The sequence below is a fragment of the Sphaeramia orbicularis genome, chromosome 17 (assembly GCF_902148855.1).
Source record: "Sphaeramia orbicularis chromosome 17, fSphaOr1.1, whole genome shotgun sequence".
Taxonomy (NCBI): Eukaryota; Metazoa; Chordata; class Actinopteri; order Kurtiformes; family Apogonidae; genus Sphaeramia; species Sphaeramia orbicularis.
The window spans coordinates 52,959,684-53,103,862 of record NC_043973.1 but is presented as its reverse complement, the minus strand read 5'-3'; the positions used below and the strand labels follow the sequence as shown (position 1 = coordinate 53,103,862).

The window sequence follows — 144,179 nt, the reverse complement described above, 5'->3', positions numbered from 1 at the left end:
CATTGACAAAGACGAAAACGAAGGGAATTTTATTCCATAATTTTTATACATTTTAGTTAGTTTTGTAAGCACACAATACAGTTTCAGTTATTGTTTTTTCTTTTTATTATAGTTTTTATTTATTTCAGTTAATGAAAATGTTTTTTCAATTCTAGTTTTCGTCATTTCATTCGTTTTCGTAGACGATAATTACCTTGGTACAGAGCTGACTGCTGCAGTTTGGCATACTTATGTATTTTTGGTCAGCGAACAGACTAGTCTTACAAGTCTTACAAAAGAAAGTCATTGGAGTAATCTCATGGACTAAGTTAAATGCTCCCTCTGATCCTCTTTTCTATAGTTACAAACTTCTGAAATTCACCTAGTCCAATACTTTCCACAATGCCTGCGTAATGTATAAGGTAATATTTAAACTAAATGACAGACTCTGTCAACTCGTTCCAATCTATTTACCTACTCATGTACACGACACAAGAGAAAAACATCCCATAAGGCACAGGTGTCAAACATGTGGCCCCAGGGCCAAATCCGGCCTGTGGGATGAATTTGTGAAATGCAATGCAGTGGAATTTATCAAGGAAGTAAAGAAATGAACTGGATCAGAGGGTCTAGAACCCCCAGGGTTCCCCACAGTTCAATGCACTAGTTACTTATAGCTTTTTGGTTGATTATGTTACTGGTCTGGCCAAAGAAATTGGGTTGACTGTGGCCCCTGAACTGACTGGTAATATCTTCAGAAATTTAATTTAAAAATTACACTGAAGATATTAACGGTCCATGGTGTCGAACTCGTTTAGTTCAGGTTCCACATACAGACCAATATGATCTCAAAAAAATAATAGCAAAATAATCTATAAATAATGACAACTACACATTTTCTTCTTGGTTTGATGTGGAAAAAAATAACAACATTATACTAAGAACATATTTACAAACTATCCTTTCACAATAAAATGTGAATAACCTGAACAAATATGAACCAGAAATGTGCCATTTTATCAATATTCTGCCTGCTACTAAATGTTTTATGCCTTTGTAGATGTGATCTATACTATTTATTAATATTGACATTATTTATAGGTTATTATGCTTTTATCCTACTGGTCCAATCCGCTTGAGATTGAATGGGGCTGACTATGGTCCCTGAATTGAACCCGATTGGACCCTTGGGCGGCCCGGTTCTGACCTGGCCTTCTATGTTTGACATCTCTGATCTACACCGACATGTTATCGATGCTGACTTAGGCATGACAACATTTAGACATTAAGGCTGATGAGTAACTCCTGCTCCTCTGTCATCCTCGTCTCATCTTTACTCGTGAGCTAATGAGTCACCACCAGGATGAAATCATCTGAGCATCTGACCCAGCCTCTCATCTTGGATTAAACCTTAAACTACTGCCTCTGTTTTGATTTCAAACCACGAACACACCAACAAATACATAAAACGCAGAGTTACACCAGTGACACTACAATTATCCTACTATTACATTGTCATCCTCACAGGATTTAGACACATAGAGGCTCTTTGTGCGTTACCTGTGCCTCTGGACCTGCAGATGTCGGCAGCGGTCACCGTGACAACCAGCAGAACCAATAAGAACGCTAGGAGGCTGTAGACCCGGAAAGAGCTGAAGGCCACGAACCTAAGGAGACATCATTAGTGGATGAGCTGACGATTCATACTAAAGTCAAATGAATCAATGAAATAAAAAAAGAGTAAGTTATCATAATAATTCATTTACTGAATTTCTATCAGGGATCAATAAGGTTCATCTGTATCTGTAGTTGAACTGAGCTGAATACATCAGTAAGCAATATATGTATATGTTTCTATAAAATAACAACTCACTGTCAAATAAATGTAGTGAAGTAAAAACTGCAGCATTTCCATCTGATATGAAGTAAAAATTAAGTAGAAATAATACAAACGAGTGGTGCCAGACACAACAAACTCCGCCCCTCACATGTGTTGTAGTTTATTTTGGCATCAATCCACTCTTTCATCCATATTCAATATTTGTTAAATATAAAAATTATATATATGAGCCAAGTCGGAAGTACATTGAAACAAGATTGATGTTTTTATAGATACTGGAAATTTAGACCCTTCATAAGTAAATGGGAAAAGAAAAAGATTTAAAATTTTAACAAAAAATAAAAATCGAAAATAAGATATAGCTTAGATATTTTGCAGAGTGATGCCTAAAATTAGTCTCTATATCTGTGCAGTGTTTTAAGTGAATTGAGTTAAAAATTCATGTTTTTATAGTGATTGGAAATTTTGCCCATTATAAGTAAATGGGGGGGGGGGGGGTTGTTAAAAATTCATTAAAAATTTGAACTTTGACCTACTTTTCCCAAAATATAATCACATCTATTCTGGGATACTGGCAATCTATGAACTCAATCTGGTATGAATTCAACCAATAGTTTTGCTGCTAAAGTGTTAAACAAACAAACCAAACCAAAAACAAAACTGCTTGCCTCTCCTTCGGTGGTTTTCATTCTCTGTAAGCCATAAACATCAAATTTTCAAGAAATAAGGCTTGAAATATTTAACTCTATGTCTAATGAGTCTATATAATATGGGTTTCACTTTCTGAAATGAGTGACAAAAAATATTGAACTTTTCCATGATATTCAAATTTTTTTAGATGTGCCTGTATATATGAAAAAGCTGTCAATCAAGACCAATCAACACTATTTTATGTATTAAAAAAAAAAGACTTTTACTTTCCCGAGTCTTTGGAAGTTAATATAAGTTAAGTGTTATTTGCACATCTGAAAAGGAGGTGGATGGAAGTCAACACTTATTTAATCCACCCCTTTATTTTAATACAACACACAAACTATATCAATCTAAACCAATCCAACATTCATACAGTACATGTCTATATCCACTACATATGTGCTAAATATAAACCCATACAAATTAGCTATAATCAATAATTATATACAATTTTACCTATCATCTGTATAATGTATGATTATCTTAATTATGTTCTCTCTATATAACCCACAATTTTACTAGTTTATGTAAATACACTATATAAAATATATAATATATACAGTCCATGTACTCCACCACACATCAGCTGAGCCATCTGTACTACGCTCCATCCCACCTTAAAATATATAAATACTTCTGTATTTTTACTTGTAATAGAATATTTCTATACAGTGGTCCCCCATTTCCACTTTAACCCTTGGATGTATAAATGGGTCAAAATGACCCGCTGAGGTTGTTTTATTGTAATATTTTTGTAAAGAAAAGTTATTTCATATTCCATGTATTCCTCAAAAAACATATCTTTTATAGATTTTCTGAAACTGTAGTGTTTGTATTACTACCCCGAGCTTCCATAGGTGGGTCAAATGACCTGCATTCATTTAACATGGAATTACATCTGAACCTTTGATTCATTCATTCATTCATTTTCTGAACCCGCTTCATCCTCACTAGGGTCACGGGGGTCGCTTGGAGCCTATCCCAGCTACTTACAGGTGAAGGTGGGGTTCACCCTGGACATTTCGCCAGTTCATCACAGGGCTGAACATTTAGAGACAAACAATCACTCTCACATTCCCACCTATGGGCAATTTAGATTAACCAATTAACCTATCAGTGCATGTGTTTGGATGGTGGGAGGAAGCCGGAGTACCCGGAGAGAACCCACGCACCACCTTTGATTCAGAAAAAAAAAGAGGAGTCACTCACTAAATGGATGTTGACACTGTTCGATTGCTGTTATATACTATATATTATTTACTCTATATACTATGCTTTCAAATGTTCAAAATATATACATAAAAATGTACAAATATTTAAAAAAAAAAAAAAATCTATATCTATCTATCTATATATATCTATATCTATATATATATATATATACACACACACACACACACACACATATATATATATATATATATGTGTGTGTATATATATATATATATATATATATATGTGTGTGTATATATATATACATTTTCAAAAAAATCAAATCATTCTTTCATGGACCAATTCATGGCAGAGTGGGGGGTCCAGACACTCAGTCACCTAAGGGTTAAAGCAGGGGTTTCAAACATGCGGCCCAGGGGCCAAATGCAGCCCGCCAAAGTTTCCAAGCTGGTCCGTGAGATGTTTTTGCAAAGTCAAAAAATCCACAGTCCTGAATTGAATTAAGCAAAAAAAAAATTTGCTTGAAATAAGGAAAAAAAATTGAATTAAGCAAAAAAAAAAAGTTCAATTAAGTAAAAAAAAATCTTGAATTAAGCCAAAAAAAATCTTAAATTTAGCAAAAAATCTTGAATTAAGCAAAAAAATCTTGAATTAACAACTTCAGTTTTTTTTCTTTGTTTTAGTGCAAAAAATAACATTCAATTATGAAAACATTTACATTTACAAACTATCCTGTAACAATAAAATGTGAATAACCTGAACAAATATGAACAACCTGAAATGTCTGAAGAAAATTCAGCACAATTTTAACAATTTTCTTCCTGTTCCTCAGTGTTTAGTGTCTTTGTAGATCAGATCCATAATGCACTTTTACAAATGATAAGTTGAGGCAGAATATTGTTAAAATTACACTAATTTTTCTTAAGAAATTTCAGTTTTTTCTGGTTATTCACATCTTTTTTGTTTGGATAGTTCATAAAAGTAAGTATTTTCATAATTTAATGGGGTTTTTTTTCTTTACACTAAAACAAAGACAAAAATTTGGAGTCGTCATTATTTATATGTTATGATTTTTACTGGTCCGGCCCACTTCAGATCAAATCGGGCTGAATGTGGCCCCTGAAAGAAAATGAGTTTGAGAGCCCTGGGTTAAAGGATGTAAACTAAGCGTCTGCTTCCATCTCTACTGTCTGTACTCATTATTAGAATATGAAAGGCACTGATTCCATTCCACTGACATTACAGTTTATGCACAGAGCTGGTGTTGTGTGAGTTGTGCTGTTCATGTCAGTATTGTATGGAAGTAAATCTGTCTCATCAGATTTTGAATTATAAAACCCACTGAATTTCTAGCACTGAATTTTTTTGCACTGAAATTAAGTATCTGAATTTTTTTTGCACCTGAATTAAGTATCTGATTTTTTTTTTTTTTTTTTTTTTTGCACTGAAATTAAGTATCAGAATTTTTTGTCTCTCAATTTAATTATGTTCATAAATTTGGAATAAAAAAAAAAAAAATCAAATGCAAAAAATTCAGAAGCAAAAAAATTCAGATGCAAAACATTCAGGAGCAAAAAATTCAGATCACACATCCGGGACACCAAGGATAAGCAATGGATTCTATCTCAAGTCAAACCACCAGCCAGCCAAATGAGTTCCATTAGGTTGGTCAAGTGACGCCGATGCAGGAAGACAGTCAGCACAGATGTGTGATGTCAATTTTTTGCATCTGAATTTTTTTCATCTGAATTTTTTAATTCTAAATTCATGAACACAGTTGAATTCAGAGACAAAAAAATTCAGGTACTTAACTTCAGTGCAAAAAAAAAAAAAAAAAAAAAGAACAGAGCTAGAAATTCAATGGCTTTTATAATTTTAAATCTGATGGGACACATTTCCTTCCCTAGTGTTGCCAGTGCAGCCTGTCCTCCTGCGTCATCATGCCTACCACAACAGCGCGTTGGCTGCAGCAAACACAGCCCAGGTCCTGCCGGGTCTCCGCCTCCAGTCCACCGGGCCGGACGGACGACACCCTGCACGGCCGGGAGACGGTTCCTCCCGGCGGGCAGCCGGGCTCAGCGGCCCCGGAGGCCCGGCCGCCGCCTCCCCTCCCTCCGCGGATCCTGCTTCCCGGCTCCCCAGCATTAGAAAACGACCGGGGCCCCGCTGCTCTGCTCTGCCGCTCTTCCGGCGCAGACCGGCGTCAAGGTACCGGAGAGGATCCGGCCGGTGCTTCCGGTGGTGGAGGAGACGATGCAGGGGCGGGTCTACAGGAGAACAGCCCCACCCCCCCACCCCCAAACACCACCCCCCCCAGACTGGACCACCGTTAGGTCCACTAGCTTCTCAAAGCCTGAAACACACAAGAAAATCAGTCAGAATCAGAGTTAGAATCAGAGTTAGAATCAGAGTCAGTTAGAATCAGAGTTAGAATCAGAGTCAGAGTTAGAATCAGAGTTAGAATCAGAGTTAGAATCAGAGTCAGAGTTAGAATCAGAGTCAGTTAGAATCAGAGTCAGAGTTAGAATCAGAGTCAGAGTTAGAATCAGAGTCAGAGTTAGAATCAGAGTTAGAATCAGAGTCAGTTAGAATCAGAGTCAGAGTTAGAATCAGAGTTAGAATCAGAATCAGAGTTAGAATCAGAGTTAGAATCAGAGTCAGAGTTAGAATCAGAGTCAGTTAGAATCAGAGTCAGAGTTAGAATCAGAGTTAGAATCAGAGTTAGAATCAGAGTCAGTTAGAATCAGAGTCAGAGTTAGAATCAGAGTTAGAATCAGAGTTAGAATCAGAGTCAGAGTTAGAATCAGAGTCAGAGTTAGAATCAGAGTTAGAATCAGAATCAGAGTTAGAATCAGAGTCAGTTAGAATCAGAGTCAGAGTTAGAATCAGAGTTAGAATCAGAGTCAGAGTTAGAATCAGAGTTAGAATCAGAGTTAGAATCAGAGTCAGAATCAGAATACTTGATTAATCTCAGGGGAATTTGATGTGTTACAGTTGCACTGTGCAACTATAATAAAAGTCAGAGGTAGCAGGAAAGAAATTAATATTACTACTGCAAAAAAAATACACATACGTTTTCTCTCTCTCTCTCTCTATGTATATATATATATATATATATATATATATATATATATATATATATATATATATATATATATATATATATACATATATATATCTCACACATCAAATATAAATACTGCTGCCCATAAAATTGCAATAATTTTGTTTTCAGACATTTTCCCCTTTTCTTCCTCTTCGTCCACACCAGTAATCACCTTTAACCAGGTGCAGTGATTACATACTGAGACCCAGTTACTGTTTATTAACAATAAATCACATCATCCCGATCAATTTGTATGAGGTAAAAATATTTTATTTATTCTAAGCTTATGAGCAATGATCTATTTATTATACAGACTATGTGCACTGTCCATAACAATATTCATTCTGTAAAATTTACACAATCACAGTATAATGTAGAAGGAGCTTTGTTTTCATTTTATTGTAATTATTAGAAAGCATAGAGTGAGCTACTGTCTCATGTTTTAATTGCAGAGATGCCTTGAAAGCAGCTCAGTGGAATCAAACATCTATAAACTCTGAATGAAAATAAACCCAGTGGCTGAAGTGCATTATTTTGTTCCCTGTTATGGCCTGAGTAGTACCATGAGAGTATGAACCTGGTTCTGTATGTGCTTTTATTGTGAAGGACACTTCCTGTCTCATTCTGTCTAGTTTTACATGACTTGGTTCAGATCAGACTTCAGCTGCTGCTTGTTTTGTTGTGGCTGAGTTCGCTGATGTCAGGCATAAGTGTGAGCGTGTGTGATGTCATGATACTATTATCAATACTAATCTTATGTATGTGGAGATTTTATGAAGCATCTATATGTTCAGCAATGAAAACATCTCATTATTTAAATTTTATTGTCATTTTCAGTTCACATTTTCATGGCAGGTTTACCTTTCATTGCAATTACAGTCACAACACAATATTAACACAAAACTGATTAATACATAATATATAATTATTATTAGATTAGATTAGATTAGATTAGATTAGATTAGATTAGATCCCAGCCAGCATGTCCATGTGGGCCCCAGAAGGGTCACATTTGGGGTGCATATAAGGGTCCCATGTGGGTTTGTCCGCAGTTTCCATGGTGACCCCATATGTGTTTGCCCATATCAGAATCAGAGATCTGAATCTCTTTAGTGTCATTGTACCAAGTACAACGAAACTTAGGTAAAGCTGTCAGGTTCAGTGCAAGAATTTACAGACACATAACAAATATCAGTAAAACAACAACAAATATCAGTAAAAGGCACAGTTATTTACATTAAAAAATAAAATGTATTGCAAACTAAGATATTTGTAAAACATAGAATTTAAGTAATGCAAATAACATGAGAAGTAGTGCAAATGATATAAAAGATAAATATCGTGGGATAGTGTAAAGAAAAAATAATATCAGATATTCAGATCTCTGATTCTGATATGGGCAAACACATATGGGGTCACCATGGAAACTGCAGACAAACCCACATGGGACCCTTTCATGCAGCCCAAATGTAACCCTTCTGGGGCCCACATGGACATGCTGGCTGGGATTAGATTAGATTAGATTAGGAAATTATGGTTCCAGGAGCAGCACAATACCAAATGTACAAACTAACGCATTAAAGCAGATTAATCAATCATCACGATTAATCTGATTAAAAATGTTAACTCCATGAACCCATCTGCAGCAGAAGGACTGTGAACGTCTCCTCCAACACATTTGGGTCAGTTTTTCCCTGTAGAGTTAGTGTTAGCGCATATGAACAAATGGTCACTTGATCCGGTAGTGACAGGCAGCAGAACCAACCCATAAAGATGGAAGAGCAGAACCAGCAGAACCGACCCATAAAGATGGAAGAGCAGAACCGACCCATGAAGATGGAAGAGCAGAACCGACCCATGAAGATGGAAGAGCAGAACCAGCAGAACCAACCCATAAAGATGGAAGAGCAGAACCAGCAGAACCGACCCATAAAGATGGAAGAGCAGAACCAGCAGAACCGACCCATAAAGATGGAAGAGCAGAACCAGCAGAACCGACCCATAAAGATGGAAGAGCAGAACCGACCCATGAAGATGGAAGAGCAGAACCAGCAGAACCACCCCATAAAGATGGAAGAGCAGAAACAGCATGTTGGCCCTCTGGATGGAAATATGAGGACAAAAAAAACAACACCAAAAAACCAAGACAGAATATTTGACCCACACAAAGTATTAGACACTCTGTACAAAGGAGTTTTCTTTTCACAAAAGCACTTCCAGATTCAAATACCACATTAACGCCAAACATACGTTAGTCAGGGGTTCTGCTAACGCTTCAGCTAATGCGTCATATATATTCATTTTTATTCCCTTTCTTCTTGATTCTGTTTGTTCATGCTAAATGAAACACAATATAGATTAAAAACAAATGACATTTAATCATGATTAATTTAAATTAATCCACAGCAAAACTGTGATTAATATGATTTTAAAAAATTTCTTGTTCAACAGCACTAATTACAAGGCAAATGGAAAGAAAATAGTAATAATATAAAAACAGCAGTAAAAAAAAAAAAAATCAGGCAATTGCACATTAGAAAGCTCCATTGAAAATTAACTATATAGTAATAATAAGTAAATATGTTAATATGCTCTATATATAGTTTAATAATTTCAGAACTAATCATAATTATAATAAAGTGATAAGTAGTCATAACAATGATACAGAAATAAATAATCAACAACAGGCAACATTACACTGGATACCACTTTCATACTCTTATGCGACTACATCATTTCATTCCACAGCTTGTACTTTTTACTCCTGTTATATAAATACGTTTATTTTTATAATACTTTCTATTTAGTGTCTGTGAAGCGGTCCTCTTCTTGTAAGAATCAGCTTTAATTCATACATCGCTGCACAGGAAGAACCATTTGTTGGAATTACACCTCGATCAGCACGAGAACCTAACTCAGTTTCACTTCGCCCGTTTCCATTTGTTAAACTGTGTTTTGTTTGGTAAACGTGTGAGTTGGCTGTTGTCGACGCCTGAGGGTAAAATACACCTCTAATTGTTGTTCTTTCCAACTTCAGAGTCAAACTTAGCACCTGAATGGGGTTCCATGCTGCAGGGCGTCACCCATTTGTCCATCAGCTTCAGCTTCATAAAGTGAATAACGTGGTTCCTTTACGGGGTCAGTTTTAAATCCACCTCAAGGTATAAATTCCATAAAACCCTCTTTTTGCTGGGAAACGCATGATCACAAAGCTGAAAACAGACCAGTTTTTCTGAGAAAAGTTGACCTTTACTCTAAATACTTTAAGTACATTTCCACGATTATACATAAACACGTCTGCTTGAGGGAAAGGTTTGTAATTCATAGACCTGTGTAAAAGTCCTGGTCCCACATTATATTTGTTGGTTTAGTAAAGTTCTCACGTCCACACATACAGGGTGGGGAAGCAAAATTTACAATGAACATTTAGTTGTTTTTTCTCAGCAGGCACTACGTCAAATGTTTTGAAACCAAACATATACTGATGTCATAATCATACCTAACACTATTATCCATACCTTTTCAGAAACTTTTGCCCATATGAGTAATCAGGAAAGCAAACGTCAAAGAGTGTGTGATTTGCTGAATGCACTCGTCACACCAAAGGAGATTTCAAAAATAGTTGGAGTGTCCATAAAGACTGTTTATAATGGAAAGAAGAGAATGACTATGAGCAAAACTATTACAAGAAAGTCTGGAAGATACTATTAAAGAAGAATGGGAGAAGTTGTCACCCGAATATTTGAGGAACACTTGCGCAAGTTTCAGGAAGCGTGTGAAGGCAGTTATTGAGAAAGGAGGAGGACACATAGAATAAAAACATTTTCTATTATGTAAATTTTCTTGTGGCAAATAAATTCTCATGACTTTCAATAAACTAATTGGTCATACACTGTCTTTCAATCCCTGCCTCAAAATATTGTAAATTTTGCTTCCCCACCCTGTATGCATTTGTCTCTATATTTAGATTCAATCTGATAGATGTGATGTATGAACAGCAGGAAAAACTAGTCTCAGGGAAAAGAAAAAAAAACAACAAAAAACACAGCTTCTATAAAGCAAAGTGGTTGTATTTAGTGTGACCATTTACAACTAACATGTCTTTAACCCCTTTGTTCAGACAATATAAGATTTATGGCATTGTTTCTTCACTGTTTTATACCAGAAACAAATTAAACAAAAATAAGTGAAACAAAAATGAATAAAATAATCAATAAAGTGAACAAAATAATTAATAAAAACAACAAAATAATCACCAATTAAACAAAAATGAACAAAACATATGAAACTAGAAGCACTTGGAGAGCGCAGACTTCCACCAAGGCAGATCAGTGCCCCGGATTTGGATAAAAATTTCAGGAAATGTTGATACTGGCACGAGGAACAAATGATTAAATTTTGGTGGTGATCGGGGGTGGGGGTGGGGCACTGGTCTGCCTTGGCAGAGGTCTGCATTCTACGAGTGCTTTTCTTGAGAAGACAGCATAGACCTCCGCCGAGGCGGATCAGTGACCCCCCCTCACCACCAAAATTTAATCATTTGTTCCTTGTGCCAGTATCAACATTTCCTGAAATTTTCATCCAAATCCGTCCATAACTTTTTGAGTTATCCTGCCCACAGACAGACAAACCAACACCGACAAAAACATAACCTCCTTGGCGGAGGTAGTAAGCAGGAAAATTGCCACAAAAAGACAAAAATAGTCAAATCAAACAATAACAACAAACAAAATAATTTAGTTTGATTCAACACGTCATATGTTTGTAATTGTTTTGCTTCTCGTCATGGGGTCAGAGGTCATACTAAATAGTGACTTTAATCTTTACAACACATTTAGTTCAGTTTTTATGTGTGTGTTTTAAGGCTATGCACATATTTCTTCTTTGTGAAGAAAAGAGAATGAGAAATACATCTGTATGATCATTTAAAGCAGGGGTCTCAAACATGCGGCTCGGGGGCCAAATGTGGCCCACCAAAGGTTCCAATCCAGCCCGTGGGATGAATTTGCAAAGTGCAAAAATTACACAGTCAAGGCTGTGGAACTCATTTTAGTTCAGGTTCCACATACAGACCAATATGATCTACAGTCAAATAATAACAGCAGAATAACCGACAAAAACTAATGACTCCATATTTTCTTCTTGCTTTGATGTGAGAAAAATTATAACAATTATGCCTATAAATAATACAAACTTCAATTTTTTTTTTCTTTGTTTTAGTGTAAAAAATGACATTCAATTACGGAAAATTTGCATTTACAAACTACCCAGGAACAATAAAATGTGAAAAACCTGAAATGCCTAAAGAAAATTAAGCACAATTTTAACCATTTTCTGCCTGTTACTAAGTGTTTAGTGTCTTTGTAGATCTGATCCATAATGTACATGTAGAAATAAGTGGAGGCACTATATTGTTAAAATTGCACTAAATTTTCTTCCAAGTTTTTTTTTTTTTTTTTAATTTAAATTTTAGTTTTTTCAGGGTTTTATTTTGTTTGTTTTTTTGGATAGTTTATAAAAGTAAGTATTTTCATAATTTAATTGTTTTTTTGGGAGGGGTTTTTGCACTAAAACAAAGACAAAAATTTGGAGTTGTCCTTATTTATAGGTTGTTATGCTATTATTTTACTGGTCCAGCCCACTGGAAATCAAATTGGGCTGAATGTGGAACCTGAAAGAAAATGAGTTTGAGACCCCTGATTTAAACCCTGAAAAACAACAAAGATAAAGGTGGAATCAGACTTTTATACAGTACAGTATGCATGTGTGTACGTACAGCGTATATAAATAACTGACAGACTAATGCAGTTTGGATGAAGAAAAGTAGACTGAAGCACCTGCTACACATACCAGAGTCAAATAAAGCCGCTATAAGAACTACAAAGAGTTTATGACCCATTTTACACAGCTGCCTGCACTGTTCTGGACGTGAATCTGGATGAGAGGTCAGTGCCAAACCATGTTCTCCAACAATGACCTGCTCCACTTTTCCACAGACAGAGCCACTCCTTCAGTTCAAACCGGTCCACCGACGCAGATGTACACAGCCCGGCCAAAAAAAAAAAAAAAAAAAAAAAGAAAAAGAAAAAAAATAGTCCCACATTCGCTTTGTTTACAGCATGTATTCATTGTGGCATCAGTTCAACCACCTTATGCAATGACATTTATTTCCATCCATAGTTGCACTAATTTTTGACCAGATCTTGTGTTGATGATGGAGAGTCGGACCACTATGTAAAGCAGTGGTTTCCAACCTTTTTTGGCTTGTGACCCCATTTTAACATCATAAATTTGTGGCGACCCCAGACATTAAAAACTGAGACTTTTTTTTTTTTGCCCCAAAAAAATTAGTTTTTGATCATGTAATAGTTTGCTATACTATGTTGAAATAAAGGTTAATTTTAGAGGACATTTAGTCTCTATAATGTGTATTATTGTGGACGGAGGCAGTAAAGCCAGGTGTAGATTACTGCAAAAAGTGAGAATTGGATTTTCTTTGGTCAGGATATGTACAGTCAGTCCAGCTTGGATTTACAAGGCTGACAATTAATACTGAACAAACAAGAACTCAAACTATGAATTATGAAAGAGCTGCAGCATCTGAAACCGACCACAATGAACATTTGACAGATAAACAGAACCAGTGCTTCAGTTTCAGACTCAGTTTAAAATTTCTTTTATGTACTCACCGTACATTTTTTATTAGTAAGTTTTTATTTTTATCAGTTACTGGAAATTTCAGGTGACCCCATTTGAATTCTAGGCGACCCCACATGGGGTCCCAACCCCAAGGTTGAAAAACACTGATGTAAAGTCTTCTCCATCACATTCCAAAGATCCTCAAAAGCTGTTTTCAGACCAACAGAGAACCATGAACCGAGTGTTCAGAAACTGAAAATTTGGTTCCCGATGGGCACCAAGAAAAACTTCTCAGCGAACCGTGATGACATGAGTGGACGTCTCCAGGTTGATCTGTGTTTGCCTGCTGATGTTACATCTCTGGATTTGGCGTCGCTACCTTCTTTTCTGCAGCAGATGTTGGAGTATGGCTTGGTGCAGATGAAATGATGATCTGTATTAAGAGTTCAAATCCACGTAGGTACTCGATGATGCGATCCACAGCACTGTTATTTTCTCTGCTGTGAACACATCTACTTTTGTAGAGCCTTTTTCCTTTTTTTTCCAGTGGTGAAGCAATGCCCTCTGTGGATGACACATCATGGGTTCGCATAATGGTATGAATGTGGGCCGTTCACGGGCAAGCACTTTGGTTCCCAGCGTAACTACTATGGGAAGCGACTCCGATACTGGGCTGGCCGGTCTGAAAACAGCTAGAGTGGTTCAGGTCCGGACTCAGTGTCCAATCCATGTGTAAAATGATATCTTATGCTCCTGAACCACTCTTTCACAGTCTGATCCTGACGAATCCTGGTATTGGAATGTTGGAATGTGAAGGTGTCATCAGCATAGATGGAAATCCACTGAGGTTCAGACCTGCTCATTCAGTTCATTCAGGTTCAGTTAACCTCATTTTTTGGACACATAACACTGTGAACCTAGGCCTGACCATCTGAAACAACCCCAGATCATAACACTGCCCCCGCATGCTTGGACTGTAGGCACTAGGCATGATGGGTAATCACTTCATGACCTTTGTCCATTGAAACAGTCCAATCTTTATGCTCTCTACAACCTGATGGTTGTTTAAGAAATTAGATTAGAATGAATTTTATGATTACTTGGTCAGAGCCCTCTAGGAAACTTGGGCTACATTCAGACAGCAGGTCTTAATGCACAATTTGGATTTTTTTGGTGAAATCCAATTTTTTGTGTGCTTGTTCCAATGAAATATTAATCACATCTATCAGTTTTGAGTGTGAACTGAATGAGACCCTGAAGTGACCTGCATGTGCAAAAGAGGTCCTGACAAAATATGTGACCACATTTATGGAAGGAAATAGGTTTCTCCCACCACTCCTCCTCCTCCTGGTATGCAGAATTGTGACGTTTGTCACATTTCAATGATGTAAAGGTCAGATAAATGAGACCTGACCGTTAAGACTGAAGTCGCATTACAAAATATCAGATACGCATCAGATTTAGGACCACATATGAAAGTGGCCTGGTTTGAATTTGATAAAAATCAGATTTGTGCTGTTCAAACTGTCTTTAACAGATCAGATACAGATATGGGAAAAAAAAAAAAAAAAAAATCAGATTTAGGCCACATTTGCCTGCAGTGTGAACGTAACTTAAGGTTAGCAGAACAACACTATATTTACAAATATAAGAAGAACTGAATATAACAATGGAAAATAGAAAGTATAAAAACAGAAGTCAAAAGAGGCCATTATACATTAGAAATACTAGTAGTAATAGTGTTAAAAGTAGTAGTAATAATAATAATAATAATAATAATAATAATAATAATAATGTCATAACATCAATAGTAACAATGATTACAGTAACAATTATGATTGCCAAAAAGTCAGTAATATAAGTAATAAGAAGAAATTAGAAGCTTCTCACTGCATCATTTAAAAGTTTAAAGAACTAAAATGTATTAGTCACTGCAGTAATTGTACAATGGATGGCTAAATGGTTATTTCAATCCAGGCAGTGACTGATTTATTTATTTTTGTGCATATACAGCTTTCATGTCAATACATCCTTTTTAAAAAGGTAAGGTAAGCCATCTATTCATCTAAAAGTTATGTAAGTGTCTTTCTCTCCTGGTTAGAAATGACAGCCTTTGAGGAAAAAAAAAACAACTTAATAATAATAATGAAACAAACAAAACAAAAAAAATAAATGAATAAGCACCATCTCCCTCTCTTCTTGACAAATCTTGTTTCAGTTAACTGTTAAATTAACGGAATTATTTTCATCCGTTAACTTTAACCCTGATGCTCACTCACACATTATGAAGACTCATTCATTCCAGGTTCCTGTTGCAGTGAACACATCCACGGACCATTAACACACCAGAGACACTAAATAGGTTGTGTGTGTGTCCGTCACTAATTGGACTGAATTTCACTGAGCAACAAAAGATCAGGCTCGAAAATTCCAGCTCGGGTCTGTACAGGCTCTGCTTTGTTGTCCCTTTGCCTCCGTTTGTTCTCTTCTAATGCTGTGTTAACAGTTATCCCCCCCCCCCCCCGCCCTTCTCAACCCCCTCCTCCCCCCCTCTGTCTCACTTTCTCTCTCTTTTTTCCATGTGTCTGATGAAAGGCTTTTTACCCCAAACGTAGCAGGGTTACCCCAACTGCTCAGAGCCAGGCAAACTCTAGAGGCCAGAACTCACTGGCGGCTTCCCACAACAAGTCCGATCCCTCTCTCTGCAGCAACAATGAACCTCAGAGCTCCAGTGAAGTGGACCGTCCCTGTCTCCGTTGATGAAAAACTTGCCATGCCCCTCAGTGCTCAAACCAGACCTGAGATTCCACTTGGATTGTTGTGTTGATCTAAAGGAGTAGGATGATGATTGAGCTGCAGAGCCCTGACGAAGGCGGCGGTAGCAGCAGAAACATGGACGTACCGAGCACAGAGGAGCTGGAGTGTAAGATCTGCTACTGTGCATACAACCTGGGGAGTCGTAGGCCCAAGGTGCTCGAGTGCTGCCACCGTTTGTGCTCGAAATGCCTCGCTAAGATCTTGGACCTTGGGGAATCGCCCCCAAACGGTGTGGTGTGCCCTTTTTGCCGCTACGTCACCCGACTACCAGGGGAGGCAGTGGGTAACCTGCCGGACGACTGCAACCTGGTGGCAGCGCTGGCCCTCAAGGGCAGGAACCAGAGGAACCTCCACCTTCACCAAGAGGTGCCCACGGAGCTGCTTCTCAACCCCAGACACCTGAGCTCTCTGATGACTCTACCCACACCTTCGTCCTCCTCCACGTCGTCCAGTAACACCACCTACTCCTCCATCCGAGGCTCTCCTAACTTTGTTGTCATCACTATCATGGAGCCTCCTCCGGCATCCACGTCGGCCCAGGACCTGCACCTCCACCGGCTGAACGGGGGCTACCGCTCCTCCAGTCTGGACTCCATGGCGTCCATCACGCAGAGGTGGACCGTGTGGAACTGTGCAGCCCTCCTGTGCCAGACCTCCGCCCGGGCTCTGGTGTGGGTGCTGGGGCTGCTGTACTTCAGCTCGCTGCCCATGGGGGTCTACCTGCTCATCATGCAGAGGACAACACTCGGGGTTCTTCTTGTGAGCCTGGTTCCCGCCAGCCTGGTCATGATCATGGTCTACGGCCTCTGCCAGTGCATCTGCCATGAATTCTGGGACTGCATGCCACCGTAATTAGACAAATATGCAAAGGTTTGCTTTGAGTACGCTTGACAAAAGATCAGAGGTTGAACTATGGCCTGTTTCCACAGGACTACTACAGGGTACCTCATGTGATTCAGTAAATACCTGCTCACATCCGTGTTTCATGTGGCCCATTCGCTGGGATAAGTGAAGCCTGTTTTGATCTAATATACTATCACCTCTAGATGCCTACCTTTAATATGCTGCCAACTGATATGCCTGTTATAAAATGTTATTTGTTTTTTGAGGTTTTGGTAATTAAATTTAGTTTCACATCTTTAAGTTTTGACATGTGGCCCTCCATCCAGGTTCATTTGTGATTCTTCATGGGAAAGAGTATGGACACATATGGTTTAAAGCAGGGGTGTTGACCTCATTTTAGTTCAGGGGTCACATACAGCCCAAGTTAAGCTCAAGTAGGGCAGTAAAATAATGACAATTGTTCCATTTTAATGCAAAAAAGTAAAGTTACAACAGGAAAACATTTAAATTTACAAACCAGCTTCTAAAAAAAAAAAAAAAGTGAATAACCTGAGCTTCCACGGACAACCTGAAATTTAAGAAAAATAAGTGTAATTTTTATCATTTATACATGTACATTACAACTTACAGATCACAGTGGATCTACAAAGACACACAATTTTTCTAACAGGCATCTGGATCTGACAAATACAGCATTTAACTTCATGATCAAAACAACTCGTCAAGACTCAGTTATGCCCTTGACTGTCAGAGTCTTGTGTGTAATGTTTCCCTTTAGTGGGCTAGTTTTGGCCCACGGGGCGTATGTTTGACACCATCAGTTTAAAGGTTCACTTCGAGAGTTTTATGAGGATCTACTACAAGAAATGGAATATAATCTCCATACTTATGTTTCCATTAGCGCATAAACCTCTGAAAATGACCATTGTTGATTTGTTGCATCAGAATGAACCATTGTTATTTACTGTCGAAGTGGAGATCATGTTCCCACTCAATTTCTTTTCCTTTTTCCTGTTTCATAGCACATTGGTGTCATCTACTACCGGAGTGTGTACCAGTTATTATCCCATTACTGAAAAAAAAAAAAAACCCAAAAAGCACAAACCAAACATGGATTCCAGAGGACCATTTAGTCATTTACAGTTTATAGTTTTACCACTAGATGTCACTAAATATCAGATTCTGAACCTTTTAACCAGGGGTGTCAAACATACGGCCCGCAGACCAAAATCGGCTCACTTAAGGTTCTAATCTGGCCCACGGGAGTGCAAAAAAAAGTGCAAAAATTACATGGAAGACATTAGCAGTCAAGGATGTCAAACTCATTTTAGTTCAGGCCAATTTGATCTCAACAGGGTCAGACCAGCACAATAATGACAACTCCAAACTTCATAATTAAACAATATTCTGCCTCTTACTAAATGTTTTGTGTATGTGTTGATCCACTGTGATGTGCAAGTTCTAATGCACATGTAAAAATGATAGACATATTATTGTTAAAATGGCACTGATTTTTTCTAAAGTAATTTCAGGTTATTCACATTTTTTTTGAAAGGATACCTTTCATAGGTTAACTTTTTTCAGTAAAATAAACAGAAAATTTTGTAGTTGTAATTATTTATAAGTAGGGCTGTCAAAATTAACGCATTAACACAGACTAATCTGATTATAAATTTTAACTCCATTAACCCATCTGCAGCACAGAATGACTCTGAACGTCTCCTCCAACACATTTGGGTCAGTTTGTCCCAGTAGAGTTAGCGTTAACACACATGAACAAATGGTCAGTTGATCCGGTAGTGACAGGCAGCAGAACCGACCCATAAAGATGGAAGACGCTAAACAGCAAGTTGGCCCTCTGGATGGAAATATGAGGACAAAAAAAAAAAACAAAAACAAAGACGGAACAGTCGACCCATTAGATACACTCTGCAAGAAGGAGTTTTCTATTCACCGAAACACTTCTAACTTCAAATACCATACTAATATACGCATACATTAGTCAGGGATTCTGCTAGCACTTCAGCTAACGCATCACCCATCTTATGACAAACACGTTAAGTGCGTATATATTCCCTTCTTTCTTGAGTCTGTTTGCTCATGCAAAATGAAACATGAATAATATAGATTAAAAATCAAAGATATTTAATAGTGATTAATGGAAATTAATCCACAGCAACCCTGTGATTAATAAGATTAAAAATTTGAATTGTTGGATAGCACTATTTATAAGTTATTATGCTATTATTTTACTGATTTACTGCCCATGTGTGATGAAATTGGGATGGAATGTGACCCTCATTTAGAAACCTGTTTTGCTGTCAAACAAAATCAGCTTGTTTTGAAGATTTAGAAAATCTAACTTCAATGCGTTTCCACCCAAATTACCCAGTTTTACAAAATCTCTTGACATCAAACTTTCCTTGAAAAAAAAAGTTCCTAGAAGAGAGATTGGAATTTTTCACTTTCGCCACAACTCTTGAGGGGTGGGGCTGTGGGTTGAAGAACACTGATTGGTGGAACACATTGGCAGCGTTCTGTATTTGGAACGCTGGACTGGAGGTCTAGTGCGGTTTCTTTTATCCCTCCCCCATGTGTCTTCAGCCTAATTTGAATTCATTTTCTGGAACTTTGTGGTGGAAATGCAAACCACACACGACCAGGAATTCTTTTACCCAGGTAAATAAATTCCCAGGGAAAAAAAAAAGTTCCTGGAAGTGTTGGTGGAAAAGGGGCTTAAAGGATTAAAGATTCTGACCATCACAATTTTTTTTCCAGAGACGTGGGCTGATAAAATTGGTGATTGACAACTAAAATAACCAATCATTAGTAAGAATCCTTCAGATATGTCGAAACTGTTGCACAGAAGCAACATGGCAGCTTCTCTAACCGTGAAACAACACCGCGCCATCCATGTTCATATGCAATCTGCCATTCTGTCTGATTATACTATCAATTCACATATGATAAAGCACATCCTTGATGCCAACAACTTCAAACAAAAAAAGAAGAGTACTAATATTGAACACACTAGTGATCCAACTTTCATTTTATAATCTACAAAATTAACCCATAAAGACCCAAACATCCACCACCAACCAAAACCATCTACTGATCTAAACTGTTTAATACCTGTTGATCCACTAAACCTATCAATACATGTAAATAGTTGGTGTAAAATACAATTTGTCATTCTTTCATGGTCATCAGATATGACTCAGAGGCTCCACAGTTACCATGGAAACACCGTCATCATCTACATCATTGATTCACCAGTAAAACCTATGGAGTTGGATCAATGACAGTGGATGGACACACTGGGTTTATGTACAGTTAATAATATAATTTACAAAAAACAGTCACTTTTTTTCCTGTTTCTGATATAATAATCTTCAACTTTAATCTGAGCTGTTATGAGCTTTCATCTACATGATCAGTGAATTAAATATAGGAAAATATCCGATTAATACTGATAAAATGCAAAATACAGAGGATAATATTATAATAAATGGTGATAAATCACTTTAGAAAGATTAGATATAGAGAAAATTTAATTTGGGAACTGACACAAAAGTAACGCTGGGTCTTTATGGGTCAAGGATTTTTTATTTTCCAAATCAGAAATGCATGGTACTGCACTTTTAGAGAACTGATTTTCCTTTTTACCTTTGTGAACATTTTTACTGAATATGTTTTCTATCAGCAATAAAGTGCTAATGTAAATAACCAGCATCTCTCCTGCTTCATAAACATCTCCTTAGCGCTGAAAGATGTACAGCACAGGCTTTATTTATATTATCATCATCATCATCATCATCATCATCATTGTGAATGCTGAATCAAGGGTTTAATAAATGTTGTGTCTGATTTCTAATCACAAAAAAGTGAAAAAGGAGCCTTCAAAAAAAAAAAAAAAGAACATGGAACAGTCTGTTCACTGGAGTAGAATAAGTTATTGAACAATTAATGCTCATTTGCATCAAGATTAATTTATTTAACAAATGAGTTCAGAGTGAAATTTTGACAACTTTCCATTTACATGTTTGCAAAATGTTCCAGTGATACCCTGCAAATTGTCTGGTTAAGTTAAAACCTAAAGCTGCATCTGCCTGAATGTTTTTTCTTTATTAACCCTTTCATGCATGAATTATGAGAACCTTAGTCAAGATTTTTTTTTCTTGAGTGTTTTTACTCCTCCTTAGGCATGAAAAAAACAATGCGATCAAGTTTTTTTTTTTTGTCATGGAGTTACAAAAATGTCCATGCATTAAATTTTTGAAGTAAAGAAACGTGTTTAAATCCCAATATCAGGAAGTGATATGAAAACAATGAAATAAAAACATTTTTAATGCTGCTAATCTGATGTTTTCTCACATTTTAACATATTCTAATGCTAGTTATTACTCAGTTCATGGAGATCGTATGCACAAAAAAAAAAAAAAAAAAAATTGTCTAATAATTAACAATTGATTTACACTTAATCATGTTAGTGCAGATCAGGTTTATCAAGAATGGCAAAGTTACAGTAATGGTATGAATGTCAGTGTATGGGATGATGCATAAGTGTTCACTGTGTTGGCTGATATGGAACTAAAACAACAAAACCCATAAATATACCAGTTTTGAATAACTGTCCACTGTAGTGACCACTATGCATGAAAGGGTTAATAAATATTATTATTATTATTATTATTATTATTATTATTATTATTATTATTATTATTATTATTATTATTATTAATAATAATAATATATAGTGACAGACCTGATGGGATCTGTAGAAGCCAATAATGTAATAACATGGATAACGTAATAAATTTGCCATTTTTAAAATGTAATAAGCCAATAACAACTTATTATGTCATTGGCTGGTTATTATGTTATTGGTTCAGGACTTTTATTACATTCTTGGCCAGATATTACGTTATTGGTTTATTACATCTTAAAAATGGCAAATTTATTTCATCATCGGCCGTTATTATGTTATCTGTTGTTATTACATTGTTGGCTTCTACAGGATCTAATAGATGAAACATTTAAAACATAAAAAAAATTAATTAATTAAACCAGTCCAGTTGAACCAAGAAGAACTACCAAGTAGAACAATGATCTGGGCAAATGAGAACCTACATAGACATTTGTTTTTTTACATTTCGTTGCCCATTTTATCATTTTGTCTTCAATTATGCTCAATTTGTGGCTCATTTTGTTGATTTTGTTATTTTTTCATGACTTTGGCTGTTTTTATACATTTTGTTGCTTAAATAATTTTTTTGGTTAATGCCAGTGGTTGATTAGAGCCATTTAGGTTTTTGAGGGTTAACATCTTCATTTGGTTCATATTTGTGTCAGGGTCATGTTTTAGCCACTAGAGGGCACTGAAACATTCTCCTCTGGTCCTTCTCTGGAGGATTTCCTGCTCTGACACTTTGGTCTGTATTTGCACTGTACTTTCAGAAAACTGTACAGCCTGTAGTGGAAAACCTGTTCATGAAGATCTACTTTCAGCTCAGATGATGACACATGAAACGCAGAAGTACAACCATGGAATCAAGGTCCTTTTCATATTATTTAAACATTTCTACCTCCTACAAACGTATTTTAATAAGAAAGGAATTATTCTGTATGTTTCAGTCTCATTTAAATGGTCTATATAATAGATACGATAAGTTTCAAAGAAAATTTACAAACTTGGTTCTGACATTATACTTTCACTGGCAAGTACCTACTTTTATAGTCCGGAACAGGTCTGTCAAACACAAGGCCTGTGGGCTAAAACCAGACTGTTAAAGATTCTAATCTGGCCTGTGGGTTGAATTTGTGAAGTGCAAAGATTACACCGAAAATATTAACAATCAAGGATGTCAAACTCATTTTAGTTCCAAACTCCAGTCTCTTCATTAATTCTACCTGTTATTAAATGCTTTGTACATTTGTAGATCTGCTGTGATCTATAAGTTATAATGCACATGTGTAAGTGATAAACTGAAGCAGAATGCTGTTTAAACTGCACTTCTTTTTGTTGATAAATTTCAGATTGTTCAGGTTCTTCCCATTTTTTGTGAAAGAATGATTTGTAAATGCATACATTTTTTTTGTAATTCAATTAACCTTTTTTGCAATAAAACAGAGAGAAATGTTGAGGTTGTCATCATTTATAGGCTTTTATGTTAAAAATTTATATTAACTATCAAAAAATAACTCCAATTTTTCTGTGTGTTATAGTGTAAAAAAAAAAAAAAAAAAAAAAAAAAAGGGAAACTACATGAACACCACACTGTTTTATAAATAGTTGTATACACACCCCTGAGGCATTGCCTGGATTTTCATCTAAATAGTTATATATAACTTTATAATTTGCTAAATTTGTAATAATTGTTTAGAAGTTTTCAATTTATACGTTCATTCTAAGTCAGGGGTGTCAATCATCAGGCCCACTGGCCTAAACCAGCCCACCAAAGGGTCCAATCCAGCCCGTGGGACAAATATGTGAAATGCAAAAATTACACTGACGTAATTAACTGTCATTTTAGTTCAGATTCCACAGTCAGACCAATTTATTCTATCTATCTAATCTATTTCTATTTGATGTCAAAGTAACAGGAGGCTAGGACGGCCGCAGATGTTACGGAGCTCGCTCTCAGGGAAGCTGAGAACGGGAAACACCAAACAGCCCCCGGACGAGAACCAGGGAACAGAGAGGCAGATTTTGTCATCAGGAACAGAAGGTTAGGGGTTTACCAGGGCAGAGATGAGGAGAAGTAGACAGGAACAGGCCACGTCGAAACCGGGGAATCAGATAGAGAACAAATGCTGGAGACGTACATGCTGAGAAGACAATCTGGCAATGAGTGAGTGAACCAGAACTGCTGATACACTGGCCAGATGATTAGGCACAGCTGAGAACAACAGGTGGAACTGATTATGGCAAACGAGGTGTGGCAAAGTGACGGAGGAGACAGCAGAGAAGCAGACTGTGACCGTTTATGGATTCATGTTTGGTTGTATTTGGCTGCTGTACATGTTTCAGGTTGAACAACTTTATAAACTAATTGAAATGCATTACATATTTATCCCTCTTAGAGCCACGTCTGTAAATCTAAGATATATAGTTTTTAAGGAAAACATCTTTCTTTAGATTATGAAGGAAAATATTAAACTAAACTAATAAAGATAACTCCACCCTTCAGTTTATTAAAAGTTCAGTTTATCGGAATGTTTGAATACATGTAATTTTCACTGGACATGGGGAGGTGAAAAACTGTAACTGTAAGTCTGTCTCTCTTAAAAAAAAAAAAAAAAAGAGGGGGATGAGGTATAAGGTGTAAGTTTGTATGTGTGTGTAGACATGTATGCATATTTTAAGTGCGTGTGCATTGTTATTGTGTATATATGTGTTGATGTAAATTTTAGGTGTGAGTGTATATGCAGATGTTTTATTAGGCCTGAGCCGAGTAAAGCCGGCGCAGGGCCTATTGAGTCTGCAGTGGGCGCATGGGGATGAAATCGCCAGTGATGCGGTCGCCTTTCGCCACTGTTGCCACTCCCACTCATACAACTCACATTCACGCCACTGAGACCTTTCTGAACATGTACATGACATGTGCACAAACTACATATTTACACCTGCTCAGAATGAATGGGAGTCAATGGGACACGCCCAGTCAGGGTCAGTCACATGTGTGTAAGTGCATGACACATGACCTCTGACCCCACAGACATGTGGGGGACCTCAAGAGCTTTCAAATAAAGCTAAATACGTGGTTGCCATGGAAATGGCTATATTGTTCCTGCTCAGATTATTATTATTTTTATTTATTTAAATTTTGCCCAAAATTCAGAAGTGCGAAAAATTTAATTTACATACAGGTTTCATAGATGTCGGTAAAGAAATGCTGTGACAGCGCCCCCTTGAAAAGAGGAAATACATTACGCCAATGGAACCACATCCAACATAAAGTTTGTTGTAGAGCCACGAAAATTGGTACACAGATTCTTCGTCACAAGACAAACAAAAAATATTGTTATGGTCACGCCCCTAAACCAACCCTTAGTCGGGCATATAGGATTGAAATTTCCAAAATGCTGAGTCAGCGTTTTCGCTTATGTCGTACTTTAACTATCTCCTCCTTGGCATTTGGCCAAATGAGCTCAAAATCGGTGTACGATATCTAGAGAAGTGGGGCATCAAAAGTTAGCCAAATTTTTGGGATCAGTGTCACCATTTTTGTGTGACGAGGTTGCAAACTTTGCAAAGTTTTTTCGAAAATTTACCATTACAAAAATTGCTTCAGCTCAGACATACGAACACCGATTTGGTTTGAAAGGCGATTTGGTGATTTGGTTTGAAAGAAATCGCAGTTTCGTACTATAGCACCCCCTACAAATGCACATTTACAAAAATGACATCAGTTTGGACATACGAACACCGATTTGGCTCAAATTTGAACCAGATGTCTATCTCCCAGGCCTACACCCATTCATCAAAAAGATTTAAAATTTGGCTCCATAGCGCCCCCTACAAATTTAATTTTACTAAAAGTGGTTCAGTTTGGACATACGATCACCTGTTTGGCTCAAATTTGAATCAGTTGCCAATCTCCAAGGCCTACACCCATTTGTCAGAAGACATTGAAAATTCACACAGTAGCACTCCCTACAAATTAACCTTTACGAAAATTGCATCAGTTCAGACATACGAACACCGATTTGGCTCAAATTTGACCAAGTAGTACATCTCACAGGCCTACACCCATTCAATGGAAGAAATTGAATTTTGGCTCCATAGCACCCCCTACAGATTTACTTATACAAAAATTGGTTCAGTTCAGACATATGAACACCAATTTACCTCAAATTTGAGTCAGTTGTCAACCTCCCAGGCCTACACCCATTCATCAGAGGACATAATATTTGGTCCTGGAGCACCACCTGCTGAACGATGGACATACTTGTGCTGGACACGCCCGTGGCGAGGGCCTTTCAATGCCGCTTGCAGCTTTAATTTTTATTCATTCTCGTGAACATGGGTAATTATATATTTTTTATGTGTGGATGTATATATGGGTGGGGAATTATGTATATGGTTATCAAGTATAGAAGTGTATGTTTGTGTTTTGTATTACCTTTTAAAACTCAATAAAGAATATTAAAAAAAAACTAACTTGTAAAGAATATGACGATGTGGGACAGATGTTTTAGAATTGTCCACATTATTCACTTATAGGGTAGAAGCAAAAAAAAAAAAAAATCCACTGTAAATGCAGATATATTCCACCTCTTAAATCAGTGAGCGTAAAATAAAAGTTCATTTTCAGCTGGTTCCTTTGGACATGTTACATTAGTGCAGGGGTCACCAACCCTGGTCCTCCACATCTATTATCCTCTTCCAACACGCCTGATTCAAATGATAAGCCCATCATTAAGCTCTGCAGAAGCCTGATAACGACCCTCAGGTGCGCTGGAAGAAGGAAACGTCTAAAACATGCAGGACCAGGGTTGGTGACCAAAGAGCCCTCCCCCTTAGCCCTTCCCCTCCGACTCATCAAGAACACCTTTAGCCTTTCATATGAACGTGCAAAATGGAGTGGGAGGGGTAAGGGGGAGGGGCCAAGGGATGAACTGGGACTGGGCCTATCTCTCACTGACCTTTTAAACAACAAGAGCTGTATGAATGAGGTGAGTTTTAAGGATCGTTGCAAACAGTTCCAGGCATAAGCAGCAGAAAACTGGAATGATGATTGACTGAGAGTGGTACGGGCTTTGGGAATGCTTCTTTGGCTCATAATATTTCTTATATATGTACATTCAGTGTTGTGCTGCTGGAACCTTAATTTCCTGAGAGCTCTGCCCAAGGGATCAATACTGTTCTAATTTAATCTAATTTAAAACTTTTGGATTATCACAGAAAATCAGTTCCGTTTTACAATATTATAAAGATGGGATGATGATGTTACAAGGTAAATTATACTGCCTGGAAATGTTTTCATATCAGATTCACACTTGTACCACAGAGATGTTACTATTGTTTCCATCACTGTCATGATATGATTAAAGCCCAGCCATCCAGCCAGGCCATAAAACAAATACAGAGCGTCTGTTTCCAGTACAGTTTGTCCTGGCGCCGATGATAAACGGCCCAGGCATTCTAGCATTTGTGTTTTCCAGGCGACTCTGAATCGGAATCTGAGCAAGTGCTTCCCTACAGGGAGCGGTAACATCATTTCAGATTCCTTCTTAGTGATGCAATGACCAGTTCCACATGTTTGTGTATGTGACATTCACTGGCTGTTCAAGGAAGACTAACAAATACCCCTTCAACTTTTCTACAAAAATAACACAACAAAACTGAAGACCTGGTTCATTCATGGCCTACAACGAATATTAGACTTACACATCTTACATCCCACTGTCATGTTAGGTATCTTTACTTACACAGTTTGCTTTCAGTGGCTGTTGGTTTCCATTGATTTCACTTACATAAAAAAACTGACTTGTTTTTTTTGCACCTTTTGTTTTGTTTCAGTTTTTAATAAAAAAAATGTAATCTAATATTGTCTGTTCATTTACAAGGCATCAAAATACAAGTAGAATATAAGTACTTTTTAACTAATATGCAGTCAAATTAAATGCAGACATTTCAGTAAATCTGTACTGACTTCAGGGTTGAACCTGGACTATATCTATAAAACAATAGAAAAAAAAGGACCATCCATCACACTTAAAGTTGGACGTGATTTAGTTTAAGGAATGATAGGTTGAAAATACATGTTCTACCATTTTTAAATAGGAATTAAGGATATGTAATGATGGTTAACTTCATTTAAAATGTTTTCCAGATGTATTAAATGATTCAACAACCAGCAAAACGTTAAACCCAAACTGTCCACTTAAAGTACTGTCATTTTATTGTGCTAGAGCTTAATTTGTGAATGTACATGAACTGTACTGCAGTTTCTTTTACCGCTCTGCCATATATTATCAGCCTGATGTGAATAAACTACCCTGAACTTTGGGTGTGATGGAAACACAAAGCACACAGATTACCAGGGACTTTTTTTTAGCTGGGCAAAAAAGTTCCTGGTAATAAAAGTTCCTGGTATTTTGCTGGAAAAGGGCCTATTTTTGTAAAAGTGGAAAATCCTTCCCTGAACAGAGGCAGTGGGTCTGAGACAGTACTTATCAAAAACCTATAACACCATTTTAAAGAACATTCCCAAACAGTTTTCAGCTAAAAGCCTTCCACACCTGGACTCACCTGAAACCAAACACACCCCCTCTGTGGGACTTGGACAGTGACCCACCCCTCTTGTCAATGACTCCGAAACTCACTCACAATACCCACCAACGACCCTACCCTCAGGGACACACACCCTCTACGACCTTAACACTTAAGGTCATTAGCATATGAATTAACACCTACAAAGACCACTCCCCCTACAGGTTAAGTCTAGTTTCCCCCACCAGTTATTAGGACTGAAGAAGTCTTTTGGATGAGAGACGAAACATTTTCAAAGGAGCAAAACCCGTCCAGTCGAACCGAGAAGAACTACCAAGTAGGAATAAAATATAAAGGTGAAGAAACGACAAAGAGAAATTAGAAATCGAAACAGAACATTTCAGAATATTGAAGGCAACAAGACAACCAAAAAAAAGAAAAAAAAAAAAAAGAAAAATATACATAAACCAAATAACAACTGCATTACTTTCAATGTTTACAACACCTTAACAAACCTTTAATCCATCTCCACTGTAATGGGATGTCAACAGAGAGCCTGGATAAAGAATCCTCAAAACCACCAGGGGAGTTTTATTCATTTTTGCGGGTGCATCAAATCTTTGAATGTTTGCAAAGCAACAAATAGTGGCCTTTAAAGTTGAGGCTGAAATATATTTTTTTCTTGCTGAACAAGGTATGAATGTCAAGTCTAGGAAGAAATTTATTAAGATTGTCCTGGCTTAAAAACTGTAAATACAACCCCCCCCCCTCGCCCCCAAAAAACCCAAACAAACAAACTAGTCTGACTTTGTCTAAAGGTGGGAGATTTGTAAAATTTGGCCTTTTCTACAACAGCTGATAAAGAAGAGATGAGAATGATTATAGTTATTCACCCATAAAGACCCAAACAGCCACTGGTGACCAAAGCCATCTACTGATCTAAAATGTCAAAAAAACAACAACTTCTGAACCACTAATCCTTTCAATACATGTAAATAATTGGTGTAAAATACAGTTATTCATCTTTTCATGGTCATCAGATATGGCCCATTTGGACGTTCAAAGGCTCCGTAGTTACCGTGGAAACACTGTCATCTTCTACAACATTGATTCACCAGTAAAATCCATGGAGTTGGATCAATGACAGTGGATGGACACACTTGTTTTTATTTTCAGTTTTTGATATGATTCATGAAAAAGTCACTTTTAATAGAGAAAACTGAGGACAGTTTTCTCTGTTTCTGATTTAATAACCCTCACCTTTACTCTGAGCTTTTATGAACATCTACATGGTCAGTGAATTAAATATTGGAAAATACCTGATTTTCAGTGGAAAAAACCCCACTGAATTCAAAGGATAATATTATAATAAATGGAGATAAAGCACTTAAGAAAGGTTAAATCTAGAGATAAATTGATTCAGAAACTGCCACAAACGTAGCACTGGGTCTTTATGCGTTAACATAAAAAGCAATGGTGAAGCTAAATTGAAAACATAACATCTTCTGCAAGTAAGTTCACACTGTGAAACAGTGAATTACAGAAAATGATTACAAAAAACCACTGGTTCATCCATCATATTTAAAGCAAAAACTAAAATATGCATTTATTGATGTGAAAGTGTAAATATCTTTGGTTTAGCAGTCAGTAACCATCAATCAGGTCTCCAAACAGCATTACTCAGCTAACGAGGTAACCTCTAAAATATCATCCAGCTTCTCTAGACATTTGTTACTAATAACAAATAATCTCACTACTTATGATGATTAGCAAATTTAGTTAGACATACTCAAAAAAAAAGCTAAATTTCCCTCTGAAATGTAATAGAAGTATGATCTATAGATATGTGCAGGTTCCAGATGTCTTCAGATTTGAAGGATTTAGTTACATTTTTTTATGTGTCCTCCTGCAGTTGAAAATAAAAGAGAGATAAAGATAAATCTTACTTACCACTTTAAAATGTGCTGAAGGTTGATGTAGAGAGGGGAAAACCAGGCGGATGTGCTCGAACCTATTTACTATTGTTAATAGGCTGACAGCAGAGTTCATTACTATCTGCCACTCTATAGATTCTCTATGTAGACATGTAAAAAGACTGTTATAGAAAGGTATTCAGCAAAAAAAGGGAAAGGAGGGTTGAAATGGGCCTATCCAAATTAGGTTTCTGTGTTGTTATTTGTCATCATGAATTACAATAAGTGTTAAAGAGCAGCAGAACAGCATGTTTTTGTAGGGCAATGTGGAATATGTTACCAATGCTGAAACATCATATATAATTTTTATAGCATGTCTAGGTGTAAAGGTTGATGTGATAAGTACAATGGAAACTAACTTGAATAAATGCTGATTAAATGTAACTATATGTAGGTTTTCTGATTAATCTGTAATATTTACTGAATTACTAAAAGACACAAATAGAAACAGCATAATAGATGCGGAAACAACTGTTAGACAAAGGCTTTGATAAACCATGAAAGAGTCTGTGGCACAATGCCCACTTATATGACAAGAACCATCAAATGTCTACTCTCAGTTGAGCAAAATGGATGAAATTCAGTGTCAAAGAACTCCTCAATCTGCAGATCAGGTAGTATTTTAATGTCCCACCTAAAATATCGAACTGGAAAAGTTTGAAAATATACTTCACTTTTCTGCCACAATGACTGGTTTTATTGTAAACCTGTTACACTAATAATGGCATTGAATCACACTGAAAGGCAGGAGATGGATAGCTATTAACTATATTAATTATAGTTCAGTCTCAGCTCTGGCCTTTTCATTCAAATGCACAGTTAAAATATGACAACACTACTTATATGCATGTTTACTACTGTTTACGCCCCTGAACAAACTCCTACTGTCACAAAAAGTGAAGGGTTGAATATTTAAAAAAGCAAAAAAACAAAAAAGTTCTTAAAATTTGGGATACAGTTGGATGGACACCGAACTACCATTTGTTTGAACATTCATTTATTCCTGTCGTCCTAAAGCTCATAAGTGGACTCTACATCATTTTACTGCTGAGTGTCTCTGATAGTGTCTCCTAGTATTTTCCTTGTAAATCTATGAATGAATTAGTTGTCCAGTGTTAATATTACTGCTGTACATTAACTTCATTCTGTGTATTTACTTCACATTCCCATAGGAAGTGAGTGGAGCTGCTCTCAGCCAATCAGATTTGTGGATAACGCTCCGACAACAAACAAAAGATCGAGGCTAGTCGAGCTCATTATACTTTGTCGGTCCGTCTAGCTTAACGCGAGTTGTTACTTTGCTCACAACTACGACAAGCTCTTTTGCCTTTTAACTACTTTTTTTCGGATCCTGTATGGTGAACTGTCTTCTTATTGTGTCTCTATTTGTGGCTTTGTGTTAGCTAATGTCAACCTGAGCCTTTTCAGCGATCGCTTCGCCTTTGCTGGCCAAGCTAAACGCTGTAGCCAGGTTAGCTTCTCGGCTAACCAGCTCTGGCTGTTCCTCAACGGCCAGCGACAGCCGTTAGCTTAGCGTACTAGCTCGCTAGCTTTGATAAACCTCCCTTTAAAAAACTTGACACTGACTGACACAAGGGGTTCTGGCTTGTTATTAACAAGCCATTTTACTAAATCTCGTGTCGTAGCCATGTCTGGACAGTCGTCGGGGTGTGGGTTTCTGATGTCGGTTGTTGTCCACGGAGACTCGGCTCTAAACGAACAGGAAAAGGAGCTCAATCAGCGGCTCCGACGTCTGTATCCAGCCGTTAACGAAAATGAGACTCCACTTCCACGGTCCTGGAGCCCGAAGGACAAGTTCAGCTACATTGGGCTTTCTCAGAACAATCTCCGTGTACACTACAAAGGTATGACATGAAGACATCTTCGAGTTTAGTACTTTAGTGCTAATGACAACTTTGCTAATGTTAGCATCGCCTGACTGCTAGCGGCGGATCGAAGCCAGCTGCCGCTGTGGCTAAAAACAAAGTAGGCTAGGCTAGTAGCTTCATCAACAACAAGGCAGAGGACATCTTGCAATCCGACCAGCTGGCGAGGTGTACCTACAGCCAAAATTGACCTAGTAGCTCGCGCTAGCTTCCCTGTTGTCGTGTTAACCAGTTTGGCAGCTTTATGAACTCCCCCCATCCAGGCGAATCTGTCGGGTTACCATGTAAAATACGACAATTTGTATGTAACTAACGTAGAATGTGCAATCATCATTCAACAAAGTACATCCGAGGTTGATTAAGCTCTGTGTGAGTCACATAATCATACCATTTACGTTAGCCAAAATGGACCAGGGCTAGACAACCCTCTTGGTGAGCTAACGTAGCATTATTTGGTAAATAAATGATAGGAAATACACAGTCGAATATTATGATCAGCCTAAGTTGCTTAGAAGAAGCATTTGGCTTCCAGTGAAGTGCTGTCAGGTTATACATGGTTAACTGCAGAGAGTTTAATCTCAAGCGCTTTGTCTGACATTCAGGTTGCACTAGTTTCTTAGCAAAGCTGTAAATTTTTTGGTGCAGGCCTACAAGAAAGGGCTAGTGTAAAAAAAAAAAAAAAAAAAAAAGGTGTAACTGTGCTTCCTGGGTGTGTTCTTCTATTCTGGGTCTGACCGGGCCTCAACACACACTCTTCCTTGTTACAGCTTGAACGTTGTCAATCTCAAGCACTTTTCATCTGAATCATCCTTGTGAGGTATACAATCCGACATTCAACACTTAAAGCATCGTAAACGTTTTGTGAATGGCTTCCTGCCAGCATAAATAGATCTTCATTTTAATACTTGAACTTTTTCAAGTAATAACTAAGAACACTTGCCCCAGTATATCCATTTTATACTGCAGTCTACTTCACTGCTCCTCTGAGACAAATATTGCACTTTTTACTCCATTACATTTATCTGATGGTTTCTTATATTTGTTAGTTTGTTTACATAAGCCCTAATGGTATGAGTAAATGATAGGCTATGGACATACCTAGGTGCATATAATGAATCAAATACCACCACAGTGCACATCCTCTTTGGTGTGTTAATAGTGACAAAAATTGAGCAATGTAATATTCTTCCAGAAAAGGAGTAATTATGTAAATTGGACATTTTACATTTGATGCTTTTATTCAATTTTGCTGATCATACTTGAGTTCTTTAACTTAAACAAATTTTTGAATACAGTTTTCACATCTAATGGAGCAATTTCAGATTGTGGTATTTCTTCATGCACATAAGAAAGGGATCTGAGTTCTTCTTACTTTGCAAACTTTGAATTTAATCAATTCTGATCTTTATTTGTCATTCTCAGTAATTAACAGCTTTTTAATGGAATTATGTATTTTAAAACATTTCCCTGTGGTCTATATAAACTGTAAATGCTCTGTTTGGGTCTGAATTCTTTATTAATTCAACTCCACAGGTCCATCTTCAATCCTATTACTGAGTAATGACACTAGAAAGGTCATTTTGAGCGCTGGCCCTTTAAATGCAAATGTGCCACTTCACACCTCACCACATTTGCTCTGTCCCCATTCAGCCACTTGTGTTCGTTAATACAACCAACAACTGAACATTTTAGGTAATGGGCTCGAAGTTTGGACATATTTTCAGTACGGACTACAACCACTGCTGCTGACAATTATGGCGTAGTCAGAGAAAAAAACAAAGAAGGAATTAAAACAGGTTGTAGAAATCCACTCGATTTTTGCCAAAATGAATATAAAGATAGCTTTGCAGCACCCAGAGGGTTCAAATTTAAACTTTTTGAACTATTAGGGTCCAAATACACAAATAAATGTATCAAAGACTAATAAAAGTGGGTTTAGCAAAATATGACCCCTTTAACCAAATTCACCAGTTCATCAGAATTCTCTAAATACCTGTTAAATACAACAGGTTGCTATCATAAGAATCAGAAATGTGTCAAGTCCAGTTAACAGAACATTAATCAACAGTATTTTGTATTTAATAATTCACTTGAGTCATTTAAAAGCAGAAATGGCAAAAATGTCACCAGAACATCAATTATAGGATTTTTTTCCTTTTACTTCATTTTGGTTGGCTGAAATGAGACACGTTGTACCAAACATGTATGACAAAAATAACAGATTAATGAATGATCATAGCCACAAAATACTGCAGCTACGCTGAATTTCAAAATCTGTATTCAGAATATATGATCGTACACTCCAGCTACTTCATCAGGCCAGTATGAGTGATATTTCTACAAAGGTGGCCTGAAGTCAATCAAATCTAAAGCCAAGGTTCCCAACACAACATTTGAGTTAATCAAAATTAGCTTAATCCATGTTGAATCCAAACATACAGTTAGGGCTGCACGATTAATCGATTTTAAATCGAAATCGGATTTTTTAATCAGGACGATTTTTTAAAAAAGGAAATCGTAAAATCGATTTCATCTCTCTTGTGCCTCCAGGCTGCGCGCTTGCGGGCTACCGCAGGCTCTTCCTCCTATCAGTGACAGCGGTCTGTCACAGAAGTCCGTGTAATGACCGGACTTTAAATGTGTTAATGAGCCCACAGTACTTATAGCAATGTAAGCCATGGCTTCACGCACGGATCCCACAACTGAAATATAACTGCATGCGGATCACTCATCTTACGTTGTCCCGGATCCGTACTGTACTGTCTTCTTCTGATCCGGGTCCGGGTCTCGGGGTCATCAGCCTCAGCAGAGGAGCCCAGACAGTCCTCTGCCCACACACATCCACCAGCTCTACAGATAGAATCCCTCCAGCGTGTCCTGGGTTGGTCTGTTCCATGCACGGATCCCCCAGTTTAAATAGAACCGCATGGGGATCTCTCATATTCCGTGGTCCACGCACACTCGACTGATGCCTGTCACTGACTTACACTGGTATCACTTCTGTGGGCCAGATACCCCAAAAATAAATAAATAAAATAAATAATTAATTTAGTCCTCTTACTTGCTAAATTTTTCATTCACAAATGTAAGTTCTGTAACACAAAACCAAATATTTATTTTTTGAAAGATGTTGAACTTTATTTAAAGCTGTTAGATAAATCTGGAAACAAAAAGGCAATAAAAAACATAAGTGTTCGCTCTGATTTGGACATTGTATTGTAGTGTATTCCCCCTGGCAAACTTGTGTTATTTTCTTGTATACATTTTATATACTCTACTTCATTCAATAAAGATTTAATTAAGAAAAAATAAACTACTACATGATGCCATCACAGATGTGAGGTCAGAGCAGTGCCTTGGATTGTGGGCTGCTCATGAAAACGACATGCTGACTTCTGTTGTCTTTTGTAGTTTTACCCAAAAATCGAAATCGAAAATTGAGTTTTTAGAGGAAAAAAATCGGGATTTTTTTTTTTTTGCCAAAATCGTGCAGCCCTACATACAGTAATAATAATCTCACTGGGAGGACATTTGGTGGTCAAAACTTTTTATAAAGGTCAAACTTTGTCCTTAAACTGAACTGGGGCTCCTTACACCTTCACCTCCTTACACCTCTGTGACCCCTTGACCTTTGTGGCCAATGATCTCAGTCCTTTTTGTTGGATCAGTTAGCAGGTTGCTGGTCACTGTCAAGTTCGTGTTTTTCCTGCAGTCAGTGCATCACTATTTTATGTCCAGTTTATCTTTACATCCTTGCAGTCACGGTTTTCACTAGCATTTTAAGACTCAAATGCACAGAGACATTTTCACACTCTTAGCTGTAGAAACCAAAAACCTCTGTCAGCCATTCAGAAAAGATACCACATTAACCAAAATAGGTCGTCTATTGTTCGTAGGAATTGTGTGTTCATTTCATCAATAATCACATTTTACTTTTCTTAAGAGCTATTTTCTAAAAAATTGTGGCAGTATCCCCTCAAAATGACACAAAAAATCATAGTTTTTAATTTTAGCAATAAATGAAAGCCTTCACAACACCTAATTATTATTTTTTAATAATATTTTTATGTGGATTTTATAGACCTGGTTACATACAACGGTTGTTTGAGTATTTACATACAGTCATTCATTTATACTGATATACCTACATTCACATAGAATATACATATTTAATGTAAATATACAAACCAGAGATGGGAAAAAACTGTTAGTTTTGTCCAGTTAAGATTTAGAATTGCATTATTCTTGTGTGTGCATAAGCTGGGGTCCTTGGCTTCTATTTGATCACTTATCTAGATCTCCAAATAACAATGGCTGGAAACTGCTGATCTAAAGCAGACTAGTAAAGTGAAGGAAACCATTGCAGGAGCAAACACTGTCAAAACATTTCATAATATGAATTTTAGCTCCTAAAAACACAAAAGCTTTAACCTCCTAAGACCCAGGAAATGTCAGAAAAGTACAAGCTTTTTTGTGTGTTTTATTAAATAAGTGCCTAAATTGGAAACATCATGATACAACAGTTTTTTCAGATGCAGTTTTTAAAATTTTTATGGAATGTCCTTTGTGGTGGACAGTTTTCTTTTTTTTGTATAAAGTTGTGAGACTCTTGTCCACAAATGTGGACAGAAAACCCATAGCTGGGTCTTAGAAGGTTAATGAAATAATCAGACTGTAGTATGCATCACCTTATATCTGCAGTTACTCTGTAAAACTCAGACTTTATTATCTTTGCAAAGGCATCAGATTTTTCTAAATACAGCTGAAACAATTCTACCACATTTCCACTTAGATAAACTTGTTCGTTGCATGTTGTCTCGTCAAGCTCACGCTGAATTTTTACGTGTGAACCTCCTCGACAAACCATGGTGTAGTTTTGCGGGCTGTTATCATGTGGATTAACCTACCGCTATATTTACTGTCAACTTCCGCATCTGTTTTTTGTAAAACGGCGGGTCACAGAGACTACTCTCTGATCAATCAGTGGTCTGCAGTGTTTACACGTCACGTTTTAGTATCTGGTCCCCAGTCCTGGAACCTTGGTGAAGGTGATACCAAAAAACTAGTACCGGGTACCAGATTCCAGGTCCTTTTTTCCTAATGGAAACGCAAAAAGGCTGAGTCGAGTCGAGCCAAGCCAGTACCACGTAGTGGAAACACGGCAGAAGTGATCTGAAGTGGATCAGTCCTGCAAAATAATAAAAGATAAATGGCAACCCCAAACTTCTCTCTGGGTTTTGTGTGAATGAAAAAAGTAAACTTACATTATGAAAATGTCAACAACTCCAAACTATTCTTTAAAAATGCAAATAACATGAGCAACCATTTAAAAACTGAAATTTATAGTTAAAAAAAATGTGTAATTTTAACAATATTCTCCCTCAACTTGTCATTTACACACATACATTACAACTTACCGATCATATTGGATCTGCAAATACACAAAACATTTAGCAACAGGCAGAGTATTGGTCAAATTGCACTTCTCTTTAGATATTTCAGGTTGTTTACATTTGATCAGGTTATTCACCGTTTTGTGAAAGGATATCCAAATATAATTTTAGTATTGTACTGGTCCAACCCACTTCAGATCAAATTGGTCTGTATGTGGAACCTGAACTGAAATGATATCTTAAGTGTAATTTTTGCATTTGACACATTCATCCCACGGGCCACATTGGACCCTTTGGTGGGCCGGTTTTGGCCCATGGGCCTTAAATGTGACATCCATGACCTAGACTCATTGTGAGCCGTGACTCAGATCACTTGACAAGGAAGTCTGGGACTCATTTGACCACATTGTGGAGTGTACATATTAACACGTCTCGATGATTCTCTGACAGGTACAAAACAGAAAATTAAAGCAGAGGTTCAGGTTGCTGTTGTTTTGGTGATAGAGCATTAATGCTTAGTTGTTCAATGTTAATATTAGAGCACAGGTGAAGTCAGTATATTAGTTCTTATGCTGCCTTCAGGTGTTGTCGGGAAGATGACCCTTTCCACTTTTGAATTCGAAATTACAAGTGCATTGTGTTCAAGTGCTTTTGTTGTTGTAGAAAAATGGCTGACACAATTTATCTTGACATGATTTATACAGTAACAAAATCTGAACAGAAGTGGTTGACTGAAGACATCTTAGTTTTCAGCCTTAAACTAAGGCCATGTCCACACAAAACTGCATCTTTTCCTATCCAATCTTTTTCTTTGTCATTTTCAAAAAGTCCTCCGTAAACACGGAGTCTTTTCAGGAAATAACTGCATCCACACAAAACCTCCGAAAATGATGTAATACAAATCCCAGGCCTGTATTTGGCATTGTAATGCTCTTGCAAAAAACGGAGAAGACGCTGAGCATGTGCATAAAGCTTGCTTGGTTCTATCATGTCTGCTCCAGTATTTCCTTCTGGTTGCCCCTCTCCGCGGTTGATCCAAGGGCATGTAGTGAATATTGTAGCTATGGTTGTTTGTTGCTCATTGTAATGAAGGAGTAGCCAAAGATTTGGATTCTGTGTTTCCAATAAGCTCAACAGCTGTTGTAGCACAAGCACTACGCTGTAGTCCGCCATTGTTGTTGTGAAGTGGCATCTTGCTTCCAGGGTGAAAGGGTAGAGAGGTGGGGCTATGATGTCATCTTTTTAGAAAAGTTGTGGTTTGGTCGGGGTCCCAGTTGCCCCTCTCTGTGGTAAATCCAAGAGTATGTACTGAATATTGTTAGTTATGGTTGTTGGGTTCTACTCTGTAGTCTGCTGTTGTTGTTTTTGTGAAGTGGGGTCTTGCTTCTGGGGTGAAAGGTTAGAGAGGTGGGGCAATGACATCATCGTTTTAGAAAACTGTTGTTTTCTGATTTATCCACTCTGGGACCCAGTTTCAGTGACTGAAAATGCCAGTTTCGTGTGGACGAAAGGCCTATCTGATACAAAACTTTAGTGGATACGACCTAAACAGTCTTCGTATGGGCAGGGTCTAAAGAGGTACAGGGTTTTAATCAACTGATAATCAGTAGTTCTGGCAATTCATTAATCAAGACGCACACAGAAAAAGCTTCTTATTTTTGATTCCTCTGATTAATTAGAAAGCCTTTTAGTGTAGCTGTGTGAACCAGCATTAGATTAAAAATCTGACAGGTAGTAGCTTCCCTCCTTCAGATCATGGAGGTCTTAAAGCAGACCATTGAGGAAAGTCATAAAGATGGCTGCTCTTTCAAAGTCATCCTAACTAAGTATTTTCTGAGTCTGTGACCTCCGATGGACAGAATGATCCAGATTCTGTTTCTAATCCAGACTTAATTGTTTATGTTCTTTCTTCATCTCAAGGTCACGGCAAAACCCCTAAAGATGCAGCATCTGTACGAGCCACCCACCCCATCCCTGCTGCCTGTGGGGTTTACTACTTTGAGGTGAAGATCATCAGTAAAGGACGAGATGGGTAAGGATCAAGACAGCAAAATGCCTCATAACGACCAAGATGAGCACTCTGAATGGAATGTCATGAAATCTGGACAGTAATCCTTAAAGTCTTGGGGATAAACTTTCTTTTTAATCTATTGCTACAGTTCAAAGTTGGATAATTAATGAATATAATCATTGGTTTCTATTGAAACTGAGCATTTCTGTTGGTAAGGTTTTGCCGTGGTTCTGTGCCATGGCAAAATCCTTGCTACCACACCATACATTTGATACAAAAACCATAACTGTTGCATTAGACTTATTATCCATTCTGTATGTATAATGTATAACAGGTCAGGACAAATGTCCTGCCCCCTCAAATGAAAGTTTGCGAAGATTCAGGAGGTAGGGAAAAAGGTAAATGAGCATTAAGTTTCACTCTCACTTCTGCGGTCCATGCCGCATGTACCCATTGTGAGGTACCTGTGACATGGACAGTACTGCTCCATATCGCCCTCTTATTATAAGTATAATAAGTAGGACGGAAACCGCCCCCCCGTCCCCGTCCGAACTGCGTGCGAACCCCCCAGATTACACACCAAGAGATCAATTCCACAGGAAATACTGGCATTATTGTTTTTTTTTTTCTTCTCATTATTTGTAGAACTAAACACTTTTCTGTGTCTTCTACAGGTACATGGGCATCGGCCTCTCAGCTCAGGGTGTAAACATGAACAGACTCCCCGGTAAGATGACACTTGGTGTGTGTTTGTTTCGTGTCAGTGTCCATAGCCACTGATATGGGTGTGGTGAGAAAAAAAACATATTCTGTTTGCACCTGCCACTGTATATTATACCTCAGACCTTTTGAAGCATATGTGTGGGGGTGTTGTCATGTCTGAGCACTTATTGTGTCACTGAAATCTGTTTGCCTTTTTTTTTTTGTTATCGGTTGCTATAATTTATGATTGCTGGATACAAGGGAAGTTAACAAAAGAAAATATTAGACCAGGGCTGTCTAACTGATTTTAGTTCAGGGGTCACATACAGCCTAATTGGATTTCAAGTGGGTCGGACTAGTAAAATAATAACCATTAAATAATGTGAAGTCCAAAATTTTCTCTATGTATTTAGACTGGAAAAAACTACGGTTAGATCATGAAAATGTTTATATCTACAAACTGTTCTTTAAAAAATGTGAATAACATGAACAACCTCAAATTCATAAAGAAAAACAAGTGTAATTTTAACATTATTCCTCAATTTATCCTTTACACGTGTGTATTACTACAACTCACAGATCACAGTGGGCTTACAAAAAAAATATTTAGTAAAAGGCAGAATATTATTAAAATTGCACTTATTTTTCTTAAGATATTTCATGTTCATATTTGTTCAGATTATCAAGATAATTTAAGCTCTGCATGTAAATGCACTCGGTGATGAAATAAGTTGAAGTTGGATGAATTCAAAGTCTCACTACAGCAACTGGGCTACTGGTGGCTGCTGACAAACCAACAACAATCCTTCCTGTCTCACACAATCATGTTTTGATGTAGAGTGCACACAGAGAGGAGGCTGTTCAGAGTCCATGGTCAGTGTCTGAGAGACGGCAGGACTAGGATGAGCTGGATGAATCAATGCACTGCACACAGCTCTGAAAAGTTAGCGAATATGGCTCCGTTTCACTGTGTTTGCATTGTGTGTGTTTGCATTGTATTGCATCCTTAAAAAGTCTTTAATTCGATTATCTTAAATTGATAATTATTCCTTAAATCTGACATTCAGAGGTCTTAAAAATTCCACACACAGTAAAAAATGTTGTTATATTTTCTTTGTGAATCTTTGTGCAGAATTAGTCTAATGTGTAATTAGTGTTGATCATTTTATTCTAATGGAGATGGGAATACTCATTCATGGGTGGAGGGGTTCTGGTATGAGCTTTAGCAGCTTGAACATCAGTAGACGAAACAATAGTCATAGGCACTTGGAAATGTAATGTTAGCTGGACTGAAACATGGTTCAGACTGGTTCAACACAATAGCTATGAGGCCTCTTGGACTGTTATTTATGTGAATGGAAGGGCTGAAATTTGATACCTAAAGAAGCCTTAAAAAAAATCCAAAAAAGTCACAAATTTGACCTGCAGATACTGTGTTGGAAGTAGCTAGTCATGAATCATGACTGTCTTGAAAAAAAAAAAAAAATAGGAACAGTGCTGAAAAATGAACAATGAAAATCTGTTTAGCAGCAAAAAGACTGTATAAAAATACCACACAAAATTCTGAAAAAATATGTCCTTACATATACCTTGGTGGCCTTTTAAAGGAGTGATATTTTGCTTTTTTTAAATGGAATTCTTCATTTTCCAACATTTCCCTGTGGTCTCCATAAACTGTAAATGCTCTGCTTAGGTCTGAATTCTTCATTAATTCAACTCCACAGGTCCATCTTCAACCCTATTTCTGAGTAATGACACCAGAAAGGTGGTTTGGAGCGCCAGCCCTTTATTTTTTATTAATTTTTTAAATTATTATTTCATTCAATTTTTTTTTATTGCCTCTTTAAATGCACATGAGCCACTTCAGGCCCCGCCCCCTCCAGGTTGTTGGCTGTGCTGCTCTGTCCCGTTCAACCACTTGTGTTTGTTAATACAACCAACAACTGAACATTTTAGGTAATGGGCTCAAGGTTTGGAAATATTTTCAGTATGGACTACAACCACTGCTGCTGACAAACAATTATAGCGTACTCTGAGAAATATCCGTCAGAAGTCTGGACCTTATATGTGCAAATGTCATGATGTAACTAGTTATAAAATGTAACAAATTAAGAAGGAATTAAAATGGGTTGTAGAAATCCACTTGATTTTTGCCAAAATTAATATAAAGATATCTTTGCAGCACATGGAGGGTTCAAATTCAAAATTTATGAACTATTAGGGTCCAAATACACAAATAAATGAACCAAAGACTAATAAAAGTGGTGTTAGCACAACATGATCACTTTAAACCCGCAGTAGACAAAACTGAGGAAAATAATATTATAGAATTAGAAAATTCAGCTTGTCCTGTTGCTGTCTCCCATCTGTCCTATGAATAGACCGTAAATTAATATGGATCATATGATGCTCTTATTACCCCACCCCCCGAAGGGGAGGCAAGGGGTGTTGTTTTTGGTTCAGTTTGGCTGGTTTGTCTTGAGGTGATTGCTTTGTTTGTTTAACACTCTAGCAGCAAAACTATTGGTTGAATTCATACTAAATTGGGTTTATTTGGGCCAGTGACCCAGAATAGATGTAATTACATTTTGGGAAAAGTAGGTCAAAGTTCAAATTTTTTATGCATTTTAAAAATATTTTTTCTTCTCCCATGTACTTACAATGGACGAAATTTCACGTCCATAAAATTTTGTTTCAATTTACTTAAAACTTGGCACTTATATAGAGGCAATTAATATGCTGACATCAGCACACGCATAGACATGTTGACGTTAGCTGGATCGATGCCAAAATGAGATACAATATGTGCGAGGGGCGGGGTTTGTTGTGTCTGATGCCACTTGACTTGAGAAGTGAAGTCATGATATCACAGGAAGGGTAGGGTGCCTCTGTTACATCTACACTAACAGAAAATGGTCCACGTTAGACTCTTATTTACCTGGAATTCATGAAAGTTCTCAACTTCAAACCCAAGAGACATTCATTGTCTTTCTGGAATCTGAATTTACAGAAATACAACATGAATTACCATAACCTGTTCATTTTTAAACTACTGGGAAAAACATGACAAATGGTGGTATTGAAGTGCCTTTATTTTTTTATGCAGCAATGAGCAGATTTGCAGAATGAATTGATAAGTTTAACGCCTTCTTATAAATAAAATATGTAAATGTAATTTTGTAACACTTTGAATGAAGAAGCCCTTTCAACCCTTCCTCCATTTCTACATTTTCTACCCTTTTCCAACACAGCAAAACAAACACTCCTCTGTTTAATTCAGCAAATGAATGTGTATTATAGCACTGTTATGTGTTTTACTCTGCCAAATGATGACCCAGTGAAAAAGCCTGAGGAGGACGCTTCACATTGACATTTTATCACTATGGAAAATGTTACAAGGAGCTTAATACGCACGCATTTCTGCTCCTGCATCTCCTCTTGGCTATGATCTAGTAGGCAGTCAGACGTCAGCCTGAGCCTCCTCTGAGGTTATCAGGTCCAACAGCAGCCCCAACACTCCTTCACCAGTCTGAGAGCCGGGCCCACCCAGGACCACCAGTCTGTCTGATAACAGGAGGCCCAGAGCAAACAGCACAGTCTCAGCCGACGGATAGGATCAAATGAAAATTAACTAATTGTGAGGAAGTGATGCCAAACTGCTGCAGCGTCAAGTGCTTTCTTCCAGTGATGAATGTGGTAAAAGCAGGATTAATTCTACTACTCAGCAGTAACATACAGAATCCTGCCACTTTGTTTGTAGCAGTAAAACATTCAGAAATCCCTGCGGCCGTCCATGCTGCAGCACGGGGACATCTCCTTCCGCATGAAGAATCATTATTAGACAAATTACTTCTGCTAAACCAGTATGATTTTTATGTTTGGGTGCATAACATATACTAGTCAGCACATGGTAACATAGCACAGCTCCTAATGTTATACACATGATACAACTCTCCTGCACTAATACCCATAAAGATTATGTATCAAAACTCAGCATTTAATAATAACAGTCTTCAAACTTGGATACTGTTTTTGTTTTAGAACATGTGGTGTTTCTGCTCAGAATGCAGCAGTGAGGGAGAGCAGTAGCTGATGACTGACCAGAAATGCAATGTACTGTTTCTGTAATGACATGAAAATGTCAAACAACATCTTTTAGATGTGCCCATGGCGGATGAGCAGTTGGTTGGTCAGTTCCCTCTACATTTAGAGCATGGTATCTCAGGGACAAGCATTCACTTGGCGGCAAAGATGAACTGAGGTCAAAGCACTGTTAGCGCTTTCAGGCAGACATGGTTCTGGTTCTGGCTCTATTCTGGAATATCAGAACCATGGTGTTTTCTGATGAACCTGCCCACATTCACACCCATTTTAAAAGCGGAACCAACGTGGGAGGACGTTACTCTATTGACCTTTCTCAGTACACGTTCTTGTCTGTTCTTCTGTTCTCGCGATCTCGTGAAACTTCATCAGTTGAAGCCCAAGTTGTGTTCCACATAAGAATTTGCACAAACCAAGATTAGATAGTATTTCCGGTTGTTGTTCTAGTCTGCTAGTTTAAACCAAGGATGCACTGGTTGGTGACTCGTGTAGACTTAGTTGGCAAATATCCCAAGATGCATTTCGTGCTACTCTTGAAGACAACAGCAGCTTCTGTGACAAGTTAATTCAGAAATGTTTTATTGAATCACAACAGTCACGTCACCAGATGATGTGATATGTTAGAACATGTGCCAGAGGCAAAATAGCAAGAAAATATATCTTTATCGTGATATGGGATTCAGTGAAATTTGTTTATCCAGTTTTGAAGTGTATACAAATGTATGAAAAAATAAATGACATGTAAATAGAAATACATTAGGGAGCCGATGGTGGAAATACAGCAGAGCCAGGGAGCAGAGTTTGCAAGTCCGAAATTGATATTGAACTCAATGTTGAGAAACGCTTTATGGTTCTGCATTGTCTTTTATTTCCCGCTTCTCACACTCGTCACAACCTAGAATATGACACACCCACTGATGAGGGTGTCACAGTTAACAAGGATGAACCAACTTTTTTTTGGTTCTAGCTGAGAATCAACTTTTCCGGTTGTAAACAAATTTTTTTCTGATGTGAACACACCGGATGGTTCAAAATTGGGTTCGGGAACCAGAAGTGGTACGGAACCATGCCCATGAGCACCACTGCCCTCTAGTGACCCAAACTTATGCTTGTAATACCAGTTTATTCTTGTTTTAATGCAGTCATAAAATGCATGCTGACTGTCTCTGGGACAAACTGTATTGCCAAGTATTGCCATACTGTTAATTTTCATGTAATCTAAAGGTGCGGGAGACTTTTGTGACCGATTTTTCATCAGATCTGTAAAACCTCAGTCACAGCCTAAGTATCACGAATCTGTAAGTCTTTCTGTGGTTACTCACCTGAATCTCTTGCATTACGGTGAACAACTTCGAAGTGCCATCCACCATGAACAAACTGTGTGTTTACATCCAGAGCTGGGAGGTAACTCGGGCATCTTTGGAATTTTGTTCTGACATGCATTGGGGGAAACGGAGGCTCACGCAGTCACCTGACAGCGGCAGCTGCTAAAGACACGACGCAGAAACGACAGGAGCTCCCTTCCCTCTATTCGTATTCCTCCAGACGTTTCCGCGTTTCAGACATTTCCGCTTGTTTGTTTCATCCATATAATATCATATGGTAGCGACAGCGCGAACCTCCCTTTCCCGCAATGCATGTTGCGACAAAATTCCGAAGATGCCTGAGTTACCTCCCCACTCTGGATGTAAACACATGGTTTGTTTAAGATGGATAGAACTAAGAAATTGTTCACCGTAATGCAAGAGATTCAGGTGAGTAATCACAGAAAGACTTACAGATTCATGATACTGAGGATATGACTGAGGTTTTTACAGATTTGATGAAAAATTGGTCACGAAAGTCTACCGCACCTTTAACAGAATGTTGCACAGAAATATTTTTCTCTTGGTCACAAAAATGTTATTTACATTCAGATGAGCATGACATCTTGGGAATATCTTTCTGTTTCAACTTTTGCACAAACTTATCTGTTGGATGCTATGATGAGGCACACAGACTTTGGTGGCTGAAGGTCAAGTTTGTTGGTGCTTCACAAAACATTTTTTTATCCATAACTACATCAATAGATTAAGATGCAAGGACAATGGATGCATCTGACTGAACTAATGGTTTTTCTGAAAAAAGTAAAACAGATGTATGGTTTAAAATATCATCTTTTAAGTAATAATCCTACATTGATGAAGCTTACTGCCACGCATCTCAGATAGTGTTTCTGTTTTAATAACTTATAGGGTAAGTTTTTCCCAAAGGTGATAGTTGTTTAACCCATAATGCTTAATAACTTCTTATCCACTAATCCTGTCAATACTTTGAAATAACTGAGGTAAAATGCAGTTTGTGATCTTGTCATGGTCATCAGATATGACCCATTTGGATGTTCAGAGGCTCCGAAGTGAACGTGGAAACACCATCATCTTCTACAACATTGATTAACCAGTAAAACCCATGGAGTTGGATCAGTGACAATGGATGGACACACTGGGTTTATGTTCAGTTATTGATATATTCACTGAAAGTCACTTTTTCCTGTTTTCTCTGTTTATGGCATAATAATCCTCAACTTTAATCTAAACTTTTATGAACATCTACATGATCAGTGAATTAAATATAGGAAAATACATGATTTTCACTGAAACACCACAAAATACAGAGGATAATATTATAATAAATAGTGATCAAACACTGAAAAAAAGTTAAGTATAGAGAAAGAAATATTTCGTAACTGACACAAAAATAGCACTGGGTCTTTATTGGTTAAGCCATCATTGTTCCATTTGTTTTTGGTAAGTTATGTAATGTAATAAAATGGGTGATACAACTCCGATGACCAGTCCCAGGCCTGGATCTGTTAGACATGCAGCTGGGTGGATGGCCATGGGATTTTGGCTTCTTTTTTTTTTGCCAAACACATTTTATAGATTCTTAATTTAAATATCGGTGAAATATACTGGAATGGTTATACTCACCACATTAAATACATAACGGCGAAAGGTGAAAAGTACAGAATGAAAGACCATCAGTATCTTTACATCAACAAACCCAGTAAATCTGCAGTTAAATGTATTTTGACTTGAGGTGTCTGATAGAAGGGCTTTGACCTGCCTCTGTTGGTACTCACCTCGTTTCTGAAACATGCACGTATTTACTGAAGCTGTTGAATAATGACAACATTTCTATTTATAGGGCAATTGCATTTCTAATTTCTAACAACCAACATGTTTACACCATTTTCCCACTCATGAAACCACTGAAGTGTGAATGGGCTACACGCACTGTATTGTTGAAACAGGAGCTGATGAGTTGAGTTGCTTTGATTTCTAAGCAGTGACACTGTTTGATAATGTAACTGACATCTTCATGCACTCCAGCTCTTATTTTTTGCAGTTACTGGTTCAGAATGCAGATTTGTTGACACCTTGCTCTGTATTGTATTTCCAAAGCTCACACTGTATTTAAATCATGTGGTGGAAGATTTCGCAGCAACATGCTGCCTTCAGGTACTGTCGGGAAGATGATTCTTTCCACTAGTAAATTCGAAATTACAAGTGCGTTATGTTCAAGTGCCACAATTCCCAGTGACGAGCGTGTGTACATGTTAACATTTATATATGAATTTAACAAACTGAATTTTATCAATAGAGTGAGACATTTAGTTATCAAATGCAAGGAAATCATTGAAAGAATAGTCCTTTTAAAGCTCTGCAGTGACAGCCGACAGATGTGACTGCTCCCAGCTCTAAAAATGTAGAAACCAAATGGAGATCTGAGAGCAGAAGTCTCCCAGCAGTTGTGTGGCGATAATTAGAAGTGATCTGGACAAATGCTGCCTTCGTGTGCTGTCGGAAAGATGATCCTTTCCACTAGTGAATTCAAAATTACCAGTTTGTTGCATTCAAGTACTTTTGTTGTTGTAGCAAAATGAAAAACACACAATTTACCATGACCTGCTACTTTGAGGTTTTTTTTTGTTTTGTTTTGTTTTTTTTTGTAGTTTGTGTATGCTACAAGACCTGAGGACGCGTTCATATGCAATTTTTGAGTTCGTAAGTAATATGTACTATATTTCCCATAGCACGTGAAGGCAGGAAATGTCTCGCATTTCTGGGTTTCTTTGCCCTAATTAATGCTGCCTTCATGCGCTATCAGGAAGATGATCCTTTCCATTTGTGAATTCGAAATTACAAGTGCGTTGTGTTCAAGTGCTTTTGTTGTGCGAAATGAAAAATGGCTGGAACACAATTTATCCTGACCTTCTACTTGGGTAAAAGAGTTTTGGACGTGTTAATTCATGTGCTACAGCATTTTTCATTTTTGTAATTTTTTTTTTGAAAATTCCGTATGCTATAAATTTGCAAAATCATCACCTAATAGCAGCAGAACATTGATGAAAGCTTTGTTTATCATTCGCCATGAATCCCTTGTTGCTCTCCACCACGTTGAAAAGGTCAAAGGTTATTTTCATCTTGGCAACACATGGATCAAATTTTTTCCCAGTTCTCCAGTGGAAAATATGACACGAGGATGCATTCATGTGCAGTTTTTGAGTTTGTAACTAGTATTTACTATAATTCCCATAGCATGTGAAGGCAGCATAAGAGCCACCTCGAGAGTCCTGCTCAAAACTGAATAAACTGACGCTGGTTAAGCTTGTTTAGTCGTGTTTACTAGTTGTGTGATGTTTTTATGACAACACATGATGTTCTGAGTTTGCACACGTCGTTGCTGGCTGTTCATATGTTGACGTTCTTTTCTTCAGGTTGGGACAAGCACTCGTATGGTTACCATGGAGATGATGGCCACTCCTTCTGCTCATCCGGCACCGGGCAACCGTACGGACCCACGTTTACAACAGGTGATGTGATTGGCTGCTGCGTTAACCTCATCAACAACACCTGCTTCTACACAAAGAATGGTCACAGCCTAGGTAAGAAACTTCAAAACCAGCGCCAAATACTTTACATGTTGAATTTGCTTATTTATTTAGATGTCCCTGAATCAACCTATTGCTAATTAAGGTCAAAGGATGTGTTTATTTGTAATTACTAACTTTTATATCATATTTTTGTGATTATATGTTAGAAACTGCAGTATTTTAACATGGTGTACTAGTGCATATTTTAGGTCAGTCATGGTATTTTTAAGGTTAATATAGACAGTAAAGCCACGGGAAAATCCAGGTGGAAGAAGATGATGATAATAAATAAGTAAATAAGAATATAACTGACTATTTCGTTAATTTTGGTTAAAAAGAAACAACAACAAAAAAAACATAAAGCTGGGTAGCATTAACAAGAAGTCATTGGTAAATCATTTTATGTCATGGGTTAATTAAAAATGATCGTACACCACATAAAGTCACTTCTTCAGTTTGGATTCTCGGCTAAATTTAAATTAAATATCTCAGGAACACTGTGATAGAATTTGTTGAAATTTAGCACAAATATGCACCAGTTGATGGAGAACACTGACATGGTGCCAGTTCATCACAAGGCTGGCACTTGGAGACAAATACGAAGTGCAAAGTGTGCATAATATGCTCACCTGGATACTGGAAGGTTAAGAACTAATAGAATGTAAGCTAATTAATTCAATATAGAATAATGAAACTTAAGCTTAGTTTGCAAAACCCAGTCTTCTTATACTTTTTTATTTGCTTAAAGATCCCCATTATTGGATACCGTTCTTCAATTCTAGGTGGAAGAATGAATTCAGGAACATTCAATGTGTTTACTGTAAAATGCACAATTATATGAATGTTGCTATGTTTTATTGATCTGTTCTCATACTTGAGTGTTGGATTATACTTGACTTTTAATTTTTTTTTCTGACTACTACTAGTGTGTTTATTTATTCTGTATTGAGGCACACTGTGTCTTTACATTGCTCTGAAGCATAGTAGTAGTAGTAATCTGAAGTGATATTGAGTCATGCCTGTTTTCTTCTCAAAAAAAAACAAAACATTTAAATGAAATTTAAGAAATCAAGTAGTGGTAAATAGATTCCAGTTGTTTGTGTGCAGTAGCTGCTCTGACTGTGGCCTCCTAGTGGATGTAGATGTAGAACTAGAAGACTCCACCCTTGATGCTGATATTTTCTCTCTTCTTCTGCAGGTATTGCCTTCACAGACCTACCAGTAAGTACCACCCCCTTACTGTAAACTCATCTTTTTTCCACAATTAATCAGGATTGTAGAGTGAGAAGAGTCTATTTATAGAAAAGAGGCTTTTCATTTCCTGCTGAATGTCTACTGTTGTCAAAATATTTACGCTGTGTGAAATGGAAAGCTTGTGAGTGTCACAGGTTGAGGATCAGGGAGTCACAGATGTGAAAAAAAAAAATTGACCATATCAAATGATTTGTAACATTTTCAATTTTGGTAGTCTATCTGTGTTCAGTGCCGTTGTACCTTAATGTTTTTGTGTGTGTTGTAAAAAGCATGTAACTACTAGTAGCTAAAACATTCTGGAGGACTGTTATATCCTACGTAAATAAACCGTCAGCACTGGTTGCATCTGAACAGGGCATGAATTCCTGGCAATTCTTCATGCTGCCTCATTGTTGAGTCTTACTCCCATCAGTTCCCGTTTGTTATTATGTAAACGACTCCCACACTAAATGGACATTAAGTCGAATGGAATCCACGCATACATTAACCTCATCAAGATGTGAGAGACACGTTTGTTTTTTAAGGATTTATTTCACAGCTTCTTGCTTAGTAGCAAATGGGGCCTGCTGTTTTCAAGGGAAGAGAAAATAAGAGTCTTATCCTTAACAATAATCCATTGAGCAGCAAAACAGGCCTGGCTGTCAGCCAGATATTCATGTTCCTCCACAGTTGTGCAGTGGAGTGCGTCACCTCGCCACAGCTGACCTTTGTGATTACTGGGCCGTGCCAAAGGCAAATCTGAGATACACATCCACCTTTCACTGCCATAGTGACAACTTTAATCAACTACACTCATTAACCTTAACTAAACCCAACTAAAATGATGAGTAAGTAGCTGTTTTTAAATTAAATGTTGTTTAACCCTCCAGTATCCCGCCCATAGAGGTCCTTCTAATCACCAAAAGTGTGTCATCTGCGCAGTGCCGTAGAATGTCGCAATGTTTTCTGTAGTTTTTTAAACTTTTTTTTTTGTGTATTTCATCAACTTGAGCCACAAACAAAAATACTCAATAACTGCCATATTTTTAACCCTTGAAATGCCATGTTTGTAATGTAAACAAACCCCAATTTTTGATGCAATAAACACAGGAAACTTACATTTTTTCCTTCAATATTCTACATATAAATTAGATTAGTTATTTCTGGGATTTTTTTCATCCTGGCATATGTCACTGATTAACAGTAACACTGGTTAATATCCATTATTGTTTTCTTTTGTGCTAGGTCAAATGTTAAATGCTAAAAGGTGTCAGGGTGCATTTTGTACTCACTGGGTAGAAGGGTGTTGGTGTAGTAATTTAACATTCTTTGCAATGGGCTGATTTTAGTGGCTGGGCCAGAATTTAAAAAATCATGCAAAAATGAGCAACTTTTGAATTCTAACCTACAAATGGAGAAAATTAAGATGAACTTTTATAATGTGAAGTGCAAAATGTGCATAAAATGCTTGCCCGGATCCCAGAAGGCTAATAATTACTCTGATTGAATCAAGGATAGCATGATGAGAGTTGACAGAAAATGACATCAGTATTGGTATAGACCTAGAATCGCATCATTAAAAAGTAGACATCATCCAAGAAAGTTGTTTTTTGGGTCAAGCTTAGTCTCTAGAAATAACAAAATCAAAATGCAAACACTAGAGATGACAAAAAAAATCCTGAAACATGAAAATGACCTCATAATAGTTTCAGCTGATTCTGAGTAATTTCCAAATGAAGAGCATCCCATAGATTTCAAAGACACAGTTCCATTTCAGTTTTAGGCCGACCTCGGTTTGACTGATGGGTGTTTATTAGAGGATCTTATTTCAGTGCTCACCCTCAAAGATGTATTTGGAAGTTTTCCATGTTAAAACTGAGCTTTTTTGTGAAACTTTAAAATCTGTTCCATATTTCACATGTATCCCAAAGCAGCAATAACATTCCTATCTTTGTTAGGAGATGAGACTAAATTTTGAGCTTTTTATTTGCTCAGCTAGTTAAAGTCAAGGCATTTACTACTTTTGTACAGTTGGAGCATTTATCATTCCTGTAAAATGGGAATATTAAATCAGTTTGTCAGACTCATAGGTGAACACTGTCTGCTGTTATCACCTCCTCCCCTGATTAAATCAAGTCTATAATTAGATTCATCACTGTGACAATGTCCGTACACAACCTTTACCTCATCCTTTATCTGTTCCTCTGCTATCACAGGTCATCGGTGATGTTTCCCAAGAACCAGAAATATTCTCAAGTCTCAGATGACTATTCATGTCATCAGATTAGCCTCCAATTGTCAGTGCGCTAGGTCTGTTAACAATGCAAAATGACAAATTAAATCCAAAATAAACCTTTAATGTGGCAGATATTTCCAGAAATTGCTTTAATTTCCTTTTTTTTTCCTTACTGCCCTTTGAACAAAACATAATATCAGTTGTAAATGGTTCTAATCAAGCTAATAATGCACAAAAAAGCTTTAAAAATATACTTGGACTTTCACTTTTCTGAATTTTCTACATTAATCGTGCATATGCTTAGTTTTTACACAACCGGACGTCTTTTCGTAAGAGTTCCCTCCAACAGTAGAATGGGATACTGAAGACCAGAATGGTGCAGTTAGAAATCTTAGGAGCAAACAGTATAACCCCTCAGTCTGTGGTTTTAATGAACACACCTCAGTGCATCCATCTGTCTGGTAGATGTATCGCTGTCAGTCTGTAGTTAAGTCATACTTATTGTGTATGATGGGGTTTAATCCTTGGTTGTGCTGTTTAAGGACCATCAGTGTTTCATCCATTAAAACTGAGAGGCTGGGTTGTAAGGAGTAATTGTACGCAAAAGCTTATTTCCTGAGATTTTCTGCTTTCCTGTTGTTCCTCTCATTGTTTCCTGTTTTGGATTTATTGTACAGATTACATTCCCAAAGCTTTCTCTTCCTCTGCCATCCTGATTCCTTTACCTCTTGTCTGTCCCTGTTGCAGCCCAACTTGTACCCGACGGTGGGCCTTCAGACTCCAGGGGAGGTGGTGGATGCAAACTTTGGCCAGCACCCCTTTGTGTACGACATTGAGGACTACATGCGTGAGTGGAGGACAAAGATCCAGGCTCAGATTGACCGCTTTCCTATCGGGGAGCGTGAGGGCGAGTGGCAGTCCATGATCCAGAAGTAAGAGGACGATGAGCCAAAAAGCTCATTATTCTAGAGGTTGCATTACTTCCATACAAACTTTAAAACGGTATAAACCAGGGGTGTCAAACAAATTTTCTTTCAGATTCCACATTCAGCCCAATTTCACCTCCAGTGGGTTGGACCAGTAAAATAATATCATATAATGACAACTCCATATTTTTCTCTTTGCTTTAGTTTAAAGAATGACATATTATGAAAATATTTACATTTACAAACTATCAAAAAAAAGATGTGAAAAAACTGAAATTTCTTATGGAACAAGTGTAATTTTAATGTTATGTCTCATAGATGTGCATTACAGATCATATCTACAAAGGCACAAAACACTTAATAACTGGCAGAATATGGTTAAAATTGCACTTAATTTTCATTAGACATTTCAGGTTGTTCATATTTTCAGGTTCTTCTCTTTTCGTGCAAATCAAAACAGAATTTGTGGCTTTAACCCTTTTAGGATGATTGTGCTACATTTTGCATTTGCCATCATTCAAATGACCGTAAATCCTGAACTGCTTAAGTTATTGAGAAAATTTAAACGGCATCTGAAAGCTGAGAATTTTGGTTCTTTCTATTGCTGTATAAGACATTAGGGTACACACACACACAGTGAAATGAGGGAAACTGTCTAGAAGTAGACTAGAGACTACCACAGGATAAAAATGACTAGAAAAAATTAACAATAAGAAGCTGGAACATGTAAAATTGAGAAAGTTTATTTCTATAATCTCTTAAAATTTCATTATTAACATTTATAGATGTTTTACATAATAAATATAATTTTAAAAATAGAAGTTCTTTTTTTTTTCTGTAACACACAGTTTTAAGCATTTATTACGTATGATAATGATAATTAATGGCCAAGTATTGAAAGTGAAGTTCTTCCTGAAAAAATGCGCAAAAGAATAAAGAAATTTTCTGACACTTATTGCAAAAAAAACCCATGATCAAATCTAGGTGGCCTGTTATGGTAGTCCTTCCAGGGTTTACAAACAAAAAGAAAATGTAAAATGTTTCTAGTTGCAGCTTTACAGTATATAACTGCTGGTGGGATGAGTATCGAGGTCTACATTGATCATATGTCATCAGAGAGCTTGAGCTGTGATCCAGAGGTGGACGCTCCGGGACTCACCTTGTCCTGATGGGATTAGCTCCCTGTGGCTATGATTACTTGTCCTGAATGGATTTAATCTGCCTGATGGGGACAGGGGTTGAGGGCGGCGCGAGGAGGGAAAGTTACTGGCTTTATCCGGAAAAAAGTCTCCTCACAGCCTGGGACTGAAAACAGGAAGTTTGCAAGCTCACATTTGATTGGCTGAGGGGAAGCGTTATTGTCTTTTTATAGAGCAACGGTTTCATGATGAGTAGAGCTTCGGCTGTGGAATGAGCTGAGCACCAACAGGTAGACGAAAAGAAGATTCAGATTTATTATTGTCTTTTATACATTATGTCATAGATGCTCTGCAGAGTGAAATTATGATGCATTGGCCACAATAAAAACACTTAGATAAAACACTATGAATACAGTAAACGGGATAAAAATGCTCAGACTCAGTAGAAAAATAGATAGAACTAGAAAAGCACTCGGAGAGCGCAGATCTCCGACAAGGCAGATCAGCCCCCGCACCCATCACCACCAAAATTTAGTCATTTGTTCCTTGTGCAGAATCAATATTTCCTGAAAATTTCATCAAAATCCATCCGTAACTTTTTGAGTTATCTTGCTAGCAGACAGATGAACAACCCCCCCCCCCCATCACCACCAAAATGTAATTATTTGTTCTGTGTGCCAGTATCAACATTTCCTGAAAATTTTATAAAAATCTGTCCATAACTTTTTGAGTTATCTTGCTAACAGACAGACAGACTAACCCTGATGAAAACATAACCTCCGCCGTTCTACTTGGTGGAGCTAAATATTCATAAACAAGTGGTTCAAGGCACAACAAACCCCACCCCTCGTACATATTGCATATTGTAGCTTATTTTGGCTTAAATCCAGCTGGTGTCATCATGTCTATGCATGTGGTGATGCCAGCATATCAATTGCCTCTATATATGTGGCAAGTTTGAAGTAAATTGAAACAAAATTGATGTTTTTCTAGACATGTGAAATTTCACCCGTTGTAAGTAAATGGGAGAAGAAAAAAGATTTTAAAAATTCCTAAAAAATCGAAACTTTGACCTACTGTTACCAAAATGTAAGGAGATCTATTCTGGGTCACTGGCAATCTATAAACCCAATTTGGTATGAAGTCAACCAATAGTTTTGCTGCTACTGTGTTAACAAACAGACAAACCGAACCAAAAACAATACCCCATGCCTCCCCTTCAGTGGGCGGGGTAATAAATAATGCACATAATAAAATCTGTGATTAAAAAAGAATATACCAAATCGTAAAATTAAAATAGTTTTGTAGTTGAATCCTGAGAGACGTGTGAAATAAACCTGCAGATTAGTCACAATTGTTTTTTTTTTTTTTTTTAAAGTAAATAAAAATTGCATGAAACGAAACAATACTTGGTATACATACTAACAATTAACAGTTAAAAAAAATATTTTAGGAGCATTTCAGTTGATTAAACAAACAGATAAGATAAGGCTTTAATTTCAGCAAAAAAAAGCTAATTTTGTCACATTTCTTTTATTGATACCAGTTTTGCTGTGTCAGGCATTTTGATGTTCTTATCATCCCATTTTATTTTGCATTTAACCCCTGAGACATTATTTCAGGTAAATATGCTGCTGTGAATTTGCGTCTATAGAAGTGTCATGTGCTTGTGTTCCTATTCTTCAGTGGTTTTTGCTTCATTGTATGTTTTAGGGTCAAAACAAGAACTCAGAATGTATATGAATAAGAGATTTAGGATGTTGAACATGAACTGTGAACTGGAACACACTGAACAACAACAACAAGGATTTGAATTTGGGCCCAGTAGTTTTTGTTTTGGGCTCTTGTTTTTTTCTAAATCAGTCACATAGTGACTCACAATAGTGAGTCGGTCTCACTCACTGCTCTGTGTTTTACCCCCCATTCTACAGGCAGTGGGGGGGGGGTGAACTGAGCATGCTCAGATGTCTATGGAAAGTACAAGGTCTATTCTATCAGCCCGTTTTGAATTTTTTCCTGTTGAGCAAATGGTTTAATTTTTATGAATATTTAAAATAAATCATGCATTCTGAACGCTCACCACAGACATGTCAGGGGTTAAAGGGTTAATCACTACATCTTTTTTTTTTTCTTCTTTTCTCAGGATGGTGGCTTCCTACCTGGTGCACCACAGCTATTGTGCCACAGCCGAAGCCTTCGCCAAATCCACTGACCAGGCCGTGCACGAGGAGCTGGCCTCCATTAAAAACAGACAGAGTGAGTGTTTACTGTCAGCCCTGGTTTAAGAGTTGAGATATTTATAATTACTAGCGCTGTGTTAAAAGGAAATGTGGTTCCTGCCATATATGGAATAAGCTGTTGTTACTGGTTTGCAGAGATCCAGAAGCTGGTGTTGTCAGGTAGAATGGGTGAAGCCATTGAAACTACCCAGCAGCTCTACCCAAACCTCCTGGAGAGGAACCCGGACCTGCTCTTCATGCTCAAGTAAGACAAAAACTGCTTTCAGACGTTGACATCACAAATGTGTTGACTTTTGTTTTCTTTTCTTATGTACTTAAACTATTTTTCAAGTGCATGTCTTTATACATAGGATTACAATATATACAATTTTATTCCTCTATTTGTTCTTTTCTCTTTCTGCCTTTCAACCCATCTTTTTCAGTTTTCTTTCCTTTCTCACCGTTTGTGTTCTTGTCGTCCTCAGGGTGAGACAGTTCATAGAGATGGTGAACGGGACGGACAGCGAGGTCAGGTGTCTGGGAGGTCGTAGCCCGAAGTCTCAGGACAGTTACCCCGGCTCCCCCCGGCCCTTCAGCAGCCCCAGCCACAAAGCCAGCAGCTCCCAGTCCTACCTCACAGGTACAGGTTCAGATACCAGCTGTACCAACAAACTGATGGTTGTTTCACAAATAAGAGGCTATTCACTGCTCTAGCTAGAGTTAAATAAAGATGAAAGATAATCAATACAGTAATTATCCATTGCAAGGATCTACATGACCAGTGGTACATTCAAGTGTACTACACACATAGCAGTACATGTGAATGTACTAAGTTTTTTTTTTTTTTCCTCCACCCACTCAACTGCCCCCCCCCCCCCATTAAATCAAGTCGACATGCTGACTTCCATAGGGTGGTCACCATCTCCAACCCCGACAGTGCCGGTTTCCCCTACACAGGCCAACATGTGCCCGGCCAATAGAGGAGGGCTTGAGGAGTAACCACCTGGCTCCTATTTCTAACCTCTGTTGATGATGTCACAAAGTCATAAATTTATGATCTTACCAATGATGTCACAAAGTCATTAATTGCTGGCGTCACCGATGATGTCACATGAACGAAGTCATTTCAGTGTAAAGCATGAATGTTACATGGAAACATTCAGGAGTAGTACACGCATTGGGTACATTCAGAAGTACTACACATGCGGTACATTCAGGAGTAGTACTCAAAGTACCTCTGGGGTGTTGTGCATTCAGGAGTATGACACGCACGCGATATGTGTTCATCGTCAGTGTCATTTACTTAATGTAATTAGTTCATATGCACCTTTTTAGTTTATGTCTTTAGTTCATAAACATCTGTATTTTGACTTTCTCTTTATGTTATTAGATCATATGCATGTTTATTTTCATTTATTTTAAGTCACTGGTTCATCCACATCTTTAGGCTCAGGAGTCACTAAATGTAAAATCAACTCATTCCCTCAATAAACGGGCAGCATCAAAGTATTTGTTTTCTGTTATTTAGTTATTACTTGCTCATAGTTTTATGAATTTTGAATTAAGTTGAGTTTTGTTCAATTTTGTTAACTGAAGCTAAATATGTCTTAAGTTGAATTGGGTTTATGTCATTAGTTCATGCACATCTTTACTTTCATTTATTATATGTAATAACTTCATACATGTCTTTAGTTTCATTATACCTGGTCTAGTTCCATTATATATCATTATACCTGGTATATCCATATACAGCTGCCCCAGAGGGTGGGCGGGGGTATACAGATATAACAGGAATTCTGTCTGTCCAAGATTTCTGTCTTTCGTCTTTACCACCAGGAGAGGCACACAATTTGAAGGCTGAATTTAATTACGCTTTTGTTTTTTTTGCTTGTATTGGTTTGACTGAACTACCCAAAAAAAGACAGTTATTTCTTATAATCTAGTTCACAATTAACTTTAATTTCAAATTTATAATTAATCCCTGGGTAGGCAGGGTATCAGTGAGCAGGAGGGGCAAAGTGTTGTGCAACTGGGTGGGGGTATTGGTAAGCTCCACCTACTTTTCCACTTGTTAGTTAAGGAATAAGATGAAACAGGACTCCTATTTTTGGGGCATTTTGCCGTATGTACTTTGCCAGGGAGCATGGGTTCGGGTTGGGGCATAACCAGATTATGACACCACGCCAACACAAGAACCTGCATCAAACACATCAGTGACGCAGGACGTAACCCCGCCCCCGGTGCAAAATGCCCCAAAAAATAGAAGTCCCACGATGAGATGGTCTGGTCTGCATTGAGGATGAGTTTATGGTCAATTTAATACGTTCTGTCACTTCTGCTTGAAACGGACCAAAAACCTTAACAAAGTTCTCTGTTTTAGGGTTCGACAGCAACTGCTGTAATGGTGTGACATCTAATAAAAACCACAGCTCGTCCCCTCACAGTCATAAGCCCTGCCCCCCGGGCTCTGGCTCCACCCTCCCAGTATCTGACATCAGCCTCAATGGGAGTCGCAGCCAACAGCCCATAACCAGGTAACGAGAACACCACCACCACACCAGCAGATTTAACAAACATGGAATGTGTGTGTAAGTGTGTTGTGTGTCTTACTTCTACAGACTGCACTTATCATTCAGAGCTGAGTTTAAGCTGCTATTTGTCGCAGTGTTAGAGTGATATCAATTATTTGTCGAAAATAATCCACGTTGTATCACGTTTCTGACCTGCCCTTTTGTTTTGCAACCAACACAGAATCCCAATTCCACATTAACTGCACAATGCTGAAGATATTCAGATTTTTTTAACTGGTTAATAAGACATATGTGATGGACCTTTGTGTTGTGTTCATGCTTTCCTTGTACTGTTAGCCTCAGTGCACAATTGCCAAAGTCATATTTTTGGCAAAATTGTGATATTTGTGTAACTTTACTCTCCTAACAAGGCTGCTTCATTTTTCATCACTGAAAAAAAAAGAACTTTGGCAGTTATGCTACGAGGTCACTGAATGTATCTCAGTTTGGTTTTGTGAGATCCATCAAGTTTCTGTTCAAGGAATGCTTGTACACATCACAGAATTAAATTTAATGTCATAATTAGGGCTGCACGATTAATCGATTTTAAATCGAAATCGGATTTTTTAATTAGGACGATTTTTAAAAAAGGGAAATCGTAAAATCGATTTCATCTCTCTCGTGCCTCCGGGCCGCGCGCTTGTGGGCTACCGTAGGCTCCTCCTCCTGTCAGTGACAGCGGTCTGTCACAGAAGTCCGTGTAATGACCGGACTTTAAATGTGTTAATGAGCCCACAGTGTATGCCGTGGCTTCACGCACCGATCCCGCAACTGAAATGGAACTGCATGTGGATCACTCATCTTACGTTGTCCCGGATCTGTACCGTACTGTCTTCTTCCAAACCGGGTCCGGGTCACGGGGTCATCAGCCTCAGCAGAGGAGCCCACACAGCCCTGTGCCCACACGCATCCACCAGCTCCACACACAGAATCCCTCCAGCGTGTCCTGGGTCGGTCTGTTCCATGCACGGATCCTCCAGTTTAAATAGAACCGCATGTGGATCTCTCATATTAACGGTCCACGCACGCACGACTGATGCCTGCCACTGACTTACACTGGTATCACTTCTGTGGACCCAGATACCCAAAAAAGAGGGGGATAAAAATAAAAATAAAAAAAATATATAAATAAATCTATCTATCTATCTATCTGTCTATCTGTCTATCTGTCTGTCTGTCTGTCTGTCTGTTTATCTATCTATCTATCTATCTGTCTATCTATCTATATAAATTTAGTCCTCTTACTTGCTAAATTTTTCATTCACAAATGTAAGTTCTGTAACACAAAACCAAATATTATTTATTTTTTGAAAGATGCTGAACTTTATTTAAAGCTGTTAGATAAATCTGGAAACAAAAAGGCTATAAAAAACGTAAGTATTTGCTCTGATTTGGACATTGTATTATAGGGTATTCCCCCTGGCAAACTTGTGTTATTTTCTTGTTGTATACGTTGTTTGTATACTCTACTTCATTCAATAAAGATTTAATTAAGAAAAAATAAACTTCTGTGGGTTCATCACGTGATACCATCACAGATTTCAGGTCAGAGCAGTGCCTTGCATTGTGGGCTGCTCACGAAAATGACATGCTGACTTCTGTTGTCTTTTGTAGTTTTAACCAGAAATCAAAATCGAAAATCGAGTTTTTAGAGGAAAAAATCGGGATTTTTTTTTTTTGCCAAAATCGTGCAGCCCTAGTCATAATGGTTGGATTCAGACATTAACCCACAAAGACGCAGTGCTACTTTTGTGACAGTTCCCAAATTAATTTTTCTCTGTAGATTTAACTGGAGTGATTTATCACTCTTTATTATAATATTATCCTCTGTATTTTGTGATTTTTCAGTGAAATGTATGTATTTTCCTATATTTAATGAACTGATCCTGTAGATGATCGTTAAAGCTCAGATTAAAGTTGAGGGTTATTATACCAGAAACAGAGAAAACTGAAGGAAAAGTCACTTTTTTCAGTTTTTTTCCCACAGCTGAGGGGTATTGTAATTGTCTGTCCATTCAATGACATAATCACATTGTCTGAAGAATTCATTGACATATCTGCAACAAATTTATACTGTGGATGCATCTTGGCATGGAGCAGAAACCTATTGAACATAGGTCACCATGACCTACTTTTCAAGGTCAAATGGCCTTGTGCAGTTATAATATCTGAGTACTTTCACATATATATGTATGTAATAAGTTTTACACAAGGACAATCTAATCTAAATTATAGGGCAGTAACTTTCAACAGAATCTTACACTATATTTGACCGAGCGGGATTAAAAGTGAACAGCACTCTGTGTTCTCTGTTCTGATGTAATAACCTTTGAATTTACTCTGAGCTTTTCTGAACATCTACATGATTAGTTTGTTCAATATAGGAAAATACATGATTTACACTGAAAAATGCAAAATGCATAGGATAATATTATAATAAATGGTGATAAATCACTTAGAACAAGTTGACAATGGAGAAAATTTCACTTAAACTTCATTAAGGGTTAAATCAGACTTAAGTCACTGTTTTTATGACTTGAGACTGGATTTACAATACATGTTTATTAATGCAAACTAAATGTAAAATTCTGAATACAGAATAAAACCCATTGAGTTTGATAAATGACAGTGGATGGAGATGCATGTTTTTAAGTTCAGTTAATGATATATTTTGCTGAAAAAGGCATGTGTTGATAGGATTCGTGGATCAACAGGTGTTAAACAGTTACATCTGTAGATGGTTTTGGTCATCAGTGGCTGTTTGGGTCTTTATGAGTTAAAGTTAGATTAATGAATTGACATGAACTCCAGTCTTACTTTTTATTGTGCTGCAACAAAACCAACACAGAAACAATAGCGATGATGCAGAACATGTCCTGACTGTCGCTCTCCTTACTTGTCTGTCCTCAGTAATGACATGGACATGGAAGTGGACCACTTCACCAATGGAGTGACAGAATCATCCTCCAACGGTTTCCTCAACGGCAGCTCCAAACACACCACCGAGCCTGATGACTGTGATGCAGATATGGGTGTGTACACAGTGTGTGTCCGTGAATTAATGTCCATGTGTGGAGAGCTACTTGGTTTACTTTCCAGCCCATCATTCTTGTTTAAAAATCAGTGAGTAAGTCTTTTTCTACTGTTCTGACTGTGGATGAGAGAGGTTCAGATGAACGCCTCCGTTGTCAAACACTGTCACTCTAAGGTTATGTTCAGACTGCAGGCAAATGTGGCCCAAATCCGATTTATTTATTTTTTTTGCCCATATGTGACCTGTATCCAATTTGTTAAAGACAGTTTGAACAGTACAAATCAGATGTTTTGTTTTTCCAAATCCGACCCAGGCCGCTTTCATATGTGGTGGTATGAAAGAGCACACAAAAAAATGGGATTTCACCAAAAAATCCAAATTGTGCATTAAAAACTGCTGTCTGAACATGGTCTAAGTCAGCGCTGTCAAACTCATTTTAGTTCACGTTCCACTTTCAGCCCAACATGATCTAAAATGGGCCGGACCGATAAAATAATAACATAGTAATGTATAAACGATTTGAAGTCCAGACTTTTCTCTAGTTTTAGTGTGAAAAATGTAGAATTACATGATGAAAATGTTTACATCTGCATAGTATCCTTTAAAAAAAAGTGAAAAACATGAACAACCTGGAATCTCTTAAGAAAAATAAGTGCAATTTTGCCAGTATTCTGCCTCAGTTTATCATTTCCACATGTATATTCCAATGTACAGATCACAGTAGATCTACAAATACACAAAACATTTAATAACAGGCAGAATATTGATATAATTGCACTTAAGACATTTAAGATTGTTCATATTTGTTCAGGTTATTCACATTTTTTGATAGGATAGTGTGTAGATCTAAATATTTTCATGTAATTTTGCTTGTTTTACACAAAAACAAAGAGAAAAATGTGCAGTTATTATTTATAGGTTATTATGATAGTATTTTACTGGTCTGATCCAGCTTAGATTGTATTGTGTATCCTGAGCTAAAATGATTTTGACATCCTTGATTGTTAATGTTTTCAGTGTTAATTTTGCATTTCACAAATTTCATCCCACAGGTCGGATTGGACCCTTTAGCAGGCCAGTTTTGGCCCACAGGCCGTATGTTTGACCCCCCTGCACTAAGTGAACCTTAACTCATTTGTCCTTTCTCTCGGTGAATGGTGGCTCTGCAGAGGTGGAGTCGGCTCAGTCCAAGAGGCAGTTGTGTGGCGGCAGTCAGGCGGCCATCGAAAGGATGATCCATTTCGGCAGGGAGCTCCAGAGTATGAGTGAACATCTGCGCCGTGAGTGTGGCAAGAACTCAGCCAACAAGAAGATGCTCAAGGTAACACGACTCAGCGCCTGTTTAACTTACAGCATAAATGGACCTTTATTAGATTTTCCCGGTCATATAAAGACTTGCACGTATAGGGACGGAGTGTTCTGTCCGTCCTCTGGGAGAATATGGAGCGGTACCAGTGGGAACTGTGGAGGCAGGGTTGAGGTGTGAAGAGAATAATTTCTAGAAATGAAGGAACTTTTCATAGAGCGACTGTGTCGAGTTGGTGAGATATACAGGGTTCTTGAAATCCTTGAAAATGCTCAATTTCAATGTTGTGTTTTCACAGTCTGAAAAGTGCTTGAATTTTAGTTTAAGTGCTTGAAAGCGTAAGTAAGCAAATTTTATTTATATTGCACTTTTCACAGATAAAATCACGAAGTGCTTTACAGTTTAGAATAAAATGTTAATAAAAGCTTAAAATAAATAAAATTCATACATACACTAAGATAAAAACAAAACAGTAGTACAGAGAAACAGACAATAACACAAGCCCATAAAACATCAACCCTGGGTAAACACCTGCCTAAAAAGATAAGTTTTGAGCTCCTTCTTAAAGGAGTCAATGGACTGGATGTGCCGTAGAGTTAGAGGTAGCTTGGAAAGAGCGCTCTCCTCTGGTTCTGAACTGGGTGTGAGGAACCATCAAGAGTCTCTGGTTTGATGACCTTAACGAGCACAAGGGAGACTAGAGTGTCAGGAGCTCTACTTGTACCAAGGGGCTTGATCGTGAAGGGCTCTAAAGGTAAGAAGTAAAATCTTAAACCGTATTCTAAAACTGACTGGGAACCAATGGAGGGAAAATAAAACCGGGGTCATGTGATCTCTTTTTCTGGTTCCTGTTAAAAGCCTCGCTGCTGTATTTTGCACAGACTGTAGGCGATCAACAGCTTTAATGTTAAAACACTTAAAAGAGCATTGCAATAATCAATGCGGGAAGAAACAAAAGCATGTATGGTCATCTTCATTTCAGTTTTTAAAACCATAGACCTCAGCTTTGAAGTATTTCACAATTGATAAATAAGTTGTTTTTTTGTTGTTTTTTTTTACTAGCTGCTTATAGTGGCAGTCCAAGGATGCAGGTTTGTCAAAGAAAACCCCCAGGTTATGTAGGTTTGACTGGACAGAGGAGCCTCAGAGACCCAGATGTTGTTTTATGAGGGAAAGTGCTTGCAGTTATAACTCTGTGGTGTGATTTATTTGTTTTTAATATTAACTCAAGCCTAAGCTACTTACAGAGAGGTGATATATTTTGAAAAAATAAAACCTTATGTCAAAAAATAAAATTCCCAGGTGTTCTCAGGTCGACTTCGGGTACATTTTTATCTCAATCTTTGTCTCGGTGCAAGTGTTTTTGAAGAACACCAAGTGGCTTCCCTTTTTTTTTTGTTTTTAATTTTTTTTTTTTTTTTTGGGGGGGGGGATAAAACTTTGTGTTCTCCTTTAAATTTGTAAACTTTTTGCTATGATGAAACAAAATTTTAGATGTTAAAAGTGGAAAGACTATGAAAAATGAGTGTATGTGTTCCTGCAGATTTGTATTTTACTTCAGCAATAAGGGGCTGTGCTGGAAGAATTTGAAAAAGACCCTTAAAAATGCTTGAATTTGACCCTGAAAAATGTGTACAAACACTATATAGTGACTTTCTTTTTTTTTTTCCCCCAAAAATACTTTACTCTGCTTCTTAGTATTTGCTCAGTATATTAATTCAGAGCAGCGCCCTCTGGTGGATTGACTCATTCCAACACAATAGAGGCATGGAAGTATATAGGAAATGGAAGAACCTATTTATGTACGTACAGTGAGCATGAATCGACCTTAACTGGGAATAATCTGACATGTTTACATGCCCTTTAGGAATACAATAAAACCCTGGTTTAGACATTTTAGTCCATTACCAGACTTCTTCAAAAGTATGTACATACCTAATGATGGTAGACTCACACTACCTATTATTGTCTTCCATTCACATATGATCTTGTCACTTCCCTTTTCTACAATTTCTTTCTTTTTTTTTTTTTTTACATGTGTAGATGTAAAAGAATGAAATGAATCAGATTAACCCCTTTTAGGACTACCATTGTAACATGCCACCTAGATTTTATTGTTGTTTTTGCAATAAAAGTGTCAAAGTGTCTTTTTTGCCTTTTATTTTTCACCTTTTTTCAGGAAGAACTTAATTTTAAATAATAATATATTTTATTTGTATAGTGCTTTTCATAGAACTCAGAGACACTACATACAGCAGATAAAAACAGAACCCAAACACACTGAAAACAGATACGGCCGTTAATTATCATCATTATTTGTAATAAATGCTTAAATGAACTAAATATAAAAAGAATAAAGTAAGCAACAAAATAAACAAAAATGGCTAAAATAATTAATAAAATGACCAGAAATTTATAATAAATTTGTAACATGAAAAAATACACCATAAATGGATCAAAACTGAAGAAAAATATGAAATGGGCAACACAATGAACAAAAAATGAAACATACAGTGAATGAATATGAGCAAAATAAGGTTGTTTGTTATTCTGTTAATGATATGTTTTGATGAAAAATTCACTTTCGGTTATAATAACCTCTGAGCGTTTATGAATTTGTATATGATCAGTGAATTAAATACAGGTAAATACCTGATTTCTACTGACACATGATGAATATAGACAAATAAATAATAAATGACAGTAGTTGGAGTCACTTGCATGTTTTTATGCTCAGTTAATGATATATTTTGCTGAAAATATCACGTTTTCTTCAATTTTGTCTGTTTTGATAAAATAACCTTTGAACCTTTGGTTGTTATGTTCAGTCGATGATAGATTTGAATGGAAAGTCACTTTGTTTTGGTAGAATAATCTCTGGGCCTTGACGAACATGTACACGATCAGTGAATTAAATATAGGGTTTGAGTACAAGCAAATACTTAGAGTGAATTAAATACAGGAAAATGCCTGATTTTCATTGGCACATGCAAAATATAGATAAATAAATGATAAATGACAGTAGTTGGAGACACTGAAATGTTTTTATGTTCAGTTGATGGTAGATTTTGATGGGAGATATTAGTAATTTTGGAATATAATAGCCTTACAATCCCATTGCTATGCCCATGACGGTTGACAGGAAGTGCAGTACCACACTGCATGATTGGAAATGACTTTAAAAACAGGAGCGATGCATTTACTAACTTCAGTCCCTAGATATCAGTATTAATATGACCCATGGTTCCCCTCAGGTCAACGCACTGGTATAATATAATATTATTTTACCACAGAGAGGTTATTATGACCTCTGAGGCGTTATGAGCATGTACATGATCAGTGAATGAAATGTAGTGTTTAAGGGTTGAAGTACTAAGCGGTTGGTGTTTGTGTCTCCTGCTGCAGGATGCTTTCAGCCTGCTGGCCTACTCCGACCCCTGGAACAGCCCTGTTGGATACCAGCTGGACGCCATCCAACGAGAACCTGTCTGCTCTACTCTTAACAGTGCAATATTAGGTGAGTCAGTACCAGTGAATACCACACAGATGTTTTGTATATGAGCTGCAGGGTTTGATACTGCATACGTAGCCTTTGTATCGTGTCTAGGGATGGGAATTGATCAAAATTCACCGACTCCAGTTCCATTATCAATTCAAATTGAATTGGGGACTATAGTACAAACTCTTGAATGTTAAATATGCACTGTGGTTTTGCATTGGATTGGACTAAATGGTTGTAAAGGTGGAGTTAAAGGAGTGTTGGATCCATCTGCTGCTCCTCTGAGTCTGGTCATCATGGAGATTATTCATAAACAATCGTAAAGCAGGTGGACAGTGAAATGACGCTAACATTAACAGTACTGGTAGAACCTGGTGGTCCAAGTGTCATCTTTACAGGTCAAATACAACCAGACTTTAGAGGAAACTGAACCAAAACACAGAAATGACCTGATGACGCATCGGACCTGATCATTTTGGTCATTTTCTGTTTTTTCTTCTTTTTTTTTTTTTTTTTAATTTTTCATCCATTTTCAGAATATTGAATTTTCTTGATCATTTTGTTTATTTTCTAGACTAATCTCCTAATTGTCTTTTGTTTGTTTTTCCTCAATTGTTTTTTTTTTGTTTGTTTGTTTATTTCCCAAATGATTTTGTTAATTTTCTTGATCATTTGTTCATTTTTGTTCAGAATTTATTCATTGCCTTTTATTTCTATTTTTCCTGAATTATTTTGTTTGTTTCCAAAATATTTTTGTTTTTTTAGATGATAATGATTGGTAATTTTTGGTTTAGTTTCACCAAAGTGTTACCTTCACAAAAGTAGTGGAATGTATGGATAGAATATGGAATCAAAATATGGAAATGACCTGATGACGGCTCTGACATGATGATGTCACAGAACTGATAAGTTCTTACTCAACGATTCCACAGAACTGAGCTACTGGAAACCAAATCTGTACAAGAGCCGTTTCTCTATTCCCATCCCTAATCGTGTCACTGTTGAACTTTAAAGTCTACTCGTCTTCTGTCTGCAGTCCTGTCATGTGGTTCATTGTGTTTGTTTTCCTGCAGAGACTCACAACCTGCCCAAGCAGCCGCCGCTGGCTCAGGCCGTCGGTCAGGCCGCCCAATGCCTCGCCATCATGGCACGAACTGGCAGCGGCTCCTGCGCCTTCGCCTCTGTGGACGATTACCTGCACTAGCCCCATGTACACACACACACACACACACACACACACACACACACACTCTGAGGTTCTGTCCAGACATGGCCCCGTCCCCCTCCTCCATTATTGTAGTCATTTAGCTGAGGAGACGCTCCTTTGCACGATAAGCAGCAGTAGTAGAAAGTAACCATCTCACTCGCTTCCTGTTGAGCTTTTACAGACCGACACCGACGCCACTGAGGAACTGGAGTCATTTCTGGGCAGACATTTAGAGACGCACACGTTGAAACACACAGACACACACTTCCCTTCCATGGTAAATACGAGATGACGCCTCCATCCCGCCGAGGCCGGCTCCGCCTCCACCCGACCGTGAGGACATCGACCCACAGGAGCCCACCTGAAAATAATCAAAGAACCCAACCGGAACAGACCGGACCCCCACACACACCCCTATCCCCCTCCTGTAACCGGGTCGGACAGTGGGAAAAAAAAGAAAAAACACAGTCAAAGGTCAAACAAAACATACAAGAAAAAAAAAACAGACGAGTGAGCGCGGCGGCCGCCCACCCTTTAACGTGGCTCAACAGGCAAACATGCATCCATTTAACGCAGGCTGAGCTGCAAACTGCTCTAAAAAGTCCTGAACGCCAACACGAGGCTCCGTTACAGACGGCTGACACCCCCCCCTCTTGTCCCTCACACCCCCGCACCCACTCCCCTCCCACCCTCCACTGACTTCAGGACATTTGGCGGAGATTTGTGTGACGCATGTGGACTCGGGACTTCGAAGAAGCCGGAGAGAATCTGCAGTCATTGTTCCTGTTTTTAATCTTCTGTTTAGTTTTTCTTTTGTTTGTTTGTTTGTTTGGGGGTGGGGGGTGGGTTCGGGAGGTGTGGTTACCTGGCTCTTGTTTTGTTTTTAGTTTTTCCAGGTTTAAAGGCATGGTGCAGACGATGATTATTATTATTATTATTCTAATTATCATTATATTAATTATTGTTACTTGCATTCACAGTATATTTGTTGAGCGCCAGCAAGAGCAAGTTCCACCAACTTATTATTATAATAAAGGTCCCGATTCCACCGATTCCCAGTGACGAGCGTGTGTACATGTTAACATTTATATATGAATTTAACAAAATGAATTATATCAATAGAGTGAGATATTTAGTTATCAAATGCAAGGAAATCATTGAAAAAAAAACAATCCTTTTAAAGCTTTGTACTGACAGCCCTGAAGCGCAGGTTGTTCCCAGTCTGTACAAGTTTTTATGTTTCCCGTTCTGTTGACGACAGGGCTCCTACACATGTGAACAGCCATCAGATCTGACCGCTCCCAGCTCTAAAAATGTAGAAACCAAACGGTGAGCCGAGAGCCAAAGTCTCCCAGCGGCAGCGCTGCGATAGTTGGAAGTGATCTGGACAAATACTGCCTTCACGTGCTGTCGGAAAGATGATCCTACCCACTAGCGAATATGAAATTACTCATTTAGTGCGTTGCGTTCAACTGCTTTGGTTGTCGTAGCAAAATGAAAAATGGCTGATGCATAATTCATCGTGATCTGCTATTTGGGTTTGTTTTTGTTTTGTTTTGTTTAATGTTTTTTTTGTTTTTTTGCAAATTGTGCATGCTACGAGAACTGAAGAGGCGTTCATGTGCAATTTATAAGTTTGTAACTAATATCTATATCCTAATACTGGAAGGTCTCAGTGCGTGTCTGTGTGTATCTGTGCGGTTCTGAGAAATTGAGACATTTTTAACTGGACAGTTTGGCACCTACAGTTGTGAAACAGTCCCATCTAGACATTCAATAAATTTTGTCTTTAAAATTCCTTTTTTTTTTTTTTTAAGTCAGGAGGGACTGATTTAATTTATGTTGCTAAGCAGTTGCCAGGGGGAGGGACAGGAAGCAGCCTGGCACATCAGGATACTACTGATGGGAAGTGCAGTACCACACTGCATGATGGGAAATGAAGTTAAAAACAGGAACGACGCATTTACTAACTTCAGTCCCTAGATATCGGTATTTAAATAATACTTTTCATTTAAATGTTAAAGAATTATTTACCAAACTATTTTTATGTCAGTACCTATAAACCATCTTTTCCCAAAAGTCAGCTCTGCCTAGCATCAAAACTACCACATCTACAACCCGTGGTTCCCCACAGGTCAACGCACTAGTTATACCAATATTATTATACCCCTATAATAAAATATAATAATATTATACCAAAACTGTTATACCAGAAAGAGGTCAGTGTGCTACTTTACCATAATTCCCATAGCACATGAAGGCAGGAAAAGTCTTATTCTCTGTTTTTTTTTGCTCTGATTAAAGCTGCCTTCACAGACACGCTATCTGGAAGATGATCCTTTCCACTTGTGAATTTGAAATTGCAAGTGTGTTGCATTCAAGTGCTTTTACTGTCATGGTGAAATGAAAAATAGCTTACTCACGTTATTGTGACCTGCTACTTGGGTAAAACAGTTTTGGACGTGTTAATTCCTCCGATACAGCATTTTTTAAACTTTTTAATGTTTTGCAAATTATGTATAACTGTGCAAATCATCAGCTAACAGCGAAAGAACGCCAGCAAAAGAGTTGTTTATCATTCAATGCGATGAATTCCTCCTTGTTCTCTGCCATGTTGAAAAGGTCAGAGGTTATTTCAGTATGGCAGCTCCCAGTTCTCAAGCGGAAAATATGACGTGAAGGGGCGTTCATTTAAAAATTTCGAGTTCATAACAATTATTTACCGTAATTCCCATAGCATGTGAAGGCAGCATTAGTCCTGAGGTGCGGTCTCTGTGTAGGAACCCTGTGAACGCAGCAGGTTTGATGCAAACCTTGTCGATCTTTCTTTTCATATTGATGTCTGTGATAATCCTTAATCCACAAAGAACTCAGGAGCCAAAAATGTCCCTTTGTTCCTCCTCGGTTTAGATCAGTGAGGACCCACACCAGGTGGACTGGGTTTTGTTGATGGGCTTTTCACACTAGGTCTCTGGTTTCTGGTTGAACTTTCACTGTCTGCTTTACATTTGGTTTTGAAGGTTAAATGTGTCCGTGTGTTGTGACAGCTGCTGTTCTGTGGCCACGTTCACACTGCAACAATTAGGGCTCAAGTCAGATTTGTTGCGCTTTTTTTTTTTTTTTTGGGTGCTTTTTGGCTGCTGCTTTTGGACTTTGAGGTGGATCATATATGTACAGAAGAACATTAGGGTCACTGGGGGGAAAAAATTAAAATTAAGGTCTAATATATATTTTTTATTATTATTCTGAGAGAAAAGTCAGTTCTTTTTTCTCAGAATTCAGTCGTTTTTTTTTTCTGACATTCAGGCCGAGTGTCACTTCCGCTTTGAGGCATGCAGGAGGAGTACAGCAGGCCAATTTTTAAATAAAAAGAGTGCAGATACACAAATGGAAACCTTATTATTTATTTTTTTTCCAGTGGCCCTAATCCTCTTCCATACATATGGAAGTTGTAGAAATTTGTTTTTTTTTTGTTTTGTTTTAACAGCATGTTCAAAACAAATCAAGTTACACTGGAGTAAAATAATCAGATTTGAGTGACTTTTCTTGCAGTGTGAACATGGTCTGCTGCATCCTCTAAAAACCCAAATGCCAAAAAATATATCACCACCCCCAGTTTCTTTGTCCACCTTTGGCAGCAGTCAGGATTTAAAAAAAAAAAAAAAAAAAAAAAAAGTAAACTCCATCATCTCAGAGCTCAATAAACTCAACAACAGGTTCCAGCAGTTTCAGATGAGGCGCTTATTTAGGCCTGGACTAAATCATGGCGATGAGTCAAAGTCCAGTGTAAAACTAGACTAGACGCTAAAAATAGTGTCTGAAATGAAAAGCAGATGCTGACTCATCAGAAATTCGAGCCTCAGCCACATGTTTGCTGTCGGTTGGAAACACATGGGAGACGTTCGCCTTCCGGTCTTCAGAACACAAAGGATAAGTAGCGTTTAGACCAGGGCTGTCGAATTTATCGTAGTTCAGGGGCCACATGAAGTCTAATATGATCTCAAATGGTTTCACACCAGTAAAAGACTAACATAATAACCTTTAAATAATGACGGCTCCAAAACTGTCTCTATATTTTGGGGTGAAAAAAAGAAAGCTACATAATGAAAATGTTTATGTCCACAAACTATTCTTGAAAAAATGTGAAGAACATGAACAATCAAGAGAATTCTTAAGAGAAATAAGTGCAATTTTAACAGAATTATGCATTTAATCGTGCGTTCCAGATCACAGTGGATCTACAAAAGCACAAAACATGTAGTAACAGGCAGAATTTTGGTGAAATTGCACTTCTCTTAAGACATGTCAGGTTGTACATATTTGTTCGGGTTATTCATATTTTTTGTGAAAGGCTTGTTTGTAAATGTAAACATTTTCATATAATTTTCCTTTTTTGTTGTCATTATAGGTTATTATAGTATCAAATAGATTAAATTGGTCTGGATGTGGAATTTGAACTAAAATGATTTTGACACCCAAGATTAATATCAGTGTAATTTTTCCATTTCACAAATTCATCCCACGGGCCTGATGGGACCTTTAAGCGGGCCGTTTTGACACCCCTGGTTTAGACCGATGAAGTTGGAGATTCTGGAGGAACGGGTTCATGTCAAGTAAAACCACAGCCTTTTGTTTTACGGGTTCAGTGTGTGAGCTTTAGGAGGAGCTAACACCAGTTGTTGGTCTGTAACCATGCAAGTAGAACCATGCTCTTCTGGATGTTCTCCCCATGTTTCTACAGTAGCTCAGACTGGACTGGTTTAGCCGTGTTTTTCATATCAGGTGACATCTAGCGTTACCGTACATCACCTGAGTGTGGACCGGAGTTAATGTCCTCTGAACTTAAACCAGCTCTAAAGAAGGACACAGACCCAACTCCACTTTTCATTCGGTTCTGGAATAGAGTTCAGGGGGAAAAAAAAGATGTAAAATTCTACACAATGTCAAATATCATGAAATATTTGCAAAAAAGTCATGTTTGAAAAGGTGTGTTTTCATCAGACAGACGTTAGCCTCATAGCATACTTCACTTATACAAGTATTTGTTTTTTCAGATTATAGCCAAAGCTGCAAAATGAATCAGTAGTGTTAGATTAAAGTCACTCAGATGTCACAATTTGGCCAAAAATATGATGTTTTTCGTAGTGCTGTCGAACGATTGAAGTTTTATCAGATTAATCACAGGGTTGCTGTGGATTAGTTTCGATTAATCACAATTAAATATCATTCATTTTTATTGTATATTCTGTAATAGTTGTCCTCATATTTCCATCCAGAGGGCCAACGTGCTGTTTATGCTCTTCCATCTTTATGGGTCGGTTCTGCTGTCTGTCACTACCGGATCAACTGACCATTTGTTCATGTGCGTTAACACCAACTCTACTGGGACAAACTGACCCAAATGTGTTGGAGGAGACGTTCACAGTCATTCTGCTGCAGATGGGTTCACGGAGTTAACATTTAGGATCAGATTATTCATGATGATGGATTAATCCACGTTACTGTTGATAGCCCTAGTTTTTAGGCAATTATGCTATGAGGCTAATGATGCTAACGATGCTAACAATGCTAACATGCTCAGTTTCATCGAGGTCTAAACTGGTCAATACGGGGCATGATGTTGAAACTGTCAAGGATTCAGTTTTTTGTTCTTTTGTTCATGTTAAAATAAATTACCTCTACATTCGTTAGCCTCATAGCATTTGTAATACCTGCATAAAATGAATCTGCAGTGTTAGGAGTGTAAAGTCAGGCCGATGTCACAATTTAGCCAAAAATACGACTTAAGCAATTATGCTATGAGGCTAACAAGTAATGCAAGTAATTTATTTTAACAAGGGGGGAAAAAAAAAAAACTAAATTCTTGACCGTTTCAACGTGTCATGCCCTGGATTGACCAGTTTTGACCTCGATGAAACTGAACACGTGCAGAAAGGGAATACATTGGTTTGGAGAATGGAACAATATTTGGTGGAGTTCAAAGACTTAAGAGCGATTGTTAGTGTAATGTATCGTTAGCCTCATAGCGTAATTGCCTAAAAATGTCCTATTTTTGGCCAAATTGTGATATCTACGTAACTTTACTCTCCTGACACTGATTCATGTCGCATCATTGGTTACGACCTGAAAAATACATGACCTTGGTAGTTATGCTATGAGGCTAATGATATCTGAAATGCATGGGGCGTCCACAAACTGTGTCTGGTTCGATCCCCTGCAGGAGTGGGAGTGAAAAATACAAAAAAAGCAAAAATACGTCTGTGGCAAAACTTTACCTTCAATGTTATTGTCCTTTATCTGAAAACATAGCATGCAGGTAACAGAAGGGAGGAAAAGGACCTGAAATAGTGGCCCAGGGGTGGGATTATTCCAAGTGTACTTCCTGGGAGTCATAGGGGAGGGTGAGGTGAGGCGTGTAGCCACTTATACTAAATATTAGACCCTGAACCTGACACTAATGCTGCATTCATGTGCTATCGGGAAGAGGCTCCTAACACTAGTGAATTTGAAATTACAAGTGTGTTGCATTCAGGTGCTTTTGTTGTAGCCAAATGAAAAATGGCGGAGACAGTTCATCGTGACCTGCTACTCGCGCTCCTTTTTTTGTTTTGCAAATTGTGTATGCTACGAGAACTGACTCGTAACTAGTATTTATAATTCCCATAGTACGTGAAGGTGGGAAAAGTCTCACATTTTTGTGTTTCTTTGTCCTGATTAATGCTGCCTTCATGTGCTGTCAGGAAGATTTCCACCTTTGAATTCAAAATTACAAGTGTGTTTTTTTTGGGGGGTTTTTTTGTTTTTTTGGAGCGAAATGAGAAAAGGCTGCTACACAATTTATGGTGACCTGCTACTTGGGTAAAAGACTTTTGAATGCAGTAATTCATCAAATTTTTTCACACATTTTGTATACTATAAATGTGCAAAATCTTCGGCTAACAGCAGCAGAACGTTAAAAGTATTTTTTATCATTCGCAGTAAATCCTTCGGTATTTGTTCAGTCGCCACGTTGAAAAGGTCAAAGGTTATTTTCATCTCTGCAGCTCATGGGTTAAATTTTTTTTCCCACATCTCTGAATTTTGAGTTCATAACTCATATTTGGCATAATTCCCATAGCACATGAAGGCATCATTATTGACATTTTCCTGCATTAAGTTTTTCCTCTAGTCTGTCCTGAAGGCAAACGTGTCCCATGTGTGCTTTTTTTTTTTTTTTAATTTAACCAAATCACTTATTCCAACTAGAACCAGTTTGTTTCGTCCACTCACTCAACATCGCTCATGTTTGACTTCCCATCATGCACCAGATTTAGCCACAATTTCGTACCAGAATTGAAAGATGGGATTAAAAAAACAAACAAACCCGAAACATCCAGAATTGTCACCTGCACTATGGCTTGGACATTTCCAAAATAAAAACCAAATACTTGCGGAGGATGACGCTGCAGCTGTGCGTTGGAATCAGGATCGCTGAGGCTTTTCGTAGACATCCGTCTCCCTCTAGACTCCAGGGTTCAGGAGTTTTCTCCTCCTGCTCAAACCCAGTTTTTATGTACCTTGGTTGGTTTCTTTTTTTTTTTTTTTCTTTCTATCGGATCGCAAAGCAGTCATGGCATCGTTTAGAAAACTTTTAGACAAAGTGTCTGTTGTCTCTTTCTGAGTAAGGTCTGAAACCTATGCATGCCATAGTAAAGTGGTGGTAAGATCAAGTTAGATGTCTCTTCTTCTTTTCTTCTTTCTGTTCCTTCTTCTTTTTAGCCAGTTCTCGGTGTTTAAGGAAGATGTCAACCAGTAAGTTGTCCACTGCTGACTTGTGTGTCCATTTGGAGAAAAAAAAAAAATGTGCAATTTGTGTGAGGGTGAAAAGATTTATATTAAAAATGACAAATGATGATGCGCTTGGATGTGTGGATGCTGCATGACACGTGGAACTGGAGCGACGTTCACATGAAAATCGTTCCAAAGTCCCTGTGTCTCAGTCATGTTCTATCAGACTCTGTCCGTACGAAGACAGTTTCAGTCGTATCCGCAAAAGTTTTGTATCAGATAGGCCTGTGGTCCCCATGAAACCAACGTTTTCAGTCACTGAAGCCGCAACTTTTTGAAACCGGGTCTCAGAGTGGATACATTTGAAAACACTGGTTTCGCGTCTTCATCTGTACGACCAAACCACAACTTTTTAAAACGATGTCATAGCCCCACCTCTCTAACCTTTCACCCCAGAAGCAAGGCCCCACTTCCCAAAAACAACAGCGGACTCCAGAGTACAGCCCAACAACCATAGCTAACAATATTCAGTACATACTCTTGGATTTACCGCAGAGGGGCAACCGGGAGGAAATACTGGATCAGACCCTGTAGAACCAAGCAAGTTTTATGCACATGCTCCACGTCTTCTTTGTTTTTGCAAGAGTGTTACACCGGGTCTCAAAGTCTTAAAAGCTTTAAATTTACAAATCTGCATTTAATACCTTTACAAAAAAAGTCTTTAAAGGTATTAAATTTGATATGGTAGGTCTGAAGTTCACTGTATTGAATTTAAATGTTACTGTTAAATGTCCAAGCTTCTAAGAAAGTAACGTTAGCCCACTCAGTTCCACCCGTTCCAACCTGACAACTGAAAATTAGGAACCAGTTTTCACTAACTGTGCAGCCCCCAGTGAAAAAGGACTGAACAGTGGGAATCAAGGCGCTGAAGTAAATAAATACATTTTCTCATCTTCTAGGAGTCATGAATTTTTGCTAATGGGCCTGTGAAATAGACAATGAAATGGGCATTAAATTCTGTTCTAAGTCGTCTTAAAAAGGTCTGACATGTAACTTGTAGAAACCTGTAGGAACCCTGCTATCAGTGCTTAACAGGAACTGGAATGGTTTTCCTTTTGTGTCCAAAAAAACCCACGTATGACCTGTAGGCATGGAGATGTAGTCCGCTTCAAAACTTTTGATAAAACAAAAAATGAAAAGTTAGTTTGCATTAAGTCACACACTCGTGAGCGCAGTAAGCTCTCTGTCCGATTGTGCAGCAATGAGAAGTCACATGACACACTTAGTGAAGATGCACCAATGGGCATTTTTAAGGTTACACAAATCAACTTCAAATTGACTGTAACATCAAGTCTAAACAGTGAATTTCTGTTGCTATTAAACATAAACCTGTAAATATTAATTCTTACTTATTGCCATTTTTTTACTCTTACAGGAACTATGCTGATATTTGTAGCCATTTCCACGTTATACGCCATCGAAATTTGGCCCATTTTAAGAAAAGGTACATTTTTAATATTTCAAAAATGTGTCAAAATTTAAAAAAAATTCAATTTCTCAAAATTGTGAACAAACTTTGTAGACGCCTTTTGTAGACTACAAGTTTTGATCACCAGTTTCAGAGAAGAACTTTGAAGAAATTGCTAATGAGGACGATGCCGGAAACAGCTCCTTCACAGTAGCTCATGGCCTATCGACCAGTGAGATTAAAAAAACCAAAGATAATCCTGAATGTAGTAACCCTCATGACTGACGACATCTGCAGTTTCTGATTTACTGTCATTCATGTGTGAATAATCTGGGAAATAGAAATGAAAAGGCTCCAACATGGAAGAAAAGAGGAAAAACAAAAGCCTGAAAAGCAGCACTCATGTTCAGGAAGCAAAAGTTTAGACAATCAGTCAAATTTTATTTATTTCACACCACACCGTAACAAAAGTTATCTCATGACACTTTATATTCAGAGCTGGTTGAAACCAGACTCATAAACCAGTTTATGGGAACTCAACAGAATCCTCCAGGAGTAAACACCATGTGACAGTGGAAGAAAAACTACCTTTAACAGGTAGAAACCTGGAGCAGACCCCCGCCTCCTGGAGAATGGATGACTGACAGGACCAATTCAAGGGGGGGGGGGGGGGGCAACTGTTACTGATATCACTATTAATAACTAGTACAAATACCCATAACTGTAAATACTACCACTACAAATGCAAGTACTACCAGTGGATATAGTACTACTACAGCTGTTAGTACTAATACTATAAACCTGTACCATCTATGAACTATAGAATAAACACTATCACAGCTGTATGGATAAAAGAATGATGATGATGGAGGAGAAGAGGAAGAGGACTTTAACTTCTGGTGTGGTGTGATCTCACTGATGGGTTTGGACACGTCACACAGAGGAGAAGAAACAATAATTAATATCAAACCCACGCCTAGTGACACAGACACGGTGAAAATTTGGTGAAAATACCACAAAGCACCAGAGATTTAAAGTGTGTGTGTGTGTGTGTGTGTGTGTGTGTGTGTGTGTGTGTGTGTTTCTCCTTCTCCATGGGGCCGTGACGCGTCAAGATACATCAATGAGATCACACCACACCGGAAGTTAAATGTGGAGGATCCGGTTGATCTAAAAAATAAAACACATGGGCCTGACTTCCGATCATAACTCTTCTCTTTGTAGCTTTAGTTTCTTCCGCTGCCACAGAATAAAGTGTTGATCATCAAATCAAGCTCAGTGGTAACTCCTGCAGTAGGTGAGGGAGGGGTGGATCTGTCAGACGGAGCGAAATCACAATGGAGTCCAATGTGGAAAAGTGCGTCCACAGCTATGCTTAGTGATAGCAGCGTCCTTAGCAACGGACTGGTTAGAGTTTCACATGTTTGTGGTGAGAGCTGAAAAATATTCACAACAACGAGCAACTGAGTGATTATGTACATTCACTGAGTGAATATTATGAATATAAAATGGATATATTTCTCGCTAGAATTGCGACCAAAACGCATTTTTATGCAGAAACTAACTCATATAGATAGATATATAGATTTTTTTATAGATTTTTTTTCACAAAAAAAACAAAAAAAAAACAGAGAGAAATGTCCTATCTTAGACAGATCTAAGAGCTAAACTCTACCGGTTTACCCAGGGTTCCAATTCTATTTTTTTTTTCTCTAAGGGGGTCTTTATCTAAAAAAAATAAAATAAAATAAAATAAATAAATAAATAAGTTGTGCGATCTGGATATTTTTGCTTCTGATCCAATTTTTTTTAATGATGAGTTTTGCCAATACCAATACTTTATCCAATTAAATTTGACTTTACAACAAACCTGAATCACTGGTATGTGGTTAACATCAAAGTAGCTCTTCCCAGCATTAAAATTAAATGCAACCAAAGTATTAGCCAAAGGTTTTTATTATGTTTCATAACATAACCAAAAACAATTTTTTTCTTTTTCTTTTTTGATCAAACCTATACTAAGTCAGGTCATATGAAGAACCAAGTCCAATCCAGTATTTGTTGGATATTTAGCTCTGATAAAAATGATTAAAAGAAAACTTTTAAGATAATATTCTAAATATATATATATATTTTAAAAATCACATTTTCCATATAAAAAAACCAGGTAAGAACTAAAACTTTTATTCTCTGTTCTCTCCATCCATCTTTCATACACTGTTCACTCTACATTCAGCTTCTCTGCAGCCTTCAGTTCTTATTGAGACTAATTTATTTGAGTTTAGAGAAAACCAGGCAATTCATTTTGGAGGAAAGGAAGCATTATTTATTCAGATATTTCACTTGATTGTTATTTGTAAGAGTCATAACAAAGCTGATCATTATTACGCGCAAACGCTTATTTCAGGAAGTGCTTTTATTTTGAAGCCTGTCAAAACAGGAAGTTCCTTTCGATTGCGTTGACAAAAAGACTAAACTTGACATTCCAGATGTCAGTGCCAGGTACATGTTCTGTAACTGCAGCATGTTTTGTAAACACTCAGTTTGTGAAGAACTACGCTGATAACTCGTGTGAAAACTGATTCGACCCGATCACATGACTGAATCTGATCTGATCTTCTAATAAATGCTGGATGGGCAGCTGATAACTGATCTTTAGATGGTGTCTGGACATCCCTGAACTGACCCACAGATGGTCCTGATTATCCTCCATTTTCATTTAACATCTTTCATGATTATACCTCACAGAGGTGGACCATGAGCTTTATTTATAATTAAAATATAATCTGACATTTGAAGGACCCCCACAGGTTTTGGACTGTGTTACTTTCATGGGGACATGTCCTCAGCCTATGGGGGCTGAGCCCCTCTGGCTCCAGTGGAATCCAAACACTGGTTTACCTGAACAACTGTTAGACTGTTTGTTTAGCATCAAAATAATGACTTTTCAGACGCTCCAACATGGACACATTCTCTTGGCTATCCTCATATTTGCTCATTTATTTTCACCAATGCAGAAAAAAACTGTAAATGAATGCGTCACTAAAATCATCCCCCTAAAATTCTATGTACTTCCTCAGGTTGTCCACCAGAGGACGCACAAGTGGAACATCTACAACAAGTGTCCTCCTGTCTGACATGTACTTATTGGTTCTGAGGATGTTGTACCAGGAGGAAATGTTGAAGGTGAGAATGGACTGGATGACATATTTGTAGACTAACGTTAAATCGTCCATTCTGAGGTGGACGGTCCTGAGTTTCCTCAGCAGGTGGAGGTGTTTTGTCTTTTTTCAGGACGGGGGGGTTTCAGTCTGTGTACCCAGATGTTTGGAAGACTGAACCTGCTCCAGCAGCTGTCCCAGGGTCATGACTGTCTGGAACAGTGGACACAGTTTTAGCCCACAGTATAGCTCCACAGTTTTGTCCACATGTTTTATTAAGGTGTTAGTCACAAAAACATTCATTATTACAATTTGTCCTCAATTTGAAAATTAAACACAGAGTAAACAAACCAACAGTACACCGAAAGAAAAACAAACAGAACAGGTTCATTCATTCATTTACACTATACAGATGTTTGGACCTATGGCCGGTCTAGTCTGGTCCTGGTCTGGTCCTTCACAGTAACCTTTTGGGGGATTGGGATTATGGTGGATTCACACACTGTTCATCAACAACAAGGGTGTGTGGGGGGGACTAGGAGGTCAACAGGTCCACATGGTCGGTGTGCCGTGGCCGTGGAACCGGGTGAAGAACCTGTTCAGCTGCTCTGCGAGGATTTTGGTGAAATTAACCCTCAATATATTCAACAAAACATAATGAATACCCCATAAAATAAAAAGACCATATTTCTATGCAGTATAATTTTCCTTATCTGTTACATTTATGCTCCTGAATCACTTCCCTCACAGTGAATACTTCCCATCGTAAATAGTCCGTTTGTTAACATACCGGAACGTACATTTCAGAAATTTTATCGCGAAGTGCATTGTGGGAGTCGGAGTGCCATGCAGCCGCCGCAGCAAAAAAAACATGGGAAGAACAAGCATTGAAACCATACACACCTCACAAGCATACAGGGTATGGCCACGCCCTCACCGCTCACTCACCCCTTACAGTACGTGTCTGATAAACCTACAGTGACACATGTCTACGTATTGTTTGTTTTCCACCATCACACACCCTGTATTATAAGATGACCACTGACCTACAGTGATTCCTTCCATTTGTTCTGACTCGGTAGCAGATGTGGTTTCATTGTTTGTTGTCTCCGTGTTTGTTGCTGCTGCGGCTGCATGGAACTCACATTCCCACAATGCACTTTGTGACAAAATTTCCAAAAAGGCACGAGTGACGGATCAGTTTGGTATGTAAACAAACGGACTGCTTGTGATGTGAAGCTGTTCACCGTGAGGGAAGTGATTTAGGTGCATTAGCACGGAAAGACTAATGGATTAGTGATAACTAGGCTAGCACTGGAGTTTTACACGTTTGAAAAAAAATTAGTGATGAAAGTCAAACACTGCTTTAAGTGTCGTAAAGTACTGAGGATAACAAAATAAATGTCTGTTACAGTTCACACTTACATGTGTGAGGATGAGATCCCTGACATCTTTCACTGTTTACTTAAGATACTCCGATGTACTGCTGTTGCATTAGAGGATAAAATATTCAACCAGTTTTGGCTCCTTCTCCATAACGTTGAGACGTGAACATCGGGGGAATTATCAAAGACAGGGTCCCCACCAGTTTCTATAAGTTAAATTTAAGACTTTTTAAGACCTTTTTAGACTACTTAGAACAGAACTGAATGCCCATTTCAGAGCCTATTTCACGGCCACTTTGGCAAAAACTCATGACTCCTAGAATTTAGGAAAATGTATTTATTTACTCCGACACCTTGATTCTCACTGTTTAGATTCATTTTTGACCGGGGGCTCCAAAGTTAGCGATAATTGGCTCCTAATTTTTAATTGTTGGGTTTGAACGGGTGGAACTGAGTCAACTAAAGTTACTTTATTTGAAGCTTCTACATTTAACAGACACATTTAAACAGAATACAGCAAACAGGTTCATGGAAACATAACCTAAGACCTACCAGATCAAATTTAACACCTTTTAAAGACTTTAAGGTATTAAATGCAGATTTGTAAATTCAAGACTGTTAAGACTTTAAGAAACCATGGGAACCCTGCAAAGATGAGGAATATGAGCATCATAAAGGAGACATGTACACAGATGAATCATCCCCAGATAATTTTTATCTGCTACCGTTGTTCTCATGTAAAAACCAGTGATTCTCATGTAAAAACCAGTGATTCTCATGTAAAAACCAGTGATTCTCATGTAAAACCAAGTGATTCTCATGTAAAAACCAGTGATTCTCATGTAAAACCAAGTGATTCTCATGTAAAAACCAGTGATTCTCATGTAAAACCAAGTGATTCTCATGTAAAAACCAGTGATTCTCATGTAAAAACCAGTGATTCTCATGTGCTCATCATAAACACATTGTCTGGGATCAGCCGTCACTGCTGCTTCACCATATTTCAAACCGTTTGTCTTTATTAAATGGAGTCCTGTCCACAATGTTGTTACCGAAGAGTCTATAAAATACAAAGCAGATAGAAGACAAGTCATTAAAATCCATGTGACTGAGCAGATTTAACAGTGAAAATCAGTGGAACGTTGCAGAGATGAAGGCATGCTCACCGCACAGTCTGAGTAGGAGTGTTCATCCAGAGCAGGCGGAGGAATACGAAAGTAGAAGCATCAGTGATCTGATTGTGACTCAGACTGGAACAAACACAAAGTAACATGAATGTTCAGGACACTATGGTTAAAAGCCAACACCCCCCTAGCCCCACCCCTTCGACCCTTCACCTCTTCACAAGAACCAACCTGTGTTCACAGGTGAAGATCTGGCCTGAACAACAGGACGTGAATTTAAACACATAGCTCATAATTCTACATTGTTCTGCTGTTTGATGGTTAAATATACATTATTAGAAGCTTTAAGAAAAAAAATACAGTGGTAAGAAAAAGTATGTGAACCCTTTGAAATGTTCTAATTTTCTGCATGAATTGGTCATTGAACGTGATCTGATCTGTTTTAAAGTCACCAGTACAGACAAACAGAATGTGCTTAACCTAGTGCCACACAAACAATTAGAACATTTCATGTCTTTACTGATCACAGCTTCTAAGCACTCACAGTGCTGCTGAAAAAACTGAACCCTTGAATTCAAAGCTGCGTATGACTTTCCTCACCAGTTTTCCATTTTCTGTGATAACGAACCTAAATCTCCTCCCTCTTGGTGAACAATTTTGAAGTGGACTCCACCATAAACATTTATTTACAAACAGAGCCGGTAGGTCACTCGGGCATTTTTGGAAATTTGTCATGACATGCATTGTGGGAAGCGGAGCTCCACACAGCTGCAGTAGCAGCAACATGTCGACTAAGCAAAAGTGGGTTCTCTCTGCGTGGAACTCCGCTTCCTACAATGCACATTGCAACAATGCGATTTCTGAAAATGCCTGAGTGACCCACCGGCTTGGTTTGCAAACATATGGAGGGTTTGTGGTGGAGTACACTTTGAAATTGTTCACCGTAAAGTAAAAGATTCAGGTGAGTAATCTCTGCATGTCTCGGCCATCACACAAAATCCGTCCAGAGCTGACTGCTGCAGTTTGTCATACTTATGTATTTTTGGTCAAGGAAGAGAGTAGCCAAAACAGCAAGTTGATAGCACCAATATTTTGGGAGATATTAATAATTTTGGAATACAATAACCTTATAAATGCCCAGAATCATAGAATCATTACTGAAGTGGGTTACCTGGCAACAGATAAACAATAGGGCCACGTTGTCATGGTGTCAAATTTCCTGTGCAGAAACAGACATGCCAGCTGAGAGGTTATTCAACTGAAAATACCAGTGGAATTTACCAAGAAAGTAAAGGAATGAACTGGATCAGAGGATCTAGAACCCATGCTCTTCTCGCATTTAGCACATGCACAAGTGTTTTTATACATAGGTCTTTTCTTCTTTTTTTAGCATTATACAAAGGTCTTTTTTATGTATATAGTGTTTATAAATAGATTTCATTAAGCTAAATCTGGGACCTCAGGTACCAAACTTCGTGCCATCTCATGTGTAAATGTGTGCTGGTACGACAACAAAGTTCCTTCAATCCATGGTTCCCCACAGGTCAACACATTCGTTGATTAGAATTCAGGTTAGTAAATTCTGAACTCAGCTGATCTCTTGTTGGAGTCATTAGGCTGAGGGTTGACTTTTTCCACCAGTACTGTGAGTGTTAAGTGGCTGTGCTCAATAGAGACATGAACTATTTATGGTGTTTGTGTGGTATTAGTGCACATTCTGTTGGTCTATATGGGTGACTTAGATGCAAATCACATTTTATTACTAATTCATGCAGAAAACTGGGAAATTTCAAACCAGTGTCTCTGGTGCATCATACATGTTCGTGGAGGCTGTGACACTCACTCCAGGACCTGGACTTTGTGCAAATGTGAGCTGAGCGTGAACAGCAGCTGGTCAGACAGCTGACAGTGACTGAGGTCCAGCTCAGTCAGCCCCTCAGAAAGGTCCAGCATCAGGGCCAAAGCTCCACAGGTCCTCTGGTCCAGTGTGGTGTGGCTCAGGTCCAGCTCTCCACGCAGGGCCTTCCACAGGGACTGTGTCCGTCTCACAGTGTCCCTCTCATTGTTCACTGGAACCAGAGACAGCAGGCGGAGGACGACAGCTTTACTGGCTCTAAACAGGACGAACAGAGCAAAGAGAAAAGCAGACATAAACAGGACTGTGACTGGATATGAAGCAGCTCCTCCTCTGGTCTCGCTTTACCTGAGGTGGACTCTGTCAGGGACAGGAAGCAGCAGGTCCAGTCCACTGTCCTCCACCTCACAGTCTCGCAGGTCAAGCTGCGTGTCCTGACTGATGTGTCTTAGGATGACGGAGACGGCCCTGCAGTCCTCGGCGGTCAGAATCAGGGCTTCACTCTGATCCCGGTCTGACAGAACCACACAGGAGGACCGGGACAGATCCAAACGGTGCTGCAGAGACCGGAGCAGGTCTGATGCTGCCCTCTGGTGGACATTAGAGGCAGCGCAGCAGTGGACCAGCCTGAGCAGCAGATCCCTGTCAACACTGGCAGCAAAACACACATCACAAAAAATTACAAACAAATATCAAAGTGTCATTTCATTCATCATTTGTATCAATATGACGTGTTTTATATTTCTGGCTTCATCCTCCTCAGAACAAGATGACATGATAAGTAGAGGATGTGCATGTAGTGGAAGTCACTGAGGTTACACCTACTGAGTATCAGAACGACTGAGGACTGACAGCATTAGTGTTTGATTTGAATTCTGCAGAAACACCAGAAACCTCTAAAAAGATAAAGAAAAGTCCTGACTTTTCACCACTGGATTTACAGTTGCCATGTTCTTACAATCATTATAGTATGTATTTATTTACTTTTATTGTTTAATCCATGTTGAATTCAAGTACATGTGAATGTCATTAAACCTGATTCCTGGTCACAGGTCAGTGTCCATGGACTGAGGATCAAACACTGAGTCCAGCTGCCTTAATTTTAATAAATAAATGTTGGTTTAAGTCACAGTTTTCCACTAAAGGCAGCTTTGATGGAGCCTGTTCAGTTTTTTCCAACTGAGGGGACGTCAGTTCATACCCTCTACAGACAGTCTGTTGGTTTAACTGGTTAAAAACAAACCTTCACACCAAAAACTGAACAGAATAAAAATAGGACAAAGGCTCCTGTAGTCCAACGGCATACAGACAATAACTGACATTAGTTTGACCTTTCAAGGTCACTCAAGGTCAAAGGTCATGGCACCAAATGAAAGCCCATATGTGACTTCCTATCTATTGGCAGGAGTAATTATATGAATATCTTCAACTGTTTTGAAGTTATAGCACTTTGAAATGTTTCCCATTAGAAACCAATGGGTTTTTAGTGTCATTAGGTAACTTTACATCTGAGCAGACAAGAATTACATGTGGGGTTCCCCAAGGCTCCATCCTGGGGCCTCTTCTGTTTAACATCTACATGCTTCCACTAGCGCAGGTTATAAAGAATAACAATATTAGCTACCATAGTTATGCAGATGACACACAGATCTGTATCACAATGTCACCTGGAGACCAAGGCCCTGTACAGGCTCTGGGTAAATGCACTGAGGAGATTAATGACTGGATGTGCCACAACTTTCTTCAGCTGAACAAAAACAAAACTGAGGTAACTGTCTTTGGAGCCAAAGAGAAATGACTGCAGGTCACCACAGAGCTTCAGTCTATAGACCTAAAAACCACCAACCAGGCCAGAAATCTGGGTGTAGTGATGGCACATCAAGGCAGTCACAAAATCAGCCTACTATCACCTTAAGAACATCTCAAGGATAAAAGATCTGATGTCTCAGCAGGACCTGGAAAAACTAGTCCATGCATTCATCTTCAGTCGGCTCGATTATTGTAACAGTGTCTTCACAAGTCTACCTAAAAAATCCATTAGATAACTGCAGCTCATTCAGAACTCTGCTGCAAGAGTCCTCACTAAGACCAGAAAAGTGGACCACATTAGTCCAGCTCTGAGGTCCTTCCACTGTCTGTCCGTCAGAGGATAGACTTTAAACTTCTGTTGCTGGTCTATAAAGCTCTGAATGGTTTAGGACCAAAATACATCAGTGATCTCCTGACCCAGTATGAACCCACCAGACCCCTCAGGTCATCTGGATCCGGTCTGTTGTCAGTTCCAGAGTCAGAACCAGACATGGAGAAGCTGCGTTCAGCTTCTATGCTCCACATGTCTGGAACAAACTCCCAGAAAACCTCAGATCAGCTGAAACACTGCGTTTATTTAAATCCAGGTTAAAGACCCACCTGTTCTCATCTGCATTTGAATAAAGTTTAGATTCATCAGTTCAGATCTGCACTGTTCCTTTTAAGCTAAAAGTTTTTATCTGTTTTATCTGCTTGTCTCTTTTATCTGTTTTATCTATTTATCTGATTCTTATTTGTTTGTTTGTTTTTCTCATGCCTTCTGCTGTAATGCTTTTAATGTTTTATGTAAAGCACTTTGAATTGTCTTGTACATGAAATGTGCTATAGAAATAAACCTGCCTTGCCTTTTTTTAATATATATTTTATTTTGCAGTTTTCAGTCATGTGAAAACACAAAAACAAATGCTCAGATGTGCGCAAAAACTAATTAATTCATTAACTAGCCAGTCCTTACTTAAAGAAGGAGGGGCAGAGGCAGAGGCCAGTCACTGGTATACAGATAACCAATGGGGATTTTTAAAATTAAAAAAAAATAAAACAAAAAAAATCCACATTTATCAATTCTTTGAACAAACTTGGTAGATCTTACCCCACTGAACCTCTGCTATGAATTTCAACTGATTCTGGCTGACGGTTTTGGAGAAGAAGTTTCTAGAAATCTGGACATAAATGACCTTGGGTTTGACCTTTCAAGGTCACTCACGGTCAAAGGTCATGGTGCTAAATGAAAGCCCATATATGACTTCTTATCTATTGCCAATAGTAATTATATGAATATCTTCAACTGTTTTGAAGTTGTAGCACTTTGAAATATGTCCCATTATAAACCAATGGGGATTTTTAAAATTTCAAAAATTCATCAAAAATGCATTTCCCAATTCTTTAAACAAACTTGGTAGACCTTATCACAAAGATGTTCCAAAACAAATATCAAATCATTCTGACTGATGGTTTCAGAGAAGATTCTGAAAAAATTGTTTACGAACAACAGACAGATGCTAACTGATACCAATCGTCCATCGGACTGTGGACTGAAAACACAACCATGAAAAAGCAGAAGAGGCAGAGCACACATGACAGATATGAGAACTGGTGTCTTCTGAACCCACACTAAATCTAATGAACTGATAATTCAAGGCGTTGCAGGGACAAAGGCACTGGCTGCAGGGCTTTGGAGATCACGTATGCAGGCAGAACATGAATGTCCTACCTGAGCTGAGAAACTCTGTCCAGTGTGAAGAGGAGGGACTGTGTTTCCTCTGTTGGTATGGAAGTCCACAGCAGGTTGACCTTCACTCTGTCACAGTGTTTCAGAGTGAAGAGCAGAGCAGTGAAGTCTGCAGAGTCCAGCTCCCTGCAGGTCAGGCTGAGCATGTGATCTAATGACCTCAGGAAACCTGGGATAATGTGACGGGCTTGAGCTTTACCAATCTCTCTGATGGCAGCCAACACAAAGCTGGGACTGGGTCTGTAAGCAGACAGTGTCATAAAGACAACACCCTGATTCAAGACACAACGGTGAAAACAACAATAATGAAATGGATAAAACCTCAGAAATCGAATTCTGTCCACAAAGGGGAGCAGACGTGTGATGTTCTCCTCTAAGAAGCTGTTGTTCCTCATGTTCACAGTGAAGGTGTGATGTGGCTGCTGCAGGAGATAATGAAGAAGCTCCCAGTTCAGACAGCAGGTGCTCAGGTCTCCACCACACTTACTCACAAAGGAGCAGCTCAGGTCCTTGTCCTGGATTTCATGGAGGAGAACGACCAGCTGCCGGTACTTATCTGTATTCAGTCTACATGTAAAAAAAAAACCACATTCATTTATATGACAAGAGACAAATACTAGCTCTACTTCAGCACATCTAGAACTGTATGAATGAATGTTTCAGAAGGATGAGAATGAAACTGACTTGATTTTCAGAGGAGCATCATGAAGCAGAAGTGTGATGAGAGACAGAGCAGGGACACAGAACTCAGTCAGGTCCAAACATCTGACCATCCAGAATCTGAGCAGACGTGACACAACGCTGACAACCTTCAGCAGCGCTGGGTCTGATCGTTTGTTTGTTTTTGAGAAAAGACAAAGCTCTTCAACAGCAAAAGCACAGACCACTCTTCTTCTTCTCATCCATCGAAACAGCAGTGAGGCCACAGAATCAGACAGTCTGCAAGTCAAACAGAAAGAACTTCTGATCTTCAGAATGACGTTCATCACAATCTAATGAGTCGATCTGGGCATTATGCAGAATCCCCACAAAAGGCAGTGGTTAGACCACTGAGTACCTCAGACTGTGTAGATGTGAGGTCTGTTTAAAGAGGACAGAGGCTCGTCTGGGAGAAATCTGTGTGGGTGTGAGGATGAGGTCCACCTTCTGTCCACAAAGCCTGAGAAGTCGGCCCACAGAGCGGCAGGTTTTCTGGTTTAATTCTCCTTCTAACAGCAGGCTGAAGCCCTGGAGCTGCAGCAGAGACACCAGCTGCTGGGTCTCCTCTCTGGATCTTATGGAGATGGACGAGCACACGTTCTGGAAGAAGGCTGGATAACAGCTGAAACACCACATCACAAATAAAATATGACATTGAATCATTTCAGTTCATCTTCACAATAAAGTGAAATGGTCTGAAAAAACAAACAAGATAACATTTACTTTAAACTTTATGTGTGAATTAAAAGCAAATATAAACTATGAAAGCTGCAGGATACTTTTGTCACCAATTTTTCATCAAATTTGTAAAACTCGAGTTACAGCCTAAGAATCACAAATCCATAAGTCTTTCTGTGATTACTCACCTGAATCTCTTCCCTCACGGTGAACAATTTCGAAGTGTACTCCACCATAAATAAACTGTTTGTTTACAAACAGAGCCTGAAGGTCACTCAGGCATCTTTGGAATTTTGTTGCGACATGCATTGTGGGAAGCAGAGGTTCGCGCAGTCGCCTGGCAGCAGCAGCAGATGTGCAACCATGATATCATATAGCTGCAACAACTACGATGCGGAAACAGCTGGAGCTCCGCTTCCCACAATGCACGTCGCAAAAAAATTCCGAAGATGCCCAAGTTACCTACCAGCTCTGTTTGTAAATACATGGATTGTTTATGGTGGAGTACACATCAAAACTGTTCACCGTGAAGGAAGAGATTCAGGTGAGTAATCATAGAAAGACTTCTGGATTTGTGATTTTAAGGCTATGACTGGAGTTTGAAAGATTTGATGAAAAATTGATGATTAAAGTCTCCCACAGCTTTAAGAAGAGACAGAAGTAATTTACCTGAGCTGTGAGATATAAGGCAGACACTGAAGGAAACTCCTCACTTCACTCTCTTCATGTGAACATCCTTTCACCTCCACCTGTTTCTTCTCTGACTGGAGTTTCAGCACTTCCAGGAGGATGGAGGCTTTTCTCTTTGACAGGTCTATGGTCCAGACTGTAGGAACTGACTGGAGAACTGACTGTAACGCTGGAAGGACACTCATGCCTGTTGTACTGTCATAGTCCTTCACATGGCAGCACAGATCCAGAAGGAAAACAGACTGATATTTATAGTCTGTGTGTCTAACATTCAGAGGAAATGTCTGATACTTGCACACTGATGATAAGAGCTGGAGGATCTTCTCTCCTGTCTGCTGGTCTCTCTCTGCTGCTGCACAGAACAGATTCCCACAGAACTTGACTTGATCTTTGAAGTCAGACCAGGGATGAAAACTGAAAAAAGAATAAAATATGTTTTTCTGATTTGATTTCAGCTGAATAAACACAGTTATGAATGACTGTTATACCTTGGATCAGATTAATACATAGAAATATATGAAAAGTCATGTTCAGATAAATAACAAGATCATTTCGACTCAGATTCTCATGAACTTAAATGATATAAATAACAGTTCAAATGTATTTTATCTCCATATTCATTTTCTTTCCTGAACACATTTTACAGTTCAGTGTTAACTCAATGATCACAACACTGATGAAAATACAAATATGAAGAGTTGATTCAGTGTCAATGTGGTTGACTTACAGCACACTGAGTTAGAATTTAAAGCTGAAAAACACTCAGAACCTCCATAGTTCTAATATTTCTGTGTCTCTTTGATACAACATCCATTCATTACCAACAAATGGTTCAGTTTACAAGTTGACACCTTGGTGACATGTAGATGTCATTTTGTCTTTGTTTCCATGTGGTTCTTCTGTTTATCACACGTGTATCGTTGTGTTCTATGTGGAGGTATATCATTTCATGGTCAATATGTAGCTTTGGAAAATGTTCAATAAAGACACTTGAAGTTCTTTGATGCATGTGTCAGATGTAGATACTTGCAGTAGCAGCCCCTCTGTGGAGCTAGAACAGGTCAAGTAGTCGCTACATGACCCAATGGAAACACTAAAGGTGTCAAATGTTTTCAATGTCTAAATGATCTTTGAATATTCCAGGTGAGTCTTTCTGCTCATCCTCAGCTCCACTCATGTCCTGTATGTCACCTGATGAAATTCTCTAACAATAAAACCATCATGTGTCCATTAAAGGATCTATTTAAGGTGTTTTTAAATTACATTAAAAACACATCCTCTACATATAATAAACTACTTATTATTCACATTTATTTCACTATTACAATGACACTGAATAATATTCAAATTAATACACTGACAGAATGAACAGATATATTTCCTTCATACAAAGTTGAATTTTACTGGTGTTAATTTAAAGGAGTGACATTTTCCTTTTTTAAATGGAATTCTTCATTTTCCAACATTTCCCTGTGGTCTCCATAAACTGTAAATGCTCTGCTTGGTCTGAATTCTTCATTCATTCAACTCCACAGGTCCATCTTCAACCCTGAGTAATGACACCAGAAAGGTGGTTTGGAGCGCTGGCCCTTTAAATGCATATGAGCCACTTCAGGCCCCGCCCTCTCCAGGTTGTCTGCTTTGCTGCTCTGTCCTGTTCAACCAACAACTGAACATTTAGGCAATTGGATCAAAGTTTGGACATATTTTCAGTATGGACTACAACTGCTGCTGATAAAAAATTATGTCGAACTGGAGAAATGTTCGTCTGAAGTCTGGACCTTATATGTGCAAATGCTGTGATGTAACTAGTTAGACGTAGAAAATAAAGAAGGAATTGAAACAGGTTGTAGAAATCCTCTTAGTTTTTACTGGAATGAATGTAAAGATAGCTTTGCAGCACCTGGAGGATTCAAATTCAAACTGTATGAACTATTAGGGTCCAAATACACAAATAAATGAACCACAGACTAATAAAAGTGGGTTTAGAGAAATATGAGCCCTTTGAGTTACTAGTAATAAACACCTAAAAAGTCTCAACTAATCTGCCCTCGTCTCATTCATAACAGTAAAAACTGATCTCTCAGATAAATGAAAGTATAATATAGAGAATAAAAACATAAACAAGTGAAAAACACAGCAGTGTTTACTAATACCTCCCATCAGTCCCACAACACTTCACCCCTCCTGTTCACTGACATCCTGCCTACACAGGGATTCATTTGGAGTCTGAACTTTTCATCTTTATAAAAACTTTTCCAAAATTGGGAAAAATACAAAAATTGAGAAAAAAGGTCCATGTAAAGAACATGTGTCCAATTTGACAAGAATTAGATGAATAGTGTCAGAGAAAACGATTGGACAAATATTGGAAATTGAAATTTTCTTAAAATTTGAAAAAAAAAAAAAAAAAAATGTAATCCATCCATCAAACTGTGCACTGCTCCTCTCTTAGTGGTAAATAACATGAGTGTTGGAGCCAAAATACAGTTTTGTTTGTTTATTCCTCTTTTTGTTTTGACCTTAATTTAGTAATTGTTTAGTGGGTGTGGCTGTGATCGCCACAGGTGTAAGTCATCTTGGGTGTGGCTAACTTACATATACCTGCTGTGTAAGGTGGGCGAGGTGTGTGTAAGGAAAGCCCCAAACAATTTTCATACCGTGGACCATGAAAGCAGGAGATTGAGTTGGTCAGCTTTTGGAATGTCTTCTTTTGTGTTAAGAAGCCTATTTTGTTTATATGTTGAGACTATTTAGAAAGACAATCGTGAACTGTGATGAACACTTGGACTTTTACACTGGAAAATAAATGGATTGGCATATCCAAACACAAAGAAGCCCAGCCGGACATGAATTCATTCACGCGTCGAAAATAGAACAGGTTGAACCCTTCCACGCCGTTGTAGTGGTTAAAGGTTAAGCCACTACAATGACTGTGAAATTTGAAAAGAATTTGGTGAATAGTGTCTGAAAAATGAGATGGACAAAAATTTCAGACAGATGGACTTCCTGGTATATCTATATACCTCCACCCTCTGGGGCAGGTGGGGTATAAAAAGAACAAGTTCAACCCAAATACAACAGCATGAAAAAGTCACAAACATTTCACATCATCTGCATTAAACAGACTCTACAGAAGAGTCTGAAAAGACTAATTCAGTGGATGCAGTGATAGTGTCATTTACCTGAGCTGTGAGATATAAGGCAGACACTGAAGGAAACTCCTCACTTCACTCTCTTCATGTGAACATCCTGTCACTTCCACCTGTTTCTTCTCTGACTGGAGTTTCAGCACTTCCAGGAGGATGGAGGCTTTTCTCTTTGACAGGTCTATGGTCCAGACTGTAGGAACTGACTGGAGAACTGACTGTAACGCTGGAAGGACACTCATGCCTGTTGTACTGTCATAGTCCTTCACATGGCAGTACAGATCCAGAAGGAAATCAGACTGATATTTATAGTCTGTGTGTCTAACATTAAGAGGAAATGTCTGATACTTGCACACTGATGATAAGAGCTGGAGGATCTTCTCTCCTGTCTGCTGGTCTCTCTCTGCTGCTGCACAGAACAGATTCCCACAGAACTTGACTTCATCTTTGAAGTCAGAGCAGGGATGAAAACTGAAAAAAGAATAAAATATGTTTTTCTGATTTGATTTGAGCTGAATAAACACAGTTATGAATGACTGTTATACCTTGGATCAGATTAATACATAGAAATATATGAAAAGTCATGTTCAGATAAATAACAAGATCATTTCGACTCAGATTCTCATGAACTTAAATGATATAAATAACAGTTCAAATGTATTTTATCTCCATATTCATTTTCTCTCCTGAACACATTTTACAGTTCAGTGTTAACTCAATGATCACAACACTGATGAAAATACAAATATGAAGAGTTGATTCAGTGTCAATGTGGTTGACTTACAGCACACTGAGTTAGAATTTAAAGCTGAAAAACACTCAGAACCTCCGTAGTTCTAATATTTCTGTGTCTCTTTGATACAACATCCATTCATTACCAACAAATGGTTCAGTTTACAAGTTGACACCTTGGTGACATGTAGATGCCATTTTGTCTTTGTTTCCATGTGGTTCTTCTGTTTATCACACGTGTATCGTTGTGTTCCATTTGGAGGTATATCATTTCATGGTCAATATGTAGCTTTGGAAAATGTTCAATAAAGACACTTGAAGTTCTTTGATGCATGTGTCAGATGTAGATACTTGCAGTAGCAGCCCCTCTGTGGATCTAGAACAGGTCAAGTAGTCGCTACATGACCCAATGGAAACACTAAAGGTGTCAAATGTTTTCAATGTCTAAATGATCTTTGAATATTCCAGGTGAGTCTTTCTGCTCATCCTCAGCTCCACTCATGTCCTGTATGTCACCTGATGAAATTCTCTAACAATAAAACCATCATGTGTCCATTAAAGGATCTATTTCAGGTGTTTTTAAATTACATTAAAAACACATCCCCTACATATAATAAACCACTTATTATTCACATATATTTCACTATTACAATGACACTGAAGAATATTCAAAAGAATACACTGACAGAATGAACAGATATATTTCCTTCATACAAAGTTGAATTTTACTGGTGTTAATTTAAAGGAACACCAGTTAAAGGTCTTTCTCTGCTGCTGCACAGAACAGATTCCCACAGAACTTGACCTTATCTTTGAAGTCAGCGCAGGGATGAAAACTGAAAAAAGAATAAAATGTTTTTCTGATTTGATTTGAGCTGAATAAACACAGTTATGAATGATTGTTATACCTTGGATCAGATTAATACATAGAAATATATGAAAAGTCATGTTCAGATAAATGACAATATCATCATGACTCAGATTAACAGGAACTTGGAGTGACATTTTGCTGTTTTTAAATAAAATTCTTAATTTTTCTACATTTCCCTGTGGTCTCCATAAACTGTAAATGTTCTGCTTGGGTCTGAATTCTTTTTCATTCAACTCCACAGGTCCATCTTCAACCCTATTTCTGAGTAATGACACCAGAAAGGTGGTTTGGAGCGCTGGCCCTTTAAATGCACAGGAGACACTTCAGGCCCCGCCCCCTCCAGGTTGTTGGCTGTGCTGCTCTGTCCCGTTCAACCAACAACTGAACATTTTAGGTAATGGGCTCCAAATTTGGACATATTTTCAGTGTGGACTACAACTGCTGCTGATTAACAATTATGTCGAACTGGAGAAATGTTCGTCTGAAGTCTGGACCTTATATGTGCAAATGCCGTGAAGTAACTAGTTGTAGACATAACAATTTAAGAAGGAATTGAAAGAGGTTGTAGAAATCAACTTAATTTTTTCTGGAATGAATGTAAAGATAGCTTTGCAGCACCTGGAGGATTCAAATTCAAACTGTATGAACTATTAGGGTCCAAATACACAAATAAATGAACCACAGACTAATAAAAGTGGGTTTAGAGAAATATGAGCCCTTTGAGTTACTAGTAATAAACACCTAAAAAGTCTCAACTAATCTGCCCTCATCTCCTCCATAACAGTACAAACTGATTCATCAGATAAATGAAAGTATAATATAGAGAATAAAAACAAAAAAGAGTGAAAAACACAGCAGTGTTTACTAATACCTCCCATCAGTCACACAACACTTCACCCCTCCTGTTCACTGACATCCTGCCTACACAGGGATTCATTTGGAGTCTGAACTTTTCATCTTTATAAAAACTTTTCAAAAATTTGGGAAAAATACAAAAATTGAGAGAAAGGCACATGTAAAGAACGTGTGTCCAATTTGACAAGAATCAGGTGAATAGTGTCAGAGAAAACGATTGGACAAATATTGGAAATTGAAATTTTGAAAAAAAAAAAAAAGAAAAAATGTAATCCATCCATCACACTCTGCACTGCACCTCTTAGTGGTAAATAACATGAAACAATTGAGTGAATAGTGTCTGAAAAATGAGATGGAGAAAAATTTCAGACAGATGGACTTCCTGGTATATCTATATACCTCCACCCTCTGGGGCAGGTGGGGTATAAAAAGAACAAGTTCAACCCAAATACAACAGCATGAAAAAGTCACAAACATTTCACATCATCTGCATTAAACAGACTCTACAGAAGAGTCTGAAAAGACTAATTCAGTGGATGCAGTGATAGTGTCATTTACCTGAGCTGTGAGATATAAGGCAGACACTGAAGGAAACTCCTCACTTCACTCTCTTCATGTGAACATCCTGTCACCTCCACCTGTTTCTTCCCTGACTGGAGTTTCAGCACTTCCAGGAGGATGGAGGCTTTTCTCTCTGACAGGTCTATGGTCCAGACTGTATGAACTGACTGGAGAACTGACTGTAACGCTGGAAGGACACTCATGCCTGTTGTACTGTCATAGTCCTTCACATGGCAGTACAGATCCAGAAGGAAAACAGACTGATATTCGTCTTCATCCTGGTCTTCATAATTTTTATCATTCAGAGGAAATGTCTGATACTTGCACACTGATGATAAGAGCTGGAGGATCTTCTCTCCTGTCTGCTGGTCTCTCTCTGCTGCTGCACAGAACAGATTCCCACAGAACTTGACTTCATCTTTGAAGTCAGACCAGGGATAAAAACTGAAAAAAGAATAAAATATGTTTTTCTGATTTGATTTGAGCTGAATAAACACAGTTATGAATGACTGTTATACCTTGGATCAGATTAATACATAGAAATATATGAAAAGTCATGTTCAGATAAAAAACAAGATCATTTCGACTCAGATTCTCATGAACTTAAATGATATAAATAACAGTTCAAATGTATTTTATCTCCATATTCATTTTCTCTCCTGAACACGTTTTACAGTTCAGTGTTAACTCAATGATCACAACACTGATGAAAATACAAATATGAAGAGTTGATTCAGTGTCAATGTGGTTGACTTACAGCACACTGAGTTAGAATTTAAAGCTGAAAAACACTCAGAACCTCCGTAGTTCTAATATTTCTGTGTCTCTTTGATACAACATCCATTCATTACCAACAAATGGTTCAGTTTACAAGTTGACACCTTGGTGACATGTAGATGTCATTTTGTCTTTGTTTCCATGTGGTTCTTCTGTTTATCACACGTGTATCGTTGTGTTCCATTTGGAGGTATATCATTTCATGGTCAATATGTAGCTTTGGAAAATGTTCAATAAAGACACTTGAAGTTCTTTGATGCATGTGTCAGATGTAGATACTTGCAGTAGCAGCCCCTCTGTGGATCTAGAACAGGTCAAGTAGTCGCTACATGACCCAATGGAAACACTAAAGGTGTCAAATGTTTTCAATGTCTAAATGATCTTTGAATATTCCAGGTGAGTCTTTCTGCTCATCCTCAGCTCCACTCATGTCCTGTATGTCACCTGATGAAATTCTCTAACAATAAAACCATCATGTGTCCATTAAAGGATCTATTTAAGGTGTTTTTAAATTACATTAAAAACACATCCCCTACATATAATAAACCACTTATTATTCACATATATTTCACTATTACAATGACACTGAATAATATTCAAATGAATACACTGACAGAATGAACAGATATATTTCCTTCATACAAAGTTGAATTTTACTGGTGTTAATTTAAAGGAGTGACATTTTCCTTTTTTAAATGGAATTCTTCATTTCCAACATTTCCCTGTGGTCTCCATAAACTGTAAATGCTCTGCTTGGTCTGAATTCTTCATTCATTCAACTCCACAGGTCCATCTTCAACCCTGAGTAATGACACCAGAAAGGTGGTTTGGAGCGCTGGCCCTTTAAATGCATATGAGCCACTTCAGGCCCCGCCCCCTCCAGGTTGTTGGCTTTGCTGCTCTGTCCTGTTCAACCAACAACTGAACATTTTAGGCAATTGGATCAAAGTTTGGACATATTTTCAGTATGGACTACAACTGCTGCTGATAAAAAATTATGTCGAACTGGAGAAATGTTCGTCTGAAGTCTGGACCTTATATGTGCAAATGCTGTGATGTAACTAGTTAGACGTAGAAAATAAAGAAGGAATTGAAACAGGTTGTAGAAATCCTCTTAGTTTTTACTGGAATGAATGTAAAGATAGCTTTGCAGCACCTGGAGGATTCAAATTCAAACTGTATGAACTATTAGGGTCCAAATACACAAATAAATGAACCACAGACTAATAAAAGTGGGTTTAGAGAAATATGAGCCCTTTGAGTTACTAGTAATAAACACCTAAAAAGTCTCAACTAATCTGCCCTCGTCTCATTCATAACAGTAAAAACTGATCTCTCAGATAAATGAAAGTATAATATAGAGAATAAAAACATAAACAAGTGAAAAACACAGCAGTGTTTACTAATACCTCCCATCAGTCCCACAACACTTCACCCCTCCTGTTCACTGACATCCTGCCTACACAGGGATTCATTTGGAGTCTGAACTTTTCATCTTTATAAAAACTTTTCCAAAATTGGGAAAAATACAAAAATTGAGAAAAAAGGTCCATGTAAAGAACGTGTGTCCAATTTGACAAGAATTAGATGAATAGTGTCAGAGAAAACGATTGGACAAATATTGGAAATTGAAATTTTCTTAAAATTTGAAAAAAAAAAAAAAAAAATGTAATCCATCCATCAAACTGTGCACTGCTCCTCTCTTAGTGGTAAATAACATGAGTGTTGGAGCCAAAATACAGTTTTGTTTGTTTATTCCTCTTTTTGTTTTGACCTTAATTTAGTAATTGTTTAGTGGGTGTGGCTGTGATCGCCACAGGTGTAAGTCATCTTGGGTGTGGCTAACTTACATATACCTGCTGTGTAAGGTGGGCGAGGTGTGTGTAAGGAAAGCCCCAAACAATTTTCATACCGTGGACCATGAAAGCAGGAGATTGAGTTGGTCAGCTTTTGGAATGTCTTCTTTTGTGTTAAGAAGCCTATTTTGTTTATATGTTGAGACTATTTAGAAAGACAATCGTGAACTGTGATGAACACTTGGACTTTTACACTGGAAAATAAATGGATTGGCATATCCAAACACAAAGAAGCCCAGCCGGACATGAATTCATTCACGCGTCGAAAATAGAACAGGTTGAACCCTTCCACGCCGTTGTAGTGGTTAAAGGTTAAGCCACTACAATGACTGTGAAATTTGAAAAGAATTTGGTGAATAGTGTCTGAAAAATGAGATGGACAAAAATTTCAGACAGATGGACTTCCTGGTATATCTATATACCTCCACCCTCTGGGGCAGGTGGGGTATAAAAAGAACAAGTTCAACCCAAATACAACAGCATGAAAAAGTCACAAACATTTCACATCATCTGCATTAAACAGACTCTACAGAAGAGTCTGAAAAGACTAATTCAGTGGATGCAGTGACAGTGTCATTTACCTGAGCTGTGAGATATAAGGCAGACACTGAAGGAAACTCCTCACTTCACTCTCTTCATGTGAACATCCTGTCACCTTCACCTGTTTCTTCTCTGACTGGAGTTTCAGCACTTCCAGGAGGATGGAGGCTTTTCTCTCTGACAGGTCTATGGTCCAGACTGTATGAACTGACTGGAGAACTGACTGTAACGCTGGAAGGACACTCATGCCTGTTGTACTGTCATAGTCCTTCACATGGCAGCACAGATCCAGAAGGAAATCACACTGATATTCATAGTCTGTGTGTCTAACATTCAGAGGAAATGTCTGATACTTGCACACTGATGATAAGAGCCGGAGGATCTTCTCTCCTGTCTGCTGGTCTCTCTCTGCTGCTGCACAGAACAGATTCCCACAGAACTTGACTTCATCTTTGAAGGCAGACCAGGGATGAAAACTGAAAAAAGAATAAAATGTTTTTCTGATTTGATTTCAGCTGAATAAACACAGTTATGAATGATTGTTATACCTTGGATCAGATTAATACATAGAAATATATGAAAAGTCATGTTCAGATAAATAACAATATCATCATGACTCAGATTATCAGGAACTCGGAGTGATATTTTGCTGTTTCTAAATAAAATTCTTAATTTGTCTACATTTCCCTGTGGTCTCCATAAACTGTAAATGCTCTGCTTGGGTCTGAATTCTTCATTCATTCAACTCCACAGGTCCATCTTCAACCCTATTTCTGAGTAATGACACCAGAAAGGTGGTTTGGAGCGCTGGCCCTTTAAATGCAAAGAAGACACTTCAGGCCCCACCCCTTCCAGGTTGTTGGCTGTGCTGCTCTGTCCTGTTCAACCAACAACTGAACATTTTAGGTAATGGGCTCCAAATTTGGACATATTTTCAGTGTGGACTACAACTGCTGCTGATAAACAATTATGTCGAACTGGAGAAATGTTCGTCTGAAGTCTGGACCTTATATGTGAAAATGTCGTGAAGTAACTAGTTGTAGACATAACAATTTAGGAAGGAATTGAAACAAGTTGTAGAAATCCACTTATTTTTTTCTGAAATGAATGTAAAGATAGCTTTGCAGCACCTGGAGGATTCAAATTCAAACTGTATGAACTATTAGGGTCCAAATACACAAATAAATGAACCACAGACTAATAAAAGTGGGTTTAGAGAAATGTGAGCCCTTTGAGTTACTAGTAATAAACACCTAAAAAGTCTCAACTAATCTGCCCTCATCTCCTCCATAACAGTACAAACTGATTTATCAGATAAATGAAAGTATAATATAGAGAATAAAAACAAAAAAGAGTGAAAAACACAGCAGTGTTTACTAATACCTCCCATCAGTCCCACAACACTTCACCCCTCCTGTTCACTGACATCCTGCCTACACAGGGATTCATTTGGAGTCTGAACTTTTCATCTTTATAAAAACTTTTCAAAAATTTGGGAAAAATACAAAAATTGAGAGAAAGGCACATGTAAAGAACGTGTGTCCAATTTGACAAGAATCAGGTGAATAGTGTCAGAGAAAACGATTGGACAAATATTGGAAATTGAAATTTTGAAAAAAAAAAAAAGAAAAAATGTAATCCATCCATCAAACTCTGCACTGCACCTCTCTTAGTGGTAAATAACAATAATTTGAAAAGAATTTGGTGAATAGTGTCTGAAAAATGAGATGGACAAAAATTTCAGACAGATGGACTTCCTGGTATATCTATATACCTCCACCCTCTGGGGCAGGTGGGGTATAAAAAGAACAAGTTCAACCCAAATACAACAGCATGAAAAAGTCACAAACATTTCACATCATCTGCATTAAACAGACTCTACAGAAGAGTCTGAAAAGACTAATTCAGTGGATGCAGTGATAGTGTCATTTACCTGAGCTGTGAGATATAAGGCAGACACTGAAGGAAACTCCTCACTTCACTCTCTTCATGTGAACATCCTGTCACCTCCACCTGTTTCTTCTCTGACTGGAGTTTCAGCACTTCCAGGAGGATGGAGGCTTTTCTCTCTGACAGGTCTATGGTCCAGACTGTAGGAACTGACTGGAGAACTGATTGTAACGCTGGAAGGACACTCATGCCTGTTGTACTGTCATAGTCCTTCACATGGCAGCACAGATCCAGAAGGAAATCACACTGATATTCATAGTCTGTGTGTCTAACATTAAGAGGAAATGTCTGATACTTGCACACTGATGATAAGAGCTGGAGGATCTTCTCTCCTGTCTGCTGGTCTCTCTCTGCTGCTGCACAGAACAGATTCCCACAGAACTTGACTTCATCTTTGAAGTCAGAGCAGGGGTGAAAACTGAAAAAAGAATAAAATATGTTTTGTTGATTTGATTTCAGCTGAATAAACACAGTTATGAATGATTGTTATACCTTGGATCAGATTAATACATAGAAATATATGAAAAGTCATGTTCAGATAAATAACAAGATCATTACGACTCAGATTATCAGGAACTTGGAGTGATATTTTGCTGTTTTTAAATAAAATTCTTAATTTTTCTACATTTCCCTGTGGTCTCCACAAACTGTAAATGCTCTGCTTGGGTCTGAATTCTTCATTCATTCAACTCCACACGTCCATCTTCAACCCTATTCCTGAGTAATGACACCAGAAAGGTGGTTTGGAGCGCTGGCCCTTTAAATGCACAGGAGACACTTCAGGCCCCGCCCCCTCCAGGTTGTCTGCTTTGCTGCTCTGTCCCGTTCAACCAACAACTGAACATTTTAGGCAATTGGATCAAAGTTTGGACATATTTTCAGTGTGGACTACAACTGCTGCTGCAGAAAAACAATTATGTCGAACTGGAGAAATGTTCGTCTGAAGTCTGGACCTTATATGTGCAAATGTCGTGAAGTAACTAGTTGTAGACGTAACAATTTAAGAAGGAATTGAAACAGGTTGTAGAAATCCACTTAATTTTTCCTGGAATGAATGTAAAGATAGCTTTGCAGCACCTGGAGGATTCAAATTCAAACTGTATGAACTATTAGGGTCCAAATACACAAATAAATGAACCACAGACTAATAAAAGTGGGTTTAGACAATTATAACCCCTTTGAGTTACTAGTAATAAACACCTAAAAAGTGTCAACTAATCTGCCCTCATCTCCTCCATAACAGTACAAACTGATTTATCAGATAAATGAAAGTATAATATAGAGAATAAAAACAAAAACAAGTGAAAAACACAGCAGTGTTTACTAATACCTCCCATCAGTCACACAACACTTTACCCCTCCTGTTCACTGATATCCTGCCTACACAGGGATTCATTTGGAGTCTGAACTTTTCATCTTTATAAAAACTTTTCAAAAATTTGGGAAAATACAAAAATTGAGAGAAAGGCACATGTAAAGAACATGTGTGTCCAATTTGACAAGAATTAGATGAATCGTGTCTGAAAAATTGGTTGGAAAAAAATTTTACATTGAAATTTTCAAACATTTTTTAAAAATCCCAAAAAAATTTAATTCAGCCATCAAACTGTGCACTGCACCTCTCTTAGTGGTAAATAACATGAAAAAATTGAGTGAATAGTGTCTGAAAAATGGGATGGAGAAAAATTTCAGACAGATGGACTTCCTGGTATATCTATATACCTCCACCCTCTGGGGCAGGTGGGGTATAAAAAGAACAAGTTCAACCCAAATACAACAGCATGAAAAAGTCACAAACATTTCACATCATCTGCATTAAACAGACTCTACAGAAGAGTCTGAAAAGACTAATTCAGTGGATGCAGTGATAGTGTCATTTACCTGAGCTGTGAGATATAAGGCAGACACTGAAGGAAACTCCTCACTTCACTCTCTTCATGTGAACATCCTTTCACCTTCACCTGTTTCTTCTCTGACTGGAGTTTCAGCACTTCCAGGAGGATGGAGGCTTTTCTCTCTGACAGGTCTATGGTCCAGACTGTAGGAACTGACTGGAGAACTGACTGTAACGCTGGAAGGACTTTTACAGCTACTTCAGGTTCATAAGAGTACAGGTCCAGTTGGAAATCCATCCATTTCTGAGTGAGAGGAAATGTCTGATACTTGCACACTGATGATAAGAGCTGGAGGATCTTCTCTCCTGTCTGCTGGTCTCTCTCTGCTGCTGCACAGAACAGATTCCCACAGAACTTGACTTGATCTTTGAAGGCAGAGCAGGGATGAAAACTGAAAAAAGAATAAAATGTGTTTTGTTGATTTGATTTCAGCTGAATAAACACAGTTATGAATGACTGTTATACCTTGGATCAGATTAATACATAGAAATATATGAAAAGTCATGTTCAGATAAATAACAAGATCATTATGATTCAGATTCTCATGAACTTAAATGATATAAATAACAGTTCAAATGTATTTTATCTCCATATTCATTTTCTCTCCTGAACACGTTTTACAGTTCAGTGTTAACTCAATGATCACAACACTGATGAAAATACAAATATGAAGAGTTGATTCAGTGTCAACGTGGTTGACTTACAGCACACTGAGTTAGAATTTAAAGCTGAAAAACAGTCAGAACCTCCGTAGTTTGATGTGGGCGATATATATCGCCTACAAAAACATTGTAAATGTTGATTTGATGATGTGCAATTTTACATTATTAAGGAGTTATACTGTCTCGAAATGAAAACAAACAGACGGTATATAGACGGTAAAGGAGAGGTGCATGAAAGTCCTCATTGGCCGAATAGATGTCTTAGAAGCCAATCAGTGGACAGGATTCAGTCTTGTGGTGACTTGGCAGCACCCAAAACACAACATAGTCTCACATGGAGGAAATCTGCAGGAGTCTCCCATCTCAGCAGATGATTTCATTACAGATGTGGGTCCATGTCACCAGCCTGGAAATGGTTTGGTTTGGACCAGACTGATGTTGGTCAAAATAACATTATATGCAAGCTGGGGCACCGTAAAGGGGGTGGGGGGTGGGGGGTGGGGGGGTAAATGTGACAAAGTCATGTGGAGGGGGTCCAGTGGATACAGGTTAGAAGTTGTGAAAATTTCGTGTAAGATCTGTATAATAGAGGCACAGAAGCCGAGAGTCAGACGTTGAAAGCATGATAGGTTTCACTTTCATTTCACCCCCGCGTTAGTTACATTTGTTATGGACCACACACCCACGTATATAACTACTGCCCCTGCCCCACGTATACCCCTCCCCCTCCATGTTTCTCAGGTGATGTATGAAGTACTTTAAAAACAAACTAGAACTGTTCTGAAATACTGTCTCTATCCATAGGTGTCCTGGTAAGCAAGTAGGGTTTTCCAAAAAAAAAAAGAAAGAAACAAAGAAATTCACATTTAAAAGTATATCGTCAGATTATCATTAGTGGGAAATTTTAAAAAAATAAAAATCGAGATTTCTTTTTTGCCCATATCGCCCATCCCTATCCGCAGTTCTAATATTTCTGTGTCTCTTTGATACAACATCCATTCATTACCAACAAATGGTTCAGTTTACAAGTTGACACCTTGGTGACATGTAGATGCCATTTTGTTTTTGTTTCCATGTGGTTCTTCTGTTTATCACACGTGTATCGTTGTGTTCCATTTGGAGGTATATCATTTCATGGTCAATATGTAGCTTTGGAAAATGTTCAATAAAGACACTTGAAGTTCTTTGATGCATGTTTTGGATGTAGATACTTGCAGTAGCAGCCCCTCTGTGGCCAACCCAAATACAACAGCATGAAAAAGTCACAAACATTTCACATCATCTGCATTAAACAGACTCTACAGAAGAGTCTGAAAAGACTAATTCAGTGGATGCAGTGATAGTGTCATTTACCTGAGCTGTGAGATATAAGGCAGACACTGAAGGAAACTCCTCACTTCACTCTCTTCATGTGAACATCCTTTCACCTCCACCTGTTTCTTCTCTGACTGGAGTTTCAGCACTTCCAGGAGGATGGAGGCTTTTCTCTTTGACAGGTCTATGGTCCAGACTGTAGGAACTGACTGGAGAACTGACTGTAACGCTGGAAGGACTTTTACAGCTACTTCAGGTTCATAAGAGTACAGGTCCAGTTGGAAATCCACCCATTTCTGAGTGAGAGGAAATGTCTGATACTTGCACACTGATGATAAGAGCTGGAGGATCTTCTCTCCTGTCTGCTGGTCTCTCTCTGCTGCTGCACAGAACAGATTCCCACAGAACTTGACTTGATCTTTGAAGGCAGAGCAGTAATGAAAGCTGAAAAAAGAATAAAATATGTTTTTCTGATTTGATTTCAGCTGAATAAACACAGTTATGAATGACTGTTATACCTTGGATCAGATTAATACATAGAAATATATGAAAAGTCATGTTCAGATAAATAACAAGATCATTACGATTCAGATTCTCATGAACTTAAATGATATAAATAACAGTTCAAATGTATTTTATCTCCATATTCATTTTCTCTCCTGAACACGTTTTACAGTTCAGTGTTAACTCAATGATCACAACACTGATGAAAATACAAATAGGAAGAGTTGATTCAGTGTCAACGTGGTTGACTTACAGCACACTGAGTTAGAATTTAAAGCTGAAAAACACTCAGAACCTCCGTAGTTCTAATATTTCTGTGTCTCTTTGATACAACATCCATTCATTACCAACAAATGGTTCAGTTTACAAGTTGACACCTTGGTGACATGTAGATGCCATTTTGTCTTTGTTTCCATGTGGTTCTTCTGTTTATCACACGTGTATCGTTGTGTTCCATTTGGAGGTATATCATTTCATGGTCAATATGTCGCTTTGGAAAATGTTCAATAAAGACACTTGAAGTTCTTTGATGCATGTGTCAGATGTAGATACTTGCAGTAGCAGCCCCTCTGTGGATCTAGAACAGGTCAAGTAGTTGCTACATGACCCAATGGAAACACTAAAAGTGTCAAATGTTTTCAATGTCTAAATGATCTTTGAATATTCCAGGTGAGTCTTTCTGCTCATCCTCAGCTCCACTCATGTCCTGTATGTCACCTGATGAAATTCTCTAACAATAAAACCATCATGTGTCCATTAATTGATCGATTTGAGATGTTTTTAAAATTACATTAAAAACACATCCCCTACATATAATAAACCACTTATTATTCAGATATATTTCATTATTACAATGACACTGAATGAACAGATATATTTCCTTCATACAAAGTTGAATTTTACTGGTGTTCATTAAAGTTACTAGTAATAAACACCTAAAAAGTCTAAACTAATCTGCCCTCATTTCCTTCATAACAGTACAAATTGATTTATCAGATAAATGAAAGTATAATATAGAGAATAAAAACAAAAACAAGTGAAAAACACAGCAGTGTTTACTAATACCTCCCATCAGTCACACAACACTTTACCCCTCCTGTTCACTGATATCCTGCCTACACAGGGATTCATTTGGAGTCTGAACTTTTCATCTTTATAAAAACTTTTCAAAAATTTGGGAAAATACAAAAATTGAGAGAAAGGCACATGTAAAGAACATGTGTGTCCAATTTGACAAGAATTAGATGAATCGTGTCTGAAAAATTGGTTGGAAAAAAATTTTACATCGAAATTTTCAAACATTTTTTAAAAATCCCAAAAAAATTTAATTCAGCCATCAAACTGTGCACTGCACCTCTCTTAGTGGTAAATAACATGAAAAAATTGAGTGAATAGTGTCTGAAAAATGGGATGGAGAAAAATTTCAGACAGATGGACTTCCTGGTATATCTATATACCTCCACCCTCTGGGGCAGGTGGGGTATAAAAAGAACAAGTTCAACCCAAATACAACAGCATGAAAAAGTCACAAACATTTCACATCATCTGCATTAAACAGACTCTACAGAAGAGTCTGAAAAGACTAATTCAGTGGATGCAGTGACAGTGTCATTTACCTGAGCTGTGAGATATAAGGCAGACACTGAAGGAAACTCCTCACTTCACTCTCTTCATGTGAACATCCTTTCACCTCCACCTGTTTCTTCCTTGACTGGAGTTTCAGCACTTCCAGGAGGATGGAGGCTTTTCTCTCTGACAGGTCTATGGTCCAGACTGTAGGAACTGACTGGAGAACTGACTGTAACGCTGGAAGGACACTCATGCCTGTTGTACTGTCATAGTCCTTCACATGGCAGCACAGATCCAGAAGGAAACCACACTGATATTCATCTTCATCTAGGTATTCACCATCGTTATCTTTAAAAGGAAATGTCTGATACTTGCACACTGATGATAAGAGCTGGAGGATCTTCTCTCCTGTCTGCTGGTCTCTCTCTGCTGCTGCACAGAACAGATTCCCACAGAACTTGACTTGATCTTTGAAGTCAGACCAGGGATAAAAACTGAGAAAAGAATAAAATATGTTTTTCTGATTTGATTTCAGCTGAATAAACACAGTTATGAATGACTGTTATACCTTGGATCAGATTAATACATAGAAATATATGAAAAGTCATGTTCAGATAAATAACAACATCATTATGACTTAGAGTATCAACTTAAATGATAAAAACAATAGTTCAACTGTATTTTATTTCCATATTCATTTTTATTTTCTCTCCTGAACACATTTTACAGTTCAGTGTTAACTCAATTATTATTTTAATAACCTTCATTTAACCAGGAAAAAGCTCATTTAGATTTAAAATCTTTTTTTCAACAGTGTCCTGGCCAAGACAGTAGAAGTTACACAAAATATAAATCACATCCATGCATCCATACTAAAAACATACAGAAAACACAGTAAGTCAGTACTAAAACCATACATAAAACACTGAAGAAGAACATACATATAAAACACCACCATTATTTTAAAAGAAACTAAAAATATAACAACAATGTTACTTAAAAGCATCTCAAAGCGGAACCCAATTTAATTAAATAGGAAAACATCTACATCCAAATTTATCCTTTTCCCATTAATTTAAAATGACTTAGAATATATTAAAAGAGACCAGTTCCTTCAGTTTTATCTCCTTCTGTAAGTTGTTCCAGGCAGTGGGAGTAGAACATTTAAAAGCTTTCTTTCCGAATTCTGTTCTGACTTTTGGAACATGCAGAGAGAACAGATCCTGGGACCAAAGACTGTAATTATGTAAGTCATTCCAACAGATGCAGACCTGCAAATATGATGGAAACAGACCTAAAATACATTTATAGATAAAACAATACCAGTGTTTCAGTCTAATCTTATCACAACACTAATGAAAATACAAATATGAAGAGTTGATTCAATGTCAGTGTGGTTGACTTACAACACACTGAGTTAGAATTCAAAGCTGAAAAACAGTCAGAACCTCCATAGTTATAATATTTGTCTTTTCTTTTCTTTTTTTTTTTTACTTTCTTTTTCTTATTTTACCATAAACATGGTTAAACATACATAACACAAACAACAGGATCAGGGAGTCACAACTTACATAGGAAAAAAAAAACCTACATAAATATGCATTCTCACACAGTGCAAATGTGTATAGAAGTTACACCTGCTCAGGCAGGTTTAAGTAGGTAACATTTTTGAAGTTACTGAGCTAAGAAGTGCGTCCACTTTGTCCAGTGTCCTTCTCCTACATCCTTTTGTATCCTCAGATTATAGGTGATCTGCTCCATATGATGTAACTGATTCACAATATTTATAAAGGTGTCCGCAGAAGGGCTGTGTTTTTGAAGCCTGCATCTTGTGATAGCTTTCTTGCTGCCATGAAAATCTTTAGTAAATATGAATCATTCTTGTTTAAATCCCCTGGAGGAAGTCCAAGGTATAGTGTGGGAAAGGACATATTAACCTTGAGATTGTTGTGGACACTTCCTCCCAAAAAAAGCCTGATAAGGGGACAAGACCAAAGTATTTGAGTGTGGTCCACCATTATTCTACTGCACCTCCAGCATGGCAGTGGAGTCCCCATTTGTCTAGATTTTTGTTCAGGGGTTATGAAAATACGAGTAACATTTTTCCAGCAGAAGGCTCTCCAAGTTAGTGAGTTTGTGGAGGAGATTTGTGTTTCCCATATTATGTTCCACATTTCCTCTGTTATTTCTATATTCATCTCTTTCTCCCACTTTTGTTTAATATATATTGTTGAATTTTTCTTCAGAGCTGAGAAACCTGAGTATAGCTTGCTTATACTACCCTTGTTATTCCCTGATTTATAAGCACTAGTAAAGACTCTAGTGAGTGCTGATGGTTCAGTTGAACTTGGTCCTTTTATCTCTTTCCAGAAGTAACTGCGGAGCTGGAGATAGCAGTAGAAATATGGTCTAAGTTATATGTCTGGCATAGGTTCTGAAAACTGTTCATCTCCCAATCAGACATAATTTTACACATCACTAATGCCAAGCTGAGACCATCGCTTGTATCAAATGTCATGGAGTGCTGGTGTAAAGTCTGGGTCGAATTCTGGCCAACTGATTAGTTTAATCTCCCTTTGAATTTGAAACTTCTGGACCACTTCCCTCCACACTTTGAGTGACTTATTAATCCATGGGTTTGACCTCAGTTCCAGTTCCTCTTCCCTTCCAGGGCAGCCAAGAAGTGACTGTGTTTGTATGTCGATTTGGGACATCTCAATACTCTTCCACCTGGCCACATAGGTAGGGTTACACCAGTATACTAAAGGTCTCAGCTGGCTGACATGTCTTTGAGGCATGGGAGAGTTAGGGCCCCTTTCTCTTTGTCTAGATGGATAGTTGAGTATTTCAGTCTGGGCTTTTTGTTGTTCCAAATAAAATGTGATATGTGTTTGTCCCACTCTCTGAAATGCTTGGAGGGAATCTCTACTGAGAGAGATAGAAATATATACAATACTCTCTGTAAAATGTTCATTGTGACTGGCCTGACTCTGCTACCAAAGTCAAACGGGAGCAGGCTCCACCTTTTGATATTGTCATATATTTGTTGGCTAATGTAATTATAACTGATATCGTAGAGTCTTGCTAAGTCTTTTGGGATAAGTACACCTAAATATTTAATATAAGGGGAAGACCATTAAAATTATATTTGTCAATCATTTCTTGTTTAGGGCTGTAGTTAAATAATAAAGACTGTTTTTTGTGTTTATTAATGACTTAACCAGAATGTTCCCCATATATCTGTAGAATATTCATCAGCTGTGGGACACTGGAGCCTGGATCCCTGACTGTGCTCAGCACATCATCCGCGTATAATGAAATTTTATATTCATTTTCACCAATATAAATGCCCTCTAAGGCTGATTCTTGCCTAACTGCCTGGGCCAACGGTTCTATAAAAAGATAGAATAGGAAAGGATGTGCCAGACAGCCTTGTCTACAGCCATGTTGTACAGCTATAGGGTTAGATAGGCTACCACTGATTTTGATTCTTGCTTTGGGGAAAATATAAAGTGCTTGTATAGAGCGTATAAAAAATCCCACCAGAGTCAAAAGCGTTTTTGGCGTCTAAACTGAGCATAACTGAACTTACTTTTCTTTTCTGAATCTGGTGAATAGTGTGGAGTGTTCTCCTGAAGTTATCATGAGTCTGTGTGTCTTTTATAAAACCAGTCTGGTCCTCATTTATTAATAATAGCATCACTACTTCCAACCTTTTAGACCGTGTGGAGGCATAGAGCTTACAGTTGGTATTCAGTACACTGATAGGCCTATATCCTGAGCAGTCAGTCTTATCCTTACCCTCCTTTGGGATAACTGATAAAAATCAGTCTTTCACAGTACCCTCTTGTAGAGTGTAGTTAAAGCAGGTGTTGAGAAGGGGAATTAGTTTGCTTTTTATAGATTTATACCACTCGGGTGGGAGTCCATCAGTTCCAGGCAACTTATTATTATTATTATTATTATTATTATTATTATTATTATTATTATTATTATTATTATTATTATTATTAATAATAATAATAATAAGATTTAAAATTGCTTTATCAATTTCTTCCACTGTAATTTTGGATGCAAGTCTCTGACTTTGTACTGTGCCTATTAAAGGTAGATCAAATGAATTTACAAAGTTTTCAATTGTGAGCCTATTGGTGTATTTCTGTGTCTCTTTGATGTCATGTTCAGATAAATAACAAGATTATTACGACTCAGATTCTCATGAACTTAAATGATATAAATAACAGTTCAAATGTATTTTATCTCCATATTCATTTTCTCTCCTGAACACGTTTTACAGTTCAGTGTTAACTCAATGATCACAACACTGATGAAAATACAAATAGGAAGAGTTGATTCAGTGTCAACGTGGTTGACTTACAGCACACTGAGTTAGAATTTAAAGCTGAAAAACACTCAGAACCTCCGTAGTTCTAATATTTCTGTGTCTCTTTGATACAACATCCATTCATTACCAACAAATGGTTCAGTTTACAAGTTGACACCTTGGTGACATGTAGATGTCATTTTGTCTTTGTTTCCATGTGGTTCTTCTGTTTATAACACGTGTATCGTTGTGTTCCATTTGGAGGTATTTCATTTCATGGTCAATATGTAGCTTTGGAAAATGTTCAGTAAAGACACTTGAAGTTCTTTGATGCATGTGTCAGATGTAGATACTTGCAGTAGCAGCCCCTCTGTGGATCTAGAACAGGTCAAGTAGTCGCTACATGACCCAATGGAAACACTGAAGGTGTCAAATGTTTTCAATGTCTAAATGATCTTTGAATATTCCAGGTGAGTCTTTCTGCTCATCCTCAGCTCCACTCATGTCCTGTATGTCACCTGATGAAATTCTCTAACAATAAAACCATCATCTGTCCATTAATGGATCTATTTAAAGGTGCAGGAGACTTTCGTCACCAATTTTTCATCAAATGTGTCAAACCCCAGTCATAGCCTAAGTATCATGAATCCGTTAGTCTTTCTGTGATTACTCACCTGAATCTCTTCCCTCACAATGAACAATTTCGAAGTCCCACCCACCATCAACAAACCATGTGTTTACAAACAGAGCCGGGAGGTAACTCGGGCATCTTCGAAATGTTGTCACGATGTGCATTGTGGGAAGTGGAGGTTCGCGCAGCTGCCTGGCAGCAGCAGCACAACCACATGATATAACATGGATGCAATAAACACAACGCGGAAATGGCTGAAACACGGAAACGGCAGAAGGGAAGCGGAGCAAGAGGAGGCCCGCCTGGCAGTGGCAGCTGCAACAAACACGACACGAAAATTTCCGCATTTCAGCCATTTCCACGTTGTGTTTGTTCCATCCATATAATATCATATGTCTGCGGTGCCACTGCCAAGCAGCTGCGCGAACCTCTGCTTCCCACAATGCACATCGCAACAAAATTTCGAAGATGCCCGAGTTACGTACTGGCTCTGTTTGTAAACACAAGGTTTGTTTATGGTGGGTGGCACTTCAAAATTGTTCACCGTGAGGGAGGAGATTCAGGTGAGTAATTACAGAAAAACTTACAGATTCGTGAAAAATTGGTGACGAAAGTCTCCCGCAGCTTTAAGGTGTTTTTACATGACGTTAAAACACATCCCTTACTTATAATAAACTACACATTATTCAGATATATTTCACTATTACAATGACACTGAATAATATTCAAATGAATACACTGACGGAAGGAACAGATATATTTCCTTCATACAAAGTTGAATTTTACTGGTGTTCATTTAAGTTACTAGTAATAAACACCTAAAAAGTCTCAACAAACCTGCCCTCATCTCCTTCATAACAGTACAAACTGATTTATCAGATAAATGAAAGTTTAATATACAGAATAAAAACAAAAACAAGTGAAAAACAGCAGTGTTTACTAAAACCTCCCATCAGTCACACAACACTTCACCCCTCCTGCTCACTGATATCCTGCCTACACAGGGATTCATTTGGAGTCTGAACTTTCCATTAGCCGATTATAGCATATCACTGATTAATCAACACTAGCCAATATGTAACCAATTTATTCACTTTTTTGCTGCGGACATTCTGTCGCTCGCTGCTCCTGTGTGTGTGTGTGTGTTGCCCCAAGAGTTAGAGGAACAGTAAAGCCTGTCAGTTTCACTTTCATTTCTGCTCGGACCCCCCCCCCCCCCCCCACGCACACAATCACGGACTGCCACCCCCCCTCGTTCCCACAAGGATGGACCGCTAATCCCCAACACCCCCCCCCCCCCCCCCAATCTCATGAACTATTCACCCCCCCACACACACCCATGTCCGTGTGCTTCCTGTCTTCCTCACAGTTTCATTCTGCAGGCACACCTGGGTGTTAGTAGTGTAGGGGAGACCGGGGACAGTTGTAACACGGGTCAGTTGTAACTCTTGCTATTGCTCTAATCAGAAACAACTTACGACCCACCTAATTCACTCTGCACATGCTCAGTTTAGTCCTTAGTCCACATGGGAAGTTGTAGTGTCGTGAGGCAGACACATCAAAATTTGTGAGGAAAAACATAATTTTGTGGTAAATAATATTTTTCACTCTAATTATTTTTGTGATTGCATAGTTTGCTTTGTAGTTGGACTCATTAAAGGTAGATGTCGCTTACATTTTAAAGAATGATTTACCAAACAATTTGTATGCCACTACTTATAAAGTACGGACTCATCTTTTTCAAAACTCTGCTCTCCCCAGCATAAAAATGACCACATCTACAACCTGTGGTTCCACAGGTCACAGACTAGACTAATATAAGACTATTATACAGCATTTGAAAGTTGTGTAAATTATCTGTGTGAGATGAACAAAGATTTATGCAGCTCTTAATCCACCTGTTCACAATTATCTAATATAAGGTTATTATATCCTGTGCATATTAATTATTTCATATATCGGTCAATATATGGGTTATCAACCAATATAATGGATATCTGTTTTTTTTTAGCCCCCAATATCAGTATCAGCATCGGCCCCAAAAATCCTATATTGGTCAGGCTCTTGTTTCGATTGTCTTCAAAACTTTTCAAAAATTTGGAAAAACACAAAAATAGAGAGAAAGGCACAATTAAAGAACATGTGTGTCCAATTTGAAAAGAACTGGGTGAATAGTGTCTGAAAAATGGGATGGACAAAAAATTTCAGACAGATGGACTTCCTGGTATATCTATATACCTCCACCCTCTGAGGCAGGTGGGGTATAAAAAGAAGAAGTTTAACCCAAATACAACAACATGAAAAAGTCACAAACATTTCACATCATCTGCATTAAACAGACTCTGCAGAAGAGTCTGAAAAGACTAATTCAGTGGATGCAGTGATAGTGTCATTTACCTGAGCTGTGAGATATAAGGCAGACACTGAAGGAAACTCCTCACTTCACTCTCTTCATGTGAACATCCTTTCACCTCCACCCGTTTCTTCCTTGACTGGAGTTTCAGCACTTCCAGGAGGATGGAGGCTTTTCTCTTTGACAGGTCTATGGTCCAGACTGTAGGAACTGACTGGAGAACTGACTGTAACGCTGGAAGGACACTCATGCCTGTTGTACTGTCATAGTCCTTCACATGGCAGCACAGATCCAGAAGGAAAACACACTGATATTCATAGTCTGTGTGTCTGTCATTCAGAGGAAATGTCTGATACTTGCACACTGATGATAAGAGCTGGAGGATCTTCTCTCCTGTCTGCTGGTCTCTCTCTGCTGCTGCACAGAACAGATTCCCACAGAACTTGACTTGATCTTTGAAGTCAGACCAGGGATAAAAACTGAAAAAAAAAAAAGAATAGAATACGTTTTTTCTGATTTGATTTCAGCTGAATAAACACAGTTATGAATGACTGTTATACCTTGGATCAGATTAATACATAGAAATATATGAAAAGTCATGTTCAGATAAATAACAAGATCATTATGACTCAGATTCTCATGAACTTAAATGATATAAATAACAGTTCAAATGTATTTTATCTCCATATTCATTTTCTCTCCTGAACACGTTTTACAGTTCAGTGTTAACTCAATGATCACAACACTGATGAAAATACAAATATGAAGAGTTGATTCAGTGTCAACGTGGTTGACTTACAGCACACTGAGTTAGAATTTAAAGCTGAAAAACACTCAGAACCTCCGTAGTTCTAATATTTCTGTGTCTCTTTCATACAACATCCATTCATTACCAACAAATGGTTCAGTTTACAAGTTGACACCTTGGTGACAGTTTTGAGTTCAGGCTTTAATTAATTTATTTTGTATTATTTTGTTATATTGATTTTTTAAGGGGGGCCAGCCAGGTCTCTCTCCTGCGTTTGAAATGTTGGGTCGTAAGTCATTTGAATTCAGTCTTTTGTTTTTGGTTATTTAATTTTTGTTTGTTTGTTTGTTTTACCTCAAACCCACACAAAGGATGTTAGTCTGGTTTAAACCAACACCCTGCACATTAAATGACAATACAAGAAATCACACATTCAAACCAATTTAAAGCAAAAACCATGTATTACAACACTGTATGCAACAAACACACAACCCCCCCCCCCCCCACACACACACACACCAAAGTCCAAACTCAAAAAAATCCACCAACCTCAGCAAAATCAAACTCAAAATTCCACTCCGGGTTTTCAACAGTCTCTCAGAACAAAGGAAAGAATCATTCAGTTCATCTCTGTTCATCACAAAACAATAAAAAAAAACAAACAAACAAGTGCTCAGTTCAATTTTAGGGCTTTGAGAAAAAAAAAAAAAAAGATTGAAACTACCCATGCCCTGTCTTCACTTCTGTCAGTCAGTCAGTCAGTCAGTCAGTCCAGTCAGTTCATGATCTGATCCAGGTTTTGGCTGCTGGAGATCTAGCCCAGGAAGATGATTGGCTTCTGAGACAGGGGAGACACGAGGCCCTTTTCCACCAAAAGCCCCGGAACTCGATTACCAGGAACTTATTTACCAGGAACTTATCTGGGTAAAAGAGTTCCTGGTAATTGGATTTCCATCACACCCCAAAGTTCAGGGTAATTCATTTAAATCAGGTTGATGATGTATGAGGGAGCAGTAACAGAAACTGTAGTCCAGTTCATGTACATTCACAAACTAAGCTCTAGCACAATAAAATGACAGAGTACTTTAAGTGGACAGTTTGGGTTTAACATTTTGCTGGTTGTTGAATCACTTAATCCATCTGGAAAACATTTTAAATTAAGTTAACCATCATTACATTTCTTTAATTTCTATTTAAAAACAGTAGAACATGTATTTTCAACTTCTCATTCCTTAAACTAAATCACATCTAACTTTAAGTGTAATGGATGGTTCTTTTTCATTTCTGTTGTTTTATAGGTATAGTCCAGGTTCAACCCTTAAATCATACAGATTTACTCAAATGCCTGTCTTGCAGAAGCAGCCTCTCTGTGGCTCCAGAACAGGTCAAGTAGTCGCTACATGACCCAATGGAAACACTAAAGGTGTCAAATGTTTTCAATGTCTAAATGATCTTTGAATATTCCAGGTGAGTCTTTCTGCTCATCCTCAGCTCCACTCATGTCCTGTATGTCACCTGATGAAATTCTAACAATAAAACCATCATGTGTCCATTAATGGATCTATTTAAGGTGTTTTTAAATAATGTTATAAAACACATCCCTTACTTATAATAAACCACATATGATTCAGATATATTTCACTATTATAATGACACTGAATAATATTCAAATGAATACACTGACAGAATGAACAGATATATTTCTTTCATACAAAGTTGAATTTTACTGGTGTTAATTTCAGTTACTAGTAAAAAAATACCTAAAAAGTCTCAACTAATCTGCCCTCATCTCCTTCATAACAGTACAAACTGATCTCTCAGATAAATGAAAGTATAATATAGAGAATAAAACCAAAAACAAGTGAAAAACACAGCAGTGTTTACTAATACCTCTCATCAGTCACACAACACTTTACCCCTCCTGCTCACTGATATCCTGCCTACACAAGTCTGAACTTTCCATCTTCTTCAAAACTTTTTAAAAATTTGGAAAAAAAAAAAAAGAAGAAAAATTATGAGAAAAACACATGTAAAGAACATGTGCCAGGTGAATAGTGCCCAAAAAAATGGTTGGACAAAAATTGTACATTAGGATGGATTCAGGATAACACAAGAACGTGATGGGATAGTACTGAAAAACAATGCTAGGATCCTGTACAAAGCATGCCCTTTCTAGATGCCCAAACTGGAGAGATGTCGGACTGGACTAAGGTCACTTTTAAAATATGAAGTAAAATAAAGTGTGCTTTTAAGCTACCAAAGTTAATTACACCTTTGATAAATATTGGCTATATGAAGTCTTTACACCCAATAATCTAGATAACAGCTTTAAATAATGGTCAGAAATGGGATTGATTTACCTGCATCAGTTGTTTGATGGTGGTATGCTTAAGACATTTGAGCAGCTGAAAAATAATTTTGATCTCCCAAGTGCAAATTTTTTCAGGTATTTGCAACTTAGAACCTTTCTGACGACTCACAAAGAATGGGATAAATTCACAAAACTTACACCCCTAGAAAAGTATCTGCTAAGAGTTACAAACTGGAGATGGAGAAAAGAAAATAATTTCTAAACTGTACAATATACTCTTATCTGTGAATCAAAATAACTCCCCGCAGATAAGGGGGAGATGGGAGGTGTAAGTGAACATGGACATATCACAGAATGACTGGTGTGATATATGCACTGAGGCACATCTGGTTACAAATTATAATACATGGAGAGAACTCAAATGGAAAATAATTAATAGATATTTCAGAACACAAGAAATAGTGTCCAAGATGGCTCCTCAACATTCCAGTTCATGCTGGAGGAACTGCGGAGCCCATCGAGCTAAGCACACCCACATATTTTGGCTATGTCCAAAGTTAAGTGTGTTTTAGAGGAAGGTTTTCAACACTCTGAAGGAGGTTTTTAAAATGTACATCCCACAAAACTTCACAGTGACAGTACTGGGAGTAATACCTGAGACTCTGGATAGAAAGGCAGTTAAATATCTCTGGAATATATTATTCACTGCTGCTTTAAAGTCTATAACCATTTATTGGATGAAACCAGAACCTCCCTCATATAATACATGGATTCAAAAAGTTGTGGATATTTACCAAATGGAGCAGATCACATTCTCACTCAAGCTTCAGAAAACCACCTTAACTAAAAGATGGGAACCAATGTTACCTTTGCTGCTGCAATAATATTTGTTGGTGATGCAAAACTCCATGTTGTTAATCAGGGTGTTGTCATCCTGCCTCTGACTAAGATTTATACCTACAGCCTTATTTTTGGAAGTGGACATTATTTGTTTGCTGTGATTGTTATTGTTTTCTTTAATTTCCATCCTATGTTGCCTATGGAGGTTTGTGGGAATACACATAGAGCTGTGAAAAAGGAAAAGAAACTAATTCAACTGTATTTAAATGTGTATTCATTGTATTGTACTGAAAAAAAGAAAATCTAAAAAAAAACTAAGTTTAAAAACAAAAAAATTGTAAATTGAAATTTTCAAAAATTTGTAAAAAAAAACACAAACAAACAAAAAAAATCCCAAAAGATTTAATCCAGTCATCAAACTGTTCACTGCACCTCTCTTAATGGTAAATAACATGAGTGTGAAATTCGAAAAGAATCTAGTGAATGGTGTCAGAGAAATGGGATGGAACTAAGTCTCATGATCCTGTCCTGAGAAATCCGATCACTCAGACGACATTGTACTGCGATAACAGCGCAGACGGCGAGCGACTTCACCACAGCTCAGGCCTGCGCGTAAACTGCCAATGGCACGTTCTCTCTGTTGTATCATAAGTTGTGGCATTTTGAGCTGGCAAAAACATGTCGGCATTTTCTTTGCTGCCTTTATATACGTAGGCTATTGACCACACCTAAAGTTATCAGTCAAGCATGACTCTGTACAAGAGATTCAACTTAATGTCCGACATTAAGGGATTAGTCCAAACGCCAATGATGCGCTTCTTGGGAATGAAAAAAATACAGCTTTTAACTGTGTTACTCACCTCATGACCAACATATACAGAACAAGCACCTAAGCAAATTATTTTCTGTAAATTACACCACATGTTTGGACCATGTGTTTTTAAGGTGCTAAGTATATATACCTCCACCCTCTGGGGCAGGTGGGGTATAAAAAGAATAAGTTCAACCCAAATACAACAGCATGAAAAAGTCACAAACATTTCACATCATCTGCATTAAACAGACTCTACAGAAGAGTCTGAAAAGACTAATTCAGTGGATGCAGTGATAGTGTCATTTACCTGAGCTGTGAGATATAAGGCAGACACTGAAGGAAACTCCTCACTTCACTCTCTTCATGTGAACATCCTGTCACCTTCACCTGTTTCTTCTCTGACTGGACTTTCAGCACTTCCAGGAGGATGGAGACTTTTCTCTTTGACAGGTCTATGGTCCAGACTGTAGGAACTGACTGGAGAACTGACTGTAACACTGGAAGAACACTCATGCCTGTTGTACTGTCATAGTCCTTCACATGGCAGCACAGATCCAGAAGGAACACAGACTGATATTCATAGTCTGTGTGTCTATAATGAAGAGGAAATGTCTGATACTTGCACACTGATAAGAGCTGGAGGATCTTCTCTGCTGTCTGCTGGTCTCTCTCTGCTGCTGCACAGAACAGATTCCCACAGAACTTGACTTGGTCTTTGAAGTCAGACCAGGGATAAAAACTGAAAAAAGAATAAAATGTTTTTCTGATTTGATTTCAGCTGAATAAACACAGTTATGAATGACTGTTATACCTTGGATCAGATTAATACATAGAAATATATGAAAAGTCATGTTCAGATAAATAACAAGATCACTACGACTCAGATTCTCATGAACTTAAATGATATAAATAACAGTTCAAATGTATTTTATCTCCATATTCATTTTCTCTCCTGAACATGTTTTACAGTTTAGTGTTAACTCAATGATCACAACACTGATGAAAATACAAATATGAAGAGTTGATTCAGTGTCAACGTGGTTGACTTACAGCACACTGAGTTAGAATTTAAAGCTGAAAAACAGTCAGAACCTCCGTAGTTTGATGTGGGCGATATATATCGCCTACAAAAACATTGTAAATGTTGATTTGATGATGTGCAATTTTACATTATTAAGGAGTTATACTGTCTCGAAATGAAAACAAACAGACGGTATATAGACGGTAAAGGAGAGGTGCATGAAAGTCCTCATTGGCCGAATAGATGTCTCGGAAGCCAATCAGTGGACAGGATTCAGTCTTGTGGTGACTTGGCAGCACCCAAAACACAACATAGTCTCACATGAAGGAAATCTGCAGGAGTCTCCCATCTCAGCAGATGATTTCATTACAGATGTGGCTCCACATCACCAGCCTGGAAATGGTTTGGTTTGGACCAGACTGATGTTGGTCAAAATAACATTATATGCAAGCTGGGGCACCGTAAAGGGGGTGGGGGGTGGGGGGGTAAATGTGACAAAGTCATGTGGAGGGGGTCCAGTGGATACAGGTTAGAAGTTGTGAAAATTTCGTGTAAGATCTGTATAATAGAGGCACAGAAGCCGAGAGTCAGACGTTGAAAGCATCATTTCACCGCAGCGTTAGTTACATTTGTTATGGACCACGCACCCACATATATAACGACTGCCCCTGCCCCACATATACCCCTCCCCCTCCATGTTTTTCAGGTGATGTATGAAGTACTTTAAAAACAAACTAGAACTGTTCTGAAATACTGTCTCTATCCATAGGTGTCCTGGTAAGCAAGTAGGGTTTTCCAAAAAAAAAAGAAAGAAACAAAGAAATTCACATTTAAAAGTATATCGTCAGATTATCATTAGCGGGAAATTAAAAAAAAATAAAAAAAATCGAGATTTATTTTTTGCCCATATCGCCCATCCCTATCCGTAGTTCTAATATTTCTGTGTCTCTTTGATACAACATCCATTCATTACCAACAAATGGTTCAGTTTACAAGTTGACACCTTGGTGACATGTAGATGTCATTTTGTCTTTGTTTCCATGTGGTTCTTCTGTTTATCACACGTGTATCGTTGTGTTCCATTTGGAAGTATATCATTTCATGGTCAATATGTAGCTTTGGAAAATGTTCAATAAAGACACTTGAAGTTCTTTGATGCATGTGTCAGATGTAGATACTTGCAGTAGCAGCCCCTCTGTGGCCAACCCAAATACAACAGCATGAAAAAGTCACAAACATTTCACATCATCTGCATTAAACAGACTCTACAGAAGAGTCTGAAAAGACTAATTCAGTGGATGCAGTGATAGTGTCATTTACCTGAGCTGTGAGATATAAGGCAGACACTGAAGGAAACTCCTCACTTCACTCTCTTCATGTGAACATCCTTTCACCTCCACCTGTTTCTTCTCTGACTGGAGTTTCAGCACTTCCAGGAGGATGGAGGCTTTTCTCTTTGACAGGTCTATGGTCCAGACTGTAGGAACTGACTGGAGAACTGACTGTAACGCTGGAAGGACTTTTACAGCTACTTCAGGTTCATAAGAGTACAGGTCCAGTTGGAAATCCACCCATTTCTGAGTGAGAGGAAATGTCTGATACTTGCACACTAATGATAAGAGCTGGAGGATCTTCTCTCCTGTCTGCTGGTCTCTCTCTGCTGCTGCACAGAACAGATTCCCACAGAACTTGGCCTCCTGTGATGCATTTAATGCCAGACACCTGATAATTAAACAATGAAAAGAAAATAATGTGTGATAATCCAGTCTGAGCAGCTGAGTGTGAAAACATGCAGTAGTTTTTCAGCCTCCTACAGGATAAGGTGGTAACTGCAAGGAACATAACAGTCCAAAAACAGTATTAAATGTTGTAGTAAAACCTAGACACACTATCAGTGATGTTTCCAGGTGACCAGTGATGATCTAGACCTCGACTTGTAAGCTGGAAGAAACCTCTGTTAGACACCCCCCCTCTGTAGCCACAGTGATGTGGATGACTTCTCTGCTGCCTCCAAGATATTCTTGATGGCTCTTGGCCTGGTAGTGCATTTCTACCTGTCGTATCTCTTCAGTTGCTTGTTGTTGCTTGTTAACTGTGTAACCTCCACAAGGTGGGATAAATAAAGTTATCTTATCTTATCTTCATTCATTCATTTTCTACTGCTTATCCGGGGCCGGGTCGCCGAGGCAACAGTCTAAGCAGGGATGCGCAAACTTCCCTCTCCCCAGACACCTCCTCCAGCTCTTCTGGGGGGACCCTGACGTGTTCCCAGGCCAGCCGAGAGACACAGTCTCTCTAGTGTGTCCTAGGTCTTCCCTGAGGTCTCCTCCCGGTGGGACATGCCCAGAATACCTCCCCAGGGAGGCGTCCTGGAGGCATCCGAAACAGATGCCCGAGCCACCTCAGCTGGCCCCTTTCGATGTCGAGGAGCAGCAGCTCTACTCTAAGCTCCTCCCTGGTGACTGAGCTCCTCACCCTATCCCTAAAGGTGCGCCCAGCCACCCTGCGGAGGAAACTCATTTCGACCGCTTGTATGATCCTTTCAGTCATGACCCAAAGCTCATGACCATAGGTGAGAGTGGGAACATAGACTGACCAGTAAATCAAGAGCTTCGCATTTCGGCTCAGCTCCTTCTTCACCACAACAGACTGATACAGCGACTGCATCACTGCAGATGCTGCATCGATCCGTCTGTCAATCTCGTGCTCCATCCTTCCCTCACTCGCGAACAAGGGCCCTAGATACTTAAACTCCTCCACTTGGGGCAAGGACTCCCCACCGACCTGGAGAGGGCAGACCACCTTTTTCCGGTCGAGAACCATAGCCTCGGATTTGGAGGTGCTGATCCTCATCCCACTCACTTCACACTCAGCTCCAAACTGCCCCAGTGCAAACTGGGGGTCCAGGTTCGATGAGGCCAACAGGACAACATCATCTGCAAAAAGCAGAGATGAAATCCTGTGGTCCCCAAAGCTGACCCCCTCCAGCCCCTGGCTGCACCAAGAAATTCTGTCCATAAAAATTATGAACAGAACCGGTGACAAAGGGCAGCCCTGCCAGAGTCCAACATGCACCTGGAAATGGTCTGACTTACTGCCGGCAATGCAAACCAGCTCCTGCTTTGGTCATACAGGGACCGGACTGCCCTTAGTAGAGGGCCCTGGATCCCATACTCCCGAAGCACCCCCCCACAGGATACCATGAGAGACATGGCCAAACATCTACTCCAAATCCACAAAACACATGTGAACCGGTTGGGCGAACTCCCATGAACCCTCGAGCACCCAATGGAGAGTGTAGAGCTGTACCAGTGTTCCATGACTGGGACGAAAACCTCATGGTTCCTCCTGGATCTCAGGTTCAACTATCAGTCGGATCCTCCTCTCCAGTAGCCTGGAATAGACTTTACATGGGAGGTTGAGGAGTTGGACTCCTCTATAGTTGGAGCACACCCTCCGTTCCCCCCTCTTAAAAAGGGGGACTACCACCCTGATTTGCCAATCCAGAGGCACTGTCTCGACCGCCACGCAATGTTACAGAGACGTGTCAACCAAGACAATCCCTGCACACCCAGAGACTTGAGGTACTCAGGATGAATCTCATTTACCCCTGGTGCCCTGCCACCAAGGAGCTTGATCGTATCTTATCTAGATGTGCATTCTTGGTCCTCTTCCTCTCCTGCTCCTCCTCCATCTATTCTTCTTAGGACACTGTCAACTCCATGAATATGACCTGCTTACAGCCTCCAGACACCAGGATCATATGTGGTGTGGTAGATATGACGATTTCCCAGAAATTCCGTTGACTCCCTAAGTCTATCAGGACCTGCCAGTCTCTGACACTTTGTCTGGGGTTGTACCTTCTCACCCCACATGAACAAAAGTGATGGGGCCCTTCACTGGCTGTTGTTCCTTAATGTTCTGTTTGGTTAGTGCCCTCAGAGCCTGGTCATGCTGCCACCAGTACCTCCTCTCTCTCACTACAGAAAAATAGCAACCATCAACATTGAAGATTCTGTACACATAGCATCAAATATTTACCACAAATTAAATGTATGCAGTGACAGTGTCATTTACCTGAGCTGTGAGATATAAGGCAGACACTGAAGGAAACTCCTCACTTCACTCTCTTCATGTGAACATCCTTTCACCTCCACCTGTTTCTTCTCTGACTGGAGTTTCAGCACTTCCAGGAGGATGGAGGCTTTTCTCTTTGACAGGTCTATGGTCCAGACTGTAGGAACTGACTGGAGAACTGACTGTAACACTGGAAGGACTTTTACAGCTACTTCAGGTTCATAAGAGTACAGGTCCAGTTGGAAATCCACCCATTTCTGAGTGAGAGGAAATGTCTGATACATGCACACTGATGATAAGAGCTGGAGGATCTTCTCTCCTGTCTGCTGGTCTCTCTCTGCTGCTGCACAGAACAGATTCCCACAGAACTTGGCCTCCTGTGATGCATTTAATGCCAGACACCTGATAATTAAACAATGAAAAGAAAATAATGTGTGACAATCCAGTCTGAGCAGCTGAGTGTGAAAACATTCAGTAGTTTTACAGCCTCCTACAGGATAAGGTGGTAACTGCAAGGAACATAACAGTCCAAAAACAGTGTTAATGTAATGCTGTAAGTACGGACCCTGAACCCAAATGCAGAACTAGGAGGCAGATATAAAAGTTCACAGAGTTTATTTGTCACAGGTAGTACAGATAAGTAGGTAATGAGGATAATTAACAAGATCTTGAGGACAGCGGCCAGGGAGATCCTCTTTGGATTCGTCCTCCGGACTAAGGACGCGAACCCTCGGTATGGCTCAGCGTTTTGAGTCGGCACTCCGACTAGGGAAGAGCAGAGGGAGGTCAGGGACGAAAACAGGTCATGCACGGGTAAGCAATCAGCCAGGCAACAGGACATAAGGAAAAGACAAGGCTCACGTACCAAAAAGTCAGGTGAAGAAGTCAAAAACCAGGAAGGCAGATGAAGGCAGACAAAACCGACAGGGAGCAGGCAAACAGGCAAAAACGAGATGGCAAAACAGGTCAAAATCAGGCAGGCAGACAAACAGACAGGATCAGAACGCTGGTAAGGAAACTACAAGAGATTACGAACTGGAGTCTGAACAGGGGAAAAGACAGGACTTAAATACACAAAAGGGAGGGAAGACAACGAGACACAGGTGGCACAAATCAGGGCGGAGTCAGGTAATCAGGGAAAAGGTGAACACATGAGGAAAAATTAACAAAATAAAACAGGAAGCGACAGACAAACATGAAAGACAGACAAAATCAGACTAACGTCTGGTGGCAGGCTTGACAGTTAAATGTTGTAGTTCAACCTAGACACACTATCAGTAATGTTTCCTGGGGTCATCGAGTGTTTTAGGTCTTAACATCAGTACCCCCTCAAACTGGTGACCAGGGATGCACTAAACCCCGACATGTATCCTGGATGAAACCTCTGTTAGACACCCCCCTCTGTAACCATAGTGATGTGGATGACTTCTCTGCCACCTCCAAGATATTCTTGATGGCTCGTCTCCTTTACAGCCCATGAATTCCCAGAAGGCCCAGGATCCAATGTACAGACTGGTCTACAAAGCCACTCCATCCCCACCTCCACTGGCTCACAGCTGGTCTTCTACTCCTGTCTGCAGCAGTTGTACACTAGATCTGGGACTTGGACACTGAGGTAGTGGATTATATTAAGGACCTGGGCGTTCACCTCAGGAGTAAACTAGACTGGATAAACAACACAGAAACCCAGTTCAAGAAGGACCAGAGTCACCTTCACCTGGTGAGGAGACTGACGTCCTTCAGAGTGGGCGGGGCTCTTCTCTGGACATTCTATGATACTGTGGTGGCCTCTGCAGTACTGTTTGGTATCATGTGCTGAGGAGCAGGCAGTACGGACAGAGACAGGAAGAGAATAAATAAACTGGTTGAGAGAGCCGGCTCTGTCTTAGGCTGCCCACTGGACTCCATGGAGGAGGTGGTGGACAGAAGGATGTTGGCCAAGCTGACATCCATCATGGATAACCCCTCCCACCCTCTGCATTAAACTGTAGAGTCCCTGAGTAGCTCCTTCAGCACCAGACTTTTACCCCCCATTGGAAGAAGGAGGGATTCCACAGGTCATTCCTCCCACAGCCATCAGACTTTATAACAGTTCACAGTAAAGCCCCTTCACACCATGAGCATGTGCAACCACAATGGAAATAAATATGCAAATAGTAGTGTTGTCAGACAATTCAAATTTTTAATCCCTAACCCTAACTGATGCAGTAAATGTCCTCTCGTGTCTTTAATGTGAAAAACGTTGGACAATGCCAGGACTGATCAGGATCATCAGGCCTGTGACAGAATGGTTCTGGGAGAATGAGACATCATTTACACACATGGATTCGCCTCCATAAAGTCAAGACTCTAATTTGGGATGTGATGAAGACTTGATGCAGCGGTCTGATTCTCCATCATCAGTAATCAAAAATTAATGCAACTATGGATGGAAAAAAATAGTATGAACCTTATTGTGACACTATGTAAGCATTATGTGGCAAAAAAGATGTCACAGTGAATGTCTCCTTTAATCCAAACCAAAGGTGGTGCAGTTAAATACTGGATGTGACTTTTTTGGCTGGGCAGTGCATTTCTACCTGTCGTATCTCTTCACTTACTTGTTGTTGCTTGTTAACTGTGATATGTCCTCATGGTGGGACAAATAAAGTCATATTTTATCGTATCTTATCTAGATGTGCATTCTTGGTCCTCTTCCTCTCCTGCTCCTCCTCCATCTATTCTTCTTAGGACAGGGTCAGCTCCATGAATATGACCTGCTTACAGCCTCCAGACACCAGGATCATATGTGGTGTGGTAGACATGATGATTTCCCAGAAATTCCGTTGACTCCCTAAGTCTATCAGGACCTGCCAGTCTCTGACACTTTGTCTGGGATTGTACCTTCTCACCCCACTTGAACAAAAGTAATGGTGCCCTTCACTGGCTGTCGTTCCTTAATGGTCTGTTTGGTTAGTGCCCTAAGAGCCTGGTCATGCTGCCACCAGTACCTCCTCTCTCTCACTACAGAAAAAAAACAGCCACCAACACTGAAGATTCTGTACACATAGTGTCAAATATTTACCACAAATTAAATGTATGCAGTGACAGTGTCATTTACCTGAGCTGTGAGATATAAGGCAGACACTGAAGGAAACTCCTCACTTCACTCTCTTCATGTGAACATCCTGTCACCTCCACCTGTTTCTTCTCTGACTGGAGTTTCAGCACTTCCAGGAGGATGGAGGCTTTTCTCTTTGACAGGTCTATGGTCCAGACTGTAGGAACTGACGGGAGAACTGACTGTAACGCTGGAAGGACTTTTACAGCTACTTCAGGTTCATAAGAGTACAGGTCCAGTTGGAAATCCACCCATTTCTGAGTGAGAGGAAATGTCTGATACATGCACACTGATGATAAGAGCTGGAGGATCTTCTCTCCTGTCTGCTGGTCTCTCTCTGCTGCTGCACAGAACAGATTCCCATAGAACTTGGCCTCCTGTGATGCATGTGATGCCAGACACCTGATAATTAAACAATGAAAAGAAAATAATGTGTGATAATTTAGTCTGAGCAGCTGAGTGTGAAAACATTCAGTAGTTTTACAGCCTCCTACAGGATAAGGTGGTAACTGCAAGGAACATAACAGTCCAAAAACAGTGTTAAATGTTGTAGTTCAACCTAGACACACTATCAGTGATGTTTCCTGGGGTCATCGAGTGTTTTAGGTCTTAACATCAGTACCCCCTCAAACTGGTGACCAGGGATGCACTAAACCCCGACATGTATCCTGGATGAAACCTCTGTTAGACACCCCCCTCTGTAACCATAGTGATGTGGATGACTTCTCTGCCACCTCCAAGATATTCTTGATGGCTCTTCTCCTTTACAGCCTATGAATTCCCAGAAGGCCCAGGATCCAATGTACAGACTGGTCTACAAAGCCACTCCATCCCCACCTCCACTGGCTCACAGCTGGTCTTCTACTCCTGTCTGCAGCAGTTGTACACTAGATCTGGGACTTGGACACTGAGGTAGTGGATTATATTAAGGACCTGGGCGTTCACCTCAGCAGTAAACTAGACTGGATAAACAACTCAGAAACCCAGTTCAAGAAGGACCAGAGTCACCTCCACCTACTGAGGAGACTGACGTCCTTCAGAGTGGGCGGGGCTCTTCTCTGGACATTCTATGATACTGTGGTGGCCTCTGCAGTACTGTTTGGTATCATGTGCTGAGGAGCAGGCAGTACGGACAGAGACAGGAAGAGAATAAATAAACTGGTTGAGAGAGCCGGCTCTGTCTTAGGCTGCCCACTGGACTCCATGGAGGAGGTGGTGGACAGAAGGATGTTGGTCGTGCTGACATCCATCATAGATAACCCCTCCCACCCTCTGCATCAAACTGTAGAGTCCCTGAGTAGCTCCTTCAGCACCAGACTTTTACCCCCCATTGGAAGAAGGAGGGATTCCACAGGTCATTACTCCCACAGCCATCAGACTTTATAACAGTTCACAGTAAAGCCCCTTCACACCATGAGCATGTGCAACCATAATGGAAATAAATATGCAAATAGTAGTGCTGTCAGACAATTAAAACTTTTAATCCCTAACCCTAACTGATGCAGTAAATGTCCTCTCGTGTCTTTAATGTGAAAAACGTTGGACAATGCCAGGACTGATCAGGATCATCAGGCCTGTGACAGAATGGTTCTGGGAGAATGAGACATCATTTACACACATGGATTCGCCTCCATAAAGTCAAGACTCTAATTTGAGATGTGATGAAGACTTGATGCAGCGGTCTGATTCTCCATCATCAGTAATCAAAAATTAATGCAACTATGGATGGAAAAAAATAGTATGAACCTTATTGTGACACTATGTAAGCATTATGTGGCAAAAAAGATGTCACAGTGAAGGTCTCCTTTAATCCAAACCAAAGGTGGTGCAGTCAAATATGTGTGACTTTTTTTGGCTGGGCAGTGCATTTCTACCTGTCGTATCTCTTCACTTGCTTGTTGTTGCTTGTTAACTGTGATATGTCCTCATGGTGGGATAAATAAAGTCATATTTTATCGTATCTTATCTAGATGTGCATTCTTGGTCCTCTTCCTCTCCTGCTCCTCCTCCATCTATTCTTCTTAGGACACTGTCAACTCCATGAATATGACCTGCTTACAGCCTCCAGACACCAGGATCACATGTGGTGTGGTAGACATGATGATTCCCCAAGAAATTCCATTGACTCCCTAAGTCTATCAGGACCTGCCAGTCTCTGACACTTTGTCTGGGGTTGTACCTTCTCACCTCACTTGAACAAAAGTGATGGTGCCCTTCACTGGCTGTTGTTCCTTAATGTTCTGTTTGGTTAGTGCCCTCAGAGCCTGGTCATGCTGCCACCAGTACCTCCTCTCTCTCACTACAGAAAAATAGCAACCATCGAAACTGAAGATTCTGTACACATAGTGTCAAATATTTACCACAAATTAAATGTATGCAGTGACAGTGTCATTTACCTGAGCTGTGAGATATAAGGCAGACACTGAAGGAAACTCCTCACTTCACTCTCTTCATGTGAACATCCTTTCACCTCCACCTGTTTCTTCTCTGACTGGAGTTTCAGCACTTCCAGGAGAATGGAGGCTTTTCTCTTTGACAGGTCTATGGTCCAGACTGTAGGAACTGACTGGAGAACTGACTGTAACGCTGGAAGGACACTCATGCCTGTTGTACTGTCATAGTCCTTCACATGGCAGTACAGATCCAGAAGGAAAACAGACTGATATTCATCTTCATCTAGGTATTCATCACCTTCATCATTAAGAGGAAATGTCTGATACTTGCACACTGATGATAAGAGCTGGAGGATCTTCTCTCCTGTCTGCTGGTCTCTCTCTGCTGCTGCACAGAACAGATTCCCACAGAACTTGACTTGATCTTTGAGGCCAAACCAGGGATAAAAACTGAAAAAAGAATGAAATGTTTTTCTGATTTGATTTCAACTGAATAAACACAGTTATGAATGATTGTTATACCTTGGATCAGATTAATACATAGAAATACAGTATATGAAAAGTCATATTTAGATAAATAACAATAACATTTCAACTCAGATTCTCATGAACTTAAATGATATAAATAACAGTTCAAATGTATTTTATCTCCATATTCATTTTCTCTCCTGAACACGTTTTACAGTTCAGTGTTAACTCAATGATCACAACACTGATGAAAATACAAATAGGAAGAGTTGATTCAGTGTCAACGTGGTTGACTTACAGCACACTGAGTTAGAATTCAAAGCTGAAAAACACTCAGAACCTCCGTAGTTCTAATATTTCTGTGTCTCTTTGATACAACATCCAATCATTACCAACAAATGGTTCAGTTTACAAGTTGACACCTTGGTGACATGTAGATGTCATTTTGTCTTTGTTTCCATGTGGTTCTTCTGTTTATCACACGTGTATCGTTGTGTTCCATTTGGAGGTATATCATTTCATGGTCAATATGTAACTTTGGAAAATGTCCAATAAAGACACTTTAAGTTATTAGTATGTGTCTATTAACGGTTCTGTTTAAGGCAGTTTAAATTACATTAAAAACACATCCCTTACTTACAATAAACCGCTTACTATTCAAATATATTTCACTGTTACAATGACATTGAATAATACTCAATGAATACACTGACAGAATGAACAAATATATTTCCTTCATACAAAGTTGAATTTTACTGGTGTTCATTTAAGTTACTAAGTTGATAAACACCTAAAAGTCTCAACAGATCTGCCCTCATCTCCTTCATAACAGTACAAACTGATTTATCAGATAAATGAAAGTATGACATAGAGAATAAAAAAAGTTCAACCCAAATACAACAGCATGAAAAAGTCAGAAACATTTCACATCATCTGCATTAAACAGACTCTACAGAAGAGTCTGAAAAGACTAATTCAGTGGATGCAGTGATAGTGTCATTTACCTGAGCTGTGAGATATAAGGCAGACACTGAAGGAAACTCCTCACTTCACTCTCTTCATGTGAACATCCTTTCACCTTCACCTGTTTCTTCTCTGACTGGAGTTTCAGCACTTCCAGGAGGATGGAGGCTTTTCTCTTTGACAGGTCTATGGTCCAGACTGTAGGAACTGACTGTAACGCTGGAAGGACTTTTACAGCTACTTCAGGTTCATAAGAGTACAGGTCCAGTTGGAAATCCATCCATCTCTGAGTGAGAGGAAATGTCTGATACATGCACACTGATGATAAGAGCTGGAGGATCTTCTCTCCTGTTAGTTCTTCTCCCTCTGCTGCTGCACAGAACAGATTCCCCAACAACTTGGTTTCTTCTGGAACATCTGATATCTGTGTCTCAAAACTGACATCAACAAGATACAGTTTTACTACATAGAACACTGCAAAAATCTGTATATTTATAGTATATAAAACTGCAAAATGTAACATACTGATATCATGTATTTTTCTATAACTTACAGTAATGTTAATGCAAACACTTTTTATGTAAACCTAAAGGTGAAGCTACACAACAGTTAACATGTAGTTGGACTGACTTTCTGAGAACATAACAAATACAAAGACAAACTATCATAAAATCAGATCTGGAACAATCATGTCAAAAACCAACACCTGTCAGATTCCAATACACAGACAATGAATATGTTATAAGTACTGTGATGCACCTGGCTGATATAAACATTGTAAAGAGCATCTGCATCACATAATTAAATATAATATTAACCAGTGAGACACCCATTAAAAGGTGAAAAATATTCAGGATCCACCTAAGAACTGTAAAGTTTCTGAAGCATACTGATCAACAAATAAAAGCATTCTGTTAGTCTCACAGACTTTTACTTTCAAGTAAATCACATTTACAGTCAATCTGTGTCTCTGCCAAACCTTTCAGTAGCATTAATATACTTTTCAGTAATACTGATTTAATATTTACAGACCAACATTATATGGAATGTTTACTTAAAGGTCCTGTGAGGACTTTCTATGTGATCTTGAAAAAGTCTAATTTTTATATATATATGTCCGATCGTAGTCCGCAATTTAAAATGAGATTATCAGCACCAAAATACAATATTTCCAAATGCTACTTCTCAGCTTCCCTGATTGGGTCGGATTGGACCGGACAGATTTATGGCAGACTTACGTCTCTATGACAACACCACACCGACCGGCAAAGTTTGGCAGTGATAAGTAAGATGAAAGAGTGAGCAGTAAGATCTGTCCTTTTACCTAAAGAAAAGGATTTCTTGGATTGATTTAGTTGTAATGGTGGACACTGGAACTGGAGCTGGACTGGCAGAAAGAAAAAGGACAAAAGAGTAGAAGAAAGCTAAACAGAAGAGTGACAGCATGGGCTAAAACACCGGTAAACCTCTGCACTGCTTTGAACCAATAGAGAGAACTAAGGGAGTTAAAGGAATGAAAACAGAGCTGGAGTTGTCCCTCTTCCTTCTCCACAGGTATAGAATGCTTCTGTTCTTTCTACATATGCATTGGAACATTGTATTTGACTATAGTGGCTGTTGGTAGCTCAGTCAAACACTTAGTAAACGCTTCTACGTTTGTCGCAGGGCTAGCTCTTTGGTGTGAGTAACACGTTTTATTTCAAACATTGTTTCAGTCACACACTAAGGACTTCATAAGGCAAGACTGAAATGGCTATGTACGGAGTTTAATGTTCATGCCGAGGCCTGGATACTAAACTGCCTTTTGGGAACAAGACAATGATAAAAGTAGAACAGCAAGTTCTGAAGAATTTGTGCTGTGACTGCAGAAGTCTGAAGCAGCTTGTGCTGAACTGCTAATAATCCTGATGTTGAATGACTGAAGTAATTTCTGAAAATGGTTGAATACATTGTGGAAAAGCTAGTGCAAATTCATATTATTGGGACACGTCTTAGAACACCGGTCTGTGAGTAACACTAAACAGATAGTCTGCTCAACTTCTGGACACTAAACTCTGGGGCACTGTAAAGGGGGGGGGGGGGGGGGTTAACATGACAAATTCCTAGGCCCCAGTGGATACAAGTTAGAAGCTGTGAAAATTTCATTTATGCTCCAGAGTAAAACTGAGGCACAGAAGCCGGGACTCGGACATCCGAAGTTAAGTTTCATTTTCGATTTCACCCCAGTTACTAAACTATGCTACAACCGGACTTTATGAAGTTTGCTTCTTGTCTCGTTTCAAAAGTCGCTTTGCACCCTGCAAGTTATTGTCTTGAAAAAAGAAATGCAGAGATGTCAAGAAGATCTGCTCTTCATCCATTAGTTTCAAAACAAATGCACGCCTTGGCCAGAGTTATGCTATTACGACAGTGGTTGCTAGCGCTCAAAGGAAGTGGAGTCTTTGTCCCAGAAAAACACCACCGATTCCGGCCCAAGGTGTCGCTGCAATCCACTTCAAACAGATACTCTTCACAGGACCTTTAAAAAAACTTCAGCTGTTGTACAAACCTGAGTGATCGGATGTTTGACAAAATCTTTGAGAAAACCTCATACAGATTTTGGTAGGCAGGAGTCGTCTTGTTCCAGTAGAAACAGTCATTTGCATCCCTCCATGACACTTTCACTGGTGTGAAACAATCTGACACACTTTTACTATTAACTGGGAGGTGCAACTGGTTCCCATTAAGGCCCCCTAAGCTGATGTGGTCCATCTCTTCCACACCAAAAAGAAGACTCTTCCAAAGTTGACGTGGCAAAAGTGAACACCTAGAATTTGACAAATCACCAGAGGTAGATCATTAAACAGGGTCTTAAAAAGACTGTGTGTAAAGTTTCATTCTGTTCAGGGCCTACAGATAAGTACACATAAGTACCTGGGACACACTGAACCACATAGCATAAACTGTCAAGTGACATTCAAAATACACTCTCACCCACCAGTGGACATTTTTAAGACATCCATGTAATTGTCTCAGTCCTTCTTCTGATACCGTCACATCCTCAAGGTTCAGCTTTACTTTCTTCTCCTGGGACTGAGTGACCACATAAGACACAGCACAGCAGGAAAAGGGATCGAGACTCTGTCCACTGAGATCAAGACAGTAGTCCAGTTTGTCCAGAAACAAGAGACATGTTTCAGGAGACTGGGACTCATACAAGCACTGGCAAAGAAACAATACATCCACATAATCACTACTGTCCTCAGTTTCAGACTGTTGGTTGGACTGACGAGGGATCAATGTGGTGTCCAGTTCCTCAAAGAAGTGCTTGGACGTCTTCTTCAGCTCATCAGCTGGAATCAGAAACTCCATCAAACGAGGGGCTTTTTCATTGAACAGTCGACACATGAAAGGGATCAGATGTTTCATGTGTTTCTTCTCTTCGGTGAAACACTGCTGAAGAACATCCTTCATTTGACGTGGATTCTTCAGGAGCCACAGTGCTGCAAAAAACTCCTGCATGGTGTAATGAAGGAATGCAGATGTGGTTTCTGTGTCAGTTGGAGCCACTTTGATATTGAGTGTTTTCAGAAAAGGACAAACACATGTGTCTTCACAGCCCAGTCCTGTCAGGATCACAGATTTTCTTTCAGTTGCATCAAAAGCTGCTTTAGCCAGAGCTAGAATTTTCTCTCCTTCTGTCTTGATATATGAGTTTAAAAATCGTTCTCTTGTTTTACTGTTCTTCTGAAGACAAAAGCGAACAATATTGATGTAGAGCTCAGTTATAGTGCACGGCTGTGTCTTTGAGGAAAAGCACACGACCACCATTAGAGCATACATCGGGACATGGCAAAGAGTAAACAACTCTAAGTTGTTTACAACCTGTTTGTGTTCTTCACCGAGGTTTTCAGACAAGTATGTTCTTATGGTCTGTTCACTGAAGCCTTTCACTTCCACTCTGAGAAAATTCTCTGGAAGGTCATCTTCGATGTCCTCTTCATCGTCTGGTCTGCATGTGATGATGATCTTTGCATCAGGTAGCAGATCCTTCTTTACAAGCCTCTGCACCACAGAAGAAGAGTGGAGATCTGAGACTCCATCAAAGATCATTGTGACCTTCTCAGAGTTCTTCATTATGTCTCGTAAGACTTCGTCTCGGTCTTCATCTGATTGACTAAACTCATTGAAAAGTAGATCCTGTAATTTCATAGCCGTCGTGAAGTGTGAAGCTCCTCTCATGTCAAAGTAAAGCATGTAATCTAACTCTGTGTCATGTCTTTCTGCCCACTGTCTCCACATTTCATGAGCCACTGCTGTCTTTCCAATTCCAGACTTTCCAACCAAAAGTATGGTATTATTTTTTTTCATCAGGTCGCTGGGGGAAATCTGTACTTTTTCCTCAGGGAGGTAAGTCCGCAGCTTTTTAGGGCGGCTCAGTTTGCTTTTCTTGCTCTTAAACTTCTTTGTCTTAGAAGGACCAATGCTTCCATGTGTTTCTAAGACAAGTGGGGAGTACGACAGGTTAGGTCTGCACAGATTCTTCTTCAACGACCAAAACTCCTGATGTGCTATTTGTGCTTTTGACTTCAACCTGTTCTGAAAATTGAGACACTGTCTTGGGCCTAAAACAAAAATAACCATGAGAAAATGAATGTGTGGCTACTAGCAGATTTGGATTTACACATTCTTACTAAACTATACACTTCATATATCAAAACAGTCATTACACATAAAATGAAATACAAATTCACCATACCTTGAAGGTACTTGTTGTCCATTTTTGTATCTTCCCTGAAAGGATAGCAGCTGATCCAGTAGTGGAGGTCAAACCCAACATTTTCCAGAGACGGTTTCCCTAAGGTCCTCTGCCTCGTCTTGTCAATAATCCTGAGAAACTCATAGCATGCACCATCCCCTTTTTTTATAACTTTATCCAATATTTGTCTTCTTTTATCAAAGTCGTCCTTCTCAGCTTGGATTTTGCTCACCTCTTCTTCACACAGAACTTCTTGCTGAAACAAGTTCTCTAGAATTATTGAAAGGCTTTGTAACCCATTTACCAGGTGTCGTCTGGCGCCCTCTACATACTGGGAGGCGGACTGTCCCGTACAAGCCATGAGTCCTTACTTCTGCACACAGATCATCTGGAAAACAACATATCCGATTTAAGTCAACTACAAACATATTACAACCCCATTTAAAAATAATCTGAAACATATTAAAAAGGAAAGCTGTCATATCATGTAATGTTTCATCTGGTAAGCTTCATTTTACTTGTAAATGTACTGTACATCCATTCCTCACCTTCTGGACTGCAACAGCCTTCTTCAGTTGGTGCAACATTTCATTCACTTACAATGTATTTAATTTGTGAGTTTGTCAAGCTTTATTCTGTTTAAGTAAAGTTTATAAACAAGTACTTCATTATATAGTATTGCTACTGTTTATACAATGATTATTATTACATACTTATCATTTGAGTCACTCTATATCACTGTTCAGTGGCAGATCCAGAAAAAATGGAAGGGCGGGCGAGGAGAATGATAGGATCCAGGGGCGGGTTTCACCCCTAGAAGTCAGATCAAAATTAACATTATAGATGCTTCAAATCACTTAAAACTGTATTTTTTTATTATCATACTCTAGTAAAATTAGTACAATTTAACCTAACTAATGTGACCACCATCCTAAGCAAAGAGCTAGTTTTAAATAGGGTTGGCCTCGGCTATGGCATTTAATTCCATTACATCCAAAATATTTTTTTTTAATTAGAAACAATAGCATGGAGTGGAGGTAGTATTATATTCAAAGGAGTCAAAAGGATTCAAAGGAGTTTTATTTGTCATTCCATCACAAAGAAGAGAACAAAACTGGTTTCTGAGGACCCGTATTTGCCATATCAATAAAATAAATAACTATTAAATAAATGAATACATTAAAATCGACTAAAACTAAGGCTAATTTAAAATAAGTAAAATATACGTCTAAAATTAAACTTTGAAATACCCACATAAAAATAATAGCACATATTTACAACCTAACCTAGCCTATACACAGTAGATGCTGAAGTACAGTGCAAACAGCAGAGTGAAGTGCAAAGTGCAAAGAGGCAGTGCAGTAAGGTGCAGTTAGGTGCTTGTGTATCCATCCCCTTGGGTGAGAGGCTACGGAGCAGTGCCTGAGTTCAACAGCCTCACCGCTGTTGGAAAGAAGCTGTTTTTTAGTCTGGTGGTCCTGCTCTGGATACTCCGCAGCCTTCTTCCTGAGGGAAGAGGGACAAAAAGTGCGTTTGCAGGGTGGGTGGGATCTTTCATGATGCAGTTGGCCCTCTTTCTGCACCTGGAGATGTAAATGTCTGTGGTGGTGGGGAGGCTGGACCCGATGACCCTCTGTGCAGCCTTCACCACCCTGTGCAGAGCCTTCCTCTCTGCCACAGAGCAGCTGCCATGTCACACTGTGATGCACGAGGTGAGGACACTTTCCACCACACACCTGTAGAAGCAGGACAGGACCGATCCTCCACAGTCCCGCCACAGTCTTCTAAGGAAGTATAAGCGCTGGTGAGCCTTCCAAACCAAGCCTGAGGTGTTGTGGCTCCAGGTAAGGTCCTCACTGAGGTGGACACCCAGGTACCTGACACTGGGGACCACTTCCACAGCTGTTCCACCGATGTGCAGGGGAGGGGGACAGTGTCTGCTCCTCCTAAAGTCCACAATCATCTCCTTTGTCTTTTTCACAGATGCAGAGGTTGTGGTCAGTGCACCAGCGCTCCAGATGTTCCACCTCCTCTCTGTATTCGGATTCACCATTATTGGTGATGCATCCAACCACTGCCGTGTCGTCCACAAACTTTACGATATGACAGCTTGGATGTTTGGTGGAGCAGTCATACGTCAGCAGGGTGAACAGGAGGGGGCTCAGCACACAGCCCTGAGGGGAGCCAGTGCTGAGGGTGATGGGGGAGGAGGAGATGTCATGGATATGGACAGTCTGTGGTCTATTGGTGAGAAAGTCTAACACCCTGTTGCAGAGGGAGGAGTCAGTCCAAGATTGTGGAGCTTCTGCACCAGGGTGTGTGGGATGATGGTATTGAATGCAGAAGTGAAGTCAATGAAGAGCAGGTGCACATAAGTGTCCTTTCTCTCCAGGTGGGTTAGGGCTGTGTGGACCACTGATGCGATGGCGTCGTCAGTGGAGCGGTTCTGCCGGTAAGCATACTGGTGAGGGTCCACAGTGACAGAGATGCAGTCTTTGATGTGGGCCATGACAAGTTTCTCGAGGCATTTGGTGACAATTGGGGTGAGGGCCACCGGCCGATAGTCACTCAGGTCCGTCACTGTGGAGCTTCTGGGGACAGGGATGATGGTAGATGTTTTCATGCAGGTTGGAACAGCTGCCTGAGAGAGGGAGATGTTAGAAATGTCCGTTAGTACTTCTGACAGCTGAGAAGCACAGGCTCTAAGGACCCTCCCCGGGATGTTATCTGGACCAGCAGCTTTGCAAGGGTTAATCCTTGGCAGGGACCGCTCCACCTCAGCAGCTGTCACCCCAAGGGGTGTCTCCTCTGGTGATGTGGTAAGTCTACTGCTGGGAGAGGTGGCTGAGACCTCGAACCTGACAAAGAAGCTGTTTAGTGCATCAGGAAGGGTGGGGTCTCTCAGGCTCTGTGCATTTTTGCTGGTGTAATCCGTGATGCACTTAATGCCCTTCCACATGCTCCAGGGGTCATCGGTGGAAAAATGCCCCTGGATTTTCCGAGCATATGTGGCCTTGGCCCTCCTGATGCCTTTGGTCAGCTGTGTCCTGGCCTCCCTGAGAGCTGCTGCCTCACCCCATCTCAATGCTGCACCCCTGGCTCTCAGCAGAGACCTGACCTCTGTGTTGAACCAGGGTTTTTGGTTTGGGTAAATGGTTATTGTTTTGGTGGTGGTGATGTCTGCAATGCACTTGGAGATGAAACTGAGGGTGGTCGATGAGTACTCCTCTAGATCCACCTGTCCGTCATGTGCAGCAGCCTCTTGGAACACCCGCCAATCAGTGCACTGGAAGCAGTCCTGCAGCACGGAGGCAGCATCCCGGGGCCACACGGTGACAGTCCTCTGTTCTGGTTTACTCTGCTTTAGCCAGGGACGGTAAGCAGGGGTCAGCAGGATGGAGATGTGGTCTGCGAGGCCGAGGTGAGGACGGGGCATGGCTCTGTATGCACCGCGTATGTTTGTGTAAACCTGGTCTAATGTGTTCTCTCCCCGTGTTGGTAAATTGACATGCTGATAAAACTCAGGCAGAACGTCTGTCAGATTTATGTGATTCAAGTCCCTTAAAACCACATAAAAGGCATCTGGTTGCTTGTTTTGTAGTGAGCTAATGTCATGTAGCTCCTTTAGCACGTTGCTAGCGTTCGCATCCGTTGGAACATAAACAACTGTGACAAGCACTGCCGTGAATTCGCGAGGCAAGTAATGTGGCCGACATTTAACAGTCAAAAACTCTACTGCTTCAGAGCAGTGGCTGGTCACCAGTCTGCAGTTTGTGCACCAGCCTGTGTTTATGTACATACAGAGTCCGCCTCCATGACTTTTCCCTGATAACCAGCTTCGGTCCGCTTGGAAGAGATGCAGTCCGTCGATCTGGAAGGCTGTATCCAGCATGCTGTCATTCAACCAGGTTTCCGTAAGACAAAGTACTGCACACTTCCTCATCTCCCGATAAACCCCAAGCCTCAGACGAAGTAAGTCCATCTTGTTGTTAAGGGTGCGGACGTTTGCCAGGAAAAGTGTTGGGATTGGTGGCTTGCTAGCCTTTAGCTTTGCTAGCAAGCTGGCTCGCTTGCCCCTCTTCTGTCTCCGTGCACAGCGCTTCCTCTTGCCACTTAGCCTCTGTGCTAAACTACGCCAGCCCGTTATCCTTAGGAGCCGCAATCTCCCTAGTGTAGCTTTGAGCTCTGGCGAGGCAGTTATAACTGAGCCATCTCGGAAATTCAAGAGTACGGCCGGGCTGTACTTCTTGTGTGTCCTATGTGTTAATTCAGTCGAAAACACACAGTTTATCGGCATAATACTAAGAGCTCAAGAAGCCGCTGCACTGCTGCGTGCCGCCATCTTGGTACAGGGTACTGAGATAAACTCATGAAGTATGATAGACATTATATGTATTTACTATCATTCAAAATATTTAATAACGCACTTGTACTAACCATGACTTTAATTAAAACAAAAATATCAGTAGATTTATAGAAATTATGTATAGTTCGTTTCTAAATTATCATTATTATTATTATTATTATTACAGAGTGACATACAAATTTTACACACACACACACACACACACATATATATATGTATGTATGTATAGGGGATGCAAATTATGCAAATTATCCATTAGTCATTAGTTGGTTGACCTTATTAATTAACGATTAATTGATAAGCGGCAATATTCCTGAGAACCTGAATTTCTCTTTCGATAGGGTTTATAAGAATAAAAGCTCAACATTGTTCACATACTTCATGAAAAAAGCATGTCATATTCCTTAATGACTGATTTATTGTACCATTGGATACAGTACAGACAATCACATTCATGGAGTAGAACTAAATAAATTCTGCAGAGAAATTCAATAAAATAAATGGATCTAAAGAGGGGCAGTTTAGAAGAAATGGGCATTTCTGACTTTGCATCACTGTCATGGAGTGAGATTTCAAGTTCAGCAATGAAGCCTAGTTTGGGCAGTGGCGCCTCCTACTGTCGACACCACAAATCCCGCAAATCCCCGACAATTAATAATTTAGTCGAGCAAATTCTTATCGACAATTAATTTATAGTCGATCAATTGTTTACATCTCTCATAGATAGATAGATAGATAGATAAATAGAAAGATAGATAGATAATTGAAGTGCATTGATCTATATTGCTGTATTGTAGTGTTTGACTGGACATAGGGCTGCTCGATTATAGAAAAAAAAAAAAAATCACGATTATTTTAGCAATAATTGAAATCACGATTATTAAAAACGATTATTTGTTAACCTTAAAGTTGTTTATTTTTTTCTTGCAAAACAATGTAAAATATACTCTTTAAACATAAACAAAGCTTTTAACCACTAAAGCAAAGTATGTTCACTTTAGTACGAAACAAAAAAATCTTTGAATGCAAATAAGTGTATTATAAATTCAAGTATGTTTCCTTTTGTAAATAAATAGTGCACTGGAATTAAACTGCTATAGACTTGCCATAGAACTGTAGCAATTTAAAAAAAAAAAAAAAAAAAACTCACGTAAAGTGCAAATTATAAATTCAAGTATGTTCAATGTAGTATGAAACATAATAAATTCAGTGGCGTGCCCTGAGGTTTCAGTTCAGGCCTTCTGTTTACATCAGCCATCTAGAATACATATGTTAGGATTATACGGGTTAGGGTTAGGTTAATACGGGAGTTGCAGCGTAAAGAGATTCGGAAACTGAAGATTGCATTGTGGACGAAGTTGTTTTTATGTGTTTTAGTTTTTCATAAGATTATGATAACAGTGGCGGTGGTTAAACTTTAGATGGTTAAAAAGGTTTGTTGTGTTAGCGGTCGGTGCGGACACAACTACGAAACACTTTTTGCACGTGATGTGTTTTTGCTCTTCGTCTTCTTCATCAAACCCAAAGTGATTCCATACAATTGAATTTGACTTGCCTTTTTGTTTTTTGTTCACTTCTGCTGTGATTCTCCTGCCATTTTTCCAGACCGCTAGGTACAACTTTCCTCTTGGGGTGGACCTGCCGGCTAGCTGGCAGCTGTAGCTTAGAGGGGGGCGGGGCAGAGCAGCTCATGGTAGCTTGCATGCGCGTGAATTAAAACAACTCAAAATTAATAATCATTTTTTCTCGATTACATAATTTTTGTAATCGTTGCGTCTAATAATCAAAATCGTTATTGAATTTCGATTAATTGCACAGCCCTAACTGGACATGAAGGATGACACAAGTTATTCCAGCACTGGTCGCTTTAACACAACCCAAACGGTTACTGTTGGCCATAACCCCACCGAAAAACAGAACAAAAGAACGCATTGAAAACTTAACTTAGGGCTGGGTGATCTGGTATAAAAAAAATCTCAGGTTTTTTAATGAAAAACTCGATTTATTATTCAATTGTCAGTTCTCTATTTAAAAGAACATAAGTGCAGACTGCAAATATATTGAAAAAAACATTAACTTTATTGTTTTCAGTTTAAGTGCATTGAGACAGACCTTAAAAAAGCAAAGGCAGTCAATGGTTTCCACAAAGTGACACTGTACACTCTCACAATAACTAAGAATAACATAACTTTTCTGATTAAAGGGTACCAGTGGTGAATTTTCATTGCTATCCATTTGAAAAGATCACCTATAAAACTAGCAGTTTGGTTCTATAACTTTTGATATAACAATAAAAATTCACTACCAGTATCCTGACTCGGCTCCATTGACTCTTCTGTTCTCAGACCATTCAAACCTCAGCGCGTACACACACTGGTTCACTTGCTCCGCCCCCATACCTATACACACCAGCCTGCTGTCTCAGGTCAGCTGACCAACTGCTCCTGAGTGTACCAAAAACTAAGCACAAGTTCAGGGGTGAGTGTGCCTTTGCTGCAGCAGCTCCTAAACTATGGAACCATCTGCCTCTCCATATCAGACAGGCCTCCTCTCTGTCTGTTTTTAAATCCCTTCTTAAAACCCATCTTTTCTCCTTGGCTTTTGAAACCATGTGAGATGTTTGAATGTATTATTTTTATTCAGTTGTTTCATTTGGTATTAGTTTATTGTTCTTACTTGTTTTTATTTTTAATTATACAGCTTTTTAAGTTTTCTATGTATTCTTGTATTTTCTGCTTTTATTTAGGTTTTATCTATTCTTCTGTATTCTTATT

At 38.8% G+C, this 144,179-nt stretch overlaps 4 protein-coding genes across 4 annotated transcripts in view; 2 read left to right on the top strand and 2 right to left on the bottom strand.

Annotated features, from left to right (window-relative positions):
* Window positions 1-5,895, bottom strand: part of retreg1 (reticulophagy regulator 1) — a 215,681-nt gene extending 209,786 nt beyond the window's left edge. Inside the window, exons 1-2 of the mRNA XM_030159576.1 lie at window positions 5,634-5,895; window positions 1,540-1,646 (exon numbers count right to left, since the gene is read on the bottom strand). Coding sequence (XP_030015436.1) covers window positions 1,540-1,646; window positions 5,634-5,830 — 304 coding nt within the window. The 5' untranslated portion in view covers window positions 5,831-5,895. The remainder of the gene's footprint in view (window positions 1-1,539; window positions 1,647-5,633) is intronic.
* Window positions 5,896-15,980: 10,085 nt separating this feature from the next.
* Window positions 15,981-17,390, top strand: rnf182 (ring finger protein 182). The gene has a single exon (XM_030161436.1). The coding sequence runs from the start codon at window positions 16,272-16,274 to the stop codon at window positions 17,097-17,099; it is 828 nt and encodes a 275-aa protein (XP_030017296.1). The 5' UTR covers window positions 15,981-16,271; the 3' UTR covers window positions 17,100-17,390.
* A 14,090-nt stretch (window positions 17,391-31,480) lies between these two features.
* ranbp9 (RAN binding protein 9) lies at window positions 31,481-70,143 on the top strand. The gene is made up of 14 exons (XM_030160543.1): window positions 31,481-32,146; window positions 39,481-39,592; window positions 40,246-40,298; window positions 49,134-49,301; window positions 50,488-50,510; window positions 53,506-53,690; window positions 56,967-57,079; window positions 57,199-57,307; window positions 57,528-57,682; window positions 59,423-59,576; window positions 62,523-62,644; window positions 63,816-63,967; window positions 67,358-67,469; window positions 68,525-70,143. Exons 1-14 carry the CDS (start codon window positions 31,930-31,932, stop codon window positions 68,653-68,655), a joined length of 1,806 nt encoding a protein of 601 aa, XP_030016403.1. The 5' UTR covers window positions 31,481-31,929; the 3' UTR covers window positions 68,656-70,143.
* Window positions 70,144-81,304: 11,161 nt separating this feature from the next.
* On the bottom strand, window positions 81,305-137,785 carry LOC115437549 (uncharacterized). Its single transcript, XM_030160784.1, has 26 exons — window positions 137,753-137,785; window positions 137,040-137,427; window positions 135,279-136,905; window positions 134,850-135,107; window positions 132,343-132,738; window positions 130,874-131,320; window positions 128,478-128,879; window positions 125,378-125,779; window positions 122,621-123,022; window positions 115,885-116,045; window positions 108,306-108,579; window positions 106,225-106,629; window positions 104,196-104,600; window positions 102,298-102,732; window positions 100,406-100,840; window positions 97,189-97,635; window positions 94,209-94,643; window positions 91,003-91,437; window positions 90,014-90,277; window positions 89,641-89,895; window positions 89,278-89,523; window positions 88,939-89,196; window positions 85,767-86,069; window positions 85,407-85,676; window positions 83,606-83,689; window positions 81,305-83,499 (listed from the first exon to the last, which is right to left on the bottom strand). Exons 2-26 carry the CDS (start codon window positions 137,398-137,400, stop codon window positions 83,433-83,435), a joined length of 9,474 nt encoding a protein of 3,157 aa, XP_030016644.1. The 5' UTR covers window positions 137,401-137,427; window positions 137,753-137,785; the 3' UTR covers window positions 81,305-83,432.
* Between the last annotated feature and the right edge of the window lie 6,394 nt (window positions 137,786-144,179).

Coding starts and splice junctions, on each gene's coding strand:
- rnf182 (XM_030161436.1), top strand. CDS start 16,272: ATGATGATTGAGCTGCAGAGCCCTGACGAAGGCGGCGGTAGCAGCAGA.
- ranbp9 (XM_030160543.1), top strand. CDS start 31,930: ATGTCTGGACAGTCGTCGGGGTGTGGGTTTCTGATGTCGGTTGTTGTC. Junction 57,080..57,198: donor CTCCATTAAAAACAGACAGA/GTGAGTGTTTAC, acceptor ACTGGTTTGCAG/AGATCCAGAAGCTGGTGTTG. Junction 57,683..59,422: donor CTCCCAGTCCTACCTCACAG/GTACAGGTTCAG, acceptor TCTCTGTTTTAG/GGTTCGACAGCAACTGCTGT.
- LOC115437549 (XM_030160784.1), bottom strand. CDS start 137,400: ATGGCTTGTACGGGACAGTCCGCCTCCCAGTATGTAGAGGGCGCCAGA. Junction 100,841..102,297: donor CCTTATATCTCACAGCTCAG/GTAAATGACACT, acceptor TTCTTTTTTCAG/TTTTCATCCCTGGTCTGCCT. Junction 94,644..97,188: donor CCTTATATCTCACAGCTCAG/GTAAATGACACT, acceptor TTCTTTTTTCAG/TTTTCATCCCTGCTCTGACT.